Raw genomic sequence first — 144179 nt, forward strand, 5'->3', positions numbered from 1 at the left:
TTCCCGCATACAGCAGGCAATAGTAATTTTAGGCAACACAAAGCACAGTAGACTTGTTTTTCAATGTTCCAATCTTCCTGCATACAGCAGGCAATAGTTATTTTAGGCAAAACAAAGCAAAGTAGACTTGATTTTCAATATTCCAATGTTCCCGCATAGAGCAGGTAATAGTAATTTTAGGCAACACAAAGCAAAGTAGACTTGTTTTTCAATGTTCCAATGTTACCGCATACTGCAGGCAATAGTAATTTTAGGCAACACCAAGCAAAGTAGACTTGTTTTTCAATGTTCCAATGTTCCCGCATACAGCAGGCAATAGTAATTTTAGGCAACACAAAGCAGAGTAGACTTGTTTTTCAATTGTCCAATGTTCCTGCATAAAGCAGGCAATAGTAATTTTAGGCAACACAAAGCAAAGTAGACTTGTTTTTCAATGTTCCAATGTTCCCTCATACAGCAGGCAATAGTAATTTTAGGCAACACAAATCACAGTAGGCTTGTTTTTCAATGTTCCAATCTTCCCGCATACAGCAGGCAATAGTTATTTTAGGCAACAGAAAGCAAAGTAGACTTGATTTTCAATGTTCCAATGTTCCCGCATATAGCAGGCAACAGTAATTTTAGGCAACACAGAGCCAAGTAGACTTGATTTTCAATAAGGGCAGGAAAAAGTGGGGCAATGTTCCCGCATACAGCAGGCAATAGTAATTTTAGGCAACACAAAGCACAGTAGACTTGTTTTTCAATGTTCCAATCTTCCTGCATACAGCAGGCAATAGTTATTTTAGGCAACACAAAGCAAAGTAGACTTGATTTTCAATATTCCAATGTTCCCGCATAGAGCAGGCAATAGTAATTTTAGGCAACAGAAAGCAAAGTAGACTTGATTTTCAATGTTCCCGCATACAGCAGGCAATAGCAATTTTAGGCAACACAAAGCAGAGTAGACTTGTTTTTCAATTGTCCAATGTTCCTGCATAAAGCAGGCAATAGTAATTTTAGGGAACACAAAGCAGAGTAGACTTCTTTTTCAATGTTCCAATATTCCCGCATACAGCAGGCAATAGTAATTTTAGGCAACACAAAGCAAAATAGACTTGTTTTTCAATGTTCCAATGTTACCGCATACTGCAGGCAATAGTAATTTTAGGCAACACCAAGCAAAGTAGACTTGTTTTTCAATGTTCCAATGTTCCCGCATACAGCAGGCAATAGTTATTTTAGGCAACACAAAGCAAAGTAGACTTGTTTCTCAATGTTCCAATGTTCCCTCATACAGCAGGCAATAGTAATTTTAGGCAACACAAATCACAGTAGGCTTGTTTTTCAATGTTCCAATCTTCCCGCATATAGCAGGCAATAGTTATTTTAGGCAACAGAAAGCAAAGTAGACTTGATTTTCAATGATCCAATGTTCCCGCATATAGCAGGCAACAGTAATTTTAGGCAACACAGAGCCAAGTAGACTTGATTTTCAATAAGGGCAGGAAAAAGTGGGGCAATGTTCCCGCATACAGCAGGCAATAGTAATTTTAGGCAACACAAAGCACAGTAGACTTGTTTTTCAATGTTCCAATCTTCCTGCATACAGCAGGCAATAGTTATTTTAGGCAACACAAAGCAAAGTAGACTTGATTTTCAATATTCCAATGTTCCCGCATACAGCAGGCAATAGTAATTTTAGGCAACACAAAGTAAAGTAGACTTGATTTTTAATGTTCCCGCATACCTCAGGCAATAGTAATTTTAGGCAACACAAAGCAAAGTAGACTTGTTTTTCAGTGTTCCAATGTTCCCGCATACAGCAGGCAACAGTAATTTTAGGCAACACAAAGCAGAGTAGACTTGTTTTTCAATGTTCCAATGTTCCCGCATACGGCAGGCAATAGTAATTTTAGGCAACACAAAGCAAAGTAGACTTGTTTTTCAATGTTCCAATGTTCCCGCATATAGCAGGCAATAGTAATTTTAGGCAACACAAAGCAAAGTAGACTTCATTTTTTAATGTTCCAATGTTCCCGCATACAGCAGGCAATAGTTATTTTAGGCAACAGAAAGCAAAGTAGACTTGATATTCCCTGTTCCAATGTTCCCGCATATAGCAGGCAATACTAATTTTAGGCAACACAAAGCCAAGTAGACTTGATTTTCAGTAAGGTCAGGAAAGGGTGGGGCAACGTTCCCGCATACAGCAGGCAATAGTAATTTTAGGCAACACAAAGCAAAGTAGACTTGTTTTTCAATGTTCCCGCATACAGCAGGCAATAGTAATTTTAGGCAACACAAAGCAAAGTAGACTTGATTTTCAATGTTCCCTCATACAGCAGGCAATAGTAATTTTAGGCAACACAAAGCAGAGTAGACTTGTTTTTCAATTGTCCAATGTTCCTGCATAAAGCAGGCAATAGTAATTTTAGGTAACACAAAGCAGAGTAGACTTGTTTTTCAATGTTCCAATGTTCCCGCATACAGCCAGCAATAGTAATTTTAGGCAACACAAAGCACAGTAGACTTGTTTTTCAATGTTCCAATGTTCCCGCAAACAGCAGGCAATAGTAATTTTAGGCAACACAAAGCAGAGTAGTCTTTTTTTTCAATGTTCCAATGTTCCCGCATACAGCAGGCAATAGTTATTTTAGGCAACACAAAGGAAAGTGGACTTGTTTTTCAATGTTACAATGTTCCCGCATACTGCAGGCAATAGCAATTTTAGGCCACACAAAGCAGAGTAGACTTGTTTTTCAATTGTCCAATGTTCCTGCATAAAGCAGGCAATAGTAATTTTAGGGAACACAAAGCAGAGTAGACTTCTTTTTCAATGTTCCAATATTCCCGCATACAGCAGGCAATAGTAATTTTAGGCAACACAAAGCAAAATAGACTTGTTTTTCAATGTTCTAATGTTACCGCATACTGCAGGCAATAGTAATTTTAGGCAACACCAAACAAAGTAGACTTGTTTTTCAATGTTCCAATGTTCCCGCATATAGCAGGCAACAGTAATTTTAGGCAACACAGAGCCAAGTAGACTTGATTTTCAATAAGGGCAGGAAAAAGTGGGGCAATGTTCCCGCATACAGCAGGCAATAGTAATTTTAGGCAACACAAAGCACAGTAGACTTGTTTTTCAATGTTCCAATCTTCCTGCATACAGCAGGCAATAGTTATTTTAGGCAAAACAAAGCAAAGTAGACTTGATTTTCAATATTCCAATGTTCCCGCATAGAGCAGGTAATAGTAATTTTAGGCAACACAAAGCAAAATAGACTTGTTTTTCAATGTTCCAATGTTACCGCATACTGCAGGCAATAGTAATTTTAGGCAACACCAAGCAAAGTAGACTTGTTTTTCAATGTTCCAATGTTCCCGCATACAGCAGGCAATAGTAATTTTAGGCAACACAAAGCAGAGTAGACTTGTTTTTCAATTGTCCAATGTTCCTGCATAAAGCAGGCAATAGTAATTTTAGGCAACACAAAGCAAAGTAGACTTGTTTTTCAATGTTCCAATGTTCCCTCATACAGCAGGCAATAGTAATTTTAGGCAACACAAATCACAGTAGGCTTGTTTTTCAATGTTCCAATCTTCCCGCATACAGCAGGCAATAGTTATTTTAGGCAACAGAAAGCAAAGTAGACTTGATTTTCAATGTTCCAATGTTCCCGCATATAGCAGGCAACAGTAATTTTAGGCAACACAGAGCCAAGTAGACTTGATTTTCAATAAGGGCAGGAAAAAGTGGGGCAATGTTCCCGCATACAGCAGGCAATAGTAATTTTAGGCAACACAAAGCACAGTAGACTTGTTTTTCAATGTTCCAATCTTCCTGCATACAGCAGGCAATAGTTATTTTAGGCAACACAAAGCAAAGTAGACTTGATTTTCAATATTCCAATGTTCCCGCATAGAGCAGGCAATAGTAATTTTAGGCAACAGAAAGCAAAGTAGACTTGATTTTCAATGTTCCCGCATACAGCAGGCAATAGTAATTTTAGGCAACAGAAAGCAAAGTAGACTTGTTTTTCAATGTTCCTATGTTCCCACATACAGCAGGCAATAGTAATTTTAGGCAACACAAAGCAAAGTAGAATTGATTTTTAATAAGGGCAGGAAAACAGTGGGGCAATGTTCCCGCATACAGCAGGCAATAGTAATTTTAGGCAACACAAAGCAGAGTAGACTTGTTTTTCAATGTTCCAATATTCCCGCATACAGCAGGCAATAGTTATTTTAGGCAACACAAAGCAAAGTGGACTTGTTTTTCAATGTTACAATGTTCGCGCATACATCATGCAATAATAATTTTGGGCAACACAAAGCAAAGTAGTCTTGCTTTTCAATGTTCCAATGTTCCCGCATACAGCAGGCAATAGTAATTTTAGACAACACAAAACAAAGTAGACTTGTTTTTCAATGTTCCAATGTTCCCACATACGGCAGGCAATAGTAATTTTAGGCAACACAAATCAAAGTAGACTTGTTTTTCAATGTTCCAATGTTCCCTCACACAGCAGGCAATAGTAATTTTAGGCAACACAAAGCAAAGTAGACTTCATTTTTTAATGTTCCAATGTTCCCTCATACAGCAGGCAATAGTAATTTTAGGCCATACAAAGCAGAGTAGACTTGTTTTTCAATTTTCCAATGTTCCCGCATACTGCAGGCAATACTAATTTTAGGCAACACAAAGTAAAGTAGACTTGTTTTTCAGTGTTCCAATGTTCCCGCATACAGCAGGCAATATTAATTTTAGGCAACACAAAGCAGAGTAGACTTGATTTTCAATAAGGGCAGGAAAAAGTGGGGCAATGTTCCCGCATACAGCAGGCAATAGTTATTTTAGGCAACACAAAGCAAAGTAGACTAGTTTTTCAATGTACCTATGTTCCCGCATACTGCAGGCAATAGTAATTTTAGGCAACACAAAGCAAAGTAGACTTCATTTTCAATGTTCCCGCATACAGCAGGCAATAGTAATTTTAGGCAACACAAAGCAAAGTAGACTTTCTTTTCAATGTTCCAATGTTCCCGCATACAGCAGGCAATAGTAATTTTAGGCAACACAAAGCAAAGTAGGCTTGTTTTTCAATGTTCCAATGTTCCCGCATACAGCAGGCAATAGTAATTTTAGGCAACACAAAGCAGAGTAGACTTAATTTTCAATGTTCCCGCATACAGCAGGCAATAGTTGTTTTAGGCAACACAAAGCAAACTAGACTTGTTTTTCAATGTTCCAATGATCCCGCATACAGCAGGCAATAGTAATTTTAGGCAACACAAAGCAAAGTAGACTTGATCTTCAATGTTCCCGCATACAGCAGGCAATAGTAATTTTAGGCAACACAAAGCAAAGTAGACTTGATTTTCAATGTTCCCGCACGCAGCAGGCAATAGTAATTTTAGGCAACACAAAGTAATGTAAACTTGTTTTTCAATGTTCCAATGTTCCCGTATACAGCAGGCAATTGTAATTTTAGGCAACACAAAGCAAAGTACACTTCATTTTTAATGTTCCAATGTTCCCTCATACAGCAGGCAATAATAATTTTAGGCAACACTAAGCAGAGTAGACTTGTTTTTCAATGTTCCAATGTTCCCGCATACAGCAGACAATAGTAATTTTAGGCAACACAAAGCAAAGTAGAGTTGTTTTACAATGTTCCAATGTTCCCGCATACAGCAGGCAATAGTAATTTTAGGCAACACAAAGCAGACTTGTTTTTCAATGTTCCAATGTTCCCGCATACAGCAGGCAATAGTAATTTTAGGCAACACAAAGCACAGTAGACTTTTTTTTCAATGTTCCAATCTTCCTGCATATAGCAGGCAATAGTTATTTTAGGCAACACAAAGCAAAGTAGACTTGATTTTCAATATTCCAATGTTCCCGCATACAGCAGGCAATAGTAATTTTAGGTATCAGAAAGCAAGTAGACTTGATTTTCAATGTTCCAATGTTCCCACATATAGCAGGCAACAGTAATTTTAGGCAACACAAAGCCAAGTAGACTTGATTTTCTATAAGGGCAGGAAAAAGTTAGGCAATGTTCCCGCATACAGCAGGCAATAGTTATTTTAGGCAACACAAAGCAAAGTAGACTTGATTTTCAATAAGAGCAGGAAAACAGTGGGGCAATGTTTCCGCATATAGCAGGCAATAGTAATTTTAGGCAACACAAAGCAGAGTAGACTTGTTTTTCAATGTTCCAATGTTCCCGCATACAGCAGGCAATAGTTATTTTAGGCAACACAAAGGAAAGTGGACTCGTTTTTCAATGTTACAATGTTCCCGCATACAGCATGCAATAATAATTTTATGCAACACAAAGCAAAGTAGACTTGTTTTTCAATGTTCGAATGTTCCCGCACACAGCGGGCAATAGTAATTTTAGGCAACACAAAGCAAAGTAGACTTGTTTTTCAATGTTCGAATGTTCCCTCACACAGCAGACAATAGTAATTTTAGGCAACACAAAGCAAAGTAGACTTGATTTTCAATAAGGGCAGGAAAACAGTGGGGCAATGTTCCCGCATAGAGCAGGCAATAGTAATTTTAGGCAACATAAAGCAGAGTAGACTTGTTTTCCAATGTTCCAATGTTCCCGCATACAGCAGCAAAAGTAATTTTAGGCAACACAGAGCAAAGTAGACTTGTTTTTCAATGTTCCAATGTTCGTGCATACCGCAGGCAATAGTAATTTTAGGCAACACAAAGCAAATTAGACTTGTTTTTCAATGTTCCAATGTTCCCGCATATAGCAGGCAATAGTAATTTTAGGCAACACAAAGCAAAGTACACTTGTTTTTCAATGTTCCAATGTTCCCGCATACAGCAGGCAATAGTAATTTTAGGCAACACAAAGCACAGTAGGCTTGTTTTTCAATGTTCCAATGTTCCCTCATACAGCAGGCAATAGTAATTTTAGGCAAAACAAAGCAAAGTACACTTCTTTTGTAATGTTCCAATGTTCCCGCATACAGCAGGCAATAGTAATTTTAGGCAACACAAACCAGAGTGGACTTGTTTTTCAATTGTCCAATGTTCCTGCATACAGCAGGCAATAGTAATTTTAGGCAACACAAAGCAAAGTACACTTGTTTTTCAATGTTCCAATGTTCCCTCATACAGCAGGCAATAGTAATTTTAGGCAAAACAAAGCAAAGTACACTTCTTTTGAAATGTTCCAATGTTCCCGCATACAGCAGGCAATAGTAATTTTAGGCAACACAAACCAGAGTAGACTTGTTTTTCAATTGTCCAATGTTCCTGCATACAGCAGGCAATAGTAATTTTAGGTAACAAAAAGCAGAGTAGACTTGTTTTTCAATGTTCCAATGTTCCCGCATACAGCAGGCAATAGTAATTTTAGGCAACACAAAGCAAAGTAGACTTGTTTTGCAATGCTCCCGCATACAGCAGGCAATAGTAATTTTAGGCAACACAAAGCAGACTTGTTTTTCAATGTTCCAATGTTCCCGCATACAGTAGGCAATAGTAATTTTAGGCAACACAAAGCAAAGTAGACTTGATTTTCAATGTTCCAATGTTCCCGCATATAGCAGGCAATAGTAATTTTAGGCAACACAAAGCCTAGTAGACTTGATTTTCTATAAGGGCAGGAAAAAGTGAGGCAATGTTCCCGCATACAGCAGGCAATAGTTATTTTGGGCAACACAAAGCACAGTAGACTTTTTTTTCAATGTTCCAATCTTCCTGCATATAGCAGGCAATAGTTATTTTAGGCAACACAAAGCAGACTTGTTTTTCAATGTTCCAATGTTCCCGCATACAGCAGGCAATAGTAATTTTAGGCAACACAAAGCACAGTAGACTTTTTTTTCAATGTTCCAATCTTCCTGCATATAGCAGGCAATAGTTATTTTAGGCAACACAAAGCAAAGTAGACTTGATTTTCAATATTCCAATGTTCCCGCATACAGCAGGCAATAGTAATTTTAGGTATCAGAAAGCAAGTAGACTTGATTTTCAATGTTCCAATGTTCCCACATATAGCAGGCAACAGTAATTTTAGGCAACACAAAGCCAAGTAGACTTGATTTTCTATAAGGGCAGGAAAAAGTTAGGCAATGTTCCCGCATACAGCAGGCAATAGTTATTTTAGGCAACACAAAGCAAAGTAGACTTGATTTTCAATAAGAGCAGGAAAACAGTGGGGCAATGTTTCCGCATATAGCAGGCAATAGTAATTTTAGGCAACACAAAGCAGAGTAGACTTGTTTTTCAATGTTCCAATGTTCCCGCATACAGCAGGCAATAGTTATTTTAGGCAACACAAAGGAAAGTGGACTCGTTTTTCAATGTTACAATGTTCCCGCATACAGCATGCAATAATAATTTTATGCAACACAAAGCAAAGTAGACTTGTTTTTCAATGTTCGAATGTTCCCGCACACAGCGGGCAATAGTAATTTTAGGCAACACAAAGCAAAGTAGACTTGTTTTTCAATGTTCGAATGTTCCCTCACACAGCAGACAATAGTAATTTTAGGCAACACAAAGCAAAGTAGACTTGATTTTCAATAAGGGCGGGAAAACAGTTGGGCAATGTTCCCGCATAGAGCAGGCAATAGTAATTTTAGGCAACATAAAGCAGAGTAGACTTGTTTTCCAATGTTCCAATGTTCCCGCATACAGCAGCAAAAGTAATTTTAGGCAACACAGAGCAAAGTAGACTTGTTTTTCAATGTTCCAATGTTCGTGCATACCGCAGGCAATAGTAATTTTAGGCAACACAAAGCAAATTAGACTTGTTTTTCAATGTTCCAATGTTCCCGCATATAGCAGGCAATAGTAATTTTAGGCAACACAAAGCAAAGTACACTTGTTTTTCAATGTTCCAATGTTCCCGCATACAGCAGGCAATAGTAATTTTAGGCAACACAAAGCACAGTAGGCTTGTTTTTCAATGTTCCAATGTTCCCTCATACAGCAGGCAATAGTAATTTTAGGCAAAACAAAGCAAAGTACACTTCTTTTGTAATGTTCCAATGTTCCCGCATACAGCAGGCAATAGTAATTTTAGGCAACACAAACCAGAGTGGACTTGTTTTTCAATTGTCCAATGTTCCTGCATACAGCAGGCAATAGTAATTTTAGGCAACACAAAGCAAAGTACACTTGTTTTTCAATGTTCCAATGTTCCCTCATACAGCAGGCAATAGTAATTTTAGGCAAAACAAAGCAAAGTACACTTCTTTTGTAATGTTCCAATGTTCCCGCATACAGCAGGCAATAGTAATTTTAGGCAACACAAACCAGAGTAGACTTGTTTTTCAATTGTCCAATGTTCCTGCATACAGCAGGCAATAGTAATTTTAGGTAACAAAAAGCAGAGTAGACTTGTTTTTCAATGTTCCAATGTTCCCGCATACAGCAGGCAATAGTAATTTTAGGCAACACAAAGCAAAGTAGACTTGTTTTACAATTATCCCGCATACAGCAGGCAATAGTAATTTTAGGCAACACAAAGTAGACTTGTTTTTCAATGTTCCAATATTCCTGCATATAGCAGGCAATAGTTATTTTAGGCAACACAAAGCAAAGTAGACTTGATTTTCAATGTTCCAATGTTCCCGCATATAGCAGGCAATAGTAATTTTAGGCAACACAAAGCCTAGTAGACTTGATTTTCTATAAGGGCAGGAAAAAGTGAGGCAATGTTCCCGCATACAGCAGGCAATAGTTATTTTGGGCAACACAAAGCAAAGTAGACTGGTTTTTCAATGTTCCTATGTTCCCGCATACAGCAGGCAATAGTTATTTTAGGCAACACAAAGCAAAGTAGACTTGATTTTCAATAAGGGCAGGAAAACAGTGGGGCAATGTTCCCGCATACAGCAGGCAATAGTTATTTTGGGCAACACAAAGCACAGTAGACTTTTTTTTCAATGTTCCAATCTTCCTGCATATAGCAGGCAATAGTTATTTTAGGCAACACAAAGCAGACTTGTTTTTCAATGTTCCAATGTTCCCGCATACAGCAGGCAATAGTAATTTTAGGCAACACAAAGCACAGTAGACTTTTTTTTCAATGTTCCAATCTTCCTGCATATAGCAGGCAATAGTTATTTTAGGCAACACAAAGCAAAGTAGACTTGATTTTCAATATTCCAATGTTCCCGCATACAGCAGGCAATAGTAATTTTAGGTATCAGAAAGCAAGTAGACTTGATTTTCAATGTTCCAATGTTCCCACATATAGCAGGCAACAGTAATTTTAGGCAACACAAAGCCAAGTAGACTTGATTTTCTATAAGGGCAGGAAAAAGTTAGGCAATGTTCCCGCATACAGCAGGCAATAGTTATTTTAGGCAACACAAAGCAAAGTAGACTTGATTTTCAATAAGAGCAGGAAAACAGTGGGGCAATGTTTCCGCATATAGCAGGCAATAGTAATTTTAGGCAACACAAAGCAGAGTAGACTTGTTTTTCAATGTTCCAATGTTCCCGCATACAGCAGGCAATAGTTATTTTAGGCAACACAAAGGAAAGTGGACTCGTTTTTCAATGTTACAATGTTCCCGCATACAGCATGCAATAATAATTTTATGCAACACAAAGCAAAGTAGACTTGTTTTTCAATGTTCGAATGTTCCCGCACACAGCGGGCAATAGTAATTTTAGGCAACACAAAGCAAAGTAGACTTGTTTTTCAATGTTCGAATGTTCCCTCACACAGCAGACAATAGTAATTTTAGGCAACACAAAGCAAAGTAGACTTGATTTTCAATAAGGGCAGGAAAACAGTGGGGCAATGTTCCCGCATAGAGCAGGCAATAGTAATTTTAGGCAACATAAAGCAAAGTAGACTTGTTTTCCAATGTTCCAATGTTCCCGCATACAGCAGCAAAAGTAATTTTAGGCAACACAGAGCAAAGTAGACTTGTTTTTCAATGTTCCAATGTTCGTGCATACCGCAGGCAATAGTAATTTTAGGCAACACAAAGCAAATTAGACTTGTTTTTCAATGTTCCAATGTTCCCGCATATAGCAGGCAATAGTAATTTTAGGCAACACAAAGCAAAGTACACTTGTTTTTCAATGTTCCAATGTTCCCGCATACAGCAGGCAATAGTAATTTTAGGCAACACAAAGCACAGTAGGCTTGTTTTTCAATGTTCCAATGTTCCCTCATACAGCAGGCAATAGTAATTTTAGGCAAAACAAAGCAAAGTACACTTCTTTTGTAATGTTCCAATGTTCCCGCATACAGCAGGTAATAGTAATTTTAGGCAACACAAACCAGAGTGGACTTGTTTTTCAATTGTCCAATGTTCCTGCATACAGCAGGCAATAGTAATTTTAGGCAACACAAAGCAAAGTACACTTGTTTTTCAATGTTCCAATGTTCCCTCATACAGCAGGCAATAGTAATTTTAGGCAAAACAAAGCAAAGTACACTTCTTTTGTAATGTTCCAATGTTCCCGCATACAGCAGGCAATAGTAATTTTAGGCAACACACCAGAGTAGACTTGTTTTTCAATTGTCCAATGTTCCTGCATACAGCAGGCAATAGTAATTTTAGGTAACAAAAAGCAGAGTAGACTTGTTTTTCAATGTTCCAATGTTCCCGCATACAGCAGGCAATAGTAATTTTAGGCAACACAAAGCAAAGTAGACTTGTTTTACAATTATCCCGCATACAGCAGGCAATAGTAATTTTAGGCAACACAAAGCAGACTTGTTTTTCAATGTTCCAATGTTCCCGCATACAGTAGGCAATAGTAATTTTAGGCAACACAAAGCACAGTAGACTTGTTTTTCAATGTTCCAATATTCCTGCATATAGCAGGCAATAGTTATTTTAGGCAACACAAAGCAAAGTAGACTTGATTTTCAATGTTCCAATGTTCCCGCATATAGCAGGCAATAGTAATTTTAGGCAACACAAAGCCTAGTAGACTTGATTTTCTATAAGGGCAGGAAAAAGTGAGGCAATGTTCCCGCATTCAGCAGGCAATAGTTATTTTGGGCAACACAAAGCAAAGTAGACTGGTTTTTCAATGTTCCTATGTTCCCGCATACAGCAGGCAATAGTTATTTTAGGCAACACAAAGCAAAGTAGACTTGATTTTCAATAAGGGCAGGAAAACAGTGGGGCAATGTTCCCGCATATAGCAGGCAATAGTAATTTTAGGCAACACAAAGCAGACTAGACTTGTTTTTCAATGTTCCAATGTTCCCGCATACAGCAGGCAATAGTTATTTTAGGCAACACAAAGCAAAGTGGACTTGTTTTTCAATGTTACAATGTTCCCGCATACAGCATGCAATAATAATTTTATGCAACACAAAGCAAAGTAGACTTGTTTTTCAATGTTCGAATGTTCCCGCACACAGCAGGCAATAGTAATTTTAGGCAACACAAAGCAAAGTAGACTTGTTTTTCAATGTTCGAATGTTCCCTCACACAGCAGACAATAGTAATTTTAGGCAACACAAAGCAAAGTAGATTTGATTTTCAATAAGGGCAGGAAAACAGTGGGGCAATGTTCCCGCATAGAGCAGGCAATAGTAATTTTAGGCAACACAAAGCAGAGTAGACTTGTTTTCCAATGTTCCAATGTTCCCGCATACAGCAGCAAAAGTAATTTTAGGCAACACAAATCAAAGTAGACTTGTTTTACAATGTTCCAATGTTCCCGCATACAGCAGGCAATAGTAATTTTAGGCAACACAAAGCACAGTAGACTTGTTTTTCAATGTTCCAATCTTCCTGCATATAGCAGGCAATAGTTATTTTAGGCAACACAAAGCAAAGTAGACTTGATTTTCAATATTCCAATGTTCCCGCATACAGCAGGCAATAGTAATTTTAGGTAACAGAAAGCAAGTAGACTTGATTTTCAATGTTCCAATGTTCCCACATATAGCAGGCAACAGTAATTTTAGGCAACACAAAGCCAAGTAGACTTGATTTTCTATAAGGGCAGGAAAAAGTTAGGCAATGTTCCCGCATACAGCAGGCAATAGTTATTTTAGGCAACACAAAGCAAAGTAGACTTGATTTTCAATAAGAGCAGGAAAACAGTGGGGCAATGTTTCCGCATATAGCGGGCAATAGTAATTTTAGGCAACACAAAGCAGAGTAGACTTGTTTTTCAATGTTCCAATGTTCCCGCATACAGCAGGCAATAGTTATTTTAGGCAACACAAAGCAAAGTGGACTTGTTTTTCAATGTTACAATGTTCCCGCATACAGCATGCAATAATAATTTTATGCAACACAAAGCAAAGTAGACTTGTTTTTCAATGTTCGAATGTTCCCGCACACAGCGGGCAATAGTAATTTTAGGCAACACAAAGCAAAGTAGACTTGTTTTTCAATGTTCAAATGTTCCCTCACACAGCAGACAATAGTAATTTTAGGCAACACAAAGCAAAGTAGACTTGATTTTCAATAAGGGCAGGAAAACAGTGGGGCAATGTTCCCGCATAGAGCAGGCAATAGTAATTTTAGGCAACATAAATCAGAGTAGACTTGTTTTCCAATGTTCCAATGTTCCCGCACACAGCAGCAAAAGTAATTTTAGGCAACACAAAGCAAAGTAGACTTGTTTTTCAATGTTCCAATGTTCGTGCATACCGCAGGCAATAGTAATTTTAGGCAACACAAAGCAAAGTAGACTTGTTTTTCAATGTTCCAATGTTCCCGCATATAGCAGGCAATAGTAATTTTAGGCAACACAAAGCAAAGTACACTTATTTTTCAATGTTCCAATGTTCCCGCATACAGCAGGCAATAGTAATTTTAGGCAACACAAAGCAAAGTAGACTTGTTTTTCAATGTTCCAATGTTCCCGCATACAGCAGGCAATTGTAATTTTAGGCAACACAAAGCAAAGTACACTTCATTTTTAATGTTCCAATGTTCCCGCATACAGCAGGCAATAGTAATTTTAGGCAACACAAACCAGAGTAGACTTGTTTTTCAATTGTCCAATGTTCCTGCATACAGCAGGCAATAGTAATTTTAGGTAACAAAAAGCAGAGTAGACTTGTTTTTCAATGTTCCAATGTTCCCGCATACAGCAGGCAATAGTAATATTAGGCAACACAAAGCACAGTAGACTTGTTTTTCAATGTTCCAATATTCCTGCATATAGCAGGCAATAGTTATTTTAGGCAACACAAAGCAAAGTAGACTTGATTTTCAATGTTCCAATGTTCCCGCATATAGCAGGCAATAGTAATTTTAGGCAACACAAAGCAAAGTAGACTTGTTTTTCAATGTTCCAATGTTCCCTCATACAGCAGGCAATAGTAATTTTAGGCAACACAAATCACAGTAGGCTTTTTTTTCAATGTTCCAATCTTCCCGCATACAGCAGGCAATAGTTATTTTAGGCAACAGAAAGCAAAGTAGACTTGATTTTCAATGTTCCAATGTTCCCGCATATAGCAGGCAACAGTAATTTTAGGCAACACAGAGCCAAGTAGACTTGATTTTCAATAAGGGCAGGAAAAAGTGGGGCAATGTTCCCGCATACAGCAGGCAATAGTAATTTTAGGCAACACAAAGCACAGTAGACTTGTTTTTCAATGTTCCAATCTTCCTGCATACAGCAGGCAATAGTTATTTTAGGCAACACAAAGCAAAGTAGACTTGATTTTCAATATTCCAATGTTCCCGCATAGAGCAGGCAATAGTAATTTTAGGCAACAGAAAGCAAAGTAGACTTGATTTTCAATGTTCCCACATACAGCAGGCAATAGTAATTTTAGGCAACAGAAAGCAAAGTAGACTTGTTTTTCAATGTTCCTATGTTCCCACATACAGCAGGCAATAGTAATTTTAGGCAACACAAAGCAAAGTAGAATTGATTTTTAATAAGGGCAGGAAAACAGTGGGGCAATGTTCCCGCATACAGCAGGCAATAGTAATTTTAGGCAACACAAAGCAGAGTAGACTTGTTTTTCAATGTTCCAATATTCCTGCATACAGCAGGCAATAGTTATTTTAGGCAACACAAAGCAAAGTGGACTTGTTTTTCAATGTTACAATGTTCGCGCATACATCATGCAATAATAATTTTGGGCAACACAAAGCAAAGTAGTCTTGCTTTTCAATGTTCCAATGTTCCCGCATACAGCAGGCAATAGTAATTTTAGACAACACAAAACAAAGTAGACTTGTTTTTCAATGTTCCAATGTTCCCACATACGGCAGGCAATAGTAATTTTAGGCAACACAAATCAAAGTAGACTTGTTTTTCAATGTTCCAATGTTCCCTCACACAGCAGGCAATAGTAATTTTAGGCAACACAAAGCAAAGTAGACTTCATTTTTTAATGTTCCAATGTTCCCTCATACAGCAGGCAATAGTAATTTTAGGCCATACAAAGCAGAGTAGACTTGTTTTTCAATTTTCCAATGTTCCCGCATACAGCAGGCAATACTAATTTTAGGCAACACAAAGTAAAGTAGACTTGTTTTTCAGTGTTCCAATGTTCCCGCATACAGCAGGCAATAGTAATTTTAGGCAACACAAAGCAGAGTAGACTTGATTTTCAATAAGGGCAGGAAAAAGTGGGGCAATGTTCCCGCATACAGCAGGCAATAGTAATTTTAGGCAACACAAAACAAAGTAGACTTGTTTTACAATGTTCCAATGTTCCTGCATATAGCAAGCAATAGTAATTTTAGGCAACACAAAGCAAAGTAGACTTGATTTTCAATGTTCCAATGTTCCCGCATATAACAGGCAACAGTAATTTTAGGCAACACAGAGCCAAGTAGACTTGATTTTCAATAAGGGCAGGAAAAAGTGGGGCAACGTTCCCGCATACAGCAGGCAATAGTTATTTTAGGCAACACAAAGCAAAGTAGACTTGTTTTTCAATGTACCTATGTTCCCGCATACTGCAGGCAATAGTAATTTTAGGCAACACAAAGCAAAGTAGACTTCATTTTCAATGTTCCCGCATACAGCAGGCAATAGTAATTTTAGGCAACACAAAGCAAAGTAGACTTGCTTTTCAATGTTCCAATGTTCCCGCATACAGCAGGCAATAGTAATTTTAGGCAACACAAAGCAAAGTAGGCTTGTTTTTCAATGTTCCAATGTTCCCGCATACAGCAGGCAATAGTAATTTTAGGCAACACAAAGCAGAGTAGACTTAATTTTCAATGTTCCCGCATACAGCAGGCAATAGTTGTTTTAGGCAACACAAAGCAAACTAGACTTGTTTTTCAATGTTCCAATGATCCCGCATACAGCAGGCAATAGTAATTTTAGGCAACACAAAGCAAAGTAGACTTGATCTACAATGTTCCCGCATACAGCAGGCAATAGTAATTTTAGGCAACACAAAGCAAAGTAGACTTGATTTTCAATGTTCCCGCACGCAGCAGGCAATAGTAATTTTAGGCAACACAAAGTAATGTAAACTTGTTTTTCAATGTTCCAATGTTCCCGTATACAGCAGGCAATTGTAATTTTAGGCAACACAAAGCAAAGTACACTTCATTTTTAATGTTCCAATGTTCCCTCATACAGCAGGCAATAATAATTTTAGGCAACACTAAGCAGAGTAGACTTGTTTTTCAATGTTCCAATGTTCCCGCATACAGCAGGCAATAGTAATTTTAGGCAACACAAAGCAAAGTAGACTTGTTTTACAATGTTCCAATGTTCCCGCATACAGCAGGCAATAGTAATTTTAGGCAACACAAAGCAGACTTGTTTTTCAATGTTCCAATGTTCCCGCATACAGCAGGCAATAGTAATTTTAGGCAACACAAAGCACAGTAGACTTGTTTTTCAATGTTCCAATCTTCCTGCATATAGCAGGCAATAGTTATTTTAGGCAACACAAAGCAAAGTAGACTTGATTTTCAATATTCCAATGTTCCCGCATACAGCAGGCAATAGTAATTTTAGGTAACAGAAAGCAAGTAGACTTGATTTTCAATGTTCCAATGTTCCCACATATAGCAGGCAACAGTAATTTTAGGCAACACAAAGCCAAGTAGACTTGATTTTCTATAAGGGCAGGAAAAAGTTAGGCAATGTTCCCGCATACAGCAGGCAATAGTTATTTTAGGCAACACAAAGCAAAGTAGACTTGATTTTCAATAAGAGCAGGAAAACAGTGGGGCAATGTTCCCGCATATAGCAGGCAATAGTAATTTTAGGCAACACAAAGCAAAGTACACTTATTTTTCAATGTTCCAATGTTCCCGCATATAGCAGGCAATAGTAATTTTAGGCAACACAAAGCAAAGTAGACTTGTTTTTCAATGTTCCAATGTTCCCGCATACAGCAGGCAATTGTAATTTTAGGCAACACAAAGCAAAGTACACTTCATTTTTAATGTTCCAATGTTCCTGCATACAGCAGGCAATAGTAATTTTAGGTAACAAAAAGCAGAGTAGACTTGTTTTTCAATGTTCCAATGTTCCCGCATACAGCAGGCAATAGTAATATTAGGCAACACAAAGCACAGTAGACTTGTTTTTCAATGTTCCAATATTCCTGCATATAGCAGGCAATAGTTATTTTAGGCAACACAAAGCAAAGTAGACTTGATTTTCAATGTTCCAATGTTCCCGCATATAGCAGGCAATAGTAATTTTAGGCAACACAAAGCAAAGTAGACTTGTTTTTCAATGTTCCAATGTTCCCTCATACAGCAGGCAATAGTAATTTTAGGCAACACAAATCACAGTAGGCTTTTTTTTCAATGTTCCAATCTTCCCGCATACAGCAGGCAATAGTTATTTTAGGCAACAGAAAGCAAAGTAGACTTGATTTTCAATGTTCCAATGTTCCCGCATATAGCAGGCAACAGTAATTTTAGGCAACACAGAGCCAAGTAGACTTGATTTTCAATAAGGGCAGGAAAAAGTGGGGCAATGTTCCCGCATACAGCAGGCAATAGTAATTTTAGGCAACACAAAGCACAGTAGACTTGTTTTTCAATGTTCCAATCTTCCTGCATACAGCAGGCAATAGTTATTTTAGGCAACACAAAGCAAAGTAGACTTGATTTTCAATATTCCAATGTTCCCGCATAGAGCAGGCAATAGTAATTTTAGGCAACAGAAAGCAAAGTAGACTTGATTTTCAATGTTCCCACATACAGCAGGCAATAGTAATTTTAGGCAACAGAAAGCAAAGTAGACTTGTTTTTCAATGTTCCTATGTTCCCACATACAGCAGGCAATAGTAATTTTAGGCAACACAAAGCAAAGTAGAATTGATTTTTAATAAGGGCAGGAAAACAGTGGGGCAATGTTCCCGCATACAGCAGGCAATAGTAATTTTAGGCAACACAAAGCAGAGTAGACTTGTTTTTCAATGTTCCAATATTCCCGCATACAGCAGGCAATAGTTATTTTAGGCAACACAAAGCAAAGTGGACTTGTTTTTCAATGTTACAATGTTCGCGCATACATCATGCAATAATAATTTTGGGCAACACAAAGCAAAGTAGTCTTGCTTTTCAATGTTCCAATGTTCCCGCATACAGCAGGCAATAGTAATTTTAGACAACACAAAACAAAGTAGACTTGTTTTTCAATGTTCCAATGTTCCCACATACGGCAGGCAATAGTAATTTTAGGCAACACAAATCAAAGTAGACTTGTTTTTCAATGTTCCAATGTTCCCTCACACAGCAGGCAATAGTAATTTTAGGCAACACAAAGCAAAGTAGACTTCATTTTTTAATGTTCCAATGTTCCCTCATACAGCAGGCAATAGTAATTTTAGGCCATACAAAGCAGAGTAGACTTGTTTTTCAATTTTCCAATGTTCCCGCATACAGCAGGCAATACTAATTTTAGGCAACACAAAGTAAAGTAGACTTGTTTTTCAGTGTTCCAATGTTCCCGCATACAGCAGGCAATAGTTATTTTAGGCAACACAAAGCAAAGTAGACTTGATTTTCAATGTTCCAATGTTCCCGCATATAGCAGGCAACAGTAATTTTAGGCAACACAGAGCCAAGTAGACTTGATTTTCAATAAGGGCAGGAAAAAGTGGGGCAATGTTCCCGCATACAGCAGGCAATAGTAATTTTAGGCAACACAAAGCACAGTAGACTTGTTTTTCAATGTTCCAATCTTCCTGCATACAGCAGGCAATAGTTATTTTAGGCAACACAAAGCAAAGTAGACTTGATTTTCAATATTCCAATGTTCCCGCATAGAGCAGGCAATAGTAATTTTAGGCAACAGAAAGCAAAGTAGACTTGATTTTCAATGTTCCCACATACAGCAGGCAATAGTAATTTTAGGCAACAGAAAGCAAAGTAGACTTGTTTTTCAATGTTCCTATGTTCCCACATACAGCAGGCAATAGTAATTTTAGGCAACACAAAGCAAAGTAGAATTGATTTTTAATAAGGGCAGGAAAACAGTGGGGCAATGTTCCCGCATACAGCAGGCAATAGTAATTTTAGGCAACACAAAGCAGAGTAGACTTGTTTTTCAATGTTCCAATATTCCTGCATACAGCAGGCAATAGTTATTTTAGGCAACACAAAGCAAAGTGGACTTGTTTTTCAATGTTACAATGTTCGCGCATACATCATGCAATAATAATTTTGGGCAACACAAAGCAAAGTAGTCTTGCTTTTCAATGTTCCAATGTTCCCGCATACAGCAGGCAATAGTAATTTTAGACAACACAAAACAAAGTAGACTTGTTTTTCAATGTTCCAATGTTCCCACATACGGCAGGCAATAGTAATTTTAGGCAACACAAATCAAAGTAGACTTGTTTTTCAATGTTCCAATGTTCCCTCACACAGCAGGCAATAGTAATTTTAGGCAACACAAAGCAAAGTAGACTTCATTTTTTAATGTTCCAATGTTCCCTCATACAGCAGGCAATAGTAATTTTAGGCCATACAAAGCAGAGTAGACTTGTTTTTCAATTTTCCAATGTTCCCGCATACAGCAGGCAATACTAATTTTAGGCAACACAAAGTAAAGTAGACTTGTTTTTCAGTGTTCCAATGTTCCCGCATACAGCAGGCAATAGTAATTTTAGGCAACACAAAGCAGAGTAGACTTGATTTTCAATAAGGGCAGGAAAAAGTGGGGCAATGTTCCCGCATACAGCAGGCAATAGTAATTTTAGGCAACACAAAACAAAGTAGACTTGTTTTACAATGTTCCAATGTTCCTGCATATAGCAAGCAATAGTAATTTTAGGCAACACAAAGCAAAGTAGACTTGATTTTCAATGTTCCAATGTTCCCGCATATAACAGGCAACAGTAATTTTAGGCAACACAGAGCCAAGTAGACTTGATTTTCAATAAGGGCAGGAAAAAGTGGGGCAACGTTCCCGCATACAGCAGGCAATAGTTATTTTAGGCAACACAAAGCAAAGTAGACTTGTTTTTCAATGTACCTATGTTCCCGCATACTGCAGGCAATAGTAATTTTAGGCAACACAAAGCAAAGTAGACTTCATTTTCAATGTTCCCGCATACAGCAGGCAATAGTAATTTTAGGCAACACAAAGCAAAGTAGACTTGCTTTTCAATGTTCCAATGTTCCCGCATACAGCAGGCAATAGTAATTTTAGGCAACACAAAGCAAAGTAGGCTTGTTTTTCAATGTTCCAATGTTCCCGCATACAGCAGGCAATAGTAATTTTAGGTAACAAAAAGCAGAGTAGACTTGTTTTTCAATGTTCCAATGTTCCCGCATACAGCAGGCAATAGTAATTTTAGGCAACACAAAGCAAACTAGACTTGTTTTTCAATGTTCCAATGATCCCGCATACAGCAGGCAATAGTAATTTTAGGCAACACAAAGCAAAGTAGACTTGATCTACAATGTTCCCGCATACAGCAGGCAATAGTAATTTTAGGCAACACAAAGCAAAGTAGACTTGATTTTCAATGTTCCCGCACGCAGCAGGCAATAGTAATTTTAGGCAACACAAAGTAATGTAAACTTGTTTTTCAATGTTCCAATGTTCCCGTATACAGCAGGCAATTGTAATTTTAGGCAACACAAAGCAAAGTACACTTCATTTTTAATGTTCCAATGTTCCCTCATACAGCAGGCAATAATAATTTTAGGCAACACTAAGCAGAGTAGACTTGTTTTTCAATGTTCCAATGTTCCCGCATACAGCAGGCAATAGTAATTTTAGGCAACACAAAGCAAAGTAGACTTGTTTTACAATGTTCCAATGTTCCCGCATACAGCAGGCAATAGTAATTTTAGGCAACACAAAGCAGACTTGTTTTTCAATGTTCCAATGTTCCCGCATACAGCAGGCAATAGTAATTTTAGGCAACACAAAGCACAGTAGACTTGTTTTTCAATGTTCCAATCTTCCTGCATATAGCAGGCAATAGTTATTTTAGGCAACACAAAGCAAAGTAGACTTGATTTTCAATATTCCAATGTTCCCGCATACAGCAGGCAATAGTAATTTTAGGTAACAGAAAGCAAGTAGACTTGATTTTCAATGTTCCAATGTTCCCACATATAGCAGGCAACAGTAATTTTAGGCAACACAAAGCCAAGTAGACTTGATTTTCTATAAGGGCAGGAAAAAGTTAGGCAATGTTCCCGCATACAGCAGGCAATAGTTATTTTAGGCAACACAAAGCAAAGTAGACTTGATTTTCAATAAGAGCAGGAAAACAGTGGGGCAATGTTCCCGCATATAGCAGGCAATAGTAATTTTAGGCAACACAAAGCAAAGTACACTTATTTTTCAATGTTCCAATGTTCCCGCATATAGCAGGCAATAGTAATTTTAGGCAACACAAAGCAAAGTAGACTTGTTTTTCAATGTTCCAATGTTCCCGCATACAGCAGGCAATTGTAATTTTAGGCAACACAAAGCAAAGTACACTTCATTTTTAATGTTCCAATGTTCCCGCATACAGCAGGCAATAGTAATTTTAGGCAACACAAACCAGAGTAGACTTGTTTTTCAATTGTCCAATGTTCCTGCATACAGCAGGCAATAGTAATTTTAGGTAACAAAAAGCAGAGTAGACTTGTTTTTCAATGTTCCAATGTTCCCGCATACAGCAGGCAATAGTAATATTAGGCAACACAAAGCACAGTAGACTTGTTTTTCAATGTTCCAATATTCCTGCATATAGCAGGCAATAGTTATTTTAGGCAACACAAAGCAAAGTAGACTTGATTTTCAATGTTCCAATGTTCCCGCATATAGCAGGCAATAGTAATTTTAGGCAACACAAAGCAAAGTAGACTTGTTTTTCAATGTTCCAATGTTCCCTCATACAGCAGGCAATAGTAATTTTAGGCAACACAAATCACAGTAGGCTTTTTTTTCAATGTTCCAATCTTCCCGCATACAGCAGGCAATAGTTATTTTAGGCAACAGAAAGCAAAGTAGACTTGATTTTCAATGTTCCAATGTTCCCGCATATAGCAGGCAACAGTAATTTTAGGCAACACAGAGCCAAGTAGACTTGATTTTCAATAAGGGCAGGAAAAAGTGGGGCAATGTTCCCGCATACAGCAGGCAATAGTAATTTTAGGCAACACAAAGCACAGTAGACTTGTTTTTCAATGTTCCAATCTTCCTGCATACAGCAGGCAATAGTTATTTTAGGCAACACAAAGCAAAGTAGACTTGATTTTCAATATTCCAATGTTCCCGCATAGAGCAGGCAATAGTAATTTTAGGCAACAGAAAGCAAAGTAGACTTGATTTTCAATGTTCCCACATACAGCAGGCAATAGTAATTTTAGGCAACAGAAAGCAAAGTAGACTTGTTTTTCAATGTTCCTATGTTCCCACATACAGCAGGCAATAGTAATTTTAGGCAACACAAAGCAAAGTAGAATTGATTTTTAATAAGGGCAGGAAAACAGTGGGGCAATGTTCCCGCATACAGCAGGCAATAGTAATTTTAGGCAACACAAAGCAGAGTAGACTTGTTTTTCAATGTTCCAATATTCCCGCATACAGCAGGCAATAGTTATTTTAGGCAACACAAAGCAAAGTGGACTTGTTTTTCAATGTTACAATGTTCGCGCATACATCATGCAATAATAATTTTGGGCAACACAAAGCAAAGTAGTCTTGCTTTTCAATGTTCCAATGTTCCCGCATACAGCAGGCAATAGTAATTTTAGACAACACAAAACAAAGTAGACTTGTTTTTCAATGTTCCAATGTTCCCACATACGGCAGGCAATAGTAATTTTAGGCAACACAAATCAAAGTAGACTTGTTTTTCAATGTTCCAATGTTCCCTCACACAGCAGGCAATAGTAATTTTAGGCAACACAAAGCAAAGTAGACTTCATTTTTTAATGTTCCAATGTTCCCTCATACAGCAGGCAATAGTAATTTTAGGCCATACAAAGCAGAGTAGACTTGTTTTTCAATTTTCCAATGTTCCCGCATACAGCAGGCAATACTAATTTTAGGCAACACAAAGTAAAGTAGACTTGTTTTTCAGTGTTCCAATGTTCCCGCATACAGCAGGCAATAGTAATTTTAGGCAACACAAAGCAGAGTAGACTTGATTTTCAATAAGGGCAGGAAAAAGTGGGGCAGTGTTCCCGCATACAGCAGGCAATAGTAATTTTAGGCAACACAAAACAAAGTAGACTTGTTTTACAATGTTCCAATGTTCCTGCATATAGCAAGCAATAGTAATTTTAGGCAACACAAAGCAAAGTAGACTTGATTTTCAATGTTCCAATGTTCCCGCATATAACAGGCAACAGTAATTTTAGGCAACACAGAGCCAAGTAGACTTGATTTTCAATAAGGGCAGGAAAAAGTGGGGCAACGTTCCCGCATACAGCAGGCAATAGTTATTTTAGGCAACACAAAGCAAAGTAGACTTGTTTTTCAATGTACCTATGTTCCCGCATACTGCAGGCAATAGTAATTTTAGGCAACACAAAGCAAAGTAGACTTGCTTTTCAATGTTCCAATGTTCCCGCATACAGCAGGCAATAGTAATTTTAGGCAACACAAAGCAAAGTAGGCTTGTTTTTCAATGTTCCAATGTTCCCGCATACAGCAGGCAATAGTAATTTTAGGCAACACAAAGCAGAGTAGACTTAATTTTCAATGTTCCCGCATACAGCAGGCAATAGTTGTTTTAGGCAACACAAAGCAAACTAGACTTGTTTTTCAATGTTCCAATGATCCCGCATACAGCAGGCAATAGTAATTTTAGGCAACACAAAGCAAAGTAGACTTGATCTACAATGTTCCCGCATACAGCAGGCAATAGTAATTTTAGGCAACACAAAGCAAAGTAGACTTGATTTTCAATGTTCCCGCACGCAGCAGGCAATAGTAATTTTAGGCAACACAAAGTAATGTAAACTTGTTTTTCAATGTTCCAATGTTCCCGTATACAGCAGGCAATTGTAATTTTAGGCAACACAAAGCAAAGTACACTTCATTTTTAATGTTCCAATGTTCCCTCATACAGCAGGCAATAATAATTTTAGGCAACACTAAGCAGAGTAGACTTGTTTTTCAATGTTCCAATGTTCCCGCATACAGCAGGCAATAGTAATTTTAGGCAACACAAAGCAAAGTAGACTTGTTTTACAATGTTCCAATGTTCCCGCATACAGCAGGCAATAGTAATTTTAGGCAACACAAAGCAGACTTGTTTTTCAATGTTCCAATGTTCCCGCATACAGCAGGCAATAGTAATTTTAGGCAACACAAAGCACAGTAGACTTTTTTTTCAATGTTCCAATCTTCCTGCATATAGCAGGCAATAGTTATTTTAGGCAACACAAAGCAAAGTAGACTTGATTTTCAATATTCCAATGTTCCCGCATACAGCAGGCAATAGTAATTTTAGGTATCAGAAAGCAAGTAGACTTGATTTTCAATGTTCCAATGTTCCCACATATAGCAGGCAACAGTAATTTTAGGCAACACAAAGCCAAGTAGACTTGATTTTCTATAAGGGCAGGAAAAAGTTAGGCAATGTTCCCGCATACAGCAGGCAATAGTTATTTTAGGCAACACAAAGCAAAGTAGACTTGATTTTCAATAAGAGCAGGAAAACAGTGGGGCAATGTTTCCGCATATAGCAGGCAATAGTAATTTTAGGCAACACAAAGCAGAGTAGACTTGTTTTTCAATGTTCCAATGTTCCCGCATACAGCAGGCAATAGTTATTTTAGGCAACACAAAGGAAAGTGGACTCGTTTTTCAATGTTACAATGTTCCCGCATACAGCATGCAATAATAATTTTATGCAACACAAAGCAAAGTAGACTTGTTTTTCAATGTTCGAATGTTCCCGCACACAGCGGGCAATAGTAATTTTAGGCAACACAAAGCAAAGTAGACTTGTTTTTCAATGTTCGAATGTTCCCTCACACAGCAGACAATAGTAATTTTAGGCAACACAAAGCAAATTAGACTTGATTTTCAATAAGGGCAGGAAAACAGTGGGGCAATGTTCCCGCATAGAGCAGGCAATAGTAATTTTAGGCAACATAAAGCAGAGTAGACTTGTTTTCCAATGTTCCAATGTTCCCGCATACAGCAGCAAAAGTAATTTTAGGCAACACAGAGCAAAGTAGACTTGTTTTTCAATGTTCCAATGTTCGTGCATACCGCAGGCAATAGTAATTTTAGGCAACACAAAGCAAATTAGACTTGTTTTTCAATGTTCCAATGTTCCCGCATATAGCAGGCAATAGTAATTTTAGGCAACACAAAGCAAAGAACACTTGTTTTTCAATGTTCCAATGTTCCCGCATACAGCAGGCAATAGTAATTTTAGGCAACACAAAGCACAGTAGGCTTGTTTTTCAATGTTCCAATGTTCCCTCATACAGCAGGCAATAGTAATTTTAGGCAAAACAAAGCAAAGTACACTTCTTTTGTAATGTTCCAATGTTCCCGCATACAGCAGGCAATAGTAATTTTAGGCAACACAAACCAGAGTGGACTTGTTTTTCAATTGTCCAATGTTCCTGCATACAGCAGGCAATAGTAATTTTAGGCAACACAAAGCAAAGTACACTTGTTTTTCAATGTTCCAATGTTCCCTCATACAGCAGGCAATAGTAATTTTAGGCAAAACAAAGCAAAGTACACTTCTTTTGTAATGTTCCAATGTTCCCGCATACAGCAGGCAATAGTAATTTTAGGCAACACAAACCAGAGTAGACTTGTTTTTCAATTGTCCAATGTTCCTGCATACAGCAGGCAATAGTAATTTTAGGTAACAAAAAGCAGAGTAGACTTGTTTTTCAATGTTCCAATGTTCCCGCATACAGCAGGCAATAGTAATTTTAGGCAACACAAAGCAAAGTAGACTTGTTTTACAATGCTCCCGCATACAGCAGGCAATAGTAATTTTAGGCAACACAAAGCAGACTTGTTTTTCAATGTTCCAATGTTCCCGCATACAGTAGGCAATAGTAATTTTAGGCAACACAAAGCACAGTAGACTTGTTTTTCAATGTTCCAATATTCCTGCATATAGCAGGCAATAGTTATTTTAGGCAACACAAAGCAAAGTAGACTTGATTTTCAATGTTCCAATGTTCCCGCATATAGCAGGCAATAGTAATTTTAGGCAACACAAAGCCTAGTAGACTTGATTTTCTATAAGGGCAGGAAAAAGTGAGGCAATGTTCCCGCATACAGCAGGCAATAGTTATTTTGGGCAACACAAAGCAAAGTAGACTGGTTTTTCAATGTTCCTATGTTCCCGCATACAGCAGGCAATAGTTATTTTAGGCAACACAAAGCAAAGTAGACTTGATTTTCAATAAGGGCAGGAAAACAGTGGGGCAATGTTCCCGCATATAGCAGGCAATAGTAATTTTAGGCAACACAAAGCAGACTAGACTTGTTTTTCAATGTTCCAATGTTCCCGCATACAGCAGGCAATAGTTATTTTAGGCAACACAAAGCAAAGTGGACTTGTTTTTCAATGTTACAATGTTCCCGCATACAGCATGCAATAATAATTTTATGCAACACAAAGCAAAGTAGACTTGTTTTTCAATGTTCGAATGTTCCCGCACACAGCAGGCAATAGTAATTTTAGGCAACACAAAGCAAAGTAGACTTGTTTTTCAATGGTCGAATGTTCCCTCACACAGCAGACAATAGTAATTTTAGGCAACACAAAGCAAAGTAGATTTGATTTTCAATAAGGGCAGGAAAACAGTGGGGCAATGTTCCCGCATAGAGCAGGCAATAGTAATTTTAGGCAACACAAAGCAGAGTAGACTTGTTTTCCAATGTTCCAATGTTCCCGCATACAGCAGCAAAAGTAATTTTAGGCAACACAAATCAAAGTAGACTTGTTTTACAATGTTCCAATGTTCCCGCATACAGCAGGCAATAGTAATTTTAGGCAACACAAAGCACAGTAGACTTGTTTTTCAATGTTCCAATCTTCCTGCATATAGCAGGCAATAGTTATTTTAGGCAACACAAAGCAAAGTAGACTTGATTTTCAATATTCCAATGTTCCCGCATACAGCAGGCAATAGTAATTTTAGGTAACAGAAAGCAAGTAGACTTGATTTTCAATGTTCCAATGTTCCCACATATAGCAGGCAACAGTAATTTTAGGCAACACAAAGCCAAGTAGACTTGATTTTCTATAAGGGCAGGAAAAAGTTAGGCAATGTTCCCGCATACAGCAGGCAATAGTTATTTTAGGCAACACAAAGCAAAGTAGACTTGATTTTCAATAAGAGCAGGAAAACAGTGGGGCAATGTTTCCGCATATAGCGGGCAATAGTAAATTTAGGCAACACAAAGCAAAGTAGACTTGTTTTTCAATGTTTCAATGTTCCCGCATACAGCAGGCAATAGTAATTTTAGGCAACACAAAGCAAAGAAGACTTGTTTTTCAATGTTCCAATGTTCCCGCATATAGCAGGCAATAGTAAATTTAGGCAACACAAAGCAAAGTAGACTTGTTTTTCAATGTTTCAATGTTCCCGCATACAGCAGGCAATAGTAATTTTAGGCAACACAAAGCAAAGAAGACTTGTTTTTCAATGTTCCAATGTTCTCGCATACAGCAGGCAATAGTAATTTTAGGCAACACAAAGCAAAGTAGACTTGTTTTTCAATGTTTCAATGTTCTCGCATACAGCAGGCAATAGTAATTTTAGGCAACACAAAGCAAAGTAGACTTGTTTTTCAATGTTCCAATGTACCCGCATACAGCAGGCAATAGTAATTTTAGGCAACACAAAGCAAAGTAGACTTGTTTTTCAATGTTTCAATGTTCCCGCATACAGCAGGCAATAGTAATTTTAGGCAACACAAAGCAAAGTAGACTTGTTTTTCAATGTTTCAATGTTCTCGCATACAGCAGGCAATAGTAATTTTAGGCAACACAAAGCAAAGTAGACTTGTTTTTCAATGTTCCAATGTACCCGCATACAGCAGGCAATAGTAAATTTAGGCAACACAAAGCAAAGTAGACTTGTTTTTCAATGTTTCAATGTTCCCGCATACAGCAGGCAATAGTAATTTTAGGCAACACAAAGCAAAGTAGACTTGTTTTTCAATGTTCCAATGTTCTCGCATACAGCAGGCAATAGTAATTTTAGGCAACACAAAGCAAAGAAGACTTGTTTTTCAATGTTTCAATGTTCTCGCATACAGCAGGCAATAGTAATTTTAGGCAACACAAAGCAAAGTAGACTTGTTTTTCAATGTTCCAATGTACCCGCATACAGCAGGCAATAGTAATTTTAGGCAACACAAAGCAAAGTAGACTTGTTTTTCAATGTTCCAATGTTCCTGCATACAGCAGGCAATAGTTATTTTAGGCAACACAAAGCAAAGTAGACTTCTTTTTCAATGTGCTCTGTGTACTGCTGCATGTGCTGGCGACTTCAACTGCGTCCAACTTTTCATTTGGGTAGTGTCTCTTCATGTGCATCCTTAGCCCTGTGGTGGCAAGATGCCTCATATCTTTTCCTCTGCTGACGCTCACACCGCAATGCCTGCAAACCGCCAAAGTGGCCCTCTGAGCATTGACGTCTTAATGATCCCATAGGAGCGATCTCGGACTACCCCTACCCACATGCGCTTCAGGTGTAATCATGCTTGTGTTTGGAATGTCGGTGTTTGTGGAAGGGAGTGTAATTGTTGGTCGTTTCTGTACCTCATCCTCCAGCAGCATGCAGTCCTCTGGATCACTAATTCCTGTGGTGGAAGCAGATTCCATATTGTCTTCCTCCCATCCCTCAGACACGTCCCCCTCCTCACCCTCCTCTTCATAACCAGTAGTATCTGAGGTACTTGGAAGGACATCATGAGCTGAACATTGAGTCTTTCGAAATGATGAAGAAGGTTCTGCCATCTCACAGCTGGTTGAAGCATCTGTGTGTGTTTCAGTAACCATCTCGTCGGTTGAATGTTCCCTTCTTGTCAATGTGTTCATCTTCAGTCCCCTGCCTTTCTTAGGTGTTCGTGTTAACACTGGGCCCTTGCGTCCCGAAAAGCTGGGAAGGAAATGTTTCATCACACTGCTTTAAACTGCTTTTTGTATTTTGTATTTTGGAAAGGAGTGTTGGCGAAAGAGCCCGCAACACAAACACTGGTTGAAAACTGCTTTGTGTATTTTGTATTTTGGAAAGGAGTGTTGGCGAAAGAGCCCACAACACAAACACTGGTTGAAAACTGCTTTGTGTTAACCGAACAGAAATTAGCAGCGGCACTGTATTTTGGAAAGGAGTGTTGTTGGCGAAAGAGCCCGCAACACAAACACTGGTTGAAAACTGCTTTGTGTTTACCGAACAGAACTGAGCAGCAGCACTGTATTTTGGAAAGGAGTGTTGTTGGCAAAAGAGCCCACAACACAAACACTGGTTGAAAACTGCTTTGTGTATTTTGTATTTTGAAAAGGAGTGTTGGCGAAAGAGCCCGCAATACAAACACTGGTTGAAAACTGCTTTGTGTTAACCTAACAGAAATGACCAGCAGCACTGTATTTTGGAAAGGAGTGTTGTTGGCGAAAGAGCCCGCAACACAAACACTGGTGGAAAACTGCTTTGTGTATTTTGTATTTTGGAAAGGAGTGTTGGCGAAAGAGCCCGCAACACAAACACTGGTTGAAAACTGCTTTGTGTTAACCGAACAGAAATTAGCAGCGGCACTGTATTTTGGAAAGGAGTGTTGTTGGCGAAAGAGCCCGCAACACAAACACTGGTTGAAAACTGCTTTGTGTTTACCGAACAGAACTGAGCAGCAGCACTGTATTTTGGAAAGGAGTGTTGTTGGCGAAAGAGCCCGCAACACAAACACTGGTTGAAAATTGCTTTGTGTATTTTGTATTTTGAAAAGGAGTGTTGGCGAAAGAGCCCGCAACACAAACACTGGTTGAAAACTGCTTTGTGTTAACCAAACAGAAATGACCAGCGGCACTGTATTTTGGAAAGGAGTGTTGTTGGTGAAAGAGCCCGCAACACAAACACTGGTTGAAAACTGCTTTGTGTTAACCAAACAGAAATGACCAGCGGCACTGTATTTTGGAAAGGAGTGTTGTTGGTGAAAGAGCCCGCAACACAAACACTGGTTGAAAACTGCTTTGTGTTAACTGAACAGAAATTAGCAGCGGCACTGTATTTTGGAAAGGAGTGTTGTTGGTGAAAGAGCCCGCAACACAAACATTGGTTGAAAACTGCTTTGTGTTAACTGAACAGAAATTAGGAGCAGCACTGTATTTTGGAAAGGTGTGTTGTTGGCGAAAGAGCCTGCAACACAAACACTGGTTGAAAACTGCTTTGTGTTAACCGAACAGAAATTAGCAGCGGCACTGTATTTTGGAAAGAAGTGTTGTTGGCGAAAGAGCCCACAACACAAACACTGGTTGAAAACTGCTTTGTGTTTACCGAACGGAACTGAGCAGCAGCACTGTATTTTGGAAAGGAGTGTTGTTGGCGAAAGAGCCCACAACACAAACACTGGTTGAAAACTGCTTTGTGTTAACCTAACAGAAATGAGCAGCAGCACTCTATTACAAAATGATACACTGCAGCACAAAATGAGCACTTTATTACAAAAGTAGTTTCCAAAAAGCACTGATTGCCAGGGATAAATCCCCTTGGCAACCAAAACAAAGGAACAGCAACACTACACTACTAAACTACTAACTATTTTTTTGTAATTTTTTTGTTTTGTTTTTTGTAATTTTTTTAAAAAATTTTTGTAATTTTTTTAATTTTTTTGGAATTTTTTAAATTAAATAAAAATATTATATTTAACGATAAAATTGTAAAAAAAATATCAACTAAATGCTTGCCCTCCCAAGATTCAGGAAGGCAACAACAGCCGCTGCCAGGGACTGGGACTTCTCCCTGTCCCTAGCCCCAAGCAACCACTGCCACCAGTTGAAGGAAAAAAGAACCCAAAAGGGCCAAAAAGGCAAAAGGCAAGCAGCAACAGAGTTTGCCAGGCAGTCACAAAGGCAAGCAAGCAATGAAGCTATTGGGCAAGCAATGAATTAGGCAAGCCAAGGCACTGACTGCAGCTCCCTCCCCACAGCTCCGTCTGGCATCCACTTGTCCCTTGCAATGCGGCCGCGCGGAGCGCGCAGCCGCTTTTATAGGGCAGCCCACCCAATCAGAAGAAGACACGGGGCAATCAGCCCCGTGTCTTCTTCTGATTGGCTCCCAGCGCTCCCAGCATCCTTCCACCCTAAAATGTCATTTCCGAAACGGGCGGAAGTCCGTAAAAAAGATGGCAAATGCTGCTTCGTTATTTAAAAACACTTCTGGGTTTGAAAATAAATATCAATATCGCTACGTTTTTTTAAAAAAAGAATAATTAACGATGTACAAAATTAACGAATGAAACCGCCCAGCCCTAATACATATATATGGAGGAGACGTGGTTTTAAAAAGGGAATTTTCAGATATTTCCCCAATGCCCATATGTCATGATTTACTGCCATATTGGCCTATTTCTGCAGAAATCAGTGCTCCAAAGAAGAAGTTACTATTCAAGCATAACAACAACATATCCGGACAAAACCAGCTAGCTGTTGGCTAGTTAGAACCCCCAAGTTTCCCAGTCACTCTGAAGCCATGTTTGCAACCAACTAACAGATAAGATACAGTCATGGTCAGAGAACAATGGACTATAGTTATGTTATAGTTATGCCATTGTCAGGATCCCACGGGTGCTATAATGTCAATCAAAATCATAAACAACTAATGAACAACTGTATAGCTAACTTAGACCAATGAAATGATTTGCCTTTGGGGACCAATGAAAATGTATATTCCATTTACTATAAATGCTCTGCAGCCCCATTGGGGGTTGCGACAAACCCTTTGATTGCATCCCTGTATGCTTGTTTGTCGTTATTGCTATGGCCACGCAATAATAGTTTTTTGCAGTTTAAAGGGTTCAACTTTCGTGGATTTCCTGCTGTTATATTAAGACCCTTACCCATGCTGTGACAGTAATCTGCCCCCCCCCCCTTTAAAAAGTTTGAGGACCCCTGATATATAGTAATAATAGTTTGAAGCTGCTGACCAGGAAGACAGCATGAGGAAAGAGGAGGAAAGCAGCAGAGCAAAGGTGGCTGGCAGGAGGAGAGAGACTGGAAGTGGGGTAAATGCACCGCTTGCTAGCTTGCTACCAGGGAGGGAAGAGAAACGGCGAGATTGTAAAACTTGCACCAGACATACGAAAATAATTACAAAAATTGGAAAAATTGTTTCGATTCTTAATTACTCCTCACACTATTCCTGCATGGCTCGATATTGGATCGTAAGCTAATTTAAATACGAATCCATAACGAGTAACTAAAATAACGAACACGATCAAACAAGCCTAATATATACTCATAAATGTGTATGAGTATGCAGTGGATCTTGCTTAGGCATTATTATTATTACACACACACACACACACAATGTATATATACTCATATAAATGCATATGTGAGTGTGCAGTAAGTCTTGCATAGGCATTATTATTTCATGTGTGTGTGTGTGTGTGTGCATACTCATATAAATATGTGTGTGAATATGCTGTGAGTCCTGTTTAGACATTATTATTTCAAACACTGTATGTATATGTGTGTGTATTCACACACACATTATTATTATTATTATTTCAAATACGTATATGTATATATTTACAAACACACATTGAAATGTGTGTGAGAGTATCCAGTGGGTCTTGCTTAGGCATTATTATTTCATATATATATATATATACACACACACACACACACATACATATATATACATACATATATTATATATAATCTGTATATATACTCATATAAATGTGTGTGAGAGTATGCAGTGGGTCTTCCCTAGGCAAAGCTCGGGAAACCACTAATTAAAAAATAATCATTGACCCTGTGGACCTCAGTGGCAGGTCTGACCTTCTTCCCAACCCTTTGCCTTCCTTTTCCAATATGCTTTCTATTGTTTGCCTCTCTTTGTGCTAAAAAGGGGGAAGGGGAGTCTGGGGCTGAGCTCCTTGCTGTCCTCAATTGACTCCTATTGCAAGGGATTGGGGAGGGGGGGAATAGACACGCTCCATGGGAATTGGCCGGCTTTGCTTTGTGGCTTCCAATGTGCGCCTTGCAAAACGGAAGAAGGAGCCTTGGCGTGAGCTGCAGAGAGAGACCGACCTGCAGAAAGAAGAGGATTATTCATTGCAAGGTTGCATCCCCTGTTTTTGCTTCTTTAAAGAACCCAGGCCTGTGAAACGGATATTTGCCACTTGCCAGAGGTGAGTACAAGCCTCCTTGCCATTGGGCGGCTTCTGCAGCATCAGGACCAGAAGGAAGGGGCCAGGGATGCAGTCGAGCATCATCATCACCGCTCTGACCGCATCCCTTGGCGCCGCTCCTTAGACCCTCTGATGCCCGGCTTTTCGGCTTAAGACGGGATCAGGGTCATGCCAGCAGACGGCCTGCTTGGACCAGTCGATATAATCCTCCGGCCACGAAGGAAGGAGGATAACGGCGCCCATCGTCCTGCAGGGAAGTCAGATCTGGAAGCTGGAGCAACACAAGCCCCCAAATCGGTAAGGAAATGATGGGGGGGGGGGCAAGGTCATTCAGAGTACTTTCTCTTTCTATGCTTGGTGTCTACCTGCACTCCTATTACAAGGTTTCCAGCTAGGGTTGTTTGACCTTTGAGGCCGAGAGAGTGGGATCTCCACAGGGATTCGAACCCAGGCCCCCAGAATTATAATGTGATCTATTACTAGAAAAAATATCTAATTGTTTAATAGACCGGAGGAAAGAATGGAAGGAAGTATTTAGACCAGGCATGGGCCAACTTCGGCCCTCCAGGTGTTTTGGACTTCAACTCCCACAATTCCTAACATCCTACCAGCTGTTAGGAATTGTGGGAGTTGAAGTCCAAAACACCTGGAGGGCTGAAGTCGGCCCATGTCTGATTTAGACAGGGATGTGCCTGCCAGTTTATAGCAACCTCATTTGTTTCCTAAGTTTTTGCTACTCAGAAGTGATTTTTCCTCTAGAACAGAATCGGCGGTGACCAGGGGAGCATCTGCACAGCTAAAGCTTGTGCGCCAGCTGCGCCTGTACCTTGGGAAGTCTGACTTGGCCAAAGTAGTCCACGCTTGGTAACATCCCGTTTAGATTACTGCAACGCTCTCTACGTGGGGTTGCCTTTGAAGACAACTCGGAAGCTCCAACTAATCCAACGCTCAGCAGCCATGATTCTAACAGGAGCGGAACGCAGGGAGCATACAACCCCCCTGTTGTGCCAACTCCACTGGCACCAATCTGCTACAGGCCTCAATTCAAAGTGCTGGCGTTGGCCTTTAAAGCCCTAAACGGTTCCGGCCCAAGCTACCTATTCGACCGCATCTCTGCCTATGAACCCACCAGGGCTTTGAGATCTTCCGGGGAGGCCCTGCTCTCGATCCCGCTTGCTTCTCAAGCATGGCTGGCGGGGACGAGAGATAGAGCCTTCTCGGTGGTGTCTCCTCGGCCGTGGAACGCCCTTCCTACGGACATTAGACTAGCACCATCTCTAATGGTATTCAACAAAAAAGTGAAGACCTGGCTGTTTAAGCAGGCGTTCGAATAATTAGTGCAATGATTGGTTAATGAACACTGGAATGGAACAATGGATGACGAATCTGGAATATGTTTTTGATGACGAGACGACAGTGAATGGGTATTGTAGTAACTGTTTATTAATTGTGTAATGTGTTAGGTTGTTAACTGTTTTATACTGTAGCTCTGAATTTTTGCTGTTCGTATTTGTTGTGAACCGCTGTGAGTCGCCTTCAGGCTGAGAACAGCGGTATATAAGTAAGGTAAATAAATAAATAAATAAATTTGCAAATTTTGCATGGAAAAAGACCTGATTTGCAGAATTGTCCAAAATGCATTGAAAGTGCCGTTTTCCTGCACAAAAACATCATTTGCACATTTTGCATGGAAAAAGTCCTGATTTGCAAATACAAGCAGTCCTCGTTACAATCAAGATTGTTTCTGTAAGTTTATTCTTAAGTTGAATTTGTATGTAAGTTAGAACAGGTATGTTTTTTTTAAAAGTGTAACTCTAGCCAATTTTATATTTATCTATATCTATATATTAGCTTTGGGTGGCATAGGGAAGGGTGAACACCCCTGGGGTGTTTGTTTGGATAAGTTTCGGCCTCCTTTTCTATCCCTTGGTTATAATTGGATTTTGCAGAATTTGGGAGTCTTTATGAGAAAATGATAATGGAAGAGAGTCTCTTTGGACTGGAGGAACTATTTAGACAGAGAAAGGAAAATGTAACTGTTTAATACATGCTTTCCATGACGATTTGTGTCAACTTCATTCATTTCCTAAGGTTTTCCTACTGAGAAATGGTTTCTCCCCCAGAATAGAACCAAGTCTTTGCCAGCGGTCTCCCATCCAATTACTAGCCTTGGTCGACCCAGCTTAGCATCCAAAAATCGGACAGGATCTGGTACCTTTTTTGAAAAAAAAATCTCTCCCACTTGTATACATATACCTATAGGATGTGTCAATACCCATGGATAAAAATATGAATAAGTGGACAATTGAAGGCCCAAAGATTACTCTTATTGAGATCCTCCACTTAGGACTGTTTGAGGCATTAAAAGTGTGCTCCATATTCATTCTGCAGAATATGAAAGAGGAAGGAAGGGGCCATCTCCATTTCTCATTTCTCAACACCCAAACGCCTTGGGTGCATCTACACCCAATTAACACAGTTTTGTCCCACTTTAATTCCCATGGAGGCTGTCATTTTATTAATCATCTCAGAATGATAGCAATTGGAAAATCTGTAGTTTTTAAAAGGACTTTTTAAGGACAGCTCCCAGGATTCCTTAACACAAAGCCATGGCAGCTATAGAGGCATCAGGCTGCATTAATTCCACGGTGCGGATGCAACCCAATTCTGGACCTCCCTTGCCAGCTCTGGAAGGGATTTTTTGCATTACAAAAATTCTCCCTCCAGAGTCCGAAATTAGAATCTGCTCAGGGGTTTGCTTTCTTTAAAAGGAGAGCTGCTAAAGCAGATGGTCCAGTTAATGCATCCTTAGAAGTGGAGCTCCTTTAAGAAGCATTTCTGCATTCAGATGGAAAGGGCCAATGCTATGTTGGCTTCCTTTCTTCCGTCGCCTTCCAAAAACCCATTATCCCGATGACAAATATATTTGAGTGACACCATCTCCAAGTACAAATAGATCCACTATAAAATATCTATATCTACAAAAACCAATTATGCTTGCAATAAAATGTTGCCACAGAAGAGCCCTTTCATTCAGGGCTTCCGACATTCTTGGACTCGTGGATGCATCTCCACTGCAGTTGGATACCACTTTTGTTGCCTTGAGCCCTCTTTGCCAGAGTGTGCTAAACTGCAACTCCCAGGATTCCATCACATGAACCAGGGCAGTTAACGCAGGATCAGACTGAATTCGTTCTACAGTGTGGATGCAGTCCTTGTAATACTATAATTCCCAGGATTCCGTAGTCACTGAATGGTGTCCACGTAATCCTTGCTGTCTGAGCTCCTTAGACATCTTATTTCACTCTTTTTTTTCAAAATAAGATTCCTAGCATTGTAGCTGGAAGGGCTATACACATACTTTTTTAATATTACATGAAAGGTAGATTCAGAAGAAGATGAATTTACTGAATTAACAGTTTATATTGGATTACTGTAACGCACTCTACAGAGGGCTGCCCTTGGAAATGGCTGGGAAATTTCAATTGGTACAATGGGCGGCAGCCAGGTTACTAACCAGTGCTCCTTACAGGGAGCTGTCAACCCTCCTGTTTAAGGAACTCCACTGGCTGCCATTCATTTTCAAAGTGCAGGTTCTTACCTACAAAGCCCTGAACGGTTTGGGACCCGCCTACCTGCGTGACCACATTTCCGTATACGAGCCCACACGATTTCTTCGATCATCAGGAGAAGCCCTGCTCACACTCCCACCTCCTTCGCAGGCGCGATTGGTGGGGACAAGGGAGAGGGCCTTCTCGGTGGTGGCCCCTCGACTCTGGAATTCACTCCCTAAGGACATCAGTCATGCCCCAACATTGGCAGCCTTTAGGAGGAGCCTGAAAATGTGGTTGTTCCAGTGTGCCTTCCCAGAATAAGGAAACCTCTTAGCAATATGTCCTCAAATGCACTTTAATATTGATTTAGGATTGTCTGCATGCCCTCATCTTTCCTTAAAAACCCTATCCTAGTTTACTCTTCTTTGTTCATGCCCAGCATTTTAAATTTTAATTATTACATTTGGCCCGGCCATAGGTTTTTAAATGCTGTATGTTATTGTTATTGTTTATTGCTTATTGTGTATTTTTTGTTTTTGAGTTTTATTTTAACTGTTTTTTATTGATTATTTGTTATCGCTTTTTTAAATTGATGTGCTGTAGACTTGGCCTCATGTAAGCTGCACCGAGTCCCTTCGGGAGATGGTAGCGGGGAACAAATAAAGTTTTTAAAAATTATTATTATTATTATTATTATTATTATTATATATACATACACTTACACATCCATATTCATATATGCACACGTGTACATATATACACACATATACATGCATATATATATGCATGCATATACACACATATACACATACCTATTCATATAAACACTATTCATATACACACATGCATATATACACATAGGCATATACATACACACATATATACATGAATATGCATATATACAATCTCACACATATATATACTGTGCTGTCGCACGCTGGGCCTGTGCATTAGACTGTACACAGGACGTAAATTCTCTGTGCCCAACGAGACGCCGGGGCTGCCTCAGAATAAAGGCCCTTAGATTCCCCCAAACAGAGTCTTTAGAATGCTTAAAGTAAGTCTAACAAAGTTTTTTTATTAAGGAACAAACAGGTACTTTAACGGTTTTCTTAACAGTCTATAGGCTCTTTCAATCTTGTCCACTAGGAACAGGCACTGTTTTCTTAACTGTAACTAACTGATGGGGAAATCCTAGCTTCTAATCTGGGCAGTCTGTACTTGCCTCTGTTGACGTGGAGCCCCTGCACCCGGTACCAACTGCGTCTGGCTTCCGCGAGTGACCCTTGCCTCAACAGAGCTTTGTAGACCTCCAGGAAAAAAGAAGAAGTTCAGGTTGCCGTGATGGCCGGCTGGAGTCCCTCAGCCAAGCTGTGGCTGTATGTCTCCTGGCCAAGCCGTAGGGCTGTATAACCCCGGCCAAGCTGTAAAAGACGAAGATTTTCTACAGGAGCCACTTCGTTCTATGTCCTGTGCGCAAGGCTTCTCTGTGAGAACTGAACTCAAAAAGGCTCCTGTTCCCTCCAAAACTCAAAAGGGGCGGGACCAGGGAACTTAACTATAACTGGCAGGTGGATTACCCTATAAATGCAAATTATAACAGGAAACCCCCTGCTGCAAAATCCCAAGCATGGGATTGCACACAAACATTTAAACACAGCAAATAAATCTGGAGCTCCTGGAACAGCTGTTCCAGAACATATACACACATATAAACACATATATCCATACATAACACACACACACACATATATATATACATATAAACACACATATACAAACACATATTTTATCTATCTATACATACACACAAATATATCCATATATATATACACACATATACATGTATACACACACAAACACACACAGATATTCTGTCTTTCCATAAAAGTACAACACAGAAACAGACAACCTCAGCAGTCTTCCTAGTGGTCAAAACACACATACATATATGCACATAACACACACATACACATATGTACATGCACACACATGTACACACACATATATTTCTGCAAATACATATATACACACATGTACATATATACACATATGCATATATATATATATATATATAAACAGCACATATATACATGCATAACATACACACATATACATGTATACACACATTTACAAACACATATCTATCTATCTATATACACACACACATATATATCCATATATATATATACACACATATATATACACACACACATATATATGCACACACATATATATCTATACACACACATTCTGCCTTTACATAAATGTACAACTAATCAAGGTGAAAGAAGAAAGCGCAAAAGCCGGGTTGCAGCTAAACGTCAAAAAAGCAAGATTATGGCAACAAGAATGATTGACAACTGGAAAATAGAGGGAGAAACCGCGGAGGCCGTGACAGACTTTGTATTTCTAGGTGCAAAGATTACTGCAGATGCAGACTGTGGCCAGGAAATCAGAAGACGCTTACTTCTTGGGAGGAGAGCAATGTCCAGTCTCGATAAAATAGTGAAGAGTAGAGACATCAGACTGGCAACAAAGATCCGCCTAGTCAAAGCCATGGTATTCCCTGTAGTAACCTACGGATGTGAGAGCTGGACCTTAGGGAAGGCTGAGCGAAGGAAGATCGATGCTTTTGAGCTGTGGTGCTGGAGGAAAGTGCTGAGAGTGCCTTGGACTGCGAGAAGATCCAACCAGTCCATCCTCCAGGAAATAAAGCCCGACTGCTCACTGGAGGGAAAGATACTAGAGACAAAGTTGAAGTACTTTGGCCACATCATGAGGAGACAGGAAAGCCTAGAGAAGACAATTATGCTGGGGAAAGTGGAAGGCAAAAGGAAGAGGGGCCGACCAAGGGCAAGATGGATGGATGGCATCCTTGAAGTGACTGGACTGACCTTGAGGGAGCTGGGGGTGGTAACGGCCGACAGGGAGCTCTGGCGTAGGCTGGTCCATGAGGTCACGAAGAGTCGGAGACGACTGAACGAATGAACAACAACACAACACAGAAATAGACAACCTCAGCAGTATTCCTAGTAGTCAAAACAATCAGATTTCCTCCATATGCACACACACAAACATAAAGATATATAAGAAGCGTATGTGTGTGCGTGAACCCATAGAAATCATCATAGAGATATTCCCTTTGGGCAAACTGGCCTATTTTTAATTTGTTTTAGTAAACCTCCCTGAGGGATTTAAAAGAGATGCGCCGATGCATGCCTCATTCAGGCCTGATTGGAAGCACGCATCCGGGGCGCAAATAACAATAAATAACGAACCCAACAAAACAAAATACTGAGAAACCAGGGGAAAATATGTCATTCGATGAGGTCATAAAAGAATGAGGGTTACTCCTTTTATTAGTTACCAATGCAAAGAGGGTATTGGAGACTAATGTGCCAAGGTAGCAAAGAATTTTATTTGGATAGCAATGAGAATGAAACAATAAATGGAGGAGTAAACTACAGTATTATTTAGACTAGTTATATACCATTCGTGTGCAAATATATATTTAAAATATTTTTTAAAATCTAAGTTAGAGGGGTGAAAATGAGTTGCAGGGTTATATACTTTGAGAAGGTCTTAACTGGAATCTTGGGTTCTTGTAGGTTTTTCGGGCTGTATGGCCATTTATTTATTTCTCGTGTCAGGGCAGCCAGTCAATTATATTACATTTCTAACAGAACAAAGCAAACAAACAGAGAAAATACAAAATGTGTGAGTTTGGTAGTTGATTAAATGTCCTTTGACCAGTATCTGGCCACTTGGAGTGCTTCTGGTGTTGCTGCAAGAAGGTCCTCCATTGTGCATGTAGCAGGGCTCAGGTTGCATTGCATCAGGTGGTCAGTGGTTTGCTCCTCTCCGCACTCGCATGTCGAGGATTCCACTTTGTAGCCCCATTTCTAAAGGTTGGCTCTGCATCTTGTGGTGCCAGAGCGCGGTCTGTTCAGCGCCTTCCAAGTCGCCCAGTCCTCTGTGTGCCCAGGGGGGAGTTTCTCATTTGGTTGAGGTTCTGGGTTTGAGCCTACCACTTTTGGACTCTTGCTTGCTGAGGTGTTCCAGCGAGTGTCTCTTAGAAAGCTATGTCTGGATTTAAGTCATTGACGTGCTGGCTGATACCCAAACAGGGGATGAGCTGGAGATGTCTCTGCCTTGGTCCTTTCACTATTGGCTGCCACTTCCCGGCGGATGTCAGGTGGTGTGATACCGGCTAGACAGTGTAATTTCTCCATTGGTGTAGGGGGCAGACACCCCATGATAATGCGGCATGTCTCATTAAGAGCCACATCCACTGTTTTAGTGTGGTTAGATGTGTTCCACACTGGGCATGCATACTCAGCAGCAGAGTAGCACAGCGCAAGGGTGGATGTCTTTACTGTATCTGGTTGTGATCCCCAGGTTGTGCCAGTCAGCTTTCGTATGATATTGTTTCTAGCACCCACTTTTTGCTTGATGTTCAGGCAATGCTTCTTGTAGATAAGAGCACAGTCCAGAGTGACTCCCAGGTATTTGGGTGCGCTGCAATGCTCCAGTGGGATTCCTTCCCAGGTGATCTTCAGAGCTTGGGATGCTTCTCTGTTCTTGAGATGAAAGGCACATGTCTGTGTTTTAGATGGGTTGGGGATCAGCTGGTTTTCCCTGTAATAGGCAGTAAGAGCACCTAGAGCTTCGGAAAGCTTCTATTCTACCATCTCAAAGCTCCCTGCTTGAGCAGTAATGGCACGATCATCAGCATAGATGAAGCTCTCTGTCCCTTCTGGCAGTGGCTGGTCATTTGTGTTGATGTTGAACATGGATGGAACAAACACACTCCCCTGAGGTAGGCCGTTCTTCTGTTTCCGCCATCTGCTTCTCTGGCCCTGGAACTCAACAAAAAAGCTCCTGTTTTGTAGCAGGTTTCCTATGAGGCGGGTGAGGTGGTAGTCCTTTGTGTCTCACAACCTCTGAAGATGCCTGCCATAGATGCAGGCAAAATGTCAATACAGAATGCTTCTGGAACATGGCCATACAGCCCGAAAAACCTACAACAACCCAGTGATACCAGCCATGAAAGCCTCAACAATACTTTTCAATCTTGTTTAATGTTTAGCTGATTTAGGGTCAGTTTTATTATTGTGTGTGGTTTTGTTTTGTTCTGTAAGTTTGGTTTGTTACTTCTTTCAATTCAACAAAGTAACTTTTTAAATATATATCTATATAAATAAAAATGTAATGTTTTGTGGGATTAACATAACTCAAAAATCACTGGACAAATTGACACTAAATTTAGACACTAGACAGTAACATCTAGTTACCGACCTCTTCCTCTGAGAGCTGACTAGTTACAGATCCCGGCCATGTAGGGGGGGGAGGGTTCCGGATGAAGGGGGTGCCATTCAAGTCGTGTGGGGGAGGAGAATAGCGGGTCACCGATATCCCAGGGAGAAGTGTAACAGAGTCCTTGCGACCCTGGAGAAGGTAGGTAGTGGTAGGCTCCTTGGCAGTCCCCCTGGTCTTAAGGTCCTGCTGATTAATGCCAGATCCATTAATGGTAAGACTGTGGCCATCCAGGACTTGATCCTGGATGAGAGGGCAGATCTGGCATGCATCACCGAGACCTGGCTGGACGAGCTGGGGGGAGTAAATCTCTCTCAGCTGTGCCCACCAGGTTTCGGAGTGCATCAGCAGGCCAGACAGGGAGGGCGGGGAGGAGGGGTCGCAGTAGTCTTTCGGCAATCCATCGCCGTGATCAGATGCGCTGTTCCGCAGGCTTCTGGGTTCGAGTGTGTCCACTTGAAAGTGGGGAGCCGTGACAGTGTGGGGTTCCTGCTGGTGTACCGCCCACCCCGCAACCCAGCAGCCTCCCTGTCTGAGCTAGCGGAGGTGGTCTCCAATTCGGCCTTGGTTTCCCAGCGCCTTGTGGTGTTGGGAGATTTTAACATCCACGCTGAGACCACCCTATCTGGCGCAGCTCAGGACTTTATGGCCACCATGACAGCCATAGGACTGTCACAAATAATATCCGGTCCCACTCATCAAGCTGGACATACTCTTGACCTTGTTTTCGTGGCGGACAACAAAATGATTAGAGTGGAAGATCAAAACATCCTTCCGGTGTCATGGTCTGATCATTATCTGATCACTTTTAGACTTGCTGCGACTCTTAACCTCCGCAGGGGTGGAGGACAGATTAAAATGGTCCACCCCAGGAGACTGATGGATCCGGACGGATTCCTGAGGAATCTTGGGGTTCTTCCTGCCTTGGAGCCTGGCGATTCTATCGACGCCTTGGTAACTCTTTATAATGGGGAGATGTCCAGGGCGCTAGATATGATCGCACCCGAACGCCCCATCTCGTTGCGTCGTGACAGGCCATCTCCCTGGTTCACCGGGGAGCTGACTGTGATGAAGCATACGAGAAGGGGGCTAGAGCGCAAATGGAGGAAATCTCGGGACGTCTCTGATCGAGCACGGGCTAAAGTCTCTCTTAAGACATACTCCGTGGCTATACGGGCGGCCAAGAAATCATTCACGACCACCCGTATAGCGTCTGCAGCAAACAGATCATCGGAGCTGTTTCGGGTCATGGGGGGTGGAGGAGCTCACTGATGATCCAGCAGCTCGGTGTCGCGATTTCGCACACCATTTTGCAGATAAAGTCGCTCAGATACGTCTCGAGCTCGACTCCACTTCCATCGCAGTGCCAGAAGAGGTGACGGAGGCACCTGCTTGTCCATCTTTGTGGCATTCTTTTAGGCTTGTTCTTCCTGAAACTGTAGAGGAGGTTCTTGGGGCTGTGAGGGCGACCACCTCACCTCTAGACCCATGCCCATCGTGGCTCATTAAATCAATCAGGGAGGGGTTGGTTGATTGGTTTGTGTAGATTATCAATGCATCGTTGGAGCAAGGGATTTTTCCATCTAACCTGAAACAGGCTGTGGTGCGTCCACTTCTCAAAAAAGCTTCCCTTGACTCCACGGTGCTGAGTAATTACAGGCCAATCTCCAACCTCCCTTTTCTGGGTAAGGTGCTGGCACCGAGACAGCCTTGGTCGCCTTGGTGGATGACCTCCGCAGAGAGCTGGACTCTGCTGGTTCTCTTGGACATCTCAGCGGCTTTCGATACCATCGATCATGGTATCCTTCTGGGTCATCTCTCTGGGATGGGCCTTGCGGGCACGGTTTTGTCGTGGCTCCGGTCCTTCCTGGAGGGACACACCCAGATGGTGAAGCTGGGAGACGCCTGCTCGGACCCCTGGCCTTTGACCCGTGGGGTCCCGCAAGGCTCTATCTTGTCGCCCATGCTCTTCAACATCTACATGAAACCGCTGGGAGAGGTCATCCGGAGTTTTGGAGTTGGGTGCCATCTTTATGCGGATGACACACAACTCTACTACTCCTTTCCACCTAATTCCAAGGAGGCTTCTCGGGTGCTGGACGAGTGCCTGGCCGCTGTGTCGATCTGGATGAGGAAGAACAAGCTGAAGATCAATCCCGACAAGACAGAGGTCCTCCTGGTCGATCGTAAACCGGATCGGGGTATAGGGTGGCAACCTGTGTTGGACGGGGTTACACTCCCCCTGAAGCCACAGGTCCGCAGTTTGGGTGTCCTCTTGGATTCTTCGCTTACACTTGAGGCTCAGGTGTCAGCGGTATCCGGGAGGGCCTTTGCACAACTGAGACTTGTGCACCAGCTGCGACCGTACCTCGTGAAGGCAGATCTGGCCGGGGTGGTCCACGCCTTGGTCACCTCTAGAATGGATTACTGCAATGCGCTCTACATGGGGCTGCCCTTGAAGACGGCTCGGAAACTTCAATTGGTCCAGCGGGCAGCAGCCAGGATGTTAACCGGGGCCCATTATCAAGAGAGGTCTACCCCTCTGTTTAAGGAGCTCCACTGGCTGCCATTTATTTTCCGAGCCCAATTCAAGGTGCAGGTGCTCACCTACAAAGCCCTGAACGGTTTGGGACCACCCTACCTGCGTGACCGCATCTCCATCTATGAACCCACACGCTCACTCCGATCATCTGGGGAGGCCCTGCTCGTGATCCCACCCACGTCACAAGCGCGTTTGGTGGGGACACGGGACAGGGCCTTCTCTGTGGCAGCCCCCCGACTTTGGAATGCCCTCCCAAAAGACCTCCGACAGGCCCCTACTTTAGCAGTTTTCAGAAGGAACCTAAAAACCTGGCTGTTCCGATGTGCCTTCCCAGATTAGGAATTTCCCCCTTCCCAAGTCCTAGAAGCACCTTAGCACAACCGATGTTACTGCACACTGCACTTTTTAATCCATGTTCCTCCTACCATCTCAGCATTTTAACCTCTGTACCCCATTGCGCCGGCCGAACCAGTTTTAATTGTGTTCTGAGGTAGTTATTGTTGTTATTTTGCTTGATTGTTTTGATTTGCTTTGTTTATTATTGTGTTATGTTTTATTGTATTGTGTTTTGAGGCTCTGGCCTGTGTAAGCCGCATCGAGTCCTGCGGGAGATGCTAGCGGGGTACAAATAAAGTTAATAATAATAATAATAGACATCTATCAGGCCAATGAGTTACCATCACTCATAAAAACACTGAAAAACACAGCAGAAGAGACTTAAAAAGCCAAAAACCAAAAAATACATTACAACGCATGCACAAAACCACACACATATACAAATGCATATATATAAACATATATACAATATACATGCACACACAAAACACATATACACAGACTGGGCCACAGCAATGTGTAGCAGGGGACGGCTAGTATCTATATCTATATCTATATCTATATCTATATCTATATATCTATATCTATATCTATATCTATATCTATATCTATATCTATATCTATATCTATATATATATATCTATATATATATATATATAATAAAAGAGAGTGTTTGTATCGGACAGAGGAATTGTGGAGGGAGGGCGGTGTATGTGCCAGCGTTTTGATTGGCCAGCCTGAAAGTTCCAACATTCGGATTAGCTGCCGCAGTGGTGCTATTTGCATATGGTCTCTAATTGGCCAGCTTCAAGAGGAGCCCCTGGTGGAGAAGAGGGTTCATGGCAGAAACGGGGCATGACAGCAGGAAATTTGCATATGGTCTCTGATTGGCCAGCCTCAAATCCAACATTCCGAGATGACAAAGAGAGGAAAGGAAAGGCCAAAGGGGGCTGGGTCAGAACACTCCCAATACAGACCGAAATAGGCACACAGAGCCCCCATCACCCACTCTACATCCTACTGCAGTTTGGAGGAGTATGAACCATGGATGATGGGACTTGCAGTACCACCACTCACATTCTGAGACCGCTGTTAACCTTATCCAATGACTGATCAGGACCAAACTTCGCACATAGACCTCTCATGACCCACTTTACGTCCTGGTGTGGTTTGGCCGGGGATGGACCGTGAGTTATGGGACTTGCAGTACCATTGCTCAATTCTTCAGACCACTGCAACCCTCATCCAATTACCAATAAATACCAAACTTGGCACACTGAGTCTCCATGACACACTCTACATCCAGGTGCAATTTGAAGGAGGATGCACCATGGACGATGGGACTTGCAATACCTGCACTCCCTTCCTAAGACCATTACAACTGCCAGCGATGATGGATCAGGACCACAATTTACACAGAGAGCCTGCATAACTCACTCTACATCCTGGTGCGGTTTGGAAGAATTTGACAATGGATGATGGGACTTGCAGTCACTTCACTCACTTCCTGAGACCACTGAGACCCTCGCCAATGACTCATCAAGACTAAACTTGGCACATGGAGCTTCAATGACCCACTCTACATCCTGGAGCAGTTTGGAGGACGACAGACCATGGATGATGGGACTTCAAGTACCTCCACTACCCAAGACTGCTGCAAAACTCATCTAATGACCAATCAAGACGAACGTTGGCACGCAGAGCCCCCATGACCCACTCTACATCCTGCTGCAGCTTTGGAGAAGAGTGGACCATGGATGATGGAACTTCCAGTACCTTCACTCACATTCTGAGACCTCTGCAAACCTCATCCAATGACGGATCAAGACCAAACTTGGCACATAGACCTCTCATGACCCACTTTACATCCTGGTGTTGTTTGGAAAAATTTGGAGGTGGATGATGGGACTTGCAGTATCTTTGCTCACTTCCTGAGACCACTGAGACCCTCGCCAATGACTAATCAAGACTAAACTTGTCACATGGGGCTCCAATGACCCACTCTACATCCTGCTGCAGTTTGGAGGAGGACAGACCATGGATGATGGGACTTCAAGTACCTCCACTCCCTTCCAAATATTGCTGCAACCCTCTTCTAATGACCAATCAAGACCACACTTGGCACACAGAGCCCCCATGATCCACTCTACATCCTGCTGCAGTTTGAAAGGGGATGGACTTTGGATGATGGGCTTGCAGTACCTTCACTCACTTACTGACACCACTGCCACCCTCATCTAATGACTGATAAAGACCAAACTTGGCACACAGAGCCCCCATGACCCACTCTATATCCTGCTGCTGTTTGTAGGAGGATGGCCCATGGATAATGGGACTTCAAGTACCTTCACTCACTTCCTGAAAATAATGCTGCCATTATCCAAAGACCAATAAAGACCAAACTTGGCATACAGAACCGCCATTACCCACTTTCTCTAATAACCCGGGCAACGCCGGGTCCCCAAGCTAGTATATAATAAAAGTCAAAACTTGTATGCGGAGGACAAAAGTGTGGCGGTGTATGTGCTCGCTTTCTGATTGGCTGCCACTGTGGTCTCTAATTGGCCAGCCTGAAAGTTCAAAGATTCCGATTGGCTGGGCAGCGGTGCTATTTGCATATGGTCTCTGGCCAGCTTCAAGAGGAGCCCCTGGTGGAGAAAAGAGTTCATGACAGAAACGGAGTCATGAGAAGGAAATTTGCATATGGTCTCTGATTGGCCAGCCTCAAATCCAACATTCCGAGATGACAAAGAGAGGAAAGGAAAGGCCAAAGGGGGCTGGGTCAGAACACTCCCAATACAGACCGAAATAGGCACACAGAGCCCCCATCACCCACTCTACATCCTACTTCAGTTTGGAGGACTATGAACCATGGATGATGGGACTTGCAGTACCACCACTCACATTCTGAGACCGCTGTTAACCTTATCCAATAACTGATCAGAACCAAACTTTGCACAGAGACCTCTCATGACCCACTTTACATCCTGGTGTGGTTTGGCCGAGATGGACCGTGGATTATGGGACTTGCAGTACCATTGCTCAATTCTTCAGACCACTGCAACCCTCATCCAATTACCGATAAATACCAAACTTGGCACACTGAGTCTCCATGACGCACTCTACATCCTGGTGCAGTTTGAGAGAGGATGCACCATGGACGATGGAACTTGCAATACCTGCACTCCCTTCCTAAGACCATTACAACTGCCAACGATGATGGATCAGGACCACAATTTACACAGAGAGCCTGCATAACTCACTCTACATCCTGGTGCGGTTTGGAAGAATTTGACAATGGATGATGGGACTTGCAGTCACTTCACTCACTTCCTGAGACCACTGAGACCCTCGCCAATGACTCATCAAGACTAAACTTGGCACATGGAGCTTCAATGACCCACTCTACATCCTGGAGCAGTTTGGAGGATGACAGACCATGGATGATGGGACTTCAAGTACCTCCACTACCCAAGACTGCTGCAAAACTCATCTAATGACCAATCAAGACGAACGTTGGCACACAGAGCCCCCATGACCCACTCTACATCCTGCTGCAGCTTTGGAGAAGAGTGGACCATGGATGATGGAACTTCCAGTACCTTCACTCACATTCTGAGACCTCTGCAAACCTCATCCAATGACGGATCAACACCAAACTTGGCACATAGACCTCTCATGACCCACTTTACATCCTGGTGTTGTTTGGAAAAATTTGGAGATGGATGATGGGACTTGCAGTACATTTGCTCACTTCCTGAGACCACTGAGACCCTCGCCAATGACTAATCAAGACTAAACTTGCCACATGGAGCTCCAATGACCCACTCTACATCCTGGTGCAGTTTGGAGGAGGACAGACCATGAATGATGGGACTTCAAGTACCTCCACTCCCTTGCAAAGATTGCTGCAACCCTCTTCTAATCACCAATCAAGACCACACTTGGCACACAGAGCCCCCATGATCCACTCTACATCCTGCTGCAGTTTGAAAGGGGATGGACTTTGGATGATGGGACTTGCAGTACCTTCACTCACTTACTGCCACCACTGCCACCCTCATCTAATGACTGATAAAGACCAAACTTGGCACGCAGAGCCCCCATGACCCACTCTATATCCTGCTGCTGTTTGTAGGAGGATGGCCCATGGATAATGGGACTTCAAGTACCTTCACTCACTTCCTGAAAATAATGCTGCCATTATCCAAAGACCAATAAAGACCAAACTTGGCATACAGAACCGCCATTACCCACTTTCTCTAATAACCCGGGCAACGCCGGGTCCCCAAGCCAGTATATAGAAGTCAAAACATGTATGCGGCGGATGTGTGGCGGTGTATGTGCCGGCTTTCTGATTGGCCAGCCTGAAAGTTCCAAGATTCTGACTGGCTGCTGCTGTGGTGCTATTTGCATAAGATCCCTGATTGGCCTTCTTCAACAGGAGCCCCTGGTGGAGAAAAGGGTTCATGACAGAAACAGGGACATGATAGAAGGAAATTTGCATATGGTCTCTGATTGGCCAGCCTCAATTCCAAGATTCCGAGATGACAAAGAGAGGAAAGGAAAGGCCAGGGGCTCTGTCAGAAAATTACCAATACAGACCACACTTTGCAAACAGAGCACACAAGACCCACTCTACATCCTACTGCAGTTTGGAGGAGGATGAACCATGGATGATGGGACTTGCTGTACCATCACTCACATTCTGAGACCGCTATTAACCTCATCCAATGACTGATCAGGACCAAACTTGGCACATAGACCTCTCATGACCCACCTTATGTCCTGGTGTGGTTTGGCCGGGGATGGACCATGGATTATGGGACTTGCAGTACCTTTGCTCAATTCTTCAGACCACTGCAACCCTCATCCAATTACCGATAAAGACCAAACTTGGCACACTGAGTCTCCATGATGCACTCTACATCCTGGTGCAGTTTGGAGGAGGATGCACCATGGACGATGGGGCTTGCAATACCTGCACTCCCTTCCTAAGACCATTATAACTGCCAACAATGATGGATCAGGACCACAATTTACACAGAGAGCCCGCATAACTCACTCTACATCCTGGTGCGGTTTGGAAGAATTTGACAATGGATGATGGGACTTGCAGTCACTTCACTCACTTCCTGAGACCACTGAGACCCTCGCCAATGACTCATCAAGACTAAACTTGGCACATGGAGCTTCAATGACCCACTCTACATCCTGGAGCAGTTTGGAGGACAACAGACCATGGATGATGGGACTTCAAGTACCTCCACTACCCAAGACTGCTGCAAAACTCATCTAATGACCATCAAGACCACAGTTGGCACACAGAGTCCCCATGACCCACTCTACATCCTGCTGCAGTTTTGGAGAAGGGTGGACCATGGATGATGGAACTTCCAGTACCTTCACTCAGATTCTGAAACCTCTGCAAACCTCATCCAATGACGGATCAAGACCAAACTTGGCACATAGACCTTTCATGACCCACTTTACATCCTGGTGTTATTTGGAAAACTTTGGAGATGGATGATGGGACTTGCAGTACCTTTGCTCACTTCCTGAGACCACTGAGACCCTCGCCAATGACTAATCAAGACTAAACTTGCCACATGGAGCTCCAATGACCCACTCTACATCCTGGTGCAGTTTGGAGGAGGACAGACCATGGATGATGGGACTTCAGGTACCTCCACTCCCTTGCAAAGATTGCTGCAACCCTCTTCTAATCACCAATCAAGACCACACTTGGCACACAGAGCCCCCATGATCCACTCTACATCCTGCTGCAGTTTGAGAGGGTATGGACTTTGGATGATGGGACTTGCAATACCTTCACTCACTTACTGACACCACTGCCACCCTCATCTAATAACTGATAAAGACCAAGCTTGGCACACAGAGCCCCCATGACCCACTCTATATCCTGCTGCTGTTTGTAGGAGGATGGCCCATGGATGATGGGACTTCAAGTACCTTCACTCACTTCTTTAAAATAATGCAGCCGTTATCCAAAGACCAATAAAGACCAAACTTGGCATACAGAACCACCATTACCCACTTTCTCTAATAACCCGGGCAACGCCGGGTCCCCAAGCTAGTATATATATAAATATTGTAATACTTTTGTAGAGAGATATGTAGGTTCCCATCATTGGCTGAATTTATGATAAATATCCATCAACAGAATTATGTTGCAGAACATATGGAGTTCAATGGTCAATTTGCACAATTGCACAACTGCACAATTGCACAAAAGCATTTCGTAATAAATAAGTTTGAAACTGCTAACTGCTCCAAGTTGCACAAGGTGGAGGATTCTTCTAGGTAGTGCCATTTATCCAGGTTGTCTTTTGATCTGCCCACTCCACTTCTGAGTCTGTTCAGAGACTTCCAAGTTGACCATTGGGTTGTTGTGAATTTTCCAAGCTGTATGGCCATGTTCCAGAAGCATTCTCTCCTGATGTTTCGCCTGTCTCTATGGCAGGCATCTTCAGAGGTTGTGAGGTCTGTTGGAAACACACCTCACAAACTCAGAGGATGCCTGCCATAGATGCAGGCAAAATGTCAAGAGAGAATGCTTCTGGAACATGGCCACACAGCCCGGAAAACTCAAAACAACCCATGAAAGCCTTCGACAATACTTTGACCATTCTTGGTTTGTCCTGGAGGAAGACCCTTCGTGTTGGGCCATTCAGTTGGGATTTACAGGTTTAGCTGTTCAGAGGGATACTCTTCCTGTTGCTGTAGGAACATTAAGAGGAGTAACGGTTCTCATGAAACTTCCCCTTGATTTAAGTCTACTGGGAGGAGGCTGATAGCTATGCAGTGGATGGCTTTAATAATGTTCAACCATATTTCTCTTGCTATTGCCAGCAACTTCCCATCGCACATCGGGGGTGGAGGCCAATCCCAGCTCGCTTAGAGTCTATCAACAGGTGTAGGTTTGAGACACCCTGTGATTATTTTACATGTCTCGTTCAGTGCTATAGTCACCTGCTTTGCATGGAAAAGACTTGTGCCAAACAAGGCAGGTATACTCAGCAATTGAGTAAGACAAGGCCAGGGCTGATGCTCTTATTAATGTTGTGTCTGCACCCCATGTGCTATTAGTGAGTTTACGCAGGATGTTATTGCATTCAGCTTGGTGTTCATACTCTATGCTTGGTGTTTGCACAGTGTTTCCTTAATGTTAGTGTTCGATCTAAGATGACATCGAGATATTTACGGTGGGCACAGTGTTCAAGCTCTTGGCCTTCCTACGTGATTGACTTCGTGATCACGTAGATGGAAAGCACACACTTGTGTCTTGGCAGGGTTAGTTTTTAGGTGATTATCTTTGTAGTAGCTGGAGAGATCTTTTAGGGCATTCGTAAGTAGGTTTTCAACTGTTTCAAAGTCTTTTGCTTGTGTTGTTGAGGAAGGTTGTGAGAAACGTTGTATTACAGGAACAGTTTTGGTGGACCTTATGGAAGCTTATGGCATGGTGCAACATAGAAAATCGCTGCATAAAGTCTACCATATCACCCTGGACTACGATTTTACAAAAACTATCCAGACCCTCCTAGAAAACCACAGCTTTTATATGGAATTCCAGGTCAGGAAAAGTAGATGGGGGAGGCTAAAGAATGGTCTACCTCAAGGCAGCATTCTTTCACCAACCTTGTTTACCATCTTTACTAACAATCAGCCACAACCACCACTCACAAAGATGACCTTGACCTAACAACACAAGCAATGTACAATGACAAAATATATACAGAAAAGCAATTAATAGATGAAATAGTCCCATGTGACAACATACAGCCATTTGTTTCCAAAAATCATTTTTATGCATAGCACAATCTCAGTTTGTGTATATCATAAACGGGTTGCCACTGCATTCTAAAACTACATTATACAACAGCTTTCTGGAATCAAATAATTCTTTTATGGGGTTCTCTGGGAGGAAGAGTAATAATAGTAATAATAATAATAATAATAATAATAATAATAATAATAATGAACAACATTGACAAGGAAAAACATGGATGTGGCTCACAAATGGAACTTTGAAAAAGGAGACAGAGGGCCTGATTCTGGCAGCCCAAGAACAAGCCATTAGAACCAATGCCATCAAAACCAGAACTGAAAAGTCAACGACAGGTCTCAAGTGTAGACTCTGCAAGGAAGCAGACGAAGCAATGCATCACATACTCAGCTGCTGCACAAGAAGATCACACAGACTACAAGCAGAAGCATAACACCTTTACTCAGATGATCCATCTGCCTGCGACTGGTGGGATCACAAGCCTGAACATGTCAAACTACTCTGGGACTTCCAAATTCAGACTGACAGAGTTTTGGAGCTTACTTACTTAGGCAATCCCTCATTGGATGAGTAGGATAGTCTTCCATGATCAGTATGTTAGTTTGTTTTTATTTTCTTTGGCAGACGCCTGTGCATGAGTTTTTTTTAATGTGCACAACTGGTCAACACACAGTCTTCACAGAGTGAGGTTCCACTGGTGGTGTAATTTAACACAATGACTGTGGCTTCTCAATCTGTTGCAGCCTTCTTCCGCCTTCACAGCTATTATAACATGTACCATGTTATCCTCCGTCTTCTCCGCTGTTGAGGTCTTTGGGTCTTCGGACTGTGCTTGGTCTGGAACCTCCACCACGGCCACTCCTGGGAGTGCACGACTTCAGTCGTTGTGCCTGCAGGTTCATTGGAACACGCAAGTCCCCTCACCATGACAAGGTGACAGTCCATCAAAGGGGTTTGGAGCACAATACTCTTGACCCCACAATCATGGAAAAAACAAGTATGGATCGATGTTGCAATCCTAGTTGACAGCAGGATTGAAGAGAAACAACTCGAAAAACTGACATGATATAAGGATTTAAAAACAGAACTGCAAAGACTTCGACACAAACAAATCAAGGTGGTCCCCACTAGGTGCAGATCCTGAAGACCTTGGCCTTCACTTAAAAACAATCAGCGCTGACAAAATTACCATTTGTCAGCTGCAAAAAGCCACCCTACTTGGATCTGTGTGCATTATTCACCGATACATCACACAGTCCTAGACACTTGGACAACGTGTGACCAAGTATAAAGGCCAGCATTGTGATCTTGTTTGGTCTATACAATCTTGTTATGTATTTAATAATAATAATAATAATTATTATTATTATTATTATTATTATTATTAATTACCTGCCTCTCCTTATGTCTTTTGCAATGCAATGTGACCAATCCAGTGCAGTTCTCGGAGAAAGGATTATTATTATTATTATTATTATTATTATTATCTTGCCTCTCCTTACGGCTTATGCAATTGAGTCAATCTAGTGCAGTACTGAGAGAAAAAGGATGAGATGATAATTATAATAATGATAATTATTATATTATTATCTGTCTCTCCTTGTGGCTCAAGACAGGTTACAACATGGTTAAAACAGCGGGATAAAACAAAACACTATTAAAATTCATATAAGAAATACACATAGGTAAAATGCAGTTTTAAATTCACCGATGAAATGCAGGTTGTTTGCATATATTGAGTGGGGATTGAGGATACAGAAAAAGGCAGGTCCCATAGAAAAGACATATTTTGGGGAGGAAACGCCATCCTCTGAAGCTCAGGAATGAATAAGCTTTTCCCAAAAACTTTACATCTTTTCTATGGGACCTGCCCATGTAGTCTCAAGACAATGATCTATATTTGACTTCCTAGTCTAGTTGCTATGCAAAAATTGAAATTTCCCCAAAGTCTTCAATGGGATTAGGTTTGGAAGTCAGTCTCCTCTCTTTCTCTAATACTTTCTCCTATTCTTTTTTAGGTTTGGCATCAGTAAGGATGTGAAAGATGGCTGACCGTCCTCTCACAGTTTGTAGCCTTTTGACGGCAAAGCCTTCTCTGGATCGGCAACGGAGTGAATCTCTTCTTCTCCAAACATTTGCTGGCCCCATAGATGGGTCTAGGAAGCATGAAGAGTGGGAGAGCATCCATGGAAATGAGCTGATCTTTGCCTTGGATGAAGAAGAGGATGTCGTCCTGGAATCCCCAGGCAACCTCCCTCTGTGTGAAGAGGAGATCAGGAAAGACGAAAACCAGCTGGCAGAGCCTTCAATGCATGCGGCATCCCCTCTTCCTTCGCCAAAGCCAGCCCCACAAGGCCCCAAGCCCTTGATCAATTTGGTCAAGTCAATCTCCACTGAGATTGAGGCCCGGGAGGGCTCCCCAGACCCCAAACCCCAGCCGCTGTTGAGTCTGGTCAAGTCCATCTCTACTGAGATCTCGCGCCTGGAGCCCGAGGTGACCCTGTCCAAGTCCGACTCCAAGCTCAATGTCCACCGCTGGCGGCAGATCACCCACCCAAAGGACAAGAACGGTGACTCACGGACTGCCCCGTCCTCCCCAAATGTCTCCCCGTCGGAGAGCAGAGGCAGCTTCTTCAAAGCCCAGGAGGCCAAGTTTGAGGACACCAAGAGGCGCTTCTCTGAGGCCATGCAGGAACCACTCAGCCGGCTCAGCAAGATCATCGGCGAGGAGAACATTTCCCTGAAACACAAAGCATTGCTCAATAACAGCCAAGACTCTGCTTCCAGCCACAGGAAGGAATCCACTGTCTTGGAGTCCTCCAGCCTGGAGATGGACCACCATGGTGCCACGGCAAAAGGACAAATGGAGGGCTTTGGCCTTGCAGAACCAAAGTGGAGCCCTTCCTCGAACTGCCGGTATGAGATCTGCTCCTATGGGGACCTGATCCAGGTGGTAGAGGTGGGCACAGGCGCCGAAGAGGTGCGGACCGTGCGGACCCTGGATGCCGTTCTCCACCCCACTGAATCCTGCAGCTCTGTGCCCAGCAAAGCCCTCGCCTGTGTTGCCCTCCTTGTCTACAACTACTTCGTCCTGCCGTTGCCCCCCTACGTCTCCGGCCTCTGCCTTGGTTTGGCTTCCGGCTTCCTCCTGGGTTTCCTGGTTATCCTGCTGCTGGTGCCAAAGTGGACCCGTTCGCCACGAAAAACAAGACCCCTCCAGGACACCTCGCTGCTGGACGACTCGGTGCGGAGGCAGCCAAGGGACAACAACGTACTCAAGGTTAGGGAGGTATTGGTCAGACTTCCCAGCCAGTGTATTCGTGGGAATCCAGAAATGTGCTGGATTCCTTCGATTCTAAGGCACCGTTGATTGCACACGAATTTCAATACCACCATCAGGGGGAAAAACCCATATGCCACTCATATACCACCACCACCATCATAGGTGATCCCTTTTGTCCAAGTATGATTACCTTTCAATCTTGGGTCTTGGTGGTGCGCCCATAGGTGATGGTAGAGACCATATACTACCACTAGGGCGAGAGAAAAAATATTCAGGCAGTCCCCAAGTTACAAACATTCAACTTACAAACAACTCAATAGTTAAGTACAGAGGTGAGATGACAGGAAGTGAGATAAATCCATCCCTCAAAAGAGAAATCCACTCTTGGAAGAATCATTATCATGGGGGGGAAAGTCTCTTCACTAAAGCTTTATCTCCAGTCCTTGTTTCCACAACAAGCCAAATTTTCCAAAATTCATTCTTCACAGGGACAGAAAGTGAGGTGGAATCTTCTGAACAGGGTCACAGACTTCAAAGGAAACACCACATGGGTGTTTACCCTTTCCTATGCTCTTCAAAGCTAAAAAGTATATATTTTTGGATGGAGTTACATTTTTAAAATGTACCTGTTGTGACATATACAAATTCAACTTAAAGACAAACCTACAGAACCTATCTTGTTTGTACTGCAATTTGAGTACAGTTTCTCATTTTGCTCCTGACATGGAAAAAAATCTTGTTTGTAACTTGGGGACTGTCTATATATCTATATAATCTATATCTATGTGCAAGCACAATTCTAAGGCACATGCCATTTTTAGTGATGTTTATATGGAGAAAAATATTTGTCGTAGAATCGAAGAAATACAGTCTCTCCCATGGATCCAGGGTTTTGGACTTTACACTTTTTAGGCCCATTCAAAGTGTGTTCGTGTGCATTAATTGTGGTTGTGAGATCAAACCCAGAGCCTTTTCAATAGTGTTTTGCTGGAACCAAACTACAATACTCATTATTCCGTAGCATTGAGACGTTAGTTAAAGTGATGTCAAACTTCATTCACTCTGCTATGTAAATGCACCCTGAATGAGAGAAAGTGGTTGGTATCATATGTTTCCATCATATCATATGTTATGAACATTGTTATTTCCTGAGCTCTAGCCTCTCCCCAACATTTAGAATTATGCATTCTGTGTTCTTAAAGAGCATATCAAATAGATTCAATGTCATTTCTCTACATTTAAAGATTTAAATCCATTTCCTTAGATGTGTTTTACCAGCTTCTGCAAGAGGCCTCAAATACTAGGCTAGAAAAAATATGAGAGGAGGAATTATATGTGTGGGTATTTATTATTATTATTATTATTATTATTATTATTATTATTATTATTAGAAAAATGATAAGATTAGTACACAGCAAACAAGGTCACTATGCTAGCTGTTGTAATGGATCACATGTCAGACACTTCCCAAGTGTCTAGGACAGTGTGATGTATTGGCATATAATGCGTGCGGATCCCAGTAGGGTGGCCTTTTGCAGCTGACAGATGGTAATTTTGTCAGTGCTGATTGTGTTTAAGTGCAGGCCAAGGTTTTTAGGCACTGCACCCAGTGTGCTGATCACTGGAACCACCTTGACTGGTTTGGTGTCGTGGTTGTTAGTCTGAGTGTTGACTATGACCATGTAGAGCAAGGTTTAACTCCCCTTTCATCCATAGCAAGCCCAGCAAAATCTTTGGGCTGCAACAAATTGGACACAACTTAAAAGGACACAATAACAACTTAAGTACAAATACCTTTCACCCTTTTGCTCCAGAATGGTTTTTCAAAGCAGATTTATCCGATTGCAATGAATGTATGTGGTGCATATGCCGAAATGGATTCTAGAATAATAAATGCTTGATTTCATACCACAAAAGGTGTTTCCTTCCAGGGCTGGATGAACCAAATGTACTTCTACGATCCAGAGATCTACCACCCATCTCTGACCCACTCTGTGTTCGTCACTTTGGAGGACTCCAGCATGAAGCTCTCTTACCCCAAGAACAACATCCCTCGACGGGCCACTTTTGAGGAGGAAATCTTTGAGACGACGTTTGTGAATCACCGCCAGTACGAGATGACCGGTGCCCAGGTCAGAAACTGACCCATATCTTGGACCATTTTATCATAATGGCTGGGGAGGAGAGACGATTGGCTGCATGCCCGCCAACTATCCCAGATTGGCCCCATTGCTCTTCCAACATCCCATTTTCCAATGACTTTTATGTAAGTCCCAGTTTCTCTCCCTTTCTTCCACTTTTCCCCTTTCCCCTTCCGTGAACTTTGCTTGCTGCACACTGAGACCAAAGGGATGGATGCTGCAGTCTGGTCACATCTTTTGGGCCGTTCCCTCAGGTAACCCTGGAGAGAGAAACCAGGTCACCTGAGGTCACTTGAGGATAAAGGGGGGAAGTGGAAGTATTTTTGTAATGTTTTAATGTTTGCATCTTTGACTTCGGTGTTTGCATATTTGCAGATTTTAAATTGTATGCTAATGCTTTTATATTAAGCCAATTTGAGGCTCCTTCGGAAGAGATAAAGCGGGGTGTAAATAAATAAATAAAAGGGGAAAGTGGGAGGAAAGAGAGAAAAACCAGGTTCACCTGAGGTCACCCAAGGACAAAAAGGGAAACTGGAAGTGTTTTTTTTTAATGTTTGCACATTTGTTTTTAATGTTTGCATATCTATATATTTTAAATTGTATGCTAATTTATTTTATTTATTGTTTTTGTTTTGTTTGTTTGTTTTGGCGCTGAATGTTTGGCACCTTTGTAGTTTCCAGCAGACCTCACAACCTCTGAGGATACCTGACATAGATGCAGGTAAAACTTTAGGAGAGAATGCTTCTGGAACACGGCCATACAGCCCAGAAAACTCACAGCAACCCAAATAATAATAATAATAATAAAAATAATAATAATAATAATAATACAAACCAGGATCACCTGAGAACAGAAGGGGAAAGTGGAAGGAAAGAGGGAGAGACAAGGACCCTTTAAAATCTGTTGGAAAACAGGATGGCAAATTGGTCATCCGAACTGGGGTGACCCTTCCCTACCCTGCCATCCCCCTTTCTTTGCTCTCATGTCTTGCCCCTTAATGTTCTAGGTCTTCCTTTCCCCACCTGCTTTGGCCCAGAAGAGGATGTGGAACAAGAAATACCCCATCTGCGTTCTCTTCCCAGACCTGAGCGACATGGAAGCAGATCCCGCGAGGGTGAAGGGTGCCAGGAAGAAGCCGGTTTTGGGCCAGGAGGCCCTGGCCAAGCCTGTGCCCGAAGTCCCGGAAAGGACCCTCTACCTCTTTGGTCGGACGGGGCGAAGCAAGGAGGAGTGGTTCCAGCACTTTGCCAGGGCTTCCCGGCTGGAGGGTTGCGAGGCGCTCCATGCCAACCCCAGCGAACCCCGGTCAGGTAAAAAAAGGGCCCATGGAACTCAACTTGGGATGCATCTACATTGCAGACTTAGTGCAGTTTGGCATCGCTTCAACCACCACAAGCTATAGAATCTTTGAAGTTAGTAGTACGTTTTATTGATTAGCCCATTGGGCATATCAAAACACTTGGCAAACACATTTAACACATAAACATACAGCATACAACCCACAGTACAACAAAAGTTAAAATAAACAAGCGGTTAACAAGGGATCAAGCTTCCGATCTAGATCAAATATCTGCATCACCCCAATGCAGTTCTCAACTGAGTTGCTTTATAAAGAAAAAGGGCCATTTTGTATGTTATTTTGGTATTCTGCCTGGCCAATAAAAATGTAATTTTAATATAAGGATCTGAGTGTGTCTTTTATAATGTGTGGTCTGAAGTATTGGTTTCTCTGTTTCTAATACAAGTTACAACTAAACAAGACATGTGTGATATCTTCTACTTCTGCCACTCCACAGACACAAAATAGTTCATTATATGGAACTTGGTTAAACATTCCATGTTTGACCATTGATACTAGCATTGCAGTTTCAAGGCTTGGCTGCTTTCTGCCTGGGCAAATCCTTTGTTGGGAGGTGATTACCTGACCCTGATTGTTTCTTGAGTAGAATTTCCTTGTTTTTGAGTGTTGTTCTTTCCTTACTGTTCTGATTTTAAAGCAACCAGCCAGGCTTTGTAGCTGTAAGGCCATTCAATGCTAATCAAGGTGGCCAATTGCAACATTCACACTTGCCTCCAATAGACAAGAGTTCTTTCTCCCACCCTGGACATTGTTCCACAGATATATAAACCCCACTTGCCTAGTTTCCAACAGACCTCACAATGAAACATCAGGAGAGAATGCTTCTAGAACATGGCCATACAGCCTAATAATATTAAGTTATTAATTATTATCGTCGTCATCATCATCATTAATAATATATGTATTTGTACCCCACTTTTCTTTGAGGACCCAATACTCAAAGCAGCTCACAATCTTAAAAAAACTATCCAATTTTAAAACCTACAGAATATAAATATTAACAGAGAACAAAACATTGCCATTTTGAAAGCTGTTCGGTTGTAGACTTCCACTGATGTTCTCCATACTTTGCTAACAGTTATTGCCTGGGGGATTCTGGGAGGTGCAGTCCTAAACAGGACGTTGCTCTTCTCCATCCAGGTAGGCCAGGTGAGCCTCCTCCTTAACTCCACCTCTTCCTCCTGCCCAGGTGTGAGCCCCTCTGGGAAAGCCCCCCACAGTGAGAGCAGCGGCAGCAGCAGCAGCCGGGGCAGCACAGAGGACCTCCCGGCGGCCCTCAAACCCAAGGAGCTGGTGGTCAGCGTCCAGGAGAAGCTCCTTTTGGACTATGGCGCATACATGTCGCGGATGGTGCCTCCGGCGAGTGAGGCCAGCCAGACCCAGAGTCCTTGCCCCAGTGCTGCCTGCAGCCCAGACCCCAAAAGGGTGAGGATAGAGGGTGACGTGACACCTGGGACATCTATATCGCTATCCGCTTGGTGTTCAATCCAGGGGTCCTCAAATTTTCCTCTGGAGTATTAGTTATATTGCACTGGGCCACCAATAAAAATGTAGTTTTAAAGAAGGATCTGAGTGTGCCTTTTATAATGTGTGGTCTGAAGTATTGGTTTCTCTGTCTCTTGCTCCTTAACTCTCCTTTTCTTTCTTCTCCTCTCTCTATTTCCCCCCAAAACAACAACAAGAAACTATAGTCCCACCCCTCCCAACAGTCGGAGGAACCCTGAACTGGCCCCCTGCTTAAAAGTCTGAGGACCCCTGATTGAATGCATTGGACAGCCCTCTAGTAATGTTCTAGGCCAATCATTTCCAACTCATTTCCATCGTGAGCCACCTCCACCATATTAGGGTTGCCTTGAAAGTGCTGTTGAATCCAGAGACAGAAAATCTGTGGAGACAGAGGGAAAGCTTTGGTTTTATTTACATAGCACTCTTTTGTCTTTAACCCATGTTGGGTCCCCTGATGTTACTGAATGAAAAACTCCCACCTCTTTCGATTAGCTGGGGACAATGCGGATTGCAAGCCCAACAGCATTTGTAGTTCTAAGGTTGGGGAAAGATCAAACATTAAAGTCAGGCATTATGTCCTAAGGAAGGGGGAGCAAGTCTTGTTTTCTGCTGCCCTGGAGACTAGTCTTGCCCAAAATACGGGACATGAAGAGCAAGAAAACGGGACACGGAACGTTTGCTTGAAATAAGGGGCTGTCCCTTTAAATACAGGACATCCGACAATACTGATTGCAATCCAAACCCTTCCAGGCGTTCTTGCACCATGACTCCCACAATATAGGAGATGCAGTCAGGCATCTGGAGAAGGGCTGCACAAAAGGATAAGGTGGGCCATAATCGGCCCACGGGCCGTGGGTTTGATGCAAGTGTCTTAGGTCTTCCAGGCAACTGTATGAAATGTTTCCACCAAAAGCTTGCCATAGCTTTGAAGCCTGGCTTATGGGATTTTGGGACGATGCTCAAATCACCACTGCAAACTCCTTTTTGTCCTTTTTAGATTCAGGGGGAGGCGAATCTGACAGGCGGATCCCCCATGGCGTGGGTCAATGCGGTGCTCAGCCGGATCTTTTGGGACTTCCTCAGGGAGAAATACTGGGCCGACCAGGTCTCAAACAAGATCCAGAAGAAACTGGGCAGAATCAAGGTGAGGAATCATTCCCAGCATCCCTCCCTCTTCTCGCCCCTTTGTCTTGTATTATATACACTGATGGAGATGCCCCCAAATAAAAATAAAAGCATCATAATCACCACCATTTCCAATATTGTTGTTGTTGTCACTCTATGTTTCTCTCTTGATCGTGATCCAAAGATAAATATCAAAATGATTTTTAAAAGGATTTTGATGTTTTAGTTGTGATTACTTTTTAAAAAAAATCATAACATTTCTACTTTAATGGACTCTTGTTTTGTTTTTAATATGTGTTGTTTGAAGATGCTGTTAGTCACCTGTTAGTGGAATAGAAAATGATAACAATACTAATAATGCTAATTATTATTATTTATTAATAATAATTTATTTTTAATTTTTAATAATTTATTGAAAACAATAAACATTGACAAAATCACAATCTGTGAACTGCAAAAGGCCACCTTTCTTGGATCTGCGTACATCATTCTAAAATACATCACACAGTCCTAAATGCTTGGGAAGTGTTTGACTTGTGATTTTATTACACAAAATCTATTATATATATCTCACTGGCTGTGACATACTGTGTTTTTGTGTCAGTAAAATAATATAATGTTTCCAGCAAATGCTAACAATGCTAGCAATAATAATAATAATAAAGTTTCTAGCAAAATAATGCTAACAATACTAAAGCTAATAATGATGATGATGATAATAATAATAATAATAATTTGTTTCCAGCAAAATAATGCTAACAAAGCTAATGCTCATAATAATGCTAATACTAATAATACTGTTTCCAGCAAAATAAATTGAGCAATGCTAAAACTAATAAAATAATTAAAAATTAATAATAATAATCTGTTTCCCAGCATCAGCATCAGAATCATTTTATACTACGACTGCTACTAATATCTCCACGGTATGTCTATACTGTAGAATTTATGCAGTTGAATTGCCATGGTCTAATGCTATAGATTCATGGAATCATAGAACACTACATTCTTTGGCAGAGAAGGCTAAAAGACCCTGTAAAACTAGAAATCCCATGATTCTAAGGCATTGAGCCACTGCATGCATTCATTCTACAGTGTAGCCAGATTTTTAACTGGGACAGCGTACAGGGAGCATACCACCCCTCTGTTGTGTTGGCCCCACTGGCTGCCCGTCTGCTACTGAGCACAATTCAAAGTGCTGGCTTTAGCCTATAAAGCCCTAAATGGTTCCAGCCCAGCTTAACTGTCCAAACGTTTCTCCTTCTATGATCCAAGCATAACTGGTGGGGATAAGAGACAGGGCCTTCTCAACTATGGCCCCTCGGTTGTAGAATTCTCTCCCTAGTGAAATTAGAGCAGCCCCCTCCCTCCTGAAATTCAGGAAGAAAGTAAAAACGTGGTTATGTAACCAAACTTTCAGACAGCAAAGCTTATAGTGCAATACAATAATAAGGAATAGTGAACAGACCAATGGAACGACTGAGGACTGAGGATTTTGGATAGCATGATTTTAATAACTGTTTTAAAATCATGTTGTTTATTGGTGGGTTTTAATATAAATGTTATTATATTATTGATGTTTAATTTTTGTATGCTTTATGTCTAAATGTTCTTTAATGTTTATGTTTTAATTTGGTTAGGTTCATTTATAGTTATAGGTTACTAGCTGTGCCCTGCCACGCGTTGCTGTGGCCTATAGTAAAACTTATCAAAGTTGAGGTAGATATCTGGACTATTATGAAAGAGAGGTCCCTACCTATTCCTTCCCCCTTTTCCTCCCCCTTTCTCTCCTTTCTTCCTTCTCTCCCTCTTTCTTTCTTTCCTTCTTTCACTACTTGGTTTCATCCTTCTCTCTTTCCTTCATTCCCTCCCCCTTTCTTCCTTTGCCTTTCTTCCCTCACTGTTTGCTTACTTCTTTCTCTTTTTATTTCCTTTTATTTCACCACCATCATAACAATAACAATAATGCAATGCATTGCCTCCGGGACCTGACACCTCTCCCATTCCCCCTAAAAGGGTCTCAGAGGAAGAATAATAGCATAATAATAATAATAGAAATAACAACCTTTACCCGCCACGTGTTGCTGTGGGCAATCTTCCCTCTTTCTCTCCTTCTTTCCCTCCCTCCCTCCCTCCCTCCCTCCCTCCCTCCCTCCTTCCTTCCTTCCTTCCTTCCTTCCTTCCTTCCTTCCTTCCTTCCTTCCCATCTTTCCTTCTCTTCTTCTTTCTCTATCTCTTTCCTTCCTTCCCCCTTTTTCTTTCTCTTCTGCTGTCTCTCTTTTCTTTCCTTCCTTCCATCTTTCCTTTTCTTTCCTTTTCTTCTTCCTCTAACTTTCCTTACTTCCCCCTTTTTCTTTACCTCCCTTTCTCTTTCTTCCTTCTTTCCTTCCTTCCTGTCTTTCCTAGATTTTGACAGGGCGGGAAGGGGCGGGGTGGGGTTTGGAGGTGGCGTGAAGTAAAAGGAGGTAAGATTGGGGCAGGGGAGTGATGGAGCGTGGGGTTGCGTGTGTGTGTGCGGCGGCGGGGGGCGTGGGGTTGCGTGTGTGTGTGCGGCGGCGGGGGGAGTGGGGTTGCGTGTGTGTGCGGCGGTGGGGGGAGTGATGGAGCGTGGGGTTGCGTGTGTGTGTGTGGCGGCGGGGGGAGTGGGGTTGCGTGTGTGTAGGCGGCGGCGGGGGGAGTGATGGAGCGTGGGGTTGCGTGTGTGTGTGCGGCAGGGTGTGTGTGTGTGCGGGAAGTGGCGCGGCGGGGCTTGGAGTGGGCATGGTTTCCGCAGAGGGAACGTTGGCCGGAAGGCCATGTGCGCGCGCCAGGGAACTTGCGGCTGGGCGCCAATGCGCATGCTCACTTGTTTTGCCGTTTTGTGAGTGTGTTGTTGTGTTGTTTTTCATTTTGAGTAGATATGTTTGTACCTTGTGGATTGTGTTATGGGCACGGGGATTTTAGTTAAGTTTCGTTGGGGGATTTTTGAGTTTTGTTGTTTTGCCGTTTTGTGAGTGTGTTGTTGTGTTGTTTTTCATTTTGAGTAGGTATGTTTGTACCTTGTGGGTTGTGTTATGGGCACGGGGATTTTGGTTAAGTTTCGTTGGGGGATTTTTGAGTGTTGTTGTTTTGCCGTTTTGTGAGTGTGTTGTTGTGTTGTTTTTCATTTTGAGTAGGTATGTTTGTACCTTGTGGGTTGTGTTATGGGCACGGGGATTTTGGTTAAGTTTCGTTGGGGTTTTTTTGAGTTTTGTTGTTTTGCCGTTTTGTGAGTGTGTTGTTGTGTTGTTTTTCATATTGAGTAGATATGTTTGTACCTTGTGGGTTGTGTTATGGGCACAGGGATTTTGGTTAAGTTTCGTTGGGGTTTTGTTGAGTTTTGTTGTTTTGCCATTTTGTGAGTGTGTTGTTGTGTTGTTTTTCATTTTGAGTAGATATGTTTGTACCTTGTGGGTTGTGTTATGGGCATGGGAATTTTGGTTAAGTTTCGTTGGGGTTTTTTTGAGTTTTGTTTCCTCGTTGGATGCCCCTAACAAATTTATATATATAGATTGTCTTGCTGTAATCTTTTGGTTTTCACATGTATGTACAGCATTGAATTTTGCCTTTATAATGTTGGAAATCGCTTTGAGTTCCCTTAGGGGGAGAAAAGCGGTATATAAATGTAGCAAATAAATAAATAGATGCATCTGCACATATATCCAAGCAGTCTTTGGAAGACAGCTTTGGCCACCTTGAGTCCCTCCAGGCTGAGAAAGGAAGGATACAAATATAGTAAATAAATAAATATAAATAAATAAATAGGAGCAATGCAAGTCCCATAAGCTTCCATCAAAGTGCAAACGTCTCACTAACTTTGTTTTGCCTCCCCTCCCGTGCAGCTGCCCTACTTCATGAATGAACTCACCTTGACCGAACTGGATATGGGGGACTGCATCCCGCACATCATGAGTGCATCCAGCCCCACGGTCGACAGTCAAGGTGAGCAGGACACATTCCCAGTATCTGAAGCCACAGAAGCAATTGAGCATCATCATATTACTTGACTTTCTGGTCCCAGCACATCATAGTATTGCTTTGGAGGTCCTAGCGATTCTTAGAGAGGCATCCTCTCTACAGATCTGGTCCCACCATACTATAGAAATGCCAATTAGAAAATGATTTTTATAACCCAGGAACAACAATCATGTTGTTAGGTGTGAACTTTTCCTCTCTATGCTGCATTGCAGGGCTTTGGGTGGACATGGAAGTGACCTACACGGGATCCCTACAGATGACCCTGGAGACAAAGATGAACCTGTACAAACTGGGCAAAGATGCCTCTGGAGAGGAGAATGGGAGGGCCGACCGTGGCAGCGAAGGGTGAGCAAGGCCTTCCATGGCTGCATCTACATTGGAGAGTTAACACATTTTGGCACCACTTTAGTTGCAAGTCCCTGAGAAGTATCAGTCTAACAAAGAAAGGGATAGAGGAGGGGCAGATGGAGGGCCAATAGAAGAAGGGTGTTTTCCCCAGCAAAATACTCATTTACTCATCTAAGTCTTCAATGAGGACTACAAGCTTGTGCAGGATGTGGTTGAATTCCAACACCATGGCATCCTGAAAGTTGTAATTTTACCAGGTACTTAGCCAGTGCTTCTACTAATGACAACTCCCCAGATCTCATTGTTTGTATTCCATCCAAAATCTTTGGCACAGCTCCAAGTGTCTACCCATCCGTGCCAGCTCAGTTACAGTCTTGGGGGCATCTGCTTGCCATAAATCTGTCATTTAATAGCCTTGGCCTTGCAAAAGCCACAATTTGCATGTGCTTCTTAGGGGAAAAGATTAGACAATGGCCTTTAATGGGGGCAAAGGAGAAGAAGGAGGAGGAGGAGGAGGAGGAGGAGGAGGAGGGGGAGGTAGCAGTAGAAGAAGTCTGATCGCATCTCTGCCTATGAACCCACCAGGACTTTAAGATGTTCTGGGGAGGCCCTGCTCTCGATCCCGCCTGCTTCTCAAGCATGGCTGGTGGGGACGAGAGATAGGGCCTTCTCGGTGGTGGCTCCTTGGCTGTGGAACGCCCTTCCTACGGACATTAGACTAGCACCATCTCTAATGGTATTCCGCAAAAAAGTGAAGACCTGGCTGTTTGAGCAGGCGTTCGAATAATTAGTGCAATGATTGGTTAATGAACACTGGAATGGAACAATGAATGGCGAATCTGGAACATGTTTTTGATGATGAGATGACAGTGAATGGGTATTGTCGTAACTGTTTATTAATTGTGTAATGTGTTAGGTTGTTAACTGTTTTTATACTGTAGCACTGAATTTTTGCTGTTCGTATTTGTTGTGAACCACTGTGAGTCGCCTTCGGGCTGAGAACAGCGGTATATAAGTAAAGTAAAGTGAAGTAAAGTAAAGTAAAGTAAATAAATAAATAAGTCTGGAACAATGCCAGGCATCTGATGATATGATGCTAGGCATCTAATAATAAAGCGGAGGAGGAGAAGAAAAAGCCTGGACCAATGCCAAGTATCTAATAATAATAATAATAATAATAATAATAATAATAATAATAATAATATACTGCTATAGAATCCTGGGGTTTGCAAGTAGGCTAAAGTCCAGGGCTATTTGTCCATTGGTTTGAGAAGTTTCCTTTTGCGGACAGAGCAATTGCCTGCTTGCAGAAGGGAAATCCTCCTTGATCCTAAATGTGGGTCATGGTCTTAATCCCAGGAAGCTTCCATAAATACATGTTGCTGCCCGAGGTCAGGGCTCTGTCTTTAGGCCTCAGGCCACTCATTTCTCTTTCCTTGCTGGTTCCTTGCAGAGTCAGGCCCCGCTTGGTCTTGCTGGCCGACAGCGAAGCCGAATCCTCCAGCGCTGGTTCCGAGGAAGAAGATGCCCCTCCTTTGGTGGAGACTTCTTTGGGGGGCCCAGGAGAAAGGGGGGGCCCTCCCGGGATGGAGAGGTAGGCTTGGGATAATATGGGACATTATTATTGCAATGTGTTCCCTTCCCATTGGGCAGCATCTTCCCAAAATGGACCTTGGCCAAAATCCTATATCTGTGCCATTCCCATAATTTCTAGGAGAGGACAGAAGGGATTTATTTGTATTTAACAAATAAATAAAATAAGAACACGATTAAAATACCCATAACAAAAAAACAACTCTGAAGATAACAAAAGGTAAGTTTAGAATTTACACTTTAAAATGGACTGCTCGGCTTTTGCGGTTTATATATGCCCTCCTCTCAATGTGTACATTGTTGTTGATGATGCAGCCTAAAATTGTATTGGCCTTTTTTAGCGGTTGCATCATGCTCTTGTTCCCTTCCAGCCACCTTGGCAGCCACAGCACCAGCCGGAAGATCCTGCGCTTCGTGGACAAGATTGCCAAGTCCAAGTACTTCCAGAAGGCCACTGAGAATGAGTTCATCAAGAAGAAGATTGAGGAGGTCTCCAACACGCCGCTGCTGTTGACTGTCGAGGTCCAGGAGCTGACAGGGACCTTGACCGTCAACATCCCGCCACCACCGACGGACCGGGTCTGGTACGGAATCTGGATGGCCATCTGTTGGGGATGCTTAGATTGTGTCTTCCTGGCAGAATGGGTTGGACTGGATGGCTCTTGGGGGTTCCTTTCAATGCTGCAGTTCTATTATTCCATAACCCTATTTCTCCATGAACCTGCTCATGTCAATGAGGCTGGATGGCCACCTGTCAGGAGGAATTGGATGGTGTCCTATCTGGCAGAAATGAGTTGGACTGGATGGCCCTTGGGGATCCCTTCTAGCTCATGCAAGAATGTATATCTAGGCTTAAAGGAAATCAATAGGATCGTTTTTCTCTTACCTGGTTCCAGGTATAGCTTCCGGATCCCTCCACAATTGGACCTGAAAGTCCGCCCCAAATTGGGAGAACGGGAGGTCACTTTCATCCATGTCACCGAATGGATTGAGAAGAAGCTTCAGCATGAATTCCAGGTACCTGCTTGGTCAAAGTGGATCCCAAAATGGGAAAATAATAATAATAGAAATCCAGCATATAGATCTCATTTGCTGTGACATACTGTGTTTTTGTGTCAGAATAATAATAATAATAATAATAATAATAAAAATAACTCTAGAGACTTTGGAAGTATCTGACATGTGATCCAATACAACAGCCAGCCGAGTGATCTTGTCTGCTGTGCATTCATCTTGTAATAATAATAATAATAATAATAATAATAATAATAGCAGTTTCTACCCAGAGCACACCATAGAACCATGGTATTTTAAAACTGGAGAGACAACAACAACAACAACAACAACAACAACAACAACAAGCATTATATGACAGTGTAAACTCCTGTATAATGCAGGTCAAAGCATTATACTGCATTATGAAACTAAGTCAAATGGCAGTGTAGATGGGGCCCAGGGTTTAATCCTGGGACGATCAGATTCACAAACAGCTTGAAGGCACACAATAACAACAGGTATAGATCAGGCAAGAATAGATAATGCATATATGAAATTACATTTAGGTTTTCCTTTTTTTCTTTCCCAGAAAGTTTTAGTGATGCCAAATATGGATGACCTCATATTACCTCTGATGCACTCTGGATTGGAATCCCAGTCATTTGGCAATGGATCCCAGAAGGATTCCCATGAAGAAGTGTTGAAGAGCTCTCCAATAGGGTCTAAAGGAAGAATTTAATGGGAGACACTGAATTTGGAATCCATCGTTTCTTCGGGACGAAGGTGGAACGGATCAAAGCGAGAGGTTTTCCTGTTTCGCAAGTTGCGCGGAGTTCGGCTGACCCCATCCAGAGGTCAATAGGGAAGCACCAAACACCTTTAACTTCTCTAAAATTGCCCCTCTCTCTCCAGCTTTCAGCAGAAGGCTTCCCATCTCAACACTCTCCATCGAGGATCATGGGCCTCTATAATACCCCAGCGAAAAGGAGAGCCAATCCCTTTGAATGGCATTGCAGGAGGGGTCCCTCTAGTGGCGGAAGACGGCTGCTTTCGCATCTCGTGTTCGCAAATTGCTGAAAGAAATCACACTGTGAATCCAAATCCACCTTGGGATCCTTCAGACTGAACAGAGAGACATTTTGCAGAGATAATGGGGCAAAATAGTTCACAAGAGCAAGAGGACATTTCAGGGGAGGCCAAGAATGCTTAAAAAATATGCCATGGTTTTGATTCGAACTCTCTCTCCATACATATATATGTGTGTGTGTGTGTGTGTATAGAAAGAGAGAATATTTGGGATATATCCAGAAATCCTGAGGAGTCCATGAAGGCTTTAAAAATGCTATGGACTTGATCATATAGGTGATACACGCACATATGTGTGTGTGTGTGTGTGTGTGTGTGTGTGTGCGTAATCAGGATTCGTGGATTGGAAATCCACGAATTCTGATCATAGGTATGTGTGTGTGTATCCAGAAATCCTGGGGAGTCCATGAATACTTTAAAAATGCCACAGTCTTGATCACATATATGATACCTGTGTGTGTGTGTATAATCAGGACTCATGGATATATGGATCAGGGGAATCCATGATTTCTGATTCACCTCTCTTTATATATACATGTACCTATGTATGTATGTAAATATGTGTGTGTAGATATATATAGATATAGATATATGCTCAGATAAATCCATAAATGCTTTAAAGAAAATGCCACAATCTTGATTCAAATACCCTATCCTATATATGGATGGAGAGAGTATTTGAATACACACACACACCCCTCAGGATTTAAAAATCAATTAAAAATTGCAGGCATAAAGTACGAATTCTGCCATTGGAAGTGAAAGAACCCAACTGCAAAGAATAGAGAGAGTAATAATAGTCATAACTGCTATCAGTCCCTTCTGCCTGCCTTTCACCTTCTCACTCGCCTGCCTCCCATTCAAACCTAAGGAGAGGAGAGGGGAAAAAACCCCCATAATATACCAATGCAATTAAAGATGGGACAGGATGGGATGGCACCCAGACAATAGCATGACTTTGGGTAACTCCATGGCGCTGTTCGACCTTTCATGTAATAAGTACCATATATTCCGGCATATAAGACGACTGGGCGTATAAGACGACCCCCAACTTTTCCAGTTAAAATATAGAGTTTGGGATATACTCACCGTATAAGACCACCCCTCTTCTGCCTCCTCCTCCCACCTCGTGAAGGGAGGGAGAGAAGGAGGGAGATCCAAACTAAAGAATTAAAAACATCTAAAAACAATTACATCGATTTATTAAAATCACACAATCCATAACTGTAATTGTGCTACTCTTATGAATCGTAATGTAAAATTTGATATGCAGGATTTCATTGTTACAAATGGAACATAATTAAAGCATAGTGATTAATCAGAAAAACAATGTTTGGGGGACGATAGACAAGAGATGATCGGATTTGCAGTACCTTGAACCGATTCAGCAATTACTTCTACAGACCAATGAGACCTTCATGTATTACAGACCTGGACCAAATTGGCACACAGAACCCCCATGATCAACAGAAAATACTGGAGGGGTTTGGGAAGAATTAATGGGAGATGTAGTTCACACATCCAGTGAGCACTTTGAACCCAAACAACTATTGATCTGGACCAAACTGGGCATGAACACTCAATATGCCCAAATTTGAACATTGGGGAAAACAGACCTTGGAAATTGGGAGCTGCTTGGGATTTATAGACTAAACTTGGAATTTATGGACTAAACTTGGCACAGAGAACTTCCATGAACAAAAAGAGAATACTGAGATGTCTGGGGAAAACAGACCTTGGAAATTGGGAGCTGCCTAGGATTTATAGTTCTCTGGAATAAAAGAGCATTCTGAAACCCCAACAGCCATGGAATTGGAATAAACTTGGCACAGAGAACACCCATGAATAACAAGAGAATACTGGGGGGTCTGGGGAAAACAGACCTTGGAAATTGGGAGCTGCCTGGGATTTATAGTTCTCTGCAATCAAAGAGCATTCTCAAAACTCAACAGCCATGGAATTGGACTAAACTTGGCACAGAGAACACCCATGAACAAAGAGAATACTTGGGGGGGGGGGGGGGGGGTCTGGGGAAAACAGACCTTGGAAATTGGGAGCTGCCTAGGATTTATAGTTCTCTGGAATCTAAGAACAATCTCAAACCCCAACAGCCATGGAATTGGACTAAACTTGGCACTGAGAACACCCATGAACAAAGAGAATACTGGGGGCTCTGGGAAAAATGACCTTGGAAATTGGGAGCTGCTTGGGATTTATAGTTCTCTGCAATCGAAGAGCATTCTCAAATCCCAACAGCCATGGAATTGGACTAAACTTGGCACAGAGAACACCCATGAACAAAGAGAATACTGGGGGCTCTGGGGAAAACAGACCTTGGAAATTGGGAGCTGCCTAGGATTTATAGTTCTCTGGAATCAAAGAGCATTCTGAAACCCAACCGCCATGGAATTGGAATAAACTTGGCACAGAGAACACCCATGAACAAAGAGAATACTGGGGGCTCTGGGGAAAACAGACCTTGGAAATTGGGAGCTGCCTAGGATTTATAGTTCTCTGGAATCAAAGAGCATTCTGAAACCCAACAGCCATGGAATTGGAATAAACTTGGCACAGAGAACACCCATGAATAACAAGAGAATACTGGGGGGTCTGGGGAAAACAGACCTTGGAAATTGGGAGCTGCCTGGGATTTATAGTTCTCTGCAATCAAAGAGCATTCTGAAACCCCAACAGCCATGGAATTGGAATAAACTTGGCACAGAGAACTCCCATGAATAACAAGAGAATACTGGGGGCTCTGGGGAAAACAGACCTTGGAAATTGGGAGCTGCTTGGGATTTATAGTTCTCTGCAATCAAAGAGCATTCTCAAACCCCAACAGCCATGGAATTGGACTAAACTTGGCACAGAGAACACCCATGAACAAAGAGAATACTGGGGGCTCTGGGGAAAACAGACCTTGGAAATTGGGAGCCTGCATTTTCCTTCCTGCCACAGCTGTCTCCTGGGAGGCGCCTGCAAACGCTGCTGCAACTCAGGGGGCGTCTGCAGCATGGAGGCTTCTCCATTCTTCTCCGCAGGCCTGGGGATGGCTCTCCTCCGCTCCTGGGCCCGCCTACAGGAGCGGCTGCAGCCCAGCAGCTGCTCCACGGAGGATGATGCCAGGAAGGTGTGAGGCTGAAAGAAGGGCTTCTTTCAGCCGCACCCCTTCTTGCTAGGACCCTCAACTCTCTGCATAGCAACCCAGCTGTCTTTTCCTCCTCTTTCATTGCACCTTTCTTTCCTCTGCGCTTTCTGGCTGCACACCTTTCTCTCCTTCTCCCTTGCCCCATACACATTTATTTTCTTCTTCCTCGCCCCGTGTGCACTTTTTTCTCCCTCTCTCTTGCCATGGGCGTGCCCTTTTCTCCTCCCTCGACCCACGTTCACCTTTCTTCTCCCTCACCCTACGTGTACCTTTTCTCCGTGGGCACCTTTCTTTCCTTCCCCCTTTCTCTGCATACACGATATCTTCCTCTCTCCCTCTCTTGGCAGAGCGACTTAGCTGGGTTGATCTGCCGAGAGAGCGGAGGAAAAGGCCTCCTCTCCCACTTTTCCAGGAGCCATTTGCAGGCAGGGGAGGACTTCCATCAGCCTCCCTCAAGCTGCTGCTGGGTTGCAGCTGCTCCTCTAGGCCTGCTCACACAGTGGCAGGTTGGCAGGGTGGAGGAGAGGTGTCCTGGAACAGCAGTGGCCTAACAACCAGCAACACCCTGGTGGAGGTGTTGAGAGGTAGGACGCCGCTGCTTCCCTCGCTCCAAGAAGGCATTCGATTATTGCTGGGTTGGGAAAGCCTTGCCGCTAGGCCGCTGCTGTCCCTGCGGGCTTGGAGGGAAGTTCTCTTCCACCTTCGCCAATCTGTACCCGGCGAATAACACGACTTTAAAAAAAAAATTCCAGGGTTCAAAAGTTGCCTAAAACGCCGGAATATACGGGTAATAATAATGTCAAAAAAAAGTAAACAAAGCAATAGCTGATGATACATTGATGGACTGGCCCCGGCCGAACAAAGGGCTTTCTTTGCAAACCTTGGCTAAATTGGGGTTGAAGTTGGAGCAGTTGGAAAGAATAAAAGGTTTGCATCAATATTTTGCATGTCTTGGCTTCTGTGATCCCCTCTTTTCTGTGATCCCCACATGGTTGTGGCACCATGGTGTTCCGGTTGTTAGCTGCCCTGAGTCCCTCTGCGGAGGTTGAGATAGGACAGGATACAAATGTCCGAAATAAATATTCTATATCCGGGAATGAGTAAACTTGGCCCCTCCAGGTGTTTTGGACTACAACTCCCACAATTCCTAAAAGCCTACTGGCTGTTAGGAATTGTGGGAGCTGTAGTCCAAAACACCTGGAGGGCCTGGGTTTGCCCATGTTGTTCATTCATTCAGTCGTCTCCGACTCTTCGTGACCTCATGGACCAGCCCACGCCAGAGCTCCCTGTCGGCCGTTACCACCCCCAGCTCCCTCAAGGTCAGTCCAGTCACTTCAAGGATGCCATCCATCCATCTTGCCCTTGGTCGGCCCCTCTTCCTTTTGCCTTCCACTTTCCCCAGCATAATTGTCTTCTCTAGGGTTTGCCATAGCTGATCTATATAATAAAAGTGAATATATGTTCCTATCTATCTTTGTTTGTATTGACCCAGCATTATAGGACGTAGTTCACCTGCATCCAGAGATCACTGACTCCCACTGATGGTGGATCAGGACCAAATCTGGCACACAGACCCATCACAAGCAACTTTGAATACTAGAGAGTTTGGAAGGAATTCACATTGGATGCTGGGAGTTGTAGTTCACTGACATCCAGAGTCTCTCTCTCTCTCTCTCTCTCTCTCTCTCGCATCTATCTATCTATCTTTCTATCTAGTCAGTCTGTCTCTCTCAACTATCTATCTATCTATCTATCTATGTCTATCCAACTATCTCTCTCGCATCTCTCTCTCTCTCTTTCATCTATCTATCACGTCTATCTCATCTATCTGTCTATCTAGTCTCTCATCTATCAAGTCTGTCTATCTCTCTCATCTTTCTGCCTATCTAGTCTCTCTCTTTCTCTCCCAGCTATCTGTCTATCAAGTCTGTCTCTCTTTCATCTATCTATCAAGTCTATCTCATCTATCTGTCTGTCTATCTATTTAGTCTGTCTATCTCTCTATCTCAACTATCTGCCTATCTATCTCGCCTCTCTCTCAGCTATCTATCAAGTCAGTCTCTCTCTCATCTATCAAGTCTATTCCTCTCATTTATGTATTTGTCTATCTATCTAGTCTCTCATCTATCTATCAAATCTATCTCATCTCTCTTGCTATTTATTCATTTATATCTCTCTCATCTATCTAGTCTGTCTCTCATCTATCAAGTCTGTCTATCTCTCATCTGTCTCTTTCTCTCTCAGCTAGTCTCTCATCTATCAAGTCTGTCTTTCTCTCATCTATTTTTATTTATTTATTTATAAATAAATAAATATAAATAAATGAATAAATAGTCTCTCTCTCTCTCTCATCTGTATATCTATCTAGTCTACCTATCGCTCTCTCCCTCTCTTGCATCTATCTATCTATCTATCTATCATCTATCTATCTAGTCTCTCTCTCTCTAATCCATCCATCTCAACTCTTCTGCCTACATCTATGTTCCATCCCTGTCTCTTTCACGACGACACCCTTTGCGACAGCGCGTCCTAATGCTTTGCGGCGCGTACGCACAGAGGGAGGGCGGACCTCCCCAAGATGGCGTCGCCCTTCAGCGGAGTCCTGCAGCTGACCGACTTGGACGACTTCATCGGAACCTCGCAGGTGAAGGGCGAGTGAACGGGGGGAGTGGGCGACTGTGGCCCCTAAAAGGGGCTCTCCTTGGCCGCCATTCGAGCTCAATATTTCTGCCAAACCTTCCATACAGCCCTTCGAGGTAGGACAGTTTGGGGGAAAGGCGCCTTGAATTGGCTTCCCTCGATCCAGAGGAGATACTTGGGAAATCGGTATGATTTTAAGAGAAGTTGAGTATATTCTATATTCTATCCTAAAAGGCTCCCATGAGAGGCTGAGATAGTGCGACCTTGCTGCTGGTTCCTTGCCCATCATTTGTTTTAATGTGATTTTAACTGACTACTTTTAATAGCTTTGTCGTTTTATAGTTATAACTATAATTCTTTCCCTCTATGTTTCATTCTATATTATAATTCAGTATATGTGTATGTTTTCTATCTATGTAATAAAATATAATATACATCTATATATATAATTGTATAACTATTGTGATGGCACACCAGGAAGATCTAATGAGAAACCTAAATGTGTCTGGCTATTTTCCCAACACCATCGGTATGCCCTAATTACTATAATTCCCCCAAAATAAAACTCTATAAACAAGATTAAGTTTAACAATTGTTTACTAAATAATCAAGGTGAATTACAACAATGAACAAAGGTGAGAATTGATTATGATAATATAACTCTGAGGTAACAAATTACTATTTCTATGAGGTAAATATAACTATACACTATGGGGGATGATGTAACTATCTATGACAAATATTATCTATCCTTTATTACATATATTATCTATGAACTATCTATCTAACTATCTATAACTATTATATGGCTAATACGTGATTGGGATGGCCTGTTCAAATTGCTAGGCCAGACCAGACACTATCTGGCAACTGTCAACAAGCTAAGACCAACAAAGAATGGGATAAAAAGTCTTTCTGCCAAGCTCTGAGCCAGAATGGGCTGAACTAACTGAGCTCGGCCTCTAGGGGGATCCTAAACTCCTACTCTAAAACTCTAGTAGAATGGAACAGTCTAACTCCAGGGAAATAATACAAGGCCGAGACATCACACTCCCCGCTCAAATTTGGAACAAATTTGCATATACAAACTATAAGAAATCACTTTATACAATAAAATACAACAAACTTTAAACTTTTAATAAAACCACCAAGTCTGTGAAAAGTCTTTGGTAAGTTTCAGTCTTTCTGTTGGAGTCCGTCTTGATTGGAGTCTCCCTGCTGTGGTCATCCGCACTCGGGCCTTCTTCTTGGGTGACACCCATAGGCCAAAAGTTCCAGGAAGCACTTTAGTCCATTATAACAATGTCTCTTACCCTGGCGTCTTTGTGGGGGTGCTGTCCAACCTTTCTTCAATGGAGTTGACTCAGGAAGCTCTGGAAACGTCAATGGTGTGTTGTCCTTTGGAAAACCAGGGTCCGCGATGCATCTGGAACCCGACAGCCAGCTGGAACGCAGCAACCTCCGTGTGGACGCCCCTAGTAGAATGGAACAGTCTAACTCCAGGGAAATAATACAAGGCTGAGACATCACAACTATATATACATATAGAATAAAACACGCACACACACACACACACATATAGAGAGAGAGAATAAAACCCGCAACATACAACCAGTGGTGCAATGGGTTAAACCCTTGTGCCAGCAGGACTGAAGACTGACAGGTCGGAGGTTCGAATCCGGGGAGAGGCAGATGAGCTCCCTCTATCAGCTTCAGCTCCCCATGCGGGGACATGAGAGAAGCCTCCCACAAGGATGGTAAAACATCAAAACATTAGGGCATCCCCTGGGCAACGTCCTTGCAGACGGACAATTATCTCACACCAGAAGTGACTTGCAGTTTCTCAAGTTGCTCCTGACATGGAAAAAAAACCCCAACAACTATATATACAATTCTATAATTCTCTATATATACATGTATGATAAAACACACACATATATAGAGAGAATAAAACATGCAACATAGAACCATATATATAATTGTATAATACATATGTCGAGAGAGAGAAAGAGAGAGAATATAACATGCAACATACAAATATATATACATATATATTTGTATAATTTATATATATTTAATAAAACATATATATATATAGAGAGAGAATAAAACATGCAACATACAACTATATACACAATTCTGTAATTCTCTATATATACTTATATAATAAAACATATATATAAAGAGAATAAAACATGCAACATACAGCCTGTGCCGTTACGCCCAGACGCTTTAAAATAAAACTTTGACGTGCTGCTATGTCTGGGCGAAACTGCTGGGGTCTTTCTTTAGGCAGATTGAGCTTTCTTGAATAACCGAGTCCACTTCAATTTTAAACATTAAACAGGGTATTTATTTTAAGTCCTTGTAGACTTGGCTCAGCTTATTAATGTTACCAACAATCAATGAGTAAAGTATAGAGACAAGTTTTCTTATATACAGATATTGAGGCACCTTTCCTCCAAAAGGTATAATGAATTGTGGAATTCTTCTACCCTAATCTTGAGCCCCTATGGTAAGAAAAAGCAGGTTTTTCAATTTCCGGTGGAGGCAGGAATGGCGGCAGACGCGGTTTCTGAGGCTCCACAAGCCTAGGGAAACCTATGCCTCCTTCACAAGGGGTAGGGAATGTGAAGAGTCCCCACAAGCCGTTGGATGAGAGGACGGCTTGGATGCCAAACCCACGGTCACTGCGGGGGTGGAGGAGCGGTCTCCCCTCAAGGGAGGCAGCCATCTCCTGCCTGGCAGGATAGTGGGCGTGCGCCCCGAAGGAAGCACAGTCTGAAAGGACTGTCTTGCCGCCAGCCTTCACTTTATACCAAATAAGAGGTTTCGAAGACAAAGTAAATAGAAGAGAACAGAAGAAAGCAACAGGAAACGAGGTGCATAGAAGCTGCGTCAACAAACAGAAGAATAATAATGATATAGAAAGCGGAAAAAGTAGAAGAAGAAGTAGAAGTAGTAGTAGAAGAAGAAAATAGTGAAACCCCGAGGGGGAAAGTGGAAGCAAGATACACAGAAATACAGAAATCCCAAGAGCAAAGAAGAACAAAGAAGGACAAAGAAGAATAAAGGTAGGCCCAAAGGTCCCAAAGGCCCCAACGTGTAGGTGGGCGCAACAGGGAACCGCCGGCAGCACCCCTAACCCCTTCCCCAGCCTTTCCTCCTACCAGCCTTTCCCACCACCAGCAACTAGGCACAAGAACCCTTTTACCTAACCCCTCTTAAACCCCACCTATACGCCCCCCGCACAACTGGAAAAGAGAAAAGAACAGGGTACCTTTAAGAAGAAGACGACAGAGGAGACTGGAGAGGGGGTGCGCCGCGGCGCCACTGCGTGACGACGCTGCAACGTAGCGTCGAAGGAAGGAAGTCAGTGCAGGCACACAGACACGACGCAGCGGTGGCAGGAAGAGAAGAGGAGAAACAGAGCGGGGGCAAGGCAAGAGAAGGAGACAGGAGGCATCAAAACAAACAATCAACAAACAACTTAAAGGAGCGGTAAGGGAAAACAGCGGGAGCTATAAGAGGGGAGGAAGAAGGGAAGGAGGAAGGAGGGAAGGGGTGAGGAGAAAAAAATAAGAAGTAAGACCCAAGGAAAATCGGCTCATAGAATTAAAAAGGAAGGAAGAGGAAGAGAAGAGGTGGAGAGTATAGATTGAAGACCTAAGGACATAGCGGATCTGTGAGAGTGTCAAGAAGGGGTATAAGCAGCAAGTGCCGGTTGAGGGACTTGGGCACCCACCTAAGAGACCATTCAGAATACCCGTGACAGCATCGCGGAGGGCAATATGGACAAATTCCTGATAACAACCAAGCAGAATAAAATAATAAACACACAATCTGGGGCAGCTTCCTCTTCATCCATGCAGGGAGCAACCCCGATCCCAATTCCAATTCCTGCAAGGCGACACTCCACACAAGGGGAAGTATCTCTAAAGGACATTATGGCAGAAATGTGGAAAATGCAAGAAAATATTGAAAAGAAAATAGAAGATAATCAAGCCAAAACGCAAAACAACTTGGAAAAATTATTTCAGAAGGAAATGGGAAAGCTAAGACAGGAAATAAAAGAAGATATGGATTTGATGAAAAGAGACATGGAAGGAGCCCAGAAGGAGATTAAGGAGTTAAAAAAGGAGAACGTACAGTTAAAGAGAGCTCAAGAAATTGCAGAAGTTAAAATGAAAAAACTAGAGGAAAAAAGTGAAAAAATGGAGAAACAACAGGAAATGATGGCAAGTAAGGTTACGGACTATCAGCTGAGATATAGAAACAGAGGAAAAAGAAGGAGATAATCTCAGAAATATAGTAGCAGAGATTACAGCAGATATACTAAAGATAGCCACGGAAGAAATGAGTAAAGAGATTGACTCCATCAGGAGGGTAAATTCCAACTATGCAAGAAGAAACAACGTCCCGCGAGATATTGTAGTCAATTTTTGTAGGAGAAGTGTGAGGGAAGAAATTCTAAAACTAAAATCGAACGGTCAAACAATGTACAAAGGGAGAAAAGTGATTATACTCAAGGAGTTCTCACTCTCATCTATGAATAATAGGAAAAAATATTATTTCCTCACAGATGAGCTCAAAAAACACAAAATAAGATTCTGATGGGAACGCGTAGAAGGAATCCTAGTCACCTATAAAGAAAACAAAGTGTGGATCACCTCAGAAGATAAGGCTAAAGAATTTTACCAAAAACTGCTGAAAGACCTAGAGAAAGAATCAAACCATGAGAGAGACAAAGGTACAAATAAAGGCGGTGAGTCATCCAAGAAAGAGACAATCAAAAAGACAGAATGGTACAAAAAGGACAAGAAAAGACCAAGACTGGATTCGACAGAAGAGGAAGAGGGAGAAAAAGGAATGGGACCTTTAGAACAAGATCTACAACCGACACAGAATGAAGAACTTATCAATATATAGTTGCAATGTAAATGGGATGAACTCCCCCAATAAAAGGAAGCAAATATTTAATATCTTGAAAAAAGCCATGTATGATGTCACTACGCTACAAGAGACCCACATTATCCCCAAGCACAGTAATTACCTGGTCCAACCACAATTGGGTCAGGAATTTTTTTTCCCTAGCCACAGAGAAAAAAAGGGGGGTTATTATATATGTGAGAAGGACATATAAGGCTACTATGGCCTTTAAAGATGAGGACGGAAGAGTTATAGGAGTAAAAATCAACACAAACAACCAAGTAACACTCATCTGTAATATTTATGCCCCCAACGGCTCTAAATCTAATTTCGTAAAAATATTAAAAAAAAACTAGAAGGGCAAACATATGATAACCTGATAACACTGGCGGATTTTAACAGGGTCATGGACTGTATGAGGGACAAATTAGGGAAAAAGAAGACTCGAGAAAACTGTGGAAGACTCCCGGAAAGCTTCCTAAATCTGAAGAGGGAGTGATTCCTGCAAGATGTGTGGAGAGCCAGAAATCCTTTAGGTAGAGATTACACTTTTTATTCGGACCGACATTCAATGTGGTCTCGGATTGATATGGTGTGGGCATCGAATACAATAATAACTAAAATAGACAAGATCAAGATCTTACCACGAACGTATTCGGATCATTCCCCGATACTGGTGGAATTGCACGGGGATACACTGCAGAGAACCTGGAAATTAAATGAATACTTACTAAAAAAAAAAGAGGAAGATGTAGCTAAGTGTAGGAACCAGATTAAAGAATACTTTGAGTTGAATGCGGGTACAAAAGCAGAAGTAGTCTGGGACGCCAGTAAAGCGGTAGTAAGAGGGTATCTAATTAAGCAAGGAATAATGCGTAACAGAGCAAGAAGAGCAGAACAGGCAGCACTGGTAAAGGAAATAGAGGAAAAAGAAAACATTCTTAAAAAGAAGCCAGGGAACAAAAAGGCTAAAATAGAACTGGAACTGCTGAGAAAACAATGGAACTCCAGTCAATTAGAACACATAGCGAAAAACTTAAAGTATCTGAAAGTAAAATATTACGCACAGTCAAACAAGCCGGGCAAACTACTAGCGAAGACCCTCAGGAAAAAAAGACAAAGCCAGCACATTACGAAGATAAGTAATGAAGGAAGGGACTACTTTGAAGAAGAGGGGATTAGAAGGCAGTTCACCGAGTTCTACAAAGACTTATATAAAAAAGATAAGATATCAGAAGAGGAGATAATAAGCTATCTGGAGAAGCACAAATTAGAAAAAATAACAGAGGCTCAAAGGGAAATCTTGAATAAACAGATAGGAGAGATAAACAAAGCCATAAAAAATCTCCCCAAGGAGAAGGCACCAGGCCCAGACGGAATTACTGCTCTTTATTATAAGTTATACCAAGAGGAGCTAATACCCCACTTGAAGGAGATATTTAATAACATACTAACAGAGGCTAGAATCCCAGACTCCTGGCGTGAGGCGACCATCACTCTAATACACAAAGTGGGCTCTGAAGAAGACAATGTAAAAAATTACAGGCCTATTGCACTGCTAAACACTGATTATAAGATATTTGCACAAATAATGGCCAATAGACTAAAAATATATCTTAGTGAGACGATCAAGGAAGACCAAACGGGTTTCTTACCGAAAAGGCAAATGAACGAGAACGTAAGAACTATATTAAACATAATTGAGCTCCATGAACAAAACCATCAAAGAGAATTAGGACTCTTGTTTCTTGACGCCGAAAAGGCTTTTGACCGGGTGAACTGGGACTTTATGACACATCTAGCCAGGGAAAAAGATATGGGTTTCCAATTCAATAATATGTTAAGAGCTATATACAGGGAACAAAGTGCCAGAATAAGAATAAACGGTCAACTTACGGGAGATTTCAAAATAGAGAAAGGCACCAGACAGGGCTGCCCCCTCTCCCCACTTCTGTATATTATGACATCGGAAATTCTGTTAGAGGACATAAGGTCAGATGAAAATTTGAAAGGCATAAAAGTAAGAAAAGATGAATTTAAAATAAAAGCCTATGCGGACGATATTGTCTGTCTAATAGAGAATCCGGTAGAGACCATCGCAAAATGGACAGGAAAAATAGAGGAATATGGGCGAGTCGCAGGACTAAGAATAAACCGCCACAAAACTAAATTCTTAATGAAGAACATTAGCACTAGTAAGAAATTAGAACTAGAGAGGATCTCACACTTCACCATCGCTAACAAAGTAAAATACCTGGGGATAACTCTTACGGCCAATAACGCACAATTGGTCAAGAATAACTATGAGCAGACGTGGAAGGAGGTCGCCAGGAAATTAGATAGCTGGAAACATCTAAACCTAAGTTTAATGGGAAGAGTGGCCATGGTGAAGATGAATATTTTGCCGAAAATGAACTTTTTGTTCCAGATGATACCGGTCCTAAGAACAAACCACTGTTTCATAAGGTGGAAAAGAGACATTTTGAAATACATCTGGCAAGGAAAAAAGGCAAGGATTAAATACACAACCCTTGTGGACACGAAGGAAAGAGGAGGTATGGGATTACCGAACTTACAATGGTACTTTGAGGCCTGTGCTCTGACATGGGTAAGGGATTGGGCTACCCTAAAGAAGAAAAAACTGTTAAACTTGGAGGGAGCGGAGCTTAGAAGGGGCTGGCATGCCTATTTATGACATGGGAAAGCCCAAATAGAAAAAAGTTTTGCCAACCACTTCGTCAGAGCAGTGCTGCTGAAGGTGTGGGAGAAGTATAAAACTAGGTTTTATAGTAAAACGCCACTCTGGGTTTCCCCCATTGAGGCATTCCATAAAAGGGAGCTCCCCAGCAGTACTTGGTACCCATACAGTATGTTACTGGAAAAGGAAAGGGCACAGTATAGGTTAAAATCAATGGAAAATTTGAGGGCCCTAGACGAAAGTTTTGTTGGGAATCAAGAGCTGTTAAGCTCAAAACTAACCCTCTCTGGGGGTGATTCCACCAAAATATAGCAGAGTGCAGGGTGCACAGTAAATAAGCAGCAGAAACTTACATGTAGTGAGCAAGGATTGACTTCCATTCAGCAGGATGGAACAGGATTGCAGATCCACAACTCATAGGATCAAAAAATATGTTTATTAAAGATAAAAGAAATCCATTCTGGATAGGAAAGGTTCTTGGAGCTAACTAGCTTCACTGAGCTATCCTCTAAGGTAAAAGAAAAGGAAAAATAATAAAAGTAACTATATCTATTACATCTTTGCTGGACAAAAGCAAGATGCTTCCTCACTCTATGGAAGACAAAAAGAAAAAAGCCTGAAAATGGAGACAGACCACATGGCTCAGGCCAGAGCAATAAAAATACCTTTAAAAGAGGAAGTTACGTTTTCCCTATAGGATTACATTCCTAGGTATTCAAATGGGGAGGAGATAGTATCATGCAAAGGGCAATTCCCCCTTCTTAACCCCTTCTTAACCAACTTAACTACAGGAAATTGGGAGGAATCCCTAAGTTTATCTAGTCTATCTACTCATTGAGGGCTGGAGACTTGTGCAGTCAGGGATGAAACCCAACAAGTTTCTCGTGGTTCCAGTATCGCCAGGTGCTAGATAGCTTCAAAGAGGACAACAAAAAAGGCTTCGCCCCAAAAGAAGTTTTGTGGGATACAATTATGCGGAAAGAGAGGAAGCTGATTAAGGTTCTCTACCAAAATATAGTGGAATGGGGGACTGAAAAGGAACTAATAAAGGAAAATATGATTTCCTGGACAGTGGACCTGGGACATTCCTGGGCAGTGGACCTGGGACATCCTGCTTAAGGACTGGGAGGACATCTGGAAAGTCAAAACTAAATTTGCCAAATCGGTAAACATCACAGAGAGCTGGTACAAGATGTTTGTACGTTGGCACCTGACGCTGCAGAGGCTGGCGAAATTCCACAAGGGCACTAATAACATCTGCTGGAAATGTAGTAAGAAAGTGGGCACCTACCTACATATTTGGTGGCTGTGCAAAAGAACAAGGATATTCTGGAAGGAGATACACCTACACGTACAGGGCATATTACAAATAAAATTTGAGCTAAAGGCAGAATATTATCTACTACATTTGTTAGACTTTGGACTCGATCGAAATAAGGAAATGTTACTATATCACCTCTCAGCAGCGGCAAGAACTGTATTTGCACGCAGATGGAAATCAAGCGAGTTGCCCTCGGTGGAGGATTGGTTATGTAAAATAAGGGATTTTATGGAGCTAGATTCATTAGCGAATATGGTATACGATATAAGCAAAAAGAGAAGCGTAGATTGGCAACCACTCAGACGCTATTTTAAAGAAAGGAAAAACATTAAGTTATGAAAAATTTAATGTTGACGGAGGCTAGGAAGAACAAGATATTAAGGAAACAAGTAGGAATTAGTCACCTCGTAAAATGTTGGGAAGTCTAATGGACGCATGGTACACAATTACACAACCCCCTCTAACCACCTCACCCTCATCACATCCCCTCCCCATACCTTTTTCCCATTCCCCTCATTTCCCAGGTATGCGTGGAATGTAGGTTTGCATAGGTAGAGACAGGGATAAACTAGGATTGCTCGCTATGTAAAATTGGTGGGATTAATACTGTATCGAACAATGTGCAAACCACAATGTATGTATGAACGTATGTTTATGTTGAAAAAATGTGCAATAAAAATTTAATTAAAAAAAAGCAGGTTTTTCTCCTATCTATAACTCAAAATCAGCTTTGGAGGCAAATGCCCAGTACTATCTATCTAAATACTCAATAGCTCTTCTATTGATCTATCTATAATTTCTCTATAGCATAATAAACTCTATCTGTACTCAATTATTCCCTATAGCTCAATAACTCAATGAATCTATCTATCTATCTATCTATCTATCTATCTATCTATCTATCCATCCATCCATCAGTCTCAATTAAACTAAATTAAACCCAATTTCTCAATTAAACTCAATTAATCTATTATACTAAATTGTTTTTACAATGGTATTTGCAGAGGTACCTGTCTGCCAACAGCACATCATGGATTCTTCCTAAAACTGAAGGGGCAGGGAGATCTCCAAAATGGCTGCTTCTACCCTGGAAGCAGGAGCAGGCCCAAAGAGCTACTCTTTGGCCAATTATTGCAGAGGGCCTGAAAACTGGCTTTCCTGCCTCTGGCTGCTAACTTTTTAGGCCTTTGCAGAGGCTGCAGAGGCCTAGGCGAAAGGCAAGGGGCAACCAATTTAAACAACCCAAAAAGACAATAAACCCAGTCCCTGGGAGAGGGAACACAGCCATATATATAATTCTATCATTCTCCATATACATATATATAATAGAGAATATAACATGCAACATATAAATATATATTTAATTCTATAATTATATATACATATCTAGTAAAACATCTATATAGAGAATAAAACATATATATATAGAGAGAGACATATAATACACACTATACAACTATATATAACTATATATAATTCTATAATTCTTTATACACACATAGAATAAAACATAAATATATATAGAGAATAAAATATAAAACATACAACTTTATATATAATTCTACAATTCTCTATATAGGTATATATCTTTTAATGTGTGTGTGTTTAATAAAACATATATACATATAGAGCATACAACAATTTTTAACATAAAAAACAGCAGTGTCTGTACATTTTAATATTTATATTTTACAGGTTTTAAATTGTGTTGTTGTTATGGATGTGAGCCGCTTTGGGTCTTGATACAGAGAGAAAAATGGATTAGATAAATAATAATAATGCATGTTTCCTCAACCTCAGTGAGTATGTAATCATAATAATGTAATAATATAAATTATTGTTGCTGTAGTAAGCTTACTCAGCCTGTGTTTGTATATAGTAAAGGTAAAGGTTTTCAATGTGTTGTCGAAGGCTTTTACAACAACCCAGTAAAGGTTTCCCCCTGACATTAAATGAAGTCTTGTCTGACTCTGGAGATTGGTGCTCATCATTTCTAAGCTGAAGAGCCAGCGTTGTCCGTAGACACCCCCAAGGTCATGTGGCCAGCAAACTTAATGGGGCGCTGTTACCTTCCATATTACCATATATACCTGTTTGTATATATGTCATGATAAGTCAACCAAGCCTCGCATGCAGGTTCTTTCTGCTTAATTCTTGGACTTGTATTTTGCCTTATTGGCCTCATTCATTGCTGTCCTGCCTTGGTCTCTTTCAGGACTGCATCAAACCCATCAAAGTAGACAAAAAGCCTGGAAAAGCAATTGTTAAGATCCGCATCGAGGATGATGGAACCTATGTCCAAGTGGATCCGGTAATCTTCCCCCCCCCCCTTTCCCCCAGTGTAATTGTGTTGCATACTGGGCAGTGTTGTATTGATTAGCAATAACCACCTCCCTTTCAGATGACAAGCTATGGAGCCATAAAAATAATAACAACATATCTCCATAAATAGAATGCGATGTTAAAAGGCCTCAATGTGCTCTGTTTCTTCCTCTCAGGACGGCCGTTCGCGCAAACTGGAGGAGGCCAAGATTACGTTCAATGACTGCTTGGCTTGTAGTGGATGTGTCACTTCGGCCGAAAGCGTCTTGGTTGCACAGCAAAGCCACGAAGAGCTCCTCCGGGTCTCGGATGCCAATAAGGTCAGCGGCAGATGAAAACTATGGATGATGGCAGCAGAAGTCCTGGGTGGGTGGAGGAGACAAAGGGCATGGGGTCAAGCCATGGGTGGGTTTTAACCCTGAGAACAAATTGGGTGGTAAAATGTTTAGGTTTGAATTGTATTGGCTTTACTGGAAACCGCTTTGAGTCTCTTGTTTAGAAAGAAGAAGCGGGATAATCATAATAATAAATTATAATAAATATAAATAGTCATGATAATGGTAACAATTAGAAAAAGAATTGTAATAATAATAAATGGGAATTATTATACAGTATATTCTGGCATATAAGACTACTTTTAAACCCAAGAAAATCTTCTCAAAAGGCAGGGGTCGTCTTATACACGGGGTGTAGTCTTATGAATGGGAGTCGTCTTAACTCTATATTTTAACTGGAAAAGTTGGGGGTCGTCTTATATGCCCAGTCGCCTTATATGCCGGAATATACGGTAATTAATATTTATTTTAATTTTTTAAAATAATTATTTTACAGACATTAGATCCTGCTTCCCGGAAGCTGGTGGTAGTTTCCGTCTCGCCTCAATCCAGAGCTTCTTTGGCGGCAAAGTTTTAATTGACTCCTTTGGACACAGCAAAGAAACTGACTGCCTTCTTCAAAAGATTAGGTAAATGAGGTTTTTTCTTTCAATTTGGTAGCAAATTCAATAGCCCCAGCTCAGGGCTTGCAAATTCAGGGAAGTTATGGCTTCTCTTTAATAGAGTCTCTGTACTGGAAATACCGTCTTTTTTTCTCCTTTCTTCCATTTTGTTATTATTGACTTTTTCTTATAAAAGAGGTGTCAAAAAGTACTGCAACTTTAGTTATCTTTGCATCTAGAGGGAGAATTCAGGCTTCATTTATAAACAACAACAACAACAAAATAATAATAATAATATAATGTAATATTAATTAATTAATTAAACTATTATTATTATTATTATCTATGTATATAATAAAAGTCAAAACTTATATGCGGAGGACAAAAGTGTGGCGGGAGGAGTATGTGCCAGTGTTCTGATTGGCTGCACTTGTGGTGCTATTTGCATATGGTCTCTGATTGGCCAGCTTCAATAGGAGCCCCTGGTGGAGAAAAGAGTTCATGATAGAAACGGGGACATGAGAAGGAAATTTGCATATGGTCTCTGATTGGCCAGCCTCAATTCCAAGATTCCGAGATGACAAAGAGAGGAAAGGAAAAGGCCAGAGGGGGCAGGGTCAGACAATTATCAATACAGACCAGACTTGGCACACAAAGCCCCCATGACCCACTTGACATCCTAGTGCAGTTTGGAGGAGGATGAACCATGGATGATGGGACATGCAATACCTGCACTCCCTTTCTAAAACCATTATTATTATTATTATTATTATTATTTATTAGTCTTGGAAATAAACAGCTTTGTGTGTGCTTGCAGCAGTCTTTATCCAAAGCCTGAAGGATTCACTGTTGTGACTTGGTTCTCCTATGTGTTGTAAAGATACTTCTGACTCTCCTGTTCCCAAAGAGATGTCTGATACATTGCTACACATGATTTCATATTGGGCAGAACCAATCAGAATGCTTTATGTAGATGAAGCTCAGGAACTTATTAACTTCTTTCTGAAATACAAAAATGTATGCTGCTTTTACTACTTTTGGAATATGTGATCTTGGTGGGTGTACCCTTGCATCATGTAAACAGTAAGGGCTTCCAGCTTGGCTTCCTAAGAATGCTTTAACACTAGGGTGCTATCTGTCTATCTTACCTCCTCACTCTGTTCCCACTCTTTGCTTTTTAGGCACAGGAGAGAGCGGGAAGAGCACCTTCATCAAGCAGATGCGGATAATCCATGGCTCGGGCTACTCGGAGGAAGACAAAAAGAGTTTCACCAAGCTGGTGTACCAGAATATCTTCACTGCCATGCAGTCAATGATCAGGGCCATGGAAACCTTAAAGATCTTGTACAAGTATGAACAGAACAAGGTGTGGCCCCCAATGCACCCCCCCCCCCCCCGCCATGATCATACACCCACCCTGCGCCCTTCCGTCTCCATCCTGGGGCCCCATGAACAATTATTTCCATCATATGTTTGACTGATCTTCTGCAACCACATTTCTTATTGTTTGGGCAAAAGATAACAAATCTTCAATACTCTTTGTCCTCTTCTGTCTGGAAAGTCTTGTTATTGTGTGCCACAGAAGCATTCCTGACTGGTAGCAACCCTATCGCAAGGTTTTCCATTCAGGATGGGTGGATTTGGAACTTCACTGCCTCTGTAGCATTTCACTACCTTTTAAAATGTATTAAAATGTAGGCATAACTCTAGCTTACTCACACAGCTTTAGTCAGAGTTACTTAGAGCAGTAGTGTTTGAACTCAGGAGCTGTTGACTTCAGTCTGCAGAGAACTTCCAGGAAAGAAAGAAAGAAACAATTATAACAAAAAGGCAAAAATTTGGTGCTGGTCCCTTGCACAACAGCTCCCCCCCCCCCCCCCCATATCAGATGATTTAGGAAGCACTATCCTAACTGAAGGTTATTAGCTTCAACTTGATCTTGAGCTGTTTCTATTCCCAATGAAAGGAATAATGGGATGGGTGGGAAAAGATATTCTGGTTAGCCCCTCAATCACGTTCTTCTCTTCCCACCCTAAATTGCAGACAAATGCACTGCTGGTCCGGGAAGTGGATGTCGAAAAGGTCTGCACTTTTGAGCAGCCCTACGTAAATGCAGTTAAAACATTGTGGAATGACCCGGGAATCAAAGAATGTTACGATCGGCGGCGAGAATACCAGCTCTCTGATTCAACTAAATAGTAAGCAGATATGGCTACTGGGTTGGGTTACTGGATACAGGTTCCTTTGCAATGACAATTGTTCTTGCTGGGCTTCTCAAAGGCTTCTGGGGAAGGACTAGAGCTATTACTTATTACTTAATCTTCTAGATCAGTGTTTCTCAACTTGAGAGTTTGGAGCCTTGGGGGGTGTCGCAAAGGGATTTCAGACAGGTTGCCAAAGATAGAAACACATATTTCTGATGGTCTTAGGAAACTTTTGGCAGTGAAGGCTGAAGATCTCTCTGCCTGTCCTTCTCTTCCTTTTTGGAAACAGACTGTGGCAAATCCTCCCACCCATAGCCCTCCTCTGCTGTGATTGGCCACCCTCTTAGCTGGCCTCTCAGCCAAGAGAAACAGGCCATAGCAAATCCTCCCAACCATAGCCCTCCTACTGTGATTGGCCACCCTCTCAGCCAGCCCCTCAGCCAAGGGAAGGGCTCTTTCTGAGATTCCAAGCAGGGAGGGGAGAGAAGGTGTTTTTGGTTCATGGCAGCATGGTGTGCATGCATGGGTGAGGGAAAGAGCATGAGGCTAGAGGGAGGCTTGCAAGTCCCTTCAAGGCACTGGGGGAAGCGCCAGTGCAACGTTTTTTGTTTTTTGTTTTTTTCTGCTAAAATACTGATTTCCCTCAATTCCATGCAGCACATAGAGGTTTTTTTCTTCCTATTTTTTTAATTATTCTGTCAAGTAGGGTTTCTGTTACTCCTCTTCTTTTCATGGCCTGAGCTTTACTGGACAGGCCTAACCATGCTATCCAGTTTCCTTGACCACATTTATCTTTTATCTAATCCCACTTTATTATTTCTCCATTGGGTTCCATGAGCTCCCTGTCGGCCGTCATCACCCTCAGTTCCTTCAGAGTCAAGTCAGTCACTTCAAGGATACCATCCATCTATCTTGCACTTTGTTGGTCCCTCTTCCTTTTTCCTTCCATTCTACCAAGCATTGTTGTCTTCTCCAAGCTTTCCTGTCTTTTCATGATGTGGCCAAAGTACTTCATCTTTGCCTCTAATATCCTTCCTTCCAATGAGCAGTCAGGCTTTATTTCCTGGAGTATGGACTGGTTGAATCTTCTGGCGGTCCAAGGCACTCTCAGAATTTTCCTCCCAACACCACAGTTCAAAAGCATTTAACTTCCTTTGCTCAGTCTTCCTTATGGTCCAGCTCTCACATCCGTAGGTTACTACAGGGAATACCATTGCTTTAACTATGCGGATCTTCATTGCCAGTGTGATGTGTCTACTCTTCACTATTTTATTGAGATTGGTCATTGCTCTCCTCCCAAGAAGTAAACGTCTTCTGATTTCCTGGCTGCAGTCCGCCTCTAAGTAATCTTTGCATCTAAAAATACAAAATCTGTCACTGCCTCCACCTTTTCCCCCTTTATTTGCCAGTAATCAATCAGTCTGGTGGCCAGAATCTTGTAAATAATAAAAGAAGAGGAGGAGGAGGAGGAGGAATAATGGATAGATGGACAGTATCCTTGAAGTGACTGGATTGACCTTGAAGGAGCTGGGGGTGGTGACAACTGACAGGGAGCTCTGGTGTGGACTGGTCATAGAATCATAGAATCATAGATAGAATCAAAGAGTTGGAAGAGACCTCATGGGCCATCCAGTCCAACCCCCTGCCAAGAAGCAGGAACATTGCATTCAAATCACCCCTGACAAATGGCCATCCAGCCTCTGCTTAAAAGCTTCCAAAAAAGGAGCCTCCACCACACTCCAGGGCAGAGAGTTCCACTGCTGAACGGCTCTCACAGTCAGGAAGTTCTTCCTCATGTTCAGATGGAATCTCCTCTCTTGTAGTTTGAAGCCATTGTTCCGCGTCCTAGTCTCCAAGGAAGCAGAAAACAAGCTTGCTCCCTCCTCCCTGTGGCTTCCTCTCACATATTTATACATGGCTATCATATCTCCTCTCAGCCTTCTCTTCTTCAGGCTAAACATGCCCAGTTCCCTAAGCCGCTCCTCATAGGGCTTGTTCTCCAGACCCTTGATCATTTTAGTCGCCCTCCTCTGGACACATTCCAGCTTGTCAATATCTCTCTTGAATTGTGGTGCCCAGAATTGGACACAATATTCCAGATGTGGTCTAACCAAAGCAGAATAGAGGGGTAGCATTACTTCCTTAGATCTAGACACTATGGTCCTATTGATGCAGGCCAAAATCCCATTGGCTTTTTTTGCCGCCACATCACATTGTTGGCTCATGTTTAACTTGTTGTCCACGAGGACTCCAAGATCTTTTTCACACGTACTGCTCTCGAGCCAGGCGTCACCCATTCTGTATCTTTGCATTTCATTTTTTCTGCCAAAGTGGAGTATCTTGCATTTGTCACTGTTGAACTTCATTTTGTTAGTTTTGGCCCATCTCTCTAATCAAGATCATTTTGAATTCTGCTCCTGTCCTCTGGACTATTGACTATCCCTCCCAATTTGGTGTCGACTGCAAACTTGATGATCATGCCTTCTAGCCCTTCATCTAAGTCATTAATAAAGATGTTGAACAGGACCGAGCCCAGGACGGAATCCTGCGACACTCCACTTGTCACTTCTTTCCAAGATGAAGAGGAAGCATTAGTGAGCACTCTCTGTGTTCGTCCACTTAACCAATTACAGATCCACCTCACCGTAGTTTTGCCTAGCCCACATTGGACTACTTTCCTTGCCAGAAGGTCATGGGGGACCTTGTCGAAGGCCTTACTGAAATCCAGGTACGCTACATCCATGGCATTCCCTGCATCTACCCAGCTTGTAGCTCTATCGAAGAAAGAGATCAGATTAGTCTGGCATGACTTGTTTTTGATAAATCCATGTTGACTATTAGCGATGACTGCATTTGTTTCTAAGTATTTGCAGACCGCTTCCTTAACAATCTTTTCCAGAATCTTGCCCGGCATCAACGTGAGGCTGACTGGACGGTAGTTGTTTGGGTCATCCCTTTTTCCCTTCTTGAAGATTGGGACCACATTGGCCCTCCTCCAATCTTCTGGAACTTCTCCCATTCTCCAAGAACTCTCAAAGATGGTTGCCAATGGTTCCGAAATGACTTCCGCTAGTTCCTTCAATACTCTGGGGTGTAGTTGATCTGGCCCTGGGGACTTGAACTCATTAAGAGCGGGCAAGTTTTCCTGGACGACTTCTTTCCCAATTTGGGGTTGGATGTCCTCCAATCCCTCATCCACTCCATCTTGCTGAGGTTGAAGACTCTCTTTTTGTGAGAAGACCGAGGCAAAGAAGGCATTCAGTAGTTCTGCCTTTTCCCTATCCCCTGTCAGCATTGCCCCATCTTCTCCTTGAAGAGGTCCTATCGCCTCCTTGTTTTTCCTTTTTCTACTGACATAAGAATAGAAGCTCTTTTTATTGTTTTTAATGTCCCTGGCAAGTCTGAGCTCGTTTTTTGCTTTAGCCTTGCGGACCTTTTCCCTACAGGTGTTGGCTATTTGTTTGAATTCTTCTTTGGTGATTTCTCCCTTTTTCCACTTCTTGTGCATGTCTCTTTTGTGTCTTAGCACAGTTAGAAGTTCTTTGGACATCCATTTTGGCTTCTTTGCACTTTAGCCATTTAAAATATGCAATAGAATGCCTCATCACGTTACTTGCAGTACACCCACATTGTAGGATTGTTGCAGTTTGATGCACCTTTAGCTGCTGTGGTTCAATGCTAAGGAATCCTGGGAGTTGTAGCTTGTTTTGATGAGGCAAGTCTTCCGCCTTCTCTTGGTTGGATAAGTCCCAGGATTCCATAGCATGGCAGTTATGTTAAAACTCAAACCACATCCTGCCAAAGCTTGTAGTCTTCATTAAGGACTTAGATATGTAGATGAGTTAGTTGGCAAGGAAAAGTCCTTCTTTCATTGACCTTTCTGTCTGCCTATCACTATTCTTCCATTACATACTTCCCAGGAAGATGCCTCCTTTTCTGAGCTCATGCCAAGCCCCCAAGTCTTCCATTTCATTTTTATCCTGTGAGCATGGAGAGAGGCAAGATGTCTGCTGTGAGTCAGTTATTTAGTTAGCGAGGCCCTGTGTTAACTTTCCTGTTTAGATATGTAACTCTTTGACTAAAGTCTTTTATATCTGTTCAAAGCTTGGCTCTGCTCCTGAATTGCTGAAGCTTCTGATCTGCTACTGTAGTTGCTACTTTACCACTTTTAAATGTGTTTTCCTTTTAGGAAATCCCCCCCCCCCCAACAAGTTAAAGGGCTGTCAAACTGTGTTTATTCTGTGGTGTAGATGTACCCTAAGTTTCCCTACCCAGACGTCTCTTCCTGATTTTTCTCAGGTGTTGATTTTGTCTTCGATACGATGTTCTCCCGGAACTTCAGCCTGATAGAAAGCCAGTGGGAGTTCGTCCAGTGCTTCCAGAGGCGGATGGAAGACAAGGGGGCTTTGCCCATGCTGACCGCTGCTTGCCCCGGTGAGGAAGAGGGAGGGAGCAGGGGCCCTTAAGATGCCCCCGTCCCCTTCTGGAGAATGACTGTCCCACAACGGTGTTTGAATCATAGAATCCTAGATTGGGAAGGGGCCCCCAAAGGCCATTCAGTCAAACTCCCCTTTGCAATGCAGAAAGGCACCATCAAAGCCCTCCCAACAGAAGGCCACCCAGTCTCTGAATCATAGAATCCTAGAGTTGTGGAGACCCCCAAGGGCCATTCAGTCCAAGCCCCTTTCTGCCAAGCAGGACACAATCCAAACCCTCCCGACAGATGGCCACCCAGCCTCTGAATCATAGAATGCTAGACTTGGAAGGGACCCCCAAGGGCCATCCAGTCCAACCCCATTTTCTGACTGCGCTATCTTTGAGATAAAGATTTTGCCTTTCATTTTGGGTCCCTTCCAGGCTGGATTTGCTATGCTGAAAAGACTCACGGGAGCTTTATCCTCCCCTACATCAGTACGGCCAAATCACCACAACAGGTCATGGAGTCCCTGGTGAAGAGCCATTTCGCCGAGCAGCAGGTCTGTTTCTTTAGCACTCAGCAGATTATTATTATTACTATTATTATTTATAGTATTTGTGTTCTTTGCCAAACAGCAGGTGTATCTATTCTGCACTCAGCAAATTATTATTATTATTATTATTATTATTATTATTATTACCATTTATAAAATTTGTATCCTTTGCCAAGGAGCAGGCCCATCACTTCCACACTCAGCAGATTATTATTATTATTATTATTATTATTATTATTATTATTATAGTATTTATATTTGTATCCTTTGCCAAGCAGCGGGTCTATTTCTTCCACATTCAGCAGATTATTATTATTATTATTATTATTAGTAGTAGTAGTAGTAGTAGTGGTAGTTATATCTGTATCCTTTGCCAAGCAGCAGGTCTATCTCTTCCACACTCAGCAGATTCTGTTGTTGTTGTTGTTGTTGTTAGTAGTAGTAGTAGTAGTAGTAGTAGTATCCTTTGCCAAGCAGTAGGTTTGTCTCGTCCGCTCTTAGCAGATTTCTATTACTACTATTAATACTATTGTTATTTATAGTATTTTTATCCTTTGCCAAGCAGCAGGTCTGTCTCTTCCGCTCTCAGCATATTGCTGTTGTTGTTTATAGTATTTTTATCCTTTGCCAAGCAGCAGGACTGTTTCTTCTGCACTCGGCAGTTATATGAGAGAGGTGGTGGGCCAAAATATTTGGGCTGATGATTATTGTTATCATTATTATTATTTATAATATTTCTATGCTGCTTCCTCTCTCTCTCTCTCTCTCTCTCTCTCTCTCTCAAGGGGATTCAAGACTAACAATCTGTGCAATGTCTCAAAAGATTAGAATAGAATTAAGTTTGGCACTTATGAAAGATGGATCATTAAAACCAATAACAATCATATTAAAAGCCTATTGGACTACAACAAACATGACGAGTAGTCTTTAGAGGTCACGAATGTCTAGCCTTGCACCAGCTGCAATGGCTTTCAGTTTACTTTTGGCTTTGTTCAGGGACTCTCAAATCCCTAAAGGGCTTAAAGAGAAGATAACTAAAACATTGCCTCCATGGTGCAGCTGGGAACAGTAAGGGAGAATGGATAGTTCATGTTGGACCGATTCATGTTCCCGTCTTTCTTTTTTGCCATAGCATGTAGCACCCAGCCAGATCTACCACGTGGCAGTGATGCCTTGCTGCGATAAGAAGCTGGAAGCCTCCCGGCCAGATTTCTTCCTCCAAGAGCATCAAACCCGGGAGGTGGATTGTGTCATTACGACTGGTGGGTTGCCATCTCACTGCCTTGACCCTTTCAGAGGCATTGAGTGATTGCAAAGTCAACCTGTGCCTCTTCTTTCCTTGCCTTCTAGGAGAATTCCTAAAGCTCTTGGAGCAGGAAGGGGGATCCCTTTCCGAAGTGGAACCTGCCCCCTTGGATGCCATGTAAGATCCTTTGTCCTTGCTGGATTTATATATCTCCACTCCATTTTGTTTGTTTGTTTGTTTGTTGATATCAAGTACCAGTTTGTGTTGATAACAAGCACCAGTCTATTTATGTTAACTGGAAGCAACTGGGAGGTCATTTTTGGTTTCGATTTGCAGAGAGGGGAGCTCTTTTCTGCTAAAACCAAACATGCCTCCTGTGCCTTAGTGGAGTAAATAATCCTGCTTTTTACAGATGTGAGTAAATTTATTTATTTAGAGTAAATAATGCCACATCTAAGAGGTGCAATTAAATTAATTTGTATTTATCTTAGGAAATAAATTCATTTCAATTTATTTAAGGAAATAAATAATCCCACATTTGAGAAGTGCCGGTAAATTTATTTATTTACTAGTTTAGGTAGATGGCAATGTCCAGGTTAGCTAATATATAATGATAAATATTAGAAAAAATCATTGTTTGGGTTTTGGATATTATGAATGGTCATGTTATGAATGGTCCCATTAGAAAGAAATACACATGGCTTTCTGGATGTAGGATACACATGGGTCTTTGGGTGTGGGTGAACTATAACTCCCAACATCCAAGGTCAGTTCCCTCCAAGCCCCTCCAGTAGTAAAAAGTCGGCCATGTTGGGTATGTATGCCAGGTTTGGTCCAGATCCATTGTTGGTGGGGGTGGGTTCACAGCGCTCTTTGGGTGTGAGTGAACTACAACTCCTATCCATATATTATTATTATTATTATTATTAGTAGTAGTAGTAGTAGTAGTAGATTTGTTCTGCCCATGTGACTTCCAACTTGCCCTTCTTTCCGTCTTCTTACAGTTTTAGCGATCTCTCCGAGGATTGGCTCCTCTAGGGCCTTTTTACTTAGGCGATCCCTCGTTGGACGAGTAAGATGGTCTTCTATTATGGATTTCCTTGTGGGTCCGTATGTAGCTGTGGAGCCCTATTCTTGCTCTGCATCTTCTTCCGCAGTGAGGGCATTGGTTTCCAGGTGGAAGGCGGTCCCGGTCGGGGTTAGCTTGATGCGCCTTCCTCCTGGCACGTTTCTCTCTTTCACCCTCCACTCGTGCCTCCTCAAATTCTGCAGCACTGCTGGTCACAGCTGTCCTCCAGCTGGAGCGCTCAAGGGCCAGGGCTTCCCAGTTCTCAGTGTCTATGCCCATCTTTAAATCTCTTTTCCTGTCCACCAACGTTCCGTTTTCCGTTCTTAAGTTCGGAGTAGAGCAACTGCTTTGGGAGATGGTGGTCAGGCATCCGGACAACGTGGCCGGCCCAGTGGAGTTGATGTTGGAGGACCATCGCTTCAATGCTGGTGGTCTTTGCTTCTTCCAGCACACTGACATTTGTCCGCTTGTCTTCCCAGGAGATTTGCAGGATTTTCCGGAGGCAGCGCTGATGGAAACGTTCCAGGAGCTGCATGTGACGTCTGTAGACAGTCCATGTCTCACAGGCATAGAGCAGGGTTGGGAGGACAATAGCTTTATAAACAAGCACCTTGGTATCCCTACGGATGTCCCGGTCCTCAAACACTCTCTGCTTCATTCTGGAAAATGCTGCACTTGCAGAGCTCAGGCGGTGTTGTATTTCGGCGTCGATGTTGACTTTGGTGGAGAGGTGGCTGCCAAGGTAGCGGAAATGGTCAACATTTTCTAATGTGACACCATTAAGCTGTATTACTGGCATTGGAGAGGGATTGACTGGCGACTGCTGGATCAGCACCTTGGTTTTCTCAATGTTCAGTGACAGGCCGAGCTTCTCATATGCTTCTGCGAAGGTGTTTAGAGTGGCTTGTAGATCTTCTTCTGAATGCGCACAGACGACATTGTCATCAGCATACTGGAGTTCTATAACAGCTGTTGTTGTAACCTTGGTTCTGGCTTTCAGTCTGCTGAGGTTGAATAACTTGCCATCTGTCCGATAGATTATTTCCACTCCGGTGGGAAGCTTCCCATCAACAAGGTGAAGTATCATAGCGATGAAGATGGAGAATAGAGTTGGGGCAATAACACATCCCTGTTTGACACCTGATTCTACCTTAAATGGGTCACTTTGGGAGCCACTGCTGTCCAAGACTGTTGCCTCAAGGGCCACTCTGGGGGTGGCTCCGGGGGCTACTTGGAGCACATCTACAAACATGCAGCAAAGGAACTATTTGGGATCCAAGTGGAAGAGATTCAGTACAAAACCCTAAAGTGAGTGGAATCCGATCCCTTCCCCTCGCTGTGGACAGCTCCTGGTTCCAGTGCCTAGCACTTGTGCCTCCCTTCCCCACTTTCTCCATGGCTTCCCTTCCCAGGAAAAAGGATTTCCAAGAAGTGGCCCTGGAGAAGGACGGGGAGACCCTCTTGCTCTTCGCCCTGGCCTATGGGTTCCGGAATATCCAGAACGTTGTGCAGAAACTCAAATGGGAGAAGTCGCCCTACCACTACATCGAGGTGATGGCCTGTCCGTCAGGTAAGGGATCGAATCGAAAGCCCCAAATGCCACCCAAGATCTGGGAGTCTGGTTCTCAAAGGTAGGAGAGAATCTGTGTTAGTCGAATCCTAGACTTGGAAGGGGAACCCAAAGGCCATCCAGCCCAACCCTGTTCTGAAAGACACCATCCAGTCCCACCTGACAGATGGCCATCCAGCTTCATAGACATTGGAAGGTTCATAGAGAAATAGGGCTAGAGGTCCTAGAGGGGAGAGAGGTCCCTAAGGGCCATCCAGTCCAACCCCTGTCATGCACGAAGACACAATCAAAGCACTTCTAGCAGATTGCCATCCTCTACTGAAAAACCTTTAGAGAAGGAAGGAGCCTCCATTGGATTTCAAGGGAGAATATACCATGGTTGAACAGCTCTGAGTTAGGAAGTTCTTTCTCATGTTTAGGTGGAATCTCTTTTTCCTGATGTTTGAATCCATGGTCTCTGGAGCAGCAGAAAGCAAGCTTTCCTGGTCCTCAATGGGACATCCATTCCAGTATTTAAACATGGCTCTAATGTCCCCTTGCCTGAGCCTTCTCTTTTCCAAGCTTAACATCCCCAGCTCACTAAGCTGCTGCTCAGAGGGATTTGTGGTTTCCAGACCTTTGACCTTTGGGGTTGCCCTTCTCTGGACACCCTCCATCTTATCCATTTCCTTAGATTGGTTTACCCAGAACTGGACACATGCTTATCCCAGACAAGGCCTGACCAAAGCAGAAGAGAGTGGATCTATAACTTTCCTTGGTCTAGACACTACACCTGTTGATGCAGCCTAGAATCCCATTGGGCTTTTTGGCTGCCACATCACACTGTTGGCTCATGTCTAGCTTGTAGTCTACTAAAGAGTCAGAGGTCCCTTTAATATATACATGTTTGTAACTCGGGGACTGCCTGTACGTGTGTGTGTAAACATCCTACTTACAAACAACTCCTAGTTAAGAACAGGAATGAAACAACAGAAAGTAAGAGGAATCTTCCCCTCAGAAGGGAAATCCACTCCTGGAAGATTTATTATCATGGGGAAAAGGAGTCTCCCCTGAAGTTTTACCCCCAGTCCTTAGAATCATAGAATCTTAGAGTTGGACGTGACCTCGTAGACCATCCAGTCCAACCTCCTGCCAAGAAGCAGGAAAATCATTCAAAGCACCCCTGACAGATGGCCATCCAGCCTCTGTTTAAAAGCCTCAAAAGAGCCTCCACCACACTCCAGGGCAGAGAGTTCCAATGCTGAACAGCTCTCACAGTTAGGAAGGTCTTCCCCATGTTCATTTCCTGTACTTTGAAGCCATTGTTCTGTGTCCATGGCAGCAGAAAACAAGCTTGCTTCCTATGACTTCTCACTTATTCTTCTTCAGGCTAAACATGCCCAGCTCTTTAAAGCTGCTCCTTATAGGGCCTGTTCTCCAAACCCTTGATCCTTTCAGTCGTCCTCCTCTGGACACATTTCAGCTTAGAGTCAATATCTCTCTTCAGTTATGGTGGCCAGAATTTGGCACAGTGTGATTCCAGGTTGGTGTGACCAAGCCAGAATAGAGGGGTAACGTGACTTCCCTGGATCTAGACACTAGACTCCAATTGATGCAGGCCCAAATCCCACTGGCTTTTTTAAGCTGCCGCATCACATTGTTGGCTCATGTTCACTTCCTGTTGACAAGGACTCCCAAGATCTTTTTCACATATACTGCTATTGAGCCAGGCATCCACCCCCTCCCAATTTCTATAACAATTTCTATAACAGTTCTCACAGGGACAGAAAGTGAGGTGGAGCCAAACAGACAGTAAAACAAATGCCACGTGAGTGTTAGCCCTTTCCTATGCTATCCAAAGTGCATGGTCCCCCTTTGTGGCACAGAGGTTAAACCACTGAGCTGTTGAAGCTGACCGAAAGGTCAACGGTTCAAATTTGGGGAGTGGGGTGATCGCCCACTGTTAGCCCAGCTTCTGCTAATCTAGCAGTTTGAAAACATGCAAATGTGAGTGAATCAATAGGCACTGCTCAGCAAGAAGGTAACGCACTCCATGCAGTCACGCTGGCCACATGACATTGACTATGGACAATGCCGGCTCTTTAGCTTAGAAATGGAGATGAGGACCACCCCCAGAGTTGGACACGACTAGACTTAATATCAAGGGAAGCTTTTATACACACACACACACACACACACGTAGTCCTTGTTACACTTCAAAATTTATCTATTCTGATTTACATACAAATTCTGTCCCACCGGAGGACCCAGAGACAAACAGAACTGTTGCGGACCTCTACGAGCAGTGGCTGGATGGCCCGTCTTTGGAGCGGATCCGAGAAGCCTTCCACACGCAATACCACGCAGTGGAGAGGGCCAACACGGGGTTTGGTATCAAGTGGTGAAGGCAAGAAGGGACAGACCTGAGAATCGCATCGAGATTGTGAGGGTCTTCTCCACTTCTGGGACAGAGGTGGCAAGACAGGAGACTACCTTTTCCTTAAATCCCTATGGGATTGGATTAGGATAAATGTCATGATGTCTGAGTCTAAAATCAGCAGCGTTCATTGTCCCAGTAAGTAGCTTCACTCTCTCAATAATATCAATAATGTGCCTCTGCTCAAAAAGCATAGATTTAGGAGATACCTCCAACGGCAACATCACGGGATACAAGCAGATCTTCCCCTTTGTATCGGAAAAGACATCGTAGTAATCTTCTATATCTATATATGTAATAATAAAGTTTGTATGTATCTATGTTTGTGGGTAATTTCCTATTGGCCCTCACTTTTAGAGTGCACTGTGAGTCCCACCGACAACAGATCTAGATGCACACAGACCCTGCAAGACCAACAGGAAATACTGGAGAGGCTTTGTGTGTGTGTGGGGGGGGGGGGGGAATTGTTTCTGGATGATAGTCCACCCATATTCAGAGAACACTGTAAGTCCCACTGACAATGGATCTGGGTCAAACTTGGCACATAGACCCAACTTGACCAACTTAAGCTACTGGCAGGATTTGAGGGGGATTGACTTGGCATGATGTGAGTTGTAGTCCACCTATGTCCTTATGCATTTTCTTAATGTGTTCACTCATAAATCCAGAAACAATGACTTTTTCAAATATATAGCATTACAATTACTAGATACCTAACCTAGGCACCACTGGGTACCTACACTAGTATTTACTCCTTTGGAATCCTTGGATTTGCAGTTTTGGAAGGGCCCTTTATAAAACCCTCCAGAGCCTCCTTCAACTGCAAAGCCCATAATTCCAAAGGAGGCAGCTATTGGATTTAAAGTGGAATCACAGCACTGTATATTCACAACAGCATAGATCAAGCATGGGCAAACTTGGGCCCTCCAGGTGTTTTGGACATCAACTCCCACAATTCCTAACAGCCTCAGGCTCCTTCCTTTCCCCCCTCAGCCGCTTAAGCCGCTTAAGGGAGCTCTGTAAACAAGGTGCAGAAAGAGTGGAAGAAAGTGGAGAACAATTGCAAGGAATATTCCTTGCAACAGAAAGGATAGGAAATGTCTAGAAATAAATACAATATTTAGAGGAAATAAGAAAGGAATAACAGTGTATGTGAACCAAAATAAACAAATTCACCAAATGGAATGCAAGAAGATTAACCTCAAAGAAGGAAATCTAGATAAAACATTGAAGTAGTGTCTTCATTTTTTATTATGTAGTTGAATTATTTTATGTTTGCTTGGTTTAAGTGTGTCCTTTTTGGTGATGAGTGGATTTTGTTGAAACTTAATAAAAACATTGGGGGGAAAAGGTGTAGTGTGACAATCTCCTGAATGCAGAACTGAAGTTCCAAGTGACTGTGGTGATAGCAAACTGAGGGACAAAGGGGCATTTCCTTTTATTTCTGGCATAATATCTAACTTTTTGGTGAGGGATGCCCTCATTCCCTCCCCCCGCCCCCCAGTTCTCCCCTGACATTGGATGATGGATGTCGAAGTCCAGTCACTACCGGTTGGTTTTTGGAATGAGTCACACCAACAACGCAAAAGGTTTTCCGGAGACAGCGGAGGCACCCATTTGTGGAGACATTCTCAAAAAAGGCCGTGGCAGGGATCCTTCCTCGTGATAAGCTTATTTTGGGGCAAGATGCCATGGCGATAACAAGGCCTGTACTGCTTTGTCATAAGGATTCCTTGCTGGTAAACAGGAGCATCATTGACTCAGAGCCATTAAACCTGATTGAGCAACTGCATTGTTCAGTCATAGCTGATTGTGTCCACATTGTCGAAGGAGTGCCACTTTAACTGCCATGGCCCAACGATCATAAGGAATATGTCTTACAACAGGAAGGATAGAAAATATAGAATCATAGAATCAAAGAGTTGGAAGAGACCTCATGGGCCATCCAGTCCAACCCCCTGCTAAGAAACAGGAATATTGCATTCAAATCACCCCTGACAGATGGCCATCCGGCCTCTGTTTAAAAGCTTCCAAAGAAGGAGCCTCCACCACACTCCGGGGCAGAGAGTTCCACTGCTGAACGGCTCTCACAGTCAGGAAGTTCTTCCTCATGTTCAGATGGAATCTCCTCTCTTGTAGTTTGAAGCCATTGTTCCGCGTCCTAGTCTCCAGGGAAGCAGAAAACAAGCTTGCTCCCTCCTCCTTGTGGCTTCCTCTCACATATTTATACATGGCTATCATATCCCCTCTCAGCCTTCTCTTCTTCAGGCTAAACATGCCCAGCTCCTTAAACCGCTCCTCATAGGGCTTGTTCTCCAGACCTTTTATCATTTTAGTCGCTCTCCTCTGGACACATTCCAGCTTGTCAATATCTCTCTTGAATTGTGGTGCCCAGAACTGGACACAATATTCCAGATGTGGTCTAACCAAAACAGAATAGAGGGATAGCATTACTTCCCTAGATCTAGATACTATGCTCCTATTGATGCAGGCCAAAATCCCATTGGCTTTTTTTGCCGCCACATCACATTGTTGGCTCATGTTTAACTTGTTGTCCACGAGGACTCCAAGATCTTTTTCACACGTACTGCTCTCGAGCCAGGCATCCCCCATTCTGTATCTTTGCATATCTTCCATTAAATGTAATATTTAGAAGAAATAATGGAATAATGATAATCTCTGTGAACAAAAATAAACATTAAGCATTGAAATTTTCACCAAATGGGTACTGCTAAGCCATGGGTCTGTGAGTCCGGCACGTCGTGCGGTCAAAACATCGAACAAGCAAACGCTGAGAGGTCTTTAATCTCAATGGCCAAGAAGGACCTCAAAGCAGAAATAATCAGAAAATACATTTCCATTTTGTTGTTGAAGGCTTTCATGGCCGGAATCACTGGGTTGCTGTGAATTTTTCAGGCTGTATGGTCATGTTCCAGGCAGCATTCTCTCCTGCATCTGTGGCTAATGGCATCTTCAGAGGTTCTGTTGGCAGTGAAGCAAGTGAAGTGTGTGTGTATATATATGTGTGCGTGTGTGTGTGTGTGTGTCTGTGTGTCTGTGTGTCTGTGTGTGTATGTGGGGAATAATGTCCAGGGGATATTAACTGGCACTTGATCATTGGTTGTCTGGAGTTCTTTTGTTTCTGAGTGGTGTTCCTTATTTATTATTTTGTTTTTAGTGGGCTTTTTAAAAAAATACTTACTGGTAACCTATTAAATAGTCTTATCAATGGAATAGGTTTTGGTTCGTAAATACAGGACATACAGGATAAGCCTACATAGGGACTTCCAAACACAGCACCCATACATAAATCAAGGAACATGAAAGGCACTGCAGACTAATTCAGCCAGAGAAGTCAGCCATAGCAGAGCACTTGATGAACTAACCTGGACAAAGAATATTATTTGAGAACCCAGAAATGCTGGATCACTCTAACAACCACCATGTCAGACCAAACAGAGAAGCCATTGAAATCCACAAGCATGTGGACTATTTCAACAGAAAGGAGGAATCCATGAAAATAGCCAGATTTTGGCTACCACCAGTATTTTTTTTAAAAAGCCCTAGATTTAGCACAGTAAACAACACTCTGGAAACGGGAAATCCAGGCAGGAAATAATCAGGGACATCTAAAACCTCCTCAAAAAGGATTCCCCCAGGCAGGAAGCAGCCAGGCTTTGAATCTGTAAGGCCATTCAATACTAATCAAGCCGGCCAAATTGAAACATTCACGCTTGCCTCAGACAAGAGTTATTTCTCCCACCCTGGACATTATAGCACAGGTATAGCACCACACTTGCCTGGTTTCCAACAGACCTCAGAATCTCTGAGGATGCCTGCCATAGATGTGGGTGAAACATCAGGAGAGAATGCTTCTGGAACATGGCCATACAGCCTGGAAAATTCAGCAACCTAATATTTCCAGCCATGAAAGCATTCGACAACACAATACAGGAGATATCCTGTCAATGGGGATGGGGATACATGTCCAGAGACTAGGTAGCCTTCCAAAGGTGATTTCAACTAATTCAATCATAGGAAGAGGAGGAGGATGCAGCCTGCTTGGCTTTATCAGAGTTGTGAAATGTTGGAAGGCAGTCCGCTGGCATTGCAAGACTGCGGGAAAATATTGAATGTAAATTCATTTAGAGTTTCTTATTTTAGGTGGTCCATTTTCTCAATAACATACCCCTCCCCATTTAAGACTGTGCGGAATTGCTTCTCTCTACCCATTTCTGCCTAGAACGAGATGACAAAGGTTTGACGCAGTATTTGCATCCACATTGGATCGCAAGGTGCACCACAGAGTGCATCACATGTTATAATGTATGCCGATGACTTGCAAAGGAGAGGCTGTTTACTTACAAAAGGCAAAGGGCTGGAGCACCGCCAATATGTGTCCACAAAGGAAAACAATGAGCAGGATCACACAGCTCCTGTTGCTATTTGTGCAATTGTTTGCATTGTAACCTTTTAGGATGACGTTCCAGGACAGACGGCTTGTGAGGTCTAATGGATGCATTCCAACCATCCCATGCATAATTCATCTGTCCACTGCAGCTGTTTAGTAGTATTTCAATTAAGGGCCTAAATATGCCGAAGGCCCCAAATCCAGCCTCATTTGGAAAGCCAAGCAAGGTCAGCCCTGGTTAGTCTTTGGGTGGGAGACTGCCAATGAATCCTGAAGCCCTATTTGGGAGGAAGGCACTGGCAAAACCATCTCTGAGGATAGCTGACCTAATGTGCTTCTCATGTGAAGTCTGACTAAAGTGGAATATAGTGGGACTATGATTTTCCTTCTCTGGATATTATTCTCCTATGGATGCAGACTGGAATCACATTGGTCTTTTTAGCTGCCGCATCACACTCTTGGCTCATGTTCATCTTGGGGTCTGCTAAGACTCCTAGGTGCCCTTCACATATTTTTAAATCTATCTTTGTGTATTTCATTTCTGTCTTTTAAAAAGGAAGCAACCGCTTCCTTCTTTTCCAGCCTTAAGTGAAGTACATCATGGGATGTTCAATCCCCTTTGGGACCGGCTATTAAAGGCCATCTTCTTTCAAAGTCTGAATAACCCCATCTGGAAAGAAGAAAGAGCCATTTCTGCCAACATCAAGGTGAGGCTAGGTGCTCAACCTGTTGGATGAGAGCTTCTGGTAGGAAACGTATGGGATCAAGGTGTGAATTGCAACACGCCTTAGCTGCCGAGTCACGCATTTCACTCCAAGTTCCTTGAATTTATCTGAAATGTGGCTTGTGACCGTGCGTTATTACATGTTGCGTTATGAGATGTTCTGCTTTGCCCGCTTCCCTGACTCTAGTCTTGTTATTATTTGCTTTTTTAACTATTCCATCCCAATGTCCCCAGGCAGGCCTGTAGCCAGGATTTTGTTTGGGAGGGGGGGGGGGGGCTGAGTTTGAGTGAAAGAGGGTTTACCCTAGCAAACCTTTTGTATCGTTACCCCAATACCCCCATGCATATGGGATATATTGAGCATGGTGATCAGATCATGATATGAATAAACATAACAGTTTAAATAATGTACCCGTAAGTCCTTCTCGCGGACCACCATGAGAATTTTTTGGGAGGGCTCAAGCCCCCCAAGCCCCCCCTCCCCGGCTACATGCCTGTCCCCAGGTGTGTGCCCTTTGGCAGCGGTCGCTTGTGCCTTTTCAGGAACCAAATCTTGGTGCATCACTTGACACCACATTCCAGCCAAAGTATCCAAATATGTTGTTGTTGTTGTTGCATGCCTTAAATTCATTCCTAAGTTAAACAGTGTTCTTGGTCAGATTGGTCCAGAGGAGGTTTGCTGCTGCCTTCCTCTGAGGCTGAGAGAGTGTGACTCACCCAAAAGGGATCCATTGCTATGCTGAGATTCAAATGCAGGCCTCCCAGACTCTTCGCTCAAACTTCAACTTCTTCTTCTTCTTCTTCTCAAGATTTCTTCAGGTGGGTTTTGTCGTCATTGGTTCCTTTTGAGGCTGAGAGAGTGTGACTCACCCAATACGGTTCCGTTGCTTTGCCGGGATTCAAATGCAGGTCTCCTAGACTCATAGCTAAACTATTGTTGTTGTTGTTGTTCTCAAGATTTCTTCAGGTGGGTTTTGCCATTGCCTCCTTTTGAGGCTGACGGAGTGTGACTCACCCAATAGGGTTCCATTGCTAAGCTGGGATTCAAATGCAGGCCTCCCATTGACTCTTAGTTTAATGCTCAAAATGGTATTGTTGTTGTCCTCGTTGTTGTCATCATCATCCTGCTTTTTATCACAATTAAGTTGCCAAACTCCCGCTCCTGGCTCTCAAGATTGCTTTCCTCTAAGGTCGAAATACTTCTCGAATTCAGGAACAGAAACATCCTTTGGGCATTTTGCAAAAGCAAATTTGGTTCAGAGGCAGAATTCTCCCAACCTTTTGGTCATGTTGAGTTAATTGTTTTTCCAGGAGAAGGAGTTAAAACTCAGAAAAAGCAACTCAGGGTTTTGTTATTCAGGTCAAGTCCCTTGAAGAGTTCTAATGCAGAAGGAAGCCACTTTCTCAAGGGCCACTGTTTCCTTGGAACATTAAGTATTATTTAATTAAACACATTGATCTCTAATGATGACAGACATCAAGTTGTAGGTTAATTGGTTAAGCAATATGCTGATTATGGACCGACTAAAGGGTGCCAATGATAGATCTCACAGTGGGACTTTCCTTGGTATAGATATTTGCTCCTATAGATGTAGGAGTTAACACATTGGCTTTTTTACCTGCCATGTCACACTGTAGACTTCTGTTCAGCTCGTAGTCCACTAATACTTCTAGATCAGTTTCATTCATATATATATATATTTGCCATACACACATATACACATATTCAAGCCATACCCAATATTACCGCAACTACATTCCTATTGTTACAATCTAGAATTGTAATGGCCTTTTTAGCTGCCGCATCACACTGTCTTGTTCAGCTTGTGGTCTACTAAGGCTCCTAGATTCCTTTCATATATATGCATACATACGCGCGCACACATATAATTATTGTCAAGCTATAGCCAATATTACTTCTATTAATCTAGACACTACGCTCCAATTGATACAGCCTAGAATCGCATTGGTCTTTTTCACTGCTGCTTCACACTTTTGACTCACCCCCATCTAGTGGTCCACTAAGACTCCTAGATCTTTTCATGCCTGCCTGCCTATCTATCCTATCCATTAATCCATCCATCCATCATCAAGCCACAATCCATATTACTTCCCTCAATCTAGACACTAGACTCCTAGAATTGCATTTTTTTTTTGCTGCCACATCACACTGTTGGCTCTTCCTCAGTTTGTGGCCTCATAAAACTCCTAGATTACTTACACATGTTTTGAAGCCAGGGACTCCACATCTTATATCTGTGCATTTTGTTTATTTCCACCTTACATTTCTCCCTGTTGAAATCCATTCCTTTATTTAGAGCCAATTAGCTCTCTAATCTATTACAAGGTTCACTGTGGATCCTGATCCAAACCATATGGGTTACCCCTCCCCCATTGCGTCCTATCTGCACGTGGGAGTGACGCGCCTTCTCTCCCATTGTCCGAGTCACAGATAAAGATGTGGAAGTCAAATGAGGTCCGGGCGGAAAGGCAACAGGTGTGACCGAGTTTTAATACAAACCTCCTAGTAATAAACAGGACATTCAGCATTTCACATCTGTAATAAACCAGGAATCCCACCCACCTGCTGGATCAGGGCCAGATTTAGGGCGTGTTGGGGAAAAAAAGTTTTATATAGAGTTTGCCTTGGGTGCTTCGAGAGACGGAAGCAGAGAGGGAGCAGTTTGTTGCTTTGTGGAGGGCTCAAAGGCAAGGCTATCATCGCAAGAGGTTATCTGAGGCTGAGACCGTGCACCCTGCCCAAGGGGACTCATTAGGCTTCATGGCCAAAAGGGAGGATTCAAACCCTGGACTCCAGAGCTTTAATCTAACATTCAAAACACTGAGGCACCTTTGCTGCCGGGAAGTTGAAGGAGTTCTGCTTTTCATGAACAACTTGGTGTAAGCAAGCAATTTGAGCACTGGAGGATTATTTTCTGAGATCTGGGTCCGCATCCTTACATAGAAACCCACTGGGCCCAAACCATATTCTCTCAGCCTCAGAGGAAGGCAAACGGCAAACCTCCTTTGTACAAACTTTGCCAAGAAAAACCAGTGACCAGTTCGCCATAGGGACACTGTAACTTGGAGACATATAGATGACTTCGAGCGCAGCTGGAAGCCCCGCCTTCACATTGGTATGAGCTGCAGCGGAGAGTTCCGCAGTTCCTGGACCAAGCTTTTGAGGCCAGCAGACGAAATGTGCCCCAGCCGCTAGCTCTAAGACCAGGAATGCCTGCAACTTCAGCTAACTTTCCCTCTCCCTTCACTTTGTATCTTTCCCTAATAAAGTACTTGAAACTTGCAACTTTCTATCTCTCCGCATGTTACTTTTGTATCCTTCCTTGACTCAGAACCAATAACTCCTCAATAAACCCCTTTCCGGGCCCCGGAGAGCCGTGGGCCCACGGGGGGCGCCTCCAGGTGCCCCCCGGACCCCGAATCTGCGTTCGATTGGACCGCGGATACGGAAACCGCCATTACAAACCCCGCTATCCACGAAAACACTTAAGATGGCGGATCGCCGCCGTTCCAATTTTATATTTTTCTATGACTAATTCTAAGACTGACTGTCATCTCCTTTTCTTCGTTTTGGGCTCCTTCACCCGAGAAAAAATTAGTTTTGTTTTAAGTATTTTATCTTGCAGAGAAACAGCTGATTGTCAGTCTGGCCGGGTTTTCCGCTTCTCCGCAGCCGTGCTCGCTCCACATTGATCCTGGCAGCCTGGGACCCGCGGCAGTCGCCCGCAGGAGCCCCGGGGAGGGGGCCAGACGGGTCCCAGGCCTCAGCTGGGAGACACAGTTTTCTGAAGGACATTGCCCCACACCTCACCGCTTGGAAACCTTTCTCGGACTCTTTTGCCCTCGCTTATTGACTTGATGCCGTACTGACTTGGACCCTCTTTGCGGGCCCCGAACCAGGCTCCTCTTGGGAGGAACAACAGCCTCCGCCTGTGTGTGTGTGCCCTCGCCAGGGAGATCATGATTCTGGCAGAAATGAAATGCTTTTACTATCAACTATTATTGTCCTTAATAAACTTTGCTGGGTTGGGGATGGGGATCCATTTATGAATTATATGAAGAATGTAAAATCTGTAATATGTATCTATGAAATGTACCCTTGCCTTCTTCCCTACCATTTTCCCTTCCGAACTTTGCCCCAGAAAAGGAATGTGACCTGAGGTTACTGGTGGGGGAAATCCTAGTTCCTCAGAATAAATCCATTCACATTAACATTTGCATGGGCCGGAGTTGATCCTATCTCAGGGCTCATTTTCAGAGTTCAGACAATGGGCTGAGAGATAAGTCAGCTGAAACCCGGAAAAAGGATTGATTAACTCAACCCATGGTATTTGTGCAGCTCCTTTGTGTTCAGGGTCCCCTTGTTTACAGAGTTTTGAGATCCAAATGCCATCAACAGCCCCTTTTCATATTTCCACACACCTTCAATCAAGGAATCAGGAAGCTCTTTGTTCCTCCCGTCTGCCACCCCGTCGCTAAGAACAAAAGCTCACGGATCAGCTGGCGGATGCCTCCCAGGCATTCCGCCCCTTCTGAGCTGTCAAACCATGTCCCGCCTCCTGGCTGCTGATTGGACCATCTTCGGAGGCGCTAGGGGAGCTCCGATTGGCCCCCTGGAGGTGGCAGCGCCCGGTGATTGGAGGAGAGGCGGGACATACAGCCAAGCCTCCTCCCAGCTGTTCCGGGGCCAGCCAATCAGGACAGAGCAAGCTGACAGAGGGCGGGCGGGATTTTCAAACTGATTTTCCTTTGTTCTGTCTGTATAAATATACCAAAAAATCACTGTAATGTTATGCTTATGGTGGAATTATCCCTGTAACGCATCCTCTTCAGCTGAATCGCAGAAATAAACGCTTCGGTCACTGGATACCTCTTCAGCCTCTGGTGAGATTAATTCTTAATATTTTGTCCTTTGGATTGGCTTTTGCTGGCAGCTCACCGAGGTCACAAGACCCCCTTAGCGGTCTTCTGGGATTCTCCCCGCTGGGAGAGCCCCCCAAAAGAGCTCGATATCATAGACATACCAGCAAACTGGAAGAGTCCAAAAGTCCTTTTATCATACGATAAATTGAGTATTGACTATAAGATGCAATCTAGACTTGTATGCATTTCTTTGTGTTCTGGGGGAGTCCGGAGAGAGGGCTGCGTAGATTTCAATTCAATAAGGTTGCCAAAATTTTATTATGAGGCTGAGAAGGTGCAACTTGCCCAAATTCATTGCATTAGTTTGTTTGGAAATCCCAATAGAAAGAATGCTTGAGGCTGAGAGAGTGTGACCTGTGGGGTTTCCATGGCCAAGTCAGGATTTGAACCTGGGTCTCCTAGAGGCCTAGTTCACACAAACCACTGAGCCATTCCAGCTCTCCAAAATAATAGGGGTTCCTTATCTGGATCAATTCAGAAAGGGGTCTCCCTGAGAGGGTGTGGCTGTCCCCATGCCAGACCAAAGCATTTCCATGGTTGAGCAGGGATTTGAACCCTGTTATTTCAAATTCCTGATATTATTGGCCTTCGACAAAGTGTTATAATGAATGCATTGAGTACGGAAACTGAACTAGACCAGAACTTGGAAGGTAAGAATAAAGATACCGCTCGATGGCCGTCTGGGCAGGGGGGTAAAGCAATCCCACCTCTGCCACACCAGTTATAATAACCAGGCAGATGGCAATGTGATCATTCCCACCATCTACCCCTAATTATAAAGGCAGTCTTTATGGCCAAACAATATCACTGGACAGGGGGCAAACAGATCCCAACACTGACCCTCCTTCAATAAGGAATTCACACCACTTTGGCTCTTATAGCGTTTGAGGGGATGTCTCTTTATTTAAAACCTTCACTGCCACCATAAACTGAAGAATCACGAACCCTCTAGCTATTTAGAATGTTAAAAGGCTTTTTAAACCACTTCTAGGACCACCAAGTACTGTTTATTACCAAGGGCTTCTTGGAGGGGAAACAGGAGAGGTTGATTCAAAAAGGAAAAGGACTCAAAACAAAAATGGCACTTGACTCAGGCTTAAATTTTAAAAATAACAAGAAAGGTTTATTGAATACAAGTTACAGAATAAAAGTGAATGCAGTTGTAGAGGCTTGGCTGTTACAAATTAAAGTGTTCTTGGTTCTTAGAAGCGTAACGGTTGCTTGAGAGAATGGTTCTATTCTTTGTTACAATTCCTAAACAAAACCCAGCTATTTTCTTTTCTAAAATAGCTGTAACCAGTCTGCCACAGCCTACTTTGCTGTGCAAACTACAGGCAAGCTGCCTATTCCTAACAGAGACTCCTAAAACTCTAATCCTACTCTAACATCACCCAGAACTGAACTGAACTGTCAAAATAAAATTCTCTCTTTCCCTCCAACTGGCTAACTCCGCCCCCCTTTTCCAAACCAATCCTGGCTGTTGCTGGGCTGGCTCAGGCCTCGGCCACTCCCCCTCTCTGCACTGGAGCTTTTCCCTAAACCAAGATGGCTCCTGCAGCTCTCTGCCAGGCCTTCCAAGCTGAAACTACCTAGCCTGTCTCTTCCTAGGCCCTGCCACCCCCAGCTGGCAAGGTAAGGGATCTTCACATTCCCTCCCCACCTCAAGATGGTTTGCGGAGTGAAAAGGTTTGCAGACCTTTTCTGAAGCAAAGCCTAACACTATACTAACCCCCCTTATTATCTATTCTAGCTAATCTATCTATCTATGTATATACCTACATTTGCAATAAACACCTTATGCAATAAAACATTTATGCAATAAATACATACCATAAATATATTATACACAATAAATACATTCCTGTAGGGAAAAAAACTATGTTAAATACATTACAACACTGTATATAAACTATCTAGCATAGTAAATACAATACCTTTTCCATGGAATGCCTCCTGACATATTATGTACATATAATCTCTATATTCTTACCTATATATATATTAAGATTTTAATATCATCAATATTCTTATCTATATACATCAATATTCTAATATCATCAATAATCCTATATTTATGAACAAGCTAAATCATTTGGAGAGACTTAAGTCTCTGTATCTAAACAAAAGCTATTTCACTAATAAGAGACTTTTTGTCTGCTATAAGGTTATAACACAGTAGAAGGAATTTCTCTTCTATTCTCATAAACAGTCTATTTCAAACATCTCCATATTTACATCTAACTACATTTTGTCTATTAGCAAAACCTACATATCTAACACACTTTACAAGAATATATCTATACATCATACCTATTGTATGAACCATATACATTTCACCATTGTGATAACACCATATACTTTGCAAGACTGCAATTGACCAGATTAACCATTTCTTAAACAATACACTATCCTATATCTTGCTATAATAACACCTTCATTCAGAAATGTGTTACTTTGGTCTGGTCCTTGTAGATAATAAAGTTGTTTGTTCTTTTTTTTCCCCTTCACCCAATTCCAATTCTCCTCTCTCTATTATTCAGTTTCACATTACAATTGGCCAGTCCACTTTTTACAGTATTACACTCCTTTGCAGTCTTTGACCCTATCACATAAGGTCCCTTCCAAGAAACCTCCAGTTTCTTTTTAGATCTTGGTTCTAAAACCAGGACCTCATCTCCCACATCAAAACATTGGTGTCTTGTGTGAAGATCCGCTTGCTCGTTCTGCTTCAGCTGGGCAGTCGACAAACTCTCGGCTGCGCAGTTCCTCATGGTGGTTAAATGTTCTCTTAAATCCTCGATGTAGCTGTTAATATTACTCTCCGGAATGTCCTCTGCTCCTGTCCATGCTTCCTTCAAAATGTCCATAGGTCCTCTTGGTGTTCTCCCATATAGCAGTTCAAATGGGCTGAACTTGGTGCTGGCTTGTGGAACCTCCCGATAAGCAAACAAGAAGTGTTGAAGTTTCTTGTCCCAATCATTAGGGTTCTTGTGGACGTACGCCTTCAGCATGTGGTTGAGGGTACCGTTGAATCTCTCCGTCAAGCCGTTGGTTTGAGGATGGTATGGAGTAGAAGTAAGATGCTTGATCTTGCAGGTCCGGAACAGTTCTTGCATCATCTGGGACATGAAGGTGGCTCCAAGATCTGTAATGATAGATCTGGGGAAACCCACGCGTGCAAATACATTGAGCAGCGCGTCTGCCACTGTTTTGGCGTCCGTTTCCTTCAATGGAATTGCCTCTGGGTATCGTGTGGCAAAGTCCACGGCAGTCAAGATAAATCTATGTCCATCAAGCGTCTTGTGGGACATAGGGCCAATGATGTCCACTCCGACCTTGTCAAAGGGAACAGTGACAACTGGAATGGATTGTAACAATCCTTTTGTCTTATCTTTGGCTTTTCCCACCATTTGACAAGTCTCACATGATTTACAATAGGCTGTCACATCACCTCCCATTCCGGGCCAAAAAAACCTAGACTGGATGCGATCTTTGGTTTTCTTGATACCTAGATGTCCACTGAAGGTGGTATCATGGGCTAGCTTGAGGATTTTAGCCCTATACTTTTGTGGAACTACCAGTTGTGTTCTTTCTTCAAAGAATTTGGGACCTTTCTGTCTCCTCACAACTCGGTACAGTTTATTCTCCACAACTTTAAACAAAGCTGGTTTTTCACTTGTGGGTGTGTGGTTTTCTGGGACCACTTCATCCCATAAGGGTTTTAAGCTTTCATCATGTTGTTGAGCTGCTTCAAACTGCCTCATATGGCTTTGGTTCAAACTGAAGGGAATTTCTTGGCTGACATTTTCAGTTTGTGAGGTAGATGGTTGTTCATCTGTAACAGTGTATTCAGCCTCCCTTTCTAGTTCAGCTTGGCTTCTGGTAATAATATTAACATGTCTGCAGCGCTCAGCCAAATCATTGCCCAACAATACTGGCACTTCTAAATCATTAAACAATCCCATTCTCATTTTCCAGAGAAGTTCTTATATTCTATTGGGATTTCAGCCACTGACACTTCGAACACAGGGCCATAAATTCCTCTCAGCTTGTACTTTTGGCCTGGAAGTATCTGGTCTGCCTTGACAAACTCCGGCCTAATGAGTGATACTTCAGACCCAGTGTCTCTGAATCCCATTAGTTCTTGACCCTTTACTTTGATCACCCTCAAATAATCTCCATTTGTCTCTTTCTCAGTACTCCATACACGCATTATCTTCACAGGCTCTTCCTGTGCGTGTGGAGACTGACTTTCTTCGTGTGGAGATATTTGCCTAACCACCTTAACTGGCTTTGGTGGTGTAACTGGCCTTTTCTGGGTGTTTAATTTAGGGCAAGCCGTTTTCTTATGACCCTCTTGATGGCAGAAGTAACAGACAAGTTTCCCTGTGGCAATCTCTGGAATGCGGTCCCTCCTGACAGGATTTTGGTTTCCCACGTCAGTTTTCTCTTTTGGAACCCATTCCCTCAGTCTCTTGGTGGCTCCTGAGCCATGACTCACATTCCAGTCATGCTCCATCTCATCCAACCAAGCCGCGAGATCTGACACCTGTTTAATCTTCTTGTCCTTAACGAACCACCTCATTTGTATGGGAATCAGTTGATAAAACTGTTCCATACAAACTAAATGTTTTAACTCCTCAAAAGTGGTCGTTTTACTTCCTTCCAGCCATCTTTCTAAGGCTTTTTCCACTCGGCTTCCCAATTGTGAAAAGGTTTCTCCTGGCTTCCTTTTGATCTCCCTGAACATCTTTCTACTTTGTTCAGGAGTCAAGCCAAACCTCAGCTTCACCCTTTCTTTAAATATGAGGTAACTCCCGCTCTCTGTCTCTCGCAGATCAGCGTACACCTCACTAAGTTCCCCACAAAGCAGTAGTCTGAGGTACACCATCATTTTATCTTCAGGTACCTCGAAATCGTGAGCAGCCCGTTCAAAGGTAGCCAGAAATAACTCGACGCAGTCCCCCTTTACATAACGGGGAAAGTTCTTTAACACCCTTTGCATGTTAGAGTCTTGCTGTTGGCTTAAGTTAGGAGTTCTCTCATGTTCTCTTAATTGTAGTTCTGCCATTCGCTCCTCATGTCTTAAACGTTCCCTTTCTCTTTCTCTTTCTATCTCAACTTGTATTCTCTCCCTCTCCAACTCAGCCATTCTTTCTCTCTGCCTCTCTTCAGCTTGCCTTTCTCTCTGCCTCTCTTCAGCTTGAAACTTTTCCCTTTCCAATTCAATCATTCTTTCCTTCTCCCTTTCTTCAGCTTGCCTTCTTTCTCTTTCAGCCTGAATCTCCAGTTCTTTCAACCTCATTTCTAGCCTAAGCTTTTCAATGGCCAAAGAGGTAGCTATCTGTTCTGGTCTCCCCTCTTGTATTTGGGTCTCAGTCTCTGCACCTACAGAGGCAGTTGTTTCCCCTTCTCTCTCTGGTTCTTCAGGAGTGCCCTTCTTTGTCTTTGGTGGTGCCATGGTGCCTAATGTGTTTTAAAATGGTGCTCGAGGTGTTCTCTCTCTGAGGTAATTCTTGGTGTCACGTTTTGACAAAATTTTACCTCAGGATTCACACAAAAATGCCCTGGATTGAGATGTTACATGAATCCACACCGCTGCAAACCAATTATAAGGATACCGCTCGATGGCCGTCTGGGCAGGGGGGTAAAGCAATCCCACCTCTGCCACACCAATTATAATAACCAGGCAGATAGCAATGTGATCATTCCCACCATCTACCCCTAATTATAAAGGCAGTCTTTATGGCCAAACAATATCACTGGACAGGGGGCAAACAGATCCCAATACTGTCCCTCCTTCAATAAGGAATTCACACCACTTTGGCTCTTATAGCGTTTGAGGGGATGTCTCTTTATTTAAAACCTTCGCTGCCACCATAAACTGAAGAATCACGAACCCTCTAGCTATTTAGAATGTTAAAAGGCTTTTTAAACCACTTCTAGGACCACCAAGTACTGTTTATTACCAAGGGCTTCTTGGAGGGGAAACAGGAGAGGTTGATTCAAAAAGGAAAAGGACTCAAAACAAAAATGGCACTTGACTCAGGCTTAAATTTTAAAAATAACAAGAAAGGTTTATTGAATACAAGTTACAGAATAAAAGTGAATGCAGTTGTAGAGGCTTGGCTGTTACAAATTAAAGTGTTCTTGGTTCTTAGAAGCGTAACGGTTGCTTGAGAGAATGGTTCTATTCTTTGTTACAATTCCTAAACAAAACCCAGCTATTTTCTTTTCTAAAATAGCTGTAACCAGTCTGCCACAGCCTACTTTGCTGTGCAAACTACAGGCAAGCTGCCTGTTCCTAACAGAGACTCCTAAAACTCTAATCCTACTCTAACATCACCCAGAACTGAACTGAACTGAACTGTCAAAATAAAATTCTCTCTTTCCCTCCAACTGGCTAACTCTGCCCCCCTTTTCCAAACCAATCCTGGCTGTTGCTGGGCTGGCTCAGGCCTCGGCCACTCCCCCTCTCTGCACTGGAGCTTTTCCCTAAACCAAGATGGCTCCTGCAGCTCTCTGCCAGGCCTTCCAAGCTGAAACTACCTAGCCTGTCTCTTCCTAGGCCCTGCCACCCCCAGCTGGCAAGGTAAGGGATCTTCACAGTAAGCAATTTATTTCTCAGACAAAACAGGCCCAGCTTAACTACAAGGAGAATGTAACCATTGCCACTGCATTTTTAGTCTTGGCCTGCTTTGAATGCAGTCAGGAAAAGCACTGCATTCTGTATCATTGCAAGCATTGCTTCAGATGCAGTCAGAAGAAACGCTGCATTAAGTAACATTGCAAGCATTGCTTTTTAGGCAGTTAGAAGAAATACTGCATTATGTATCATTGCAACCACTGCTTTGGATGCAGTCAGGAGAGCCTGGTATTCTGTATCCTTACAACCACTGCTTTGGTTGAAGTCAGGAGAAGCCACTGCAAATGTGCATCCTTGCAACGATGTATCCTTACAACCATTATTTTGGATGCAGTCAGGCGAAGCCAATGCATTCATGTATCCTTGCAACCATTGTTTCGGATACAGTCAGGAGAAGCCACTGCAAACGTGCATCCTTGCAACAATGTATCCTTACAACCATTGTTTCGGATAGTCAGGTGAGCCACTGCAATCATATATCATTGCAACCATTGTTTCAGAACACTGCAAACATTGTCAAAGTCCTGGCCTGCTTCAGATGCAGTCAAAGCCATAGAAAACACAATTTAGCTGGCCTTGGATCAGTGCCGCAAAGCTCTCTAAAACAAAGATGCTCCTGTTGAGAGATGCTATCTTGAGTGGACACCCAACCAAATGAGCCCTGACTCATCCAACCCGTTCCCCGGCATTCCTCTTTGGGATGTTTGCGTTTGGAAAGAGGATGGAGTGCTTGGCTAACCGGAGGGTAATTACACAGCTGCTCCATTTCTCCTCCCTTCCAGCCAAACTCCTATCTCTTCCTGCCCTTTTGAGATGGGATAAACCCTCACTCCGGACCTGGGCTCCAAGTCAGCAAGGTCTAGATCATGACCCTTCCTTGGACATCAGAGGAGCCAAGATACCGATGAAGTGAATAGAGACTCTGGGAAAGAGGCACCAGTTCTGTCTGATCCTGGTCCACACAGGTAGGAAAATCATTTCTTCCTAATGTTCAGGTGGAATCCCTTTTTCTGCAATTTGAATCCAATATTCTGTTGTGTCCCAGTCTCTGGAGCAGCAGAAAACAAGCCTTGCCCCTTCCTCAACAGGACATCCTTCCAAATATTTCAACATGACTCACATATTCTTCTCTCAGCCTTCTCCAAGCTAAACATCCTCAGCAATTTAAGCTGTTCCTCATAAGGCTTGGCCATTTTGGTCCTCCTTCCAGCTCGTCCATCTCTTTCTTGAATTGCTTTGCCCAGAACTGGATACAGGGTTATTATTCCAGCTGAGATCCATCCAAGGCAGAAGAGAGTGGGACTCTACACCGCCACTGATGCAGTTTAGGATCACATTGGCCTTGTTAGCATACATCACATACATAACTATTATCAAGACATAGCCAAGATTACTTCTATCAATTTAGACACTAGACTCCTATTGTTGCAGCCTAGGATCGCATTGGCCTATTTTGCTGCTGCATCACACTGTAGTCTCTCATTCAGCTTCCGGTCTGCTAAGACTCCTAGATCATTTTCTCAGATATATAGTCAAGCCATGGTCAATATAACTTCCCTCAGTTTAAATTCTAGAATCCTAATGATGTAGTCTAGGATCGCATTGGGCTTGTTAGCTGCCACATCACACTCTTGTATTATTATTATTATTATTATTATTATTATTATTATTACTATTATTAGATACACAAGAAGACTAGTACACAGCAAACAAGATCACTATGCTGGCTTTTGTATTGGACCACATGTCGGACACCCCAAGTTTCTAGGACTGGGTGAATAATGCGTGCAGATCCAAGTAGGGTGGCCTTTTGCAGCTGACAGGTGGTGGTATTATTATTATTATTATTATTATTATTACTCCTTGATCTCTTTCACTCCTCTATCTGTACACTTCATTGTTATTACCTACTGAGATTACATTTTGTTAGTTCTGGCCAATCAACTCTCTAATCTGTTGAGGTCATTTTGAATCCTGGTCCCGACCTCTAGGTATATGTTGTCCCTCCCAAATTTGGATCAGCCTGCCTTCTAGTCTGTCATCCAAGCCACTGATAAAGCTTCTGAATAACCCTTAAAGACAGGACCCCAAGTCACTTCACTCCAGGAAGAAGGGGGAAGCCATTGGATAGAAATAGTGCATGAACTAGTTCCCAATCCACCTAACAGTAGCTCTGCCTGTTGCATCATCCCAACCTTCATGCATTTTCCAAGCTTAAAACTATTCCAAAACAGATTAAAAAAGACAGAGGATCAAACAGTCATTATGGGATCGGATGGAGAAACCAGCTTCCAGTTGTGTTTGAGCATATGGATGGATTGGACGATAACTCTCAGAACCCAATTTTGGCCATACTGGATGGGGGATTCTGGGATTTGTAGTCACCCTGTTCCGAATCCAATTTGTAGATCCGAAACTAGAAACAACCCATCTGGTCAATAGGAAGTAATTAATTTAATTTCTGGATCCATGATATTAAGGACTCAGGCACTGGAGTCATGTAGCCCATCTTCCCAAGACAGGCACGGCTGTGGATGATGGGACTATGTATCCCCCAAAACAAGGAGACTCGAAGTGAAACCAAATGGGAAACGCATCACTTGGAAGCTGTCCTTTGGCTGCCAGTCCACAATAGCCAGTCATTGTAGGGCAAATGCTCTCTAGCAAGGGAATGGCACATGAATAAACCGCATCATTTAGAAAAAATGTGGATGTTTATAGCAGCCCAAGGAGTGGTGCATTGGCACCCACCTCCACATTCTTTCATCCTGACCAGGAATGCATGAATGGGGCCAATTTGCATGGGTTGGAGTACCAAATCCCCATGCTAAGTCTATGAGATGCAAAAAATTAAGAGTCCCTCCAGAACTGTAAGCACTATCTCAAGCAAATATTGACAATTTATTCATTACTTGCAGCAATAGCCGATGTAGTGAAGCAACCAAGTTGGGTGTGTGTGTGTTGAATGCTCTCATTAAGGAGGCCAGACTTGATGGAGGTAGCTGACAGGGGTGGAGCTGCAGGCTATTGAAGGTTGCTCTGCCGACCTGCTGTGCTCTTTGCTTCAGCGTGAGCTAGGAGGCAGGTTTCAACCCCCCCCCCTCCAAAATTTTCAACCCTCCCCGAAATTTTCAACCCCCCCCCCCTAAATTTTCAACCCTCCCTGAAATTTTCAACCCCCCCCCCCCCCGCCGAAATGGTCAACCCTCCCTGAATTTTTTTTCAAAGGGGGCAAAGGAATAGGGGGACGATTGTTTCTCCCACTCTGTTTCCATGCAGCCAAAAAACTTCCTCATGGCTCCTTCATCTCTTCTGCTGTCTTGCCTTGCAGGCCAACTCTCAATATGGAGCAGAAGACAGTGAAGCATGTCACCATCCCAATGGCTGAGATTGCCCCCCATCTGTAGCCATATGTGCCAGAATATTCCCAGACCTACGAACCCAAGCCCTACGCCCCCCCAGACCTATGAACTCAAGCCCTATGCCCCCCAGACCTACGAACTCAAGCCCTACACCTTCCAGCCCTACGAATCCATACCCTACGCCCCCCAGACCTATGAACCCAAGCCCTGCACCCCCCAGCCCTACGAATCCCAGTCCTACGCCCCCCAGCCCTAAGAATCTCAGCCCTATGCCCCAGAGAAATATACACCGGAGTCATATTTGCCCCAGTCTTTTTCGGGAGATGCATACAGCATAACAAGTATGTCTCTAAATGGGGAAAATTGGGGTACAAATATCTAAGCCTGGGTCGATTAGGGTACACCTAGAATGAATGCAATTTCACTCCACTTTTAACTACTGTGACTCAATGCAATGGAATCCTGGGAATTGAGGCTTGTAATCTGCAGACTTCAGCAGTCCCTGCCAAACTGTGCAAACTACAACTTTCAGGATTCCTTATTGTTGTGCCATGGAGGATGGCACAGTGTCAAAGTGTATTAATTCAACACTGTAATGCACTTGATGTGGAACAATGGCTTCAAACTACAAGAGAGGAGATTCCATCTGAACATCAGGAAGAACTTCCTGACTGTGAGAGCCATTCAGCAGTGGAACTCTCTGCCCCGGAGTGTGGTGGAGGCTCCTTCTTTGGAAGCTTTTAAGCAGAGGCTGGATGGCCATCTGTCAGGGGTGATTTGAATGCAATATTCCTGCTTCTTGGCAGGGGGTTGGACTGGATGGCCCATGAGGTCTCTTCCAACTCTTTGATTCTATGATTCTATGTGTATGGATTGTCTTTGCATAGACCCAAAAGGCAATGTTTTGAGGGTTTAAAAATGAGCAAGGAAAACACATTTGGCTTTGGGCCATATCTAAAAGTTCCAAGGCACCCTGTTTTTATTCCTTTTCTCTTGTTTTCCTTCCTTGATCCAGATGACTGTTATGGGAATTGTCCGTCTCCCCCTCCATACTCCTGTCAAGACATGCCTTATGATGACGGGGTGGGACCAAGTAAGTGGAAGAGACATGCATATTAATGAACTCAGATCTGCATATTAATGAGCTCAGAATTTTTCTTTCTTCATCTGTTGATGGGATGCCTCACCTCTTGCAGAGGATATAGCAATTAATGGCCTCATGGTCAAACTTTGCAGCTCCTTGTCATTTGTATCTACACTGTCGAATGAATGCAGTTTGGCACCACTTGAACTGCCATGGAGTCCCATAATTATAAGTTGCTTATCTGTAAATGTAGTTTCCTGAGTAGTCACCTGTTAATTCGTACACTTGGTATCTCTGCGCGTGTGCAGACAGCTTTCGGAACCTTCTAGAAGTAAAAGAAACACTTTAGACCCAGCTAAGCCCAACCACCTCCCTCGAGTATAAGTACCCCATGGGCAGGGTTAGCCAACAGTTCTCTTCTGCCGCAAAGCAGCCAGAAGGCGTGGCATGAACTCGAGGGGAGGATGGTGAGCAACATAATTTCTTGTTGTAGTCACTGTGAATCGTACACTTGGTAGATTAGCGAGCTATCGGAAAGGATGGTGGGTCTCATGCCACCGCTGAAAACAAAACAGCTCTACCAAACTGAGCATCCCTCTTGGAAACAACATCCAACTTATAGTGAGATACAAAGGAAAGAGATGAAGTCCAAATGGCCGCTCGACAAATGGCATCCAACGGGACACCCCTCCAGAAGGCGACCGATGTAGCGACCGATCTAGTCGAGTGACTCCTGATGGGAAGAGGGAGGTCTTTGCCAGCCATGCGGTAGGAAAGCTGTATCGTTGACATGATCCAGGAGGCTAGTCTCTGAGGAAACAGGCAAACCTAACACATCAGAACGGTATTTAACAAACAACTTGGGTGACTTTCTGAGAGAGGATTGAAACTGGACAGGAACCAGAACTGGAGTGGTTGCATTAGTAACCTGGTGTGGCGGATGACTGACACGGTCGAAGCCATATGTCCCAACAAAACCTGTAGTTGTCCAGCCGACACCTGGGGCGCTGTCGCGACCTGCTCCACCAGGTTCACTTTGAAGGTTGACAAAGTGATCCTCCGGAAGGAAGGCTTTTTCGCAGGTGGAATCCAGGAGGGCCCCGATGAACTGGATATGCTGAGTCAGCACCAGTACAGACTTCTCCCGGTTGAGGACGAGGCCCAAAGACTGGAGTAGAGACAAAACCGTGGAGATATGTGTTTGAAGTTGGCGGCGGGTTCTAGCTACTAGGAGCCAATCGTCAATATAAGGGTAAACTGTAATCCCTCTTGTTCTAAGGTGTGCCGCAACCACTGCCATACACTTAGTAAAGACCCATAGGGTGGTGGAAAGCCCAAAGGGTAATACATTAAAACAGTAAGTCTGTCCTTGAACTCTAAACGAGAGAAACCTGCGGTGATGTAAGGCAATGGAAATGTGGAAATATGCATCCTTAAGATCGGGGGGGGGGAAGCAGAATGGAACAACAACAGGGTCAACAACGGAGATAGCCCCTTTTTTCAACAACGTATCAATCTCTTGCATCAACTGTGGGAAAGGTTGGGCATCTCGAAAAAGACAAACTCTAGGGTGGTCTTTGAACTCAATGATGTATCCCCTCGAAATGATGGAGAATACCCAGGTGTCTGAGGTAATATCCGCCCATGCAGGATAGAATTTGAAAAACCTATCCCTAAAGCTGGGTACTGGGCCTGCTGTAGGACCTGAGTCGGAGTTAACCAGGTAGTGTGGAGGGTAGTGGTGGGGTTCTGCCTCCGCGTCCAGACAAGAGGCATCAAAGGCGCTTCTTGGAGGCACCTACAGGCTTGGGTTTCCCCTGGAAGGGTTGGGACCTTGGTTTTTGGAAGTATGGAGTTCGCCTTCCTCCCTGGAATCTGGGTTGACCCCCTGACCTATTCCTATAGGAGACTGAGAAGGAGCCGCCAAAAGGCTTCCAGTAATTAGAGGGGGAAGGCTGCCACCTGCCCTTTTGCTGTTGGTAAGGTTGCCACGAGTATTGGAATTTGAAGGCAGATTTCCTAACATCTTGTTTTTGCTTGAGGTTCTCATCGGTATTGGGGTTGAATAACCCCTCTTTGTGGAAGGGAAGGTCCTCAGCAAGGCCCTTCTCTTCCTCAGAAAGGTTAGAAGCCCTTAACCATGCATGCCTTCTTATGGATGTGGCGGTAGCAAACAAGTTGCCAGATGTTTCCGCTATATGCTTCGCGAAGTCCTTTCGTAGTTTGGACAACGCTAAAGTTTCGGTTTGCAACGCCCTAGGGAGGCGTTGATCATCCACAGGCAGGGAGTCAATGTAGGGTAGCATTCAGTTCCAGAGGAAGGTCTGGTACCCACTCATTTATGTCGCATAGTGGGCCATGCAAGTGAAGAGGCTGGCTGAGTGGTAAGCCTTTCCCCCCAGTATGTCTAGTTTTCTACCCTCTCTGTCGGGTGGAGCTGTGAGGGAGTTTCTAGGGCATTTAGTTTTTTTTTTTACTTCTGCCCCACAGTGTTTGCCCTGGGGGGCGCTGAGACCCATTTTGCAGTGGACATATCAATTTTGTACATAGAATCTAAGCGCTTCGGAACAGCGGATACCAGGGATGGAGACACATCAGCTACCTTAGCTAGTTTCAATAGGTACAGTAATATAGGAAGGGCTGAGGAGGAAACAACATTCTGTTCCTCTGAAGGGAACATGGGATCCTCCACATGCTCCGGGGGTTTCGGAGCCGGGATGTCGAGGGCTTTAATCATCCTTTCCACTAGCGTGGTGAACTTGTTGAAATCCGCAGGTAAACTAGTGGAAGCATCCTTAACTCCCAATTGTGGGGCGTCAGGGGGCTCAGAGCCAGAATAAGTATTCCCTTGTTCATCATCATGCTGGGCAGAAACGCCCGGCAAGGCCAATACAGAAGTGGCCATCAGGGTGGCAGGAGCGCCCAGTGGGGGTAGCGAGGTCGCCACCCCTATAGGAGGGCACAAGTTTTGTTCCAAAGAGTTCTGCACAACAGGAGAATTACACGAATAGTTCGGCACAATAGGAGGATTACACAAACCTTGGTCAACAGTTAGCAGCCGAGGCCGAAGCATCAGGGCGACACAGGTTAAGATCAGCACAAGATGCCCTTCCTGGAGGTTGGTTGTCCAGAGGTGGGGCAATACCGCTAGCCGTTGGAGCAGGCAATGCAGGCAGGCCCAGCGTTGGAAGGGACAGTGCAGTCAAAGGAGGTTCCATTCCAGGCCTTGTCATCTCAGCCATCGGTGGGGTAGGCATGGAGGGAGGCATAGGCATAGGTGCTGCCACAAAAACAAACTGGCCCGACTGGTTTACTTGCCAGTATCCGGAAGGAGGCATGGGGCCTGATCCGCAGGCCCTCCGCTGTGAGAAGCGAGAACACGACAATCTAGAGCGTCGTCGGCGTCTTGATCGCGAGGAAGACGAGGAGGAGGTGGATGAAGACGAAGAGGAGGAGGATTGGCCCCGAGCCCTGCTTTTGGCGGACGATCGGTACCGCTGAGGCTGAGAGCTACCGCTTCTTCTAGATGGTGAATGGGACCGCCTCGGATGCCCACATGGAAGGCGCGCAGCTCTGGGAGGCACCAGCTGATTGGGAGGAGGGAGGGAGAGCATCGAGGGGGGTGGGGCCAGACCCGGGCTGGGTCCATCCCTCGGTGTTGCTCCTGCCGGCATCGGAGAGGCGCCCATGGCTGACGGTCTCGGAGTATCAGCTCTTTGGATGGGAGGAGCCTCCATCAGGACGGGAGGGGCGTTGAATATGCCCCCAAAAGCCTGGCTTCCTGACGGGATCAGCGCCCTTGTAAGTGCTGTTGGGGAGCCATTGGGCGGTAGCGGGCTCCCTCCCATGCCGGCCTCGGAAATAGTCTGGCTCTCCTGAGAGGGGCAGGCGTCATGGGAGCCAATAGGACTCCACCCGCAGGCCTTTCAGGCCCTGGCTGGCATGGGCCGATTGCGGCGTTGCCGGCAACCTGCACAACGCCATCCGCAACTGCTAGAGGTCGCGCGGAGCCTCTCAAGGAGGAATCCCTGCGGGGAGGGGCCGAAGTGACGGGCATAGCGCTTCCCACCCTTTTAGGAGCCGTTTTCTTCGTTGGAGCAGTCCGGCGGCCATCTTGGAGGCCCTTATCTTTGGGCTTCTTAGCCTTTTGCTTCGTCAAAGGCTCAGCACGGCTCAAGGTAGGTAAAGTTGACTCCGCAGGATCAACGGTTTGCCCCGGGGGTGGGGGTGGTGGTGGCAAAAGGACCTTCTCGTACAGGGCCGCCTTAAGGCGCAATTCCGTTTTTTCGTGTCTGGGCGGTAAAGGCCAGACAGACGGGACAAGATTGAGTAAGGTGCCCCTCGCCCAAGCACGCCAGACACAGAGAATGACCATCTGTGTCGGGGAAGGTATTAGGGTAGCTGCCATTGACACACCTCTTAAAAGAGGAGGTAGACATGTAGGCAGGCAAGGACGTGGTCAACAGGCCAGATCGGGGCAGGAGAGTAACGAGAGAGGTCAGACAGTCCGGGTCGATATTCACAATGAGGCAAAACAAGTCCAAATCGCTAAAGAGGTACCTTAGTCCAAATAACAGTCCATTCAAAGCCAAAAATTCAAGAGAGAGCTCGCAAAGGAGAGAGAGAGGTTCTCAAGCTGTTGCAAAAGTAGCGCGGAAAAGAGAACTATTGGCTAACCCCGCCTACGGGGTACTTATACTCGAGGGAGGTGGGCGGGCTTAGCCGGGTCTAAAGTGTTTCTTTTACTTCTAGAAGGTTCCGAAAGCTGTCTGCGCATGCGCAGAGATACCAAGTGTACGATTCACAGTGACTACGACAGGAAAATTGTAGTTTTACAAGATCTTCAGCCTTCTCTGTCAAAATGAAGGGTGCATTGGGCAATTGCAAGAAAGAAAAGGATGAAAAATGGTCCACCGACAGCCCCTTTGGATGGATTTGGAGTCTAAAAGAACCCCATTTGAAAGGCTGGAGATGGAGATGCAAAGCAACCTTTGTCAATATGAATTCACACTCACAGACTCCAATCACAGACAGTTGATGCAAAATACATAATTTCTGAGTTTCTTTCCAGGTTTTTGCTTCATTAAAACCAATCCAACCTCAAATACTTTTAATCCCATTCTAGGAGAAAAGTTGGGTATTAATCCAGTAACAGGTCAAATAGCGTTTGGATTATGGGAGAGATGGCTCATGGTAATTATAAGTTGCTTACCTGTAACTGTAGTTTCCTGAGTAGTCACCTGTGAATTCGTACATTTGATATCCTTGCGCTTGCGCAATACAACTTTTCAGAACCTTCTAGAAGTAAAAAACACTTTCAGCCCTCAGCTAGGCCCCCCCCCTCCCGAGTATATATAGTCCGGAGGCGGGACTAGCCGTCAGTTTTCCTAGCCGCAAAAAACAGCTAGACGGCAAGGCATGATACTCGAGGGGAGGAAGGGCGGGCATGTACGAATTCACAGGTGACTACTCAGGAAACTACAGTTACAGGTAAGCAACTTATAATTTCCTGTCGTAGTCACTGTGAATCGTACATTTGATAGATTGGCGAGCTATAACATTGGCCGGCGGGATCATGCCATTGCCGAAGAAAGCACAGCTTTACCAAACTCCATCTCTCTATCAGAAACTGCATCCACCTTATAATGTGACACAAATGTCAACGGGGATGTCCAAATAGCGGCCCGGCAAATGGCCTCAAGCGAAACTCCCTTTAGGAAGGCCATCGACATGGCCACAGACCTAGTGGAGTGGCCTCTGACCTGTGTTGGCAAATCTTTGCCTGCCAAACGATAACACAAGCGTATAGCGGAAACTATTCAAGAGGAAAACCTCTGAGATGAGACAGGGAAACCCAGAGTGTCTTTCCGATATTTAATGAACAATCTGGGAGATTTTCTTCTTGATGCCATCCTGTCCACATAAAAAGCGAGAGCCCAAGCACATCTAATGAGTGCAGGGAACGCTCAGTCGGTGTAGACGGGTTCTGATAAAAACCAGGCAAGACTATCTCTTGTGACATGTGGAATCGAGAAGAAACTTTAGGAAGGAAGGCCAAATCAGTTCGTAAAACTGCCCTATCCCTGTGAAACTTGAGATAAGGGGGGTCCACCCGTAGGGCACAGAGCTCGCTGGAGCGCCTAGCCGATGTAATCGCCACCAGGAAGGCCGTTTTCCATGACAAAAAGGAAAGATCGATTCTAGCTAAGGGCTCAAAGGGGGGTTTAGAAAGACAGGACAACACCAACTCTAGACTCCACGCAAGGGCAATAGGGGCCACTGAGGGCCTCGTGTTAGCAAAACCTCTCAAAAACGTTTTAACTAGCGGATCAGCGAAGCAAGATGGGAACCCCGCCTTCCGCCTGAACCAGGAAATGGTGGCTAAATAGCACTTAAGTGAAGAACATGATAACCCCTGGTCCGAGAGAGACACCAAAAAGTCCAGAACAATAGGAATGGGAACAGTAACTGGGTCAAGTCCCTGCAGGCGAGCGAATGAGCTGAACTTAGACCACTTGTACAAATAAGAACGTCTCGTCGAGGGTCTGTGTGCAGCTTCAATGATTGCTAACACACGAGAGGATAGGGAGTGGAAGGGGGTTAACGAGGTTGGTCGATTTTCCAAGCTGTCAGTTTCAATTTGTGGACCTCCGGGTACAGGACCCGATCCCCCTGTGACGTTAGCAGGTCTGGTCTGTCCGGGAGTCGAACAAACACCCCTTTCGCCATCACTTGCAGAGGGGAAAACCAAGGTTGTCGCGGCCACCAAGGTGTTATCAAAATGCACCGTGCGCCCTCTCTTTGGATCTTGGCTACTACCCTCAGAAGCAGAGGGAAGGGCGGGAAGGCGTACGAATGGTGGGCCGACCAGTCTTGTAGGAAGGCGTCCTCCAGGCAGCCTATCTCCGCAGAGGCTCGAGCCCGAGCACAAAACAGGGCGCACTTCTTGTTGGCCCGGGTCGCAAACAGGTCCACCTGCGGGGTGCCCCATGCTTGAAACAGCCGCAGATTCTCCCACTGGTTGAGCGACCATTTGTGGTGTGTCAGAGGACTCCTGCTGAGGGAGTCCGCCAAGAAATTCTGCTCCCCAGGGAGGTGCGTCACCAGATGTATGCCCCAATCCAGACACCAGTCCCAAATTTGCATGGTTAATTTCAGCAGGGGAAGAGAGTGAGTGCCTCCTTGTTTGTTGAGGTAGTACATCACCGTGGTGTTGTCGGTGAGTACGTGTACTACCTGGCCTCTTATGACCCTTTCGAATGACATGAGGGCCCTTTGCACTGCGAGCAACTCTAGCAGATTTATGTGAAAGGTGTTTTCTTCTCCTACCCACATGCCTTGGGCAATGAGACTTTGTGTATGAGCCCCGCAACCCATAAGGGAAGAATCCGTAGTGATCACCCATGTAGGTGAAGGGGGATGAAAAGGCAGTCCTGCTCCCACCCATTGCGCATCCTGCCAGCATAGGAGGGAACGGCGAACATCCGCAGGAATTATGAGCCGGGCAGAAGAGTTGTCCGTAATGGGGTTGAACGTTGAGACAAACCACGACTGGAGGGGTCGCATACGTAGTCTGGCATATGGTGTCACAGCCGTCGTGGATGCCATGTGCCCCAGAAGGACCTGCACCTGCTTGGCCGTCACCGAGGGGGCGGCCATGATCCCCAGCAGCAGTTCCCTCAGGTTGGCGAGACGGTCTGCCGGGAGGAAGGCTCTCTGAGAGACAGAGTCTAGCAGCGCACCAATGAAGCAGATTCTCTGAGAAGGGAGCAGGGACGACTTGTCGAGGTTCACCACAAGGCCGAGAGACTGGAGAAGGGACAGAACAAAAGTTATTTGGGTTTGAAGTTGGTCCCGTGACCTCGAAACAATCAGCCAATTGTCAATATAAGGGTACACCGTCACTCCTCTTGTGCGCAAGTAGGCTGCTACTACGGACATACATTTCGTGAATACCCGGGGGGCCGAGGATAACCCAAACGGGAGGACGTTGAAACAATACGCCCGGTTACCCACCATGAAGGCGAGGAACCTGCGGTGATGGTGGGCGATTGACAAATGGAAGTATGCATCTTTTAGATCAATCGTGGCGAACCACACGTCCTTAGCCAATAGTGGTAGAATGGAGGAGAGGGTGACCATCCTAAACTTCTTCGGCCGAATGTACTTGTTAAGGTGTCGGAGGTCGAGGATAGGACGCAAACCGCCAACTCATTTATTAACCAGAAAGTAACGAGAGAAAAAACAATAAGGAAACGTGGAAGGATCCAATGGGGATATAGCCCCTTTATTTAGCAACATCTCAACTTCATCCAATAAGGGCCCCGACGGTAACGTGCGTCGGATGTAGCCCACCCTTGGTTGGTCATAGAACTCAAGCACATAACCCTGGGCAACAATTGAAAGGACCCATCTATCGGTGGTGATACCGAACCAAGCCTGGTAGAAACCAGACAGCCTGTCCCCGAATTGGTGAGGGATCACAGGAGCACAGCTTTCAACAACAGGAATTGAACTAGCTGCAACAGGCAGCGACGCGACAGGTGCTTCCTGAATAGAATTCGATGTAAGTGCGTCAAAGACGCTTCTTTGGCCCCCCCTGGGTCTTGGATTTATTCCCAAAGGCCTGGTTGCGGGGTTTTGGGAAATATGGGCTCCTACGCCCACCCTGGAATCTTGAGGAGTTGTTGTTTCTATTCCTAAAGGGGCCTCCATAGGAATTACCGTAATTTCTACGGAAGCCAGGCGAGGGGAGGCTCCACCTTTGGCGTTGTTGGGGATATGGCTGCCACGCGTAGCCAAATTTACCCGCTGCCTGCCTCACATCCTACTTCTGCTTTAGCTTTTTGTCTGTCTGGGGGTTGAAGAGGCCCTCCTTATGAAAAGGAAGGTCCTCTGCAAGGGCCTTCCCCTCCTCAGATAAGTTGGCCGCGCGCAACCATGTGTGCCTCCTAATAGAGGTCGCGGTGGAGAATAGGTTGCCAGAAGCTTCAGCCAAATGCTTGGCGAAGCCTTTCTGCATTTTGGACAGGACCAATGCCTCCGCCTGCAGCGCCCTGGGGAATCGCTGCTGGTCGGGGGCAGCATTTCAATGTATGGTAAGATCTTTCCCCAAAAGAAGGTCTGGTATCCACTGGTGTAGGTGGCATAGTGGGCCATTCTCGTGAATAGCCCGGCCGCAAAATGGGCTTTCCTTCCAAGAGTGTCGATTTTTCTGCCCTCTCGGAGGGGGGCGGGCAGTCAGGGAGTTTTTGGATCGTTTGGTCTTAGCCACCTCCGCCACCACGGTGTTTGGCTTGGGGGGTGCCGCGACCCATTTTACAGATGACACGTCAATTTTATACAGTAAGTCTAGGCGGCGTGGAATCGCAGGGACCAGGGGAGGGGACATGTCAGACACCCTGGCTAATTTTAAAAGGTAGGGCAGCACAGGTAATGGGGAGGCCGGGGTTACCACCTGCTCCTCTGAAGGAAACATGGGGTCCTCCACGTGTTCAGGGGGTTTGGGTGCTGGGATGTCTAAAGCTTTGATCATCCTGTCGATTAATGCCGCAAATTTATTCATGTCAGCGGGGTGGATGAACGTGGTGTTCTCACCCTCTCCCTGTTGGAGAGACTCAGGGGTCTCCTGATCAGAATCAGAGCTATCCCCCCCCCCCTGCAGGGCCCTGCGCAGAAACTTCGGGTAAAAGAACAACAGACTGTCCCATAGGAGTAGAGTCACCTTGCAATTGAAGGTTGGAGGTAGCCATAATGGTGGGGTTGTCTCCCGGATTGCTTTGGGCACAGGCAGTCTGAGTCACTGAGGGATGGTCTGAGGTTGGCACAGAGGCAGAGTTGGCCACGTTCATAACAGTAGAGTTGACTCCACATGGAGGGGCACACAGGGCATCCCTCCTGAGGCATTGCAAGAGGATGTAGAAGGCCTGTCAATCAATGTTGGGGGGTAGGCAGGCGGAGCAGCCATGGCCCCCGCTGTCGATGTCCCTGGAAGGGCAGGCAAAGGCATAGGCGGAAGCGGGTCCTGTATGAACAGCATCTGGCCCAAAGGGCCCATCTGCCAAAAGCCCAGGCAGGGAGGGGGCGCCATGGGCACACGGTGCCGCCGAGAAGATCTTGTCGTCCTGGAACACCTGCTCCGTCCGGAGGATGAAGAGGAGGAGGAGGAGGAGGAGGAAGAAGAGGACCAGGAGCGCCTCGATCGCGAGCGGCGTCGACGGCGGTGGGATCTTCTGCTTTCTCGGGACAGGGATCTCGAGCGCCTCTGCCTCCTGTTGCGCCGATCAAGGGGCCGTTGAGGCCAGGGCTGCGCCGGTGAAGCCGGTATCGGGATGGGAAGAGCCCCTCGATAGCGAGGGCTCCTCCTTCACGGCCGGCTCCCTCTTGCGGCGCATTGTCGACCGCGCCGGCTTCCGCGTCCCCGCCCCCAGACGGAGGAGGGGGCGCGCATGCACTCTCGGGTGGGAGGATCGGCCTCGGCGAGGGATGCATCGGCATCGGCGAAGGGAGCATCGGCAGGGATGCCGCCATCATGGCGATCGTCGGCCTTGGCGAATCCCGGACCCGCTGCAGGGGAGGCGGCGAGAAGAGAGGCAGCGCCGCAGAGGGCGACATCAGGCAGGTCGGGCCCATGGCGGGCGGGTTCGCCGGTAGCGGGGTGGAAGTCGAAGGGGCGGGTGGCGCCGCATTATCTGCCTGCAGGGGCAGTATTGTCTCGGCCTGAGCGCTAGGAGGCCCAAGGGAAGCCTCAGTGCTATGGCTGCCAGTTGCTTTTCCCGCTCTTTCTCCAAGAGTTTTCTTTTGCGAGGAGGCCTGACGGCCATCTTGCGGCTCACAATTTTTAGTTTTTTTGGTCTTCTTCTTGGCCGGGCCCATGGAAGAGGCCGAGAAGGGCAAGGCCGAGTGCTCCGTGAGTTGTCCTGGGGTGGCAGGGGGGAGGAGGGCCCTCTCGTAAAGTGCAGCCCGAAGCCTGGAGACTCGATTTTTCCTAGTCTGCGGCGTAAATGAAAGGCATATGGCGCAAGACTGCGTCAAGTGAGCCTCCCCCAGGCAGGTGAGGCAAAGGGAGTGCCCGTCCGTGTCCGGGAGGATGTTGGGGCACTTGGAGCACTTTTTGAATGAAGTGGTAGCCATAATAGAAGGAAGTTGTCAAATCCAGTCCAAAGTCGAATACCTCAAATACAGTCCGGGTCGTCGAGTCAAGAGAGCTAGCAAAGAATCGTCAAAGACAGTCCAGGTCGAAAATCAGATAATCCGATGAGTTGAATCAATGAATTAGATCGATAAAGCACAGAAGGTTCTCTAGTTGTTTCACGCGCGAGCGGAATAAGAGAACTGACGGCTAGTCCCGCCTCCGGACTATATATACTCGGGAGGGGGGGGGGGCCTAGCTGAGGGCTGAAAGTGTTTTTTACTTCTAGAAGGTTCCGAAAAGTTGTATTGCGCAAGCGCAAGGATATCAAATGTACGATTCAGTGACTACGACAGGAAATACATGGTTGTCAAGAATAACAGCAACAGCAACATCACAATAGGAACAACAATGATTTATATCCCACTTTCCTGAGAAAGTCTGAAAATAGATATAAGCCATCTCATCTCCAGCTAGCAGGGATTATTGTTAAAGGTAGAAAGGAAAGGTCAATGATTGTGGCAAGTAGGAGCATAATAACACTAATACTACCAGTACAAATACTAATAATATCTTCTCCCCTCTTGTCTGGAGCCCCAATGGGACATGAGAGAAGCCACCCACAAGGATGGTAAAACATCAAAACATCCGGGCGTTGTGTGGGCAATGTCTTTGCAGACAGCCAATTCTCTCACACCAGAAGCAACTTGCCGTTTCTCAAGTCGCTCCTGACACACAAAAAAATCCTCTAAGTCCCAGGCTTGCAACTATCAAACATTGTTTTGTGACTGTTATTTGGAGAGGAAGGGTTTCTCCAGCTAACAAAATGACTGCTAAAGGCACGCAGCCAACGAACTGCTCCTCATCTGTCTTCAAAGAGTCTGGACTTTACAAAGCCACATTTTGGCTATTCCTTCCAGTGTTGCCAATTGATTCCTCAGGGCAAAAAAGAGAGTTTGCACTCCATTAAAGGATGAGGAGTTAAAATCTTGTCTTTTCAGCAGAACAATATTTCGATTGCATGGCTTTTAAGGCAGGGAAATTGGGCCTCATTTACTGCCATATAATGCACTGAATGGTACTGTAAATACTGCCATATAATCCAGTTCAACACAGTTCAACTGTATTGTGAAACAGCATGATATGGCAGTGTAGACAGGGCCTTAGTTTCAATGGGTGCCTTAAAGATATAAGGCAAATAGTTGATTTGACAAAAGGGATAATGTGACTTAATACTGCTGAAAAACAATAAATGTATAGATTATAAAAACAACTATGCAGCAGAGAGAAAAACTTTGCTCTTCCCAAAGGGAAGAAGCAAAAGCAAACTTCTGCAGCACCTCATCCATGCCTTTGAACCTATAGCAAAGGGCAATCCAAGGGATTCCATGGAAGACTGTGGAATTGTGGGGTGAATCTCATGTTTTTATTTCATTTTCTACAGTTTTCTTGATGAACAACCCTCCGGTCGTGGTGGCTGGGATCTTCTCCAGCAAGCCGGCCTCCACCATTTGTCCCTGCTGCCGCCTGATCATCACCACCGAAGTGACCTTCCGAGTGGGATCCCTGACCTACGCCTTGTGCTCTGCTTTGTGCCTCTTCGGGTGAGAGTTGATTCTGTTTTATGATATTATTATCATAGAATCATAGAATCATAGAATCATAGAGTTGGAAGAGACCTCATGGGCCATCCAGTCCAACCCCCTGCCAAGAAGCAGGAATATTGCATTCAAATCACCCCTGACAAATGGCCATCCAGCCTCTGCTTAAAAGCTTCCAATGAAGGAGCCTCCACCACACTCCGGGGCAGAGAGTTCCACTGCTGAACGGCTCTCACAGTCAGGAAGTTTTTCCTAATGTTCAGATGGAATCTCCTCTCTTGTAGTTTGAAGCCATTGTTCCGCGTCCTAGTCTCCAAGGAAGCAGAAAACAAGCTTGCTCCCTCCTCCCTGTGGCTTCCTCTCACATATTTATACTTGTGGGGGGCTTCTCTCATGTCCCTGCATGAGGAGCTGGAGCTGATAGAGGGAGCTCATCCGCGCTCTCCCCGGATTCGAAACATCAAAATCATCCGGGCGTCCCCTGGGTAACGTCTTTACAGACCGTCAATTCTCTCACACCAGAAGTGACTTGCAGATTCTCAGGTCTCTCCTGATACGACACTACCTAGAAGGACTTTAGATGGGTTTCCATCTGCCAGGATTGGCACAGAATAAAAAACGGATCATGGGAAAAGGCAAACAGACAGGTCCAGAGTTCTAACATTCACTTTTAAAAAAAACATCTTATCTTTGGAACAGGTCATTTAGCCACAAAAAGGCACACATTAGACTTGAGTAAATACAGTAATACCACTATATTCAAAAATGCTATCAACTCCTCCCTTTTCCTCTTCCCTACAGCTGCTGCTTAGGCTGCTGCTTCGTCCCCTTTCTGACTAAATGCTCCAAAGACGTGGACCACTACTGTCCTTGCTGCCGGTACCACATCTACCGATACAAGCGGCTCTAGGAGAAGCAGTTCTGAAGAGGAGGGGAAGCATCACCCTTTGGGAGCAAGCTGCATTCCCTTTTTCCCATCATTCCTTCCCAGCCAAATCAGTAGCCTCCACAGTCCTCACCTTTTGGTTGCCTTGACTGCCAAAAGAAGGCGAGGACAGAGAAATCTGGATCTTTGAGGTCAGATCTGACTCCAGGTCCAACTCCAGCCATTTGGGGTTTTTTACTTCTGATCCTTTTGGTCCTCTTCTATGTCACATCTTGATTTGATATTCCGGCCAAAGCTCCCATTTGAAGGCAAAAACAGGCAAAAAGGTCCGACACAGCCTGCTTTCCAAAGTGGGGTATGAATGACTTTGGCGCAGGTCCTGAATTTAATTTAAATATTCCCTGAAAATAAGGTTTTAACAAATTACGAATTCAAAACATCTCAGCTTAGAAAAATCAAAGTTTAGTTGAAGCAAGCAACATATTTGCAGGGATGGGTATGATTCATAAGAATGTTTTTCATATTTTGCTCAAGGGAATATCAGGAAATATACACAATGATGTATTCTACCTAAAACTAGTTAAAGGGGCATATTTTCAAATTTAAACACGTACCAGTTGCAGAGGTTGGGCTTACAGGACCTGTTTCAAGTTCAATATATAACTTCTATTCTTGTCTAATGATACATAAACAAGGAAAGGCGGATAAATTATAAGTTGCTTACCTGTAACTGTAGTTTCCTGAGTAGTCACCTGTGAATTCGTACATTTGGTATCCCTGCGCTTGCGCAATACAACTTTTCGGAACCTTCTAGAAAGTAAGAACACTTTCAGCCCTCAGCTAGGCCCCCCCTCCTCCCGAGTATATATAGCCCATGGGCGGGACTAGCCGACAGTTCTCTTAGCTGCAAAAACAGCTAAACGGCGTGGCATGATACTCGAGGGGAGGAAGGGCGGGTATGTACGAATTCAAAGGTGACTACTCAGGAAACTACAGTAACAGGTAAGCAACTTATAATTTCCTGTCGTAGTCACTGTGAATCGTACATTTGGTAGTTTAGCGAGTTACAAATCTCGGCTGGCGGGATCATGCCACCACCGAAGACAGCACCGCTCTACCAAATTCCATGTCCCTTTGAGAAACTGCGTCCACCTTGTAATGTGATACGAATGTCAGAGGGGACGACCGAATGGCAGCCCAGCAAATGGAATTTAGGGACACTCCCTTTAGAAAGGCCGTCGATGTTGACCCCTAATCTGCAACGGCAAATCCCTGCTTGCCAGGCGATAGCATAAATGGATAACAGAAACTATCCAAGAAGAAAATCTCTGGGACGACAATGGAAAACCCAACGAATCTATGCGATATTTTACGAACAGCCTAGGAGTTTTCCTTAGAGGTGCCGTTCTATCCACATAGAAGGCGAGCGCTCTGCGTACATCAAGCAAATGCAGAGAACGCTCCGTGGGCATAACTGGATTCTGAAAGAAACCTGGCAGCACCAATTCCTGAGATTTGTGAAATCGAGTAGAGACTTTAGGAAGAAAGGCCACATCAGTTCGCAATACCACCCTATCTCCATGAAATTTAAGGTAGGGGGGATCTACTTGTAAAGCACATAGCTCACTGGAATGTCTAGCAGACGTAATCGCCACCAGGAAAGCCGTTTTCCATGATAGAAAGGAAAAATCAACCCTGGCTAACGGCTCAAAGGGGGGTTTTGAGAGACAAGATAATACAAGCTCCAAGCTCCATGATGGAGCAATCGGGGCCACCGAAGGTCTAATATTAGCAAAACCTCTTTAAAAAGTTTTGACTAATGGGTCCATAAAACACGATGGCAGTCCCGACTTCCTTCTAAACCAGGAAATGGCCACTAAGTAACATTTCAAAAAAGAATGGGATAGTCCCGAGTCACCGGGGACACCAAAAAGTCCAAAACAACGGGTATCGGAACAGTAACAGGATCATGTCCCCTAGAACGGGTGAACGAACTAAATCTCGTCCATTTATAAACATAAGAGCGTTTTGTCGAGGCCCTATGTGCAGCGTCAATGATTGCCAATACGGGAGAGGACAACGTCCCGAACGGAACTAAGGAAATGGGACGATCCTCCACGCTGTGAGTTTCAGCTTGCAAACGTCTGGATACAGAACTAGGTCATCCTGTGACGTTAGAAGGTCTATCCTGTCTGGAAATTGGAAGAACACTCCTCTCGCCATCTGGTGGAGCAGAGAGAACCATGGTTGGCGAGGCCACCACGTGGTTATCAAAATGCCCCGTGTGCCTTCCCTTTGGATCTTGGCCACCACCCTTAGGAGAAGGGGGAAGGGAGGGAAGGCGTACACAGGTGGAGTCGACCAATCCAGGAGGCATGCATCCGCCAAAAAACCCCTCTCGGCTGAGGCCTGAGTCCGAGCGCAAAACAGGGCGCATTTCGAATTGACCTGGGTCGCGAACAGGTCCACCTTTGGGGTGCCCCACACCTGGAAGAGCCTCCGGGTTTCCCAAGGGTGAAGAGACTACTCGTGGTGCGTCAACGGGCTCCTGCTGAGTGAGTCTGCCAACAGGTTCTGCTCTCCCGGAAGATGTGTCGGCAGGAGATGCACCCCTCAGTCCAGACACCAATTCCAAATTCGAATGGTCAAATTCAGTAGGGGGAGGGAGTGGGTGCCCCCTTGCTTGTTGAGGTACTACATCACCGTGGTGTTGTTGATGAGAATATGTACTGCTTGTCCCTCTTATGACCTTCTCGAACGAGAGCAGTGCTTTTTCCACCACGAGTAATTCTAAGACGTTTATGTGAAAGGTGTTTTCTTCTCCTACCCAAATGCCCTGAGTGATGAGGCCTTGGGAGTGGGCGCCCCAGCCTTGTTGTAGCTATGGTGTTGCTGCTTTATAGTTGGGGTTGATTTCAAGCATTCAAACCACCTTCTCGGAAGCTGTGCCCTGTTAAAAAAAAATAATACAATCCACAGAAGACAAACTTTCTTCCAATAAAATAAATGTTTATGCAATAGTCACAAATAACAGTTTCAATCAATCGATCCCAATATTCCAGCAAACCTTCCTTAAGCTTTTATAGGAATCTATTCCTCTTCCTCTAGCTCTTGCTTTCTTCACAGTCTCACCAACAGCATTCTCTGCTCATACTCTTCTCTATCTCTTCTCTACTCTCTACATTCTCAGTCTCTCAATTTGTAATAGCTAAGCTTTCACAGGTGGCTTGACTGTTGCTGGTCATACAATGACTGGACATAATTCTTGCAATCACTTACCCATTTTTCACTTAAGAAATGATCTAAATAATATAAAACTCTGACAACCCTTTCCTTTCTTAAGTGGAAAAGCCAATACAAAATATTACAATTATACAGCAAATAATATCACATTTACATAATTTTACATGCAGGCATACAGGATACACTTATCTATTCAATTTTCTTTTTCTTTTACACTTACCAAACTCAAACCATTTTTCTCATGTATTAACACCTTGTACCATGAACCTGTCTGGAGGTACCCCTATATTTGTTCTTTTTGACCTCCTAGGAATTTCAATCATTTCTACTTTTTTATCTTCTTCATCACTGCTAGATTGATGTTCCCTTTTTACTCCATGGATATAGCCGCTTCATTGCTGATGCTACGTAATTCAGAAGTCTCAGTTTGTTCCTGGTCTTGTGCTATTTCTGGCATATTGGACTCAGAAACTGATCTCACTTCTCTTTCAATATTGACTTCTTGATTATTTTCTTCTTGCCTGTTATCTACTGGCAACCATACTTCAGTACCTTTCTCTGTAACCTTTGGAACTTTCCTGTAATAATCAACAAATTCTTCATTATTTTGGTGAATATACTCCCAACCTGCATGTTTTTCAAAATTAGCATTCCTAGATATTACTACGTTATTGAAACCTGCATAGAATCTGTATCCCTTGGTCTTTTCTTCATATCCAATGAACCTTAATCTCTGCCGTTTCCTTTGCCCCTTTCTTCGCAACTGACTAGGAATTAGGACATTGACATAGCTTCCAAAAATTCTCAAATATTTCAGGTTTGGCTTTCTTTTGTATAACATACAAAATGGTGTTTCATTTACACATGAACTCCATGTCCTATTTATAACATGTGTGGCAGTCAAAATAGCTTCAGCCCACGATTTTCTAGGTGCTTTGGCATCATCCAACATGCTATTCATCATTACTTTTAATACTCCTATCTTTCTCTCTGCTACTCCATTCTCAGCAGGAGAATAAGGATTAGTTTTCTAATGACAAATACTTTTTTCTCTTAACCATTGTTGAAACTGATTGCTCATGAATTCACCACCTCTGTCTGTTCTCATACATTCTAACTTACAAGAAAATTTTCTTTCAATCATTGCAAGCCACTCTCTAAACTTGCCAAACACTTGGTGCTTTGATTTCAACAATATACAATAACAAAATCTCGTGAAATCATCCACAATTACCAAAATGTACTTCGCGCCCCCCTCACTTGGAGCAAAGGGTCCTGCCAGATCCAAATGTACAAGTTCAAAAGGTCTTTTGGTAGTTTTAAAACTCTTTTTAGGTATAGGATGCCTTTTCAACTTAGATCTTGAACAAACTGCACAATCCAAAAACTTGTTACACTGTTTTAAACTTAAATCTGTAACTGTAGCCAGTTTCTGTAAATAAGGAAAACTACAATGCCCAAGTACACGATGCATGTAGTGCACACAATCTTGATGTAAAGGCTTGTTTTCTGTCCTAGATACATTTAACACATTTTCCTTATCATTTAAAACATACACTTTGTTCACTAATTTCCCCTTAGTACACAGTTTACCATCTTTCACTACCTCACAACCTTTATCTGCCAGGTTTATTTTATAACAAAGACTAGCTGCACTCACTAGGCAGTACTCTAAATTTGGAATTAATAATACCTCATGAAAACTTTTCCCCAAACTTGGGATAAAAGCAGTTCCTTGCATGCTGCATTTGGCTAAAGTTCCATCAGTCAATATCACATGTTCAATTTTAGATTTACAAGTATTACTTAACTCTTTATCATTTACACAATGTTCAGCACTACCAGAATCTAACAACCAAATATTCTTGCTCAGTTCTTTAAATTTACACAAAGTATTTACACTTGGGTATGCTCCTCCTCTTGAGTAGTCCAAACTCTTTCTTTGCTGGAAGCCTCGTCTTTTTTCTTCTTCTCTCTTCTTTGTGGACAGTCCCTTGCTAAATGTTTGGTGCTTTCACATTCAAAACACCTTTTTACGAAAAACACAGATGCTGTTTTCTCACCAACATTTTTAACACAGTCCTTTCCTTTATCATGCTCAGCTGATGTTTCTCTAACAAACTCCAAATGCTTTTCCTGTTCAATCAGCCTAGCTGAAACATAATCCAAGGTTAAGTCCTCTTCAGGCACATTTTACATAGCATAAACAAAATTAACCCAACTTTGGTCCAACGATGATAACAAAATAAATGCCTTGTGGGTCTCAGTAAAAGTCATTTGCCTGTCTTCCAGTTCCACAAATAAATTTCTCAACTTTTGCAAATGCTCAAAAACACTGTCTCCCCTTTTTAACTTTAAATTATAAAGACATCTTGTCAAGATGATTTTAATCCTGGGCGTTTCCGACTGATACACACACCGCAGACGCTCCCAGCATTCTTTCGCTGTTGTAACATTCCTCAAATATGTGAGTTGACTATCGTCCACGGCAAAAATAATGTTTGCTTTACATTTCTTGTTTCTCAATTCCGCTGCATTCACACCAGCTCCTGGAGGATTCTCAACAATGTCCCATAAGTTCTTTCTGATGAGAAAATACTTCAACTTCACTGCCCACGACAAATAGTTGGAAGAATTTAGTCTCTCCAATGGCAAACTACCACTCCCACTTTGAGACATATCTTTCAATCTTTTCTTTCAACAAACACAACCACCAAACAGTCTTTACAGAAATTCTGAGCTTTAGAGACTCCTAGACGGGGCTGCTGGAACTGCTGGCACTGCTGGTACGGCTGGTGCAGCTGGGCCCATAACCCATGTCGCAGCTATGGTGTTGCTGCTTTATAGTTGATTTCAAGCATTCAAACCCCCTTCTCGGAAGCTGTACCCCGTTAAGAAAAATAATACAATCCACAGAAGACAAACTTTCTTCCAATAAAGTAAATGTTTATGCAATAGTCACAAATAACAGTTTCAATCCATCGATCCCAATATTCCAGCAAACCTTCCTTAAGTTTTTATAGGAATCTATTCCCCTTCCTCTAGCTCTTGCTTTCTTCAGTCTCACCATCAGCATTCTCTGCTCATACTCTTCTCTATCTCTTCTCTACTCTCTATATTCTCAGTCTCTCAATTTGTAATAGCTAAGCTTTCACAGGTGGCTTGACTGTTGCTGGTCATACAATGACTGGACATAATTCTTGCAATCACTTACCCATTTTTCACTTAAGAAATGATCTAAATAATATAAAACTCTGACAAGCCTCTGAGAGAAGAGTCCGTAGTAATTACTTGGGTGTGAAGGGACGGGTGGAAGGGGAGTCCCGCACACACCCACAGCACATCCTGCTAACAGTAGAGGGATTGACAAACAGCGGCAGGAAACATGAGTCGCACAGGAGGGTTGTCCGTAAGTGGGTTGAACGTTGAGACAAACCATGCCTGAAGGGGCCGCATGCGTAGCCTGGCATATGGGGTAACAGCTGTGGTGGAGGACATATGCCCCAGCAGGATCTGGATCCATTTGGCTGACACAGAAGGGAAACGCACAACCTTCCCTCAGATTGGCAAAGCAGTCTGGCGGGAGGAAGGCCCTCTGGGTGACCGAGTCCAGCATGGCACCAATGAAGTTGATCCGCTGAGAGGGGGATAGGGACGACTTGTCGAGGTTGACCACCAGGCTGAGAGACTGGAGAAGGGACAGAACACAAGAAATTTGGGTTTGAAGCTGGTCCCGCGACCTCGAAATGATCAGCCAGTTGTCAATATTAGGCAAGGATAGTTTGGATTGTGATTCTTAGTTCGGCCAAGATTCCACAGGCAGCTATAAGAGACACAAGTTTCTGAAGGAACAAACCCTGGCTTAGAGTTTGTCCTATTGGGCAGGGACGGTTTAGATTGGGATTCTTGGTTTGGCCAAGGTTCCACAGGCGGCCACAAGAGACACAAGCTCCTTGAGGACGAAAC

The 144179-nt window shown here is 43.3% G+C and overlaps 1 protein-coding gene and 1 pseudogene across 1 annotated transcript; both read left to right on the top strand.

Annotated features, from left to right (window-relative positions):
* The first annotated feature begins 33519 nt into the window (after nucleotides 1–33519).
* On the top strand, nucleotides 33520–72717 carry LOC137095454 (testis-expressed protein 2-like). The gene is made up of 12 exons (XM_067462132.1): nucleotides 33520–34015; nucleotides 55295–56556; nucleotides 58491–58691; nucleotides 59708–60011; nucleotides 61251–61486; nucleotides 62565–62711; nucleotides 66553–66652; nucleotides 66901–67033; nucleotides 68490–68630; nucleotides 69001–69213; nucleotides 69526–69646; nucleotides 70215–72717. The coding sequence occupies exons 2-12, from the start codon at nucleotides 55321–55323 to the stop codon at nucleotides 70362–70364; spliced, it is 2982 nt and encodes a 993-aa protein (XP_067318233.1). The 5' UTR covers nucleotides 33520–34015; nucleotides 55295–55320; the 3' UTR covers nucleotides 70365–72717.
* A 3478-nt stretch (nucleotides 72718–76195) lies between these two features.
* LOC137095563 (cytosolic Fe-S cluster assembly factor narfl-like) lies at nucleotides 76196–111191 on the top strand (annotated as a pseudogene).
* The last annotated feature ends 32988 nt before the right edge of the window (nucleotides 111192–144179 follow it).

The sequence above is a fragment of the Anolis sagrei genome, chromosome Y (assembly GCF_037176765.1).
Source record: "Anolis sagrei isolate rAnoSag1 chromosome Y, rAnoSag1.mat, whole genome shotgun sequence".
Taxonomy (NCBI): domain Eukaryota; kingdom Metazoa; phylum Chordata; class Lepidosauria; order Squamata; family Dactyloidae; genus Anolis; species Anolis sagrei.

Bases quoted from the DNA above. Each gene is read 5' to 3' on its own strand.
- LOC137095454 (XM_067462132.1), top strand. From the start codon at position 55,321: ATGGCTGACCGTCCTCTCACAGTTTGTAGCCTTTTGACGGCAAAGCCT. The intron at 62,712-66,552 runs GTGAGGAATCAT...CCTCCCGTGCAG, and splicing joins AGAAACTGGGCAGAATCAAG to CTGCCCTACTTCATGAATGA. The intron at 67,034-68,489 runs GTGAGCAAGGCC...GGTTCCTTGCAG, and splicing joins GCCGACCGTGGCAGCGAAGG to AGTCAGGCCCCGCTTGGTCT.